Genomic DNA, 144179 nt, shown 5'->3' with positions numbered 1-144179 from the left:
GTGTGGTTGACCTGGAGCTTGCCTCTCCTTTTTCCTGTTCTGATTGGCCAAATCTCCACACCCATATCAGCTGGTGAAAAATTGAGCTCATAGGTCATTTCGGGGTCAGTTTTATTTGTTTGCTTGTGTTGGTCTCAGTCATCCACGCGAAACAGCTGATAAAGGCGAGCTGGCGGCTGTGGATGAGACGAAAACAGAACGGTCGAGTAGGAGCTTTTAGAGCGTGATTACTGGAGGTCAGGGATGGATGGCAGCCACAGAGGAGGCCTGGTGGCACCGACTCCACGTCAGTAGTGCCAATGGAGTCAGCCACGGGTCAGGCCGTCTGGTATCAGTGGTGGTGATTAATGGTTGGGGATCGAGGGCAGACACTGGGCATGTCTGTGCATTGTCGATGGCGTTGGCTCAGGGTTATCCCGTGCATGGATGGAATGGAGCTGGGGGTGCTTATGAAGGGTGGGTGGGGGTGGTTCCAGCACGCCAGAACTCGCTCAAAAGCCTTCGACCAAACATCTGGGAAAGAGGGTGCCCAGTTGATAACCCCGGTGAAATATTCACACCGGCGCTCACAAGTGGGAGCCAACTAATCCATTTGAAGCTGGTTTTTATGGAGATTTATGATGGCGCTGCCTGAGGTTCTCTCCTTCAGCATGATTGTGTTGTTTGGCTAAACTGTGCTTCTACAGTTCGTTCAGCGCCACAATTATAAGCACAATGGATTTAGCATCACACCCTGTGTATAGATGCGATCACCCTCTTGAAAATGAGATAACACATTGACTGAAAAAGGCAAAAATGCAATCTAAACAAGCCAGAAAATCTTGTTTTTAATATTCTGGGGGTTTTTTTGTGTGGAAATGTTTTAGCATTAGAGGGCCATCCAAGCGATACCACGCCAGAACCACAGATCTGCTGGTGACAGGGAAGCTGGATGCTGTCAATGTGCTCGGGGTGAGCGGGCGTGGAGCCTTTTTCTCTCTTTACTTTACAGTCGAGCCCATCCAACCGTCTCACCTCAGCACTCAGGGGCCCCTTTGTCCGGCTTGCGGACCCAGACACTTCAGCTCTCCCTGCCATTCAGTCGTTATCTCTCCCGCTCTCCTTTCTCCGTCTCCAACATCTCCCCCTCTCTCACACTTTGACTCTCTTTCTCTCTCCCCTGGACTCTGTGTATTATGTATTCTCCACAGTGTGGAGATCCCAAAGGCTGATATGTGCAGTAATAGTTCATTACAAGTCTTTTCTTACACTCTGTAGCTGCCTTGTCCCTCAGTGTCTCCACCAATGAGACCCCTAATGGACACAGAATAGACGATCCTGCTGAAGGACACACACACACACACACACACACACACACACACACACACACACACACACACACACACACACACACACACACACACACACACACACACACACACACACACATACATGCATGCCCTGAGTAATATACATGTGCATGCAAACCCCATTTTCCTGTTTATCATTTCTGCCCAGTTTGAGCAGGTTCTTGGGATCACTGGAGTGAAATAAATCATTCACTATTTCCTCTGAGGAATACGACGCCGAGCGACAGGACCAACAATCGTTGTTCAAAGCTCCACGTCGTGTTTGCCAAAGGAAACACAATGACCTGCGTCATCAACCTTCACGACAAAGCGCATGAACCAGCTGAGCGGCACTCTAATGTTTAATCGTTTGTGTAACAACGCCGTGCGATTCAAACCATCATCTAATAATGGCTTCCATAAAGGGAAATAATGCACTTGTTCAGGATTTATTCAGCTAGCACTTTGAAGGCAAAAGCAAAGGCTCCCCTCTCTTTGGTCAACACTCCTTCTCTCCTTCTATCACTTCTCTACTTAGGAATTGACATCATCTTCTGTACCACCTGCTTGTGCACATGTTGCGTCATGCAACATCTTCAGGCTTCGTGTTTGTCGCTGCTTCTCCGTCTGCGAGTTTTCCAAAGTTTCCAAAGTTTAATTTCCAGTGTCATTGATTCTTGTTTTCCTATCTCTTCCCGTCCTCATTATTTACTGTGAGTGATGGGTCTCCGCCCGCGGCTTCGTGGTTACTCGCCTGCTCTGCTGACCTGCAGATAGCTAGCCATCTAGTTGCCCACTGTCATCCCCTGACCTGTGATGCAAGTTCCTGGGCTTCTTTCAGGCAGAAGTTGGTTTCATCTACACCTCAAGGTGGAGGCTCAAGGTGCCCTACCCCTCTCCCTCACTCCAGTCACTAGGTCTAGCTCGCACTGCTGTCCGTCCGCCAGAGTGCTGTCTCCCCTCCTTCTCCCCTGTCCACGCTCTGTGTGTCCCCAAATCCAAGGCTTCCACCTCCGCCCGCCCTTGGTTAAGGCCTGTCTCCCTGCTCTGTCCACCCTCTGGGTTTACAGCATTAACTGCTCTCTTGCGTTTAGCACTGTCTTGTCCGATCTCTTAATGGCTGCAGTCACCCCCATTCTGAAGAATCAAGGTCTGGATTCGGATGACCACGATGACTGCAGGCCGATCTCCAACTTCCCCTTCCTTCAAGATCCAAGATCCTGGAAAGAGCGGTTGCTGCCGAACTCCAGTCCTACCGAGGAATCCTGCCCTACCCTGCCAACAGGAACCAGATCATCACCATCAGAGACTCTACAGAGACTCTCTTCCAAATTATTATGCAAATTATATTTTTCTCTGATTTTTCTAAATAGTCGATGCAAATGACAGCCAGGGTCATTTTCAAGTCATCAACCGTCAAATTCAAATGTTATTGAACAAACATCCCAATGATAACAGTATTTTTTTCAAAAATAAAAAACTCAAAATGCACTGTTCCAAATTATTCTGCACAACAGAGTTTCAATACATTTTATAGGTTGTAAAAAACGGAAAATGGTCATTTGTTGAATTTGCAGCATTAGAAGGTCATATTTACTGAAATCAAAAGCTATTTCTATCAAAAAGATCTTCACAGGCCAAGTTACATGTTAACACAGGACCCCTTCTTTGGTATCACCTTCACAGTTCTTGCCTCCATTGAACTTGTGTGTTTTTGGAGAGTTTCTGATTGAATTTCTTTGCAGGATGTCAGAACAGCCTCCCAGAGCTGCTGTTTTGATGCCAACTGCCTCCACTCTCATAGATCTTTTGCTTGAGGATGCTCCAAAGGTTCTCAATAGGGTTGAGGTCAGTGGAGGATGGGTGCCACACCATAAGTTTCTCTCCTTTTATGCCCAGAGCAGCCAATGACACAGAGGTATTCTTTGCAGCATGAGATGGTGCATTGTCAGGCATGAAGATGATTTTGCTACGGAAGGCACGGTTCTTCTTTTTGTACCATGGAAGAATGTGGTCAGTCAGGAACTCTATATACTTTGCAGAGGTCATTTTCACTGTCAGGGTTCGCCCGGGTCCTACCAGCATCAGCCACTAGATGCCGCCAGTACTGCCTTTTCAAGGTTGCTCTGCCTCACCTATTTCTGTTCAAGATTCAAGATTTCAAGATTCAAGATTTTTTTTTGTCACATACATATACATACTTCCATACATATATGCAGTGAAATGTAATGTTCCTGATTACCCTGCCTCATTAGATGATATGTTTCACCTGTGTCTCGTTTGGTCGTCCCTATTTAGACCCTGTCGTTTGTGTCCTCGGGCGCTCAGTCTTGAGTTTGTCTAACCTCATGACAACGCTCTTGTTCCAAGCTCCCGAGACTTCTTATTTGTTTTTGCCCAGTTTTTGTACTTGTTTTGAGTAAACCTCTATTTTTGCCACCTCGCCTCTGCCTTGTTCTCTGCACCTGGGTTCACTCAGCACACCTCCTAACATTCACACCTTCAGGGACCCTAAAGGGGCCTACCAGCTCTCTCCCCATCATTCCGGCGCAAAACATGACTCTGCCACCTCCTTGCTGATGTCACTGCCTTGTTGGGACATGGTGGCCTCCACCAACCTTCCACTACTCCATCCATCTGCACCATCCAGGGTTGCACGGCACTCATCAGTAAACAAGACTGTTTGAAAATGAGTCTTCATGTATTTCAGGGCCCACTGCAACAGTTTCTGCTTGTGAGCATTGCTTAGGGGGGGTCCAATAGTAGGTTTATGCACAACTGCAAGCCTCTGGAGGATCCTACACCTTGATGTTGGCGGGACTCCAGAGGAACCAGCAGCTTCAAATAACTGTTTGCTGCTTTATAACGGCATTTTAGCAGCTGCTCTCTTCATCCCTGGCAGAAACCTTCCTCATTGTGCCTTTATCTGCATCTTTATCTGTCTGTGCTCTGAAATCTCTTCACAGTACGATGATCACGCTTAAGTTTTTGTGAAACATATAATGTTTTCAGACCCTGTCCAAGGCATTGCACTATTTGAGGCTTTTCGGGGCAGCAGAGAGATCCTTTTTCTTTCCCATGTTGCTTGAAACCTGTAGCCTCCTTAAAACTGTGGAACGTCCTTCTCAAGTAATTATCCTTTAATTGGGCTCACCTGGCAAACTAATTATCACAGGTGTCTGAGATTGATTTCAGTGATCCAAAGAGCCCTGAGACACAATACCATCCATGAGTTTAATTGATAAACTAAAAATGTAATGTTTAGGACACTTAAATCCAATTTGCATAATAATTTGGAACGCGGTGTAGATCCGCGAATTACTCAAGGCGTGCCCCAAGTGTCTGTGCTCAGACCGCTTCGTGTCATTCATTTACTCCCTCTTAGTCAGGCCTTCCGCTGACATCTTGCCATTCCTTTGATGGCCACAATCTGGGAGGATGCATCTTTGTCATTTGAGCGTGTCAGCTAAATCACCAATTCTGTCTCATTACACTTGAAGAACAATGACAGGCTCACTGACTCCATGGCAGAAACCCTCATCCACTCATTCATCACCTCCAGCTTGGGCTGTTACAATGGCGTCCTATTCGGAGTTCCGAATAGCCCTGTATAGGCTCCAGTTTGTCCAGAACTGTGCTGCATCACCCCCGTCCTCCCAGCTCCTCATAGCTCCGGCGCTGACAAACCCTCTCCCCTGAAATCTGCAGCTGCGGTGCTTGGATGCTTTCAAAAAGAGGCTCAAGACCCTAACCTCGAGAACGCCGGACCAAACTTGCCTCTGTCATTATCACTTGTCTACTTCCCCTCCTTATAGCACTTCTCGACTTCCTCTCTCAATCCCTTCTGTACTTCCCACCCTTCAATAACTTCTCTACTTCACCTCTCTCCATCTCTTCCTGTACAGTAAATCTACTCTTTGTCTCTCACCTTTTCTCCATTTTCACCCTTTCTCTCTATCTGGCTTTGCGTTACTCTCTCTTCATCTCTATTTCCCGTCTGTCTCTCTCTCTCTCTCTCTCTCTCCCCCTCTCTCTCTCTCTCTCTCTCCCTCTCTCTCTCTCTGTCTCTCTCTCTCTCTCTCCTCTCTCTCTCTCTCTCTCTCTCTGCCTCGGGGATGAAAGGAAAGAGGGATGAAATCAAACAAACAAAGGAAAGGATTCACCACTAGGACGTCTCCATCTTACCAAGCCGCATCGCCAATCCCATGATGTAAACAACCTCAGGCCAACACCAATATTAACAATCTCACTCGTGCGGCTCTTTAGATGCATGTGTGTCTCTGTGTGTGATTGTCCATTCATTTGGGTTCGGTGATGCATGCGTTTATAGTATTGAGTAAAAAATTTGCGTTAATTTCAATTCAAGTCTATTCAGCCACACAAGTCAAAACCTGTTGCCATGATTGAAAACAGAAGAATGTGATTTGAAAATGACTTCATTATCACCTCTGGTTTCAAAGTAATTTTTTTGATTATGTGTAATGCTGGAATGCACTGTCTAATCTGCCTCGTCAGGTTCCTGAATTATTTATCAAGATAAGCAGTTGGTGTTCTGCAATCAAGTAATCAAATCACATTTAAGAGAAACTCGCTCATCGAATCTTCACAGCGTCGGTGCATTGGATGTGTTATGGTGTATTTAACTAAGCAGGGACCCACCAAAACGAGTACGTGGAATATGAAATATTCATTATGGCAGGTTAAACAAAGACAGAGAATGCGAACGTCAAACACCATTGAACGTCATTGAATGGCTGGATATCCTACCAGCCCAGTGTCTGTAGTCATAGTGGGTCCCAATTAAAGCCTTCGATGGCACTTGAGTTGAAAAGCTTCTTCTCCTTATTGAAGGCACTATGGTCCTCACTGAGAATCCATCTTTTAAGTCTGATGAAACCAAGTTTTTGAAGTACCACAGTACTCTGTGGTCTGACAAATAGCCCATGCCAGTCCTAACAACTACTTTTCTTCAGTGGAGTGGGTCACAATCTGCCTTAAGCTGACTGTTGTGTAGGACTCCTTTATATATATATATATATATATATAAATATATATACAGTACATATATATATGTATATATATATATATATATACACAGACAGGCTTTTCCAGGAGCTTCACTTATTTTCCACCGACATATCTAGAAAATGTACTTTTTATCAGACTGAACTTTCACTTCATCCGTTCCAATCTTTCAGTTTGGGATCGGCCTCTGTGTGCTTAGAGTATATATAGACATACTTGGAGAGTGAGTAGTGATGGTACGTAGGCAACTCATATTGTGTACTTAACAAGAAGTATACAGTATGTGCCAATATCAACAGTAGTCGATAATAGATTAAAGAAAAAGTTTGGTATTAAACTTTGGCCTACTTGAGCAGAATTACGCATACTTCAAAATAGATTTTTTTTTTGTCACAGTTTGCTGTACAGCATGTAATGAAATGTTTTGTTTTTTTCGGCAAATCCCAGAGACTGTGCCGGGCAGCGAAGTACAAATAGAAAGAATAACAATAAAAGTAGGAATAAAATAAACATCGATGTACAGCATAGTTACGTAGCCATTGTATGCACTCAAATATCAAAAGCTGAAGCAGTTTTTTACTATTTATATAAACATGATGACATTATAAAGACATATTCTATCTTTACATTCAACACTTTCTATCTTGAATGCATTACCCTCTATTAACCCTTCTAGGAGTAGTCTATCTTAACTTGTTGATGCAGCTCCTCCTGCCACACGCAGCCCAAGTGGTGTTTTCAGTGCCCTCGGCACAGGGACACAGACAACGATGGTTTGTAGACACCAGTTAATTGCAGAGAGGAGGCTAGGTGGAATTAGCCAGGAGCAGATGGAACATGTCATGACAGGGCTCCTCTCCTGAGTGAGTGTGTGGATGGGGGTTTTAACCTGCTGCTCGTTAGCCCAATCAATGAGCAACAGGTATGCAGCCACCCTGACCCAATCACCTACATCCAGGGTGGTTGTGGCTGCTCTTGTCTTATTTGCATCTTATTTTATGTAATTATCAGTTGCCTCAAACTTAAAGTTTAACCCATTTTACAAATCCATTGCTTGTAATGTCTAATTCAGAGACTCCCGTCCGTCTGGTCTACAATACAACCCAACCAGAAAGCTCAAATACGCTTTTTATGCGATAACTGTCTCCCAAAGCCTTCCATTGACGTGTCCATGACGCTGTTCAGCACGACCCTTACGCAACTGACGCACACAAGATCCGTCGGCTCCGCCTGAATTCAGTCAAGTCGATGGAGAAGCTCCGTGACGGAGTGAAAACACAGTGCCCCCTGGACAGTGGATCTGTTGACGATGGAGTGATGGATGCCTTGAGTTTGCGTCGACGACGGACGGCCAGAATCAGATTTCCAACAGAGAAGCGGTTGTTGATGTGGCAGCTCATGAGCAACGAAGCACACAAATTATTATAAACAAACATGTGTACAGAATATGTTTTGTTTGACATTTAACACTAGAGTTGTGATGAAGTCGTTCAATTAATTAAACATTAGGCTATAGTTATTTTCAAATAAAAAGTTAACGTTTGCCTGGAAATAACCGACTCGACAAGACAATTCGTTGACAATTGATGATTCATATTATGTGGAGATTTCAGGTACGCCACACTGACAGGAGAAATCTGTACAAGGCGAGCAAGGCAACACGGCTGTGTCGGTCTCTCACAACATCCAAAATAGTTTTCCCGGTGCCCCACCCACCACATCCAAATCATAAATTATGAATGGACACACGCACACACACACACACACAGACACACATACCCAGGCTCTCCCGTCAACCCTTGTCAGCCTCTATTTTCTTTTTCCCAAAACTCTCTCAGTGCTTCGGTGCGGTGCGCATCTCTGCTCTATTTGTGCCCTGTCTCGCTCGCCCCTTCTGCCACGCGGCGACAATGGGCCCTGACAGTCGACAAAACTGTCTCTGACCACAGACGCAAACACGTGACTGGAAACAGAGAGAGAGAGAGAGAGAGACAGAGTGGGAGAGAGACAGAGAGCGAGAGAGAGAAATAAAAGACAGAATAATAGATGACCAGCTGTTTTAGCCTCTGGGATGCATTGGGACCAACAGACTGTAGCTGCATTTTCGCCCGTCCCCTGCATTGAACAAGGCTGTGTATGTGCGCGTGCGTGATTTATAAATGGCGACGTGTGAGATGACGTTTCAACGGATCCCATTCCCAGGTTGAACCATTGCGTTCTGACGACTCTCCATCTCCCCTCGTTCTCCTTGTGTCTTGGATTCTCTCCCTTTGCTCTTCTGACTCATTTAAAGTGGTAATCCGTAAGATTATTTTGTTTAAAAAAACCCATGTTTGATACTTGATTTAGCAGGTACGTTATAAGAAATACCCATTCAATGTATTGTATTATGCTAATATGCGTTATGCATGTGCTCCTCAATATGCTGCTTCCGTGGTTGGTGGCGGGGTCCGTCGCCTTTCCCGGCATGAAAGCGCAGGTCGGGCGTGAGCGAGGAGTCAAAAGCGGCTGCGGTGAATTTGATAAAACAGCGTCGCTTGTTGTGGTCAGTAAACTGTCGGTAGGGACGAATATTCAATTTCAAAAAAGAGCAAAAAATATCCCCACTGCCTCGGGTGGCCAAGGGACAAAAAAACAGCAAAAAAGATCAGAAGAAAACTTTAGAGAATGGAAAGTGATGATTAAACCCGGATGTTGAAATGAAAGGATGCCTATTTGAGTGGAATTCCGTGACTTGCAGTGTCATCCACCCACAAGGACGATCTGATCGGGTGCCACTTAATCATGTCATTACATTGCACTTGCACCTAATGGCCAAAGGTGGCAGCACTCACACCGTAAGACGCGCCGCCGCCTCCGCTCGCCAAACGCCGGATCTTAATGGATGACGTTGATGCCATCGAGACAATCGGCCAACCCCGCCCTGAAATGATCGACAGCTCCTCGCAAATATTTTCGTTCAGTCTGGTCCCTCCCGTTTTTTTGGGGGCATTTTAGTTTTGCGTCCGTCCCACTCGATATTTAGCGAAGCCGGTGAAGTCGTTCGGAGAGGCCTCGGTTTATAAAAGTTAAATGAGCGGTTAATGGAGTCGGCGCGGAGAAGACAAAGCCTTTTCAAACCTTTATAACGCCGCCTGTGTAAAAGACACGTCCTCAAATGTTTTTTCATGTAGGATTCACAACGTTGGCATTCTTTTTTTACTTTTTATTTTTTCGCAGCCATTTACTGTGGAAGTGTTGGATACATAAATGGATTCCCACAAAGGGACCCGAAAATACGAACATGTGAGGAATAGAATATGAGGCTGTTTACCATCGCAGGGTGGGTTTTCCCTCTTTTCCTTTGATTTGCTGCCGGGCTCCCGACGACAAAGAAATTCAAAGAGCTATTTACGGAAACGGTCCCCGTGTGGCGGCTTCGCTATTCGCGGCCTAATCTGCCCCGTTCACGTGATTCCCCTGATTCACGGCGTGTGTTGGTCCGGGTTTGTGACGTCCTGGCTTTCGGGTTGTTTCGACGGAGGCGGCGAGACAAAGGGTGTATGTCGTCTAAAAGTCATCCCTCACTGTTTATCTCGGGGACGGGGGCGGCGCGTTGGGGGGTGTGGAAGTGCGAATGAATCACCACGGCAACGCACTGATTAAAGAGGTTATCCGCCGGTTTTTCAGCGCCTGGACCCTTCATGAAGCATCAACCCCAACGACAGGGTTTGTTTGCTGGGAGCTGAATCTGTGCACGACAGTCGTGGCGTATTAGATGGGACACGGTGTCACAGCTTTCATGCGTTTTTTGTTTATTTTTATTCCAGCTGTAAACGCTTTACGTTTTTTTTGTTTTTATATATATATACACATATATATTCAAAAGTTGATTTCCTTTTTTTTTTCCTTCATCAACGTTTGTCGTGGTTTTGTGTTGCGTCCGTACAATCGGTGCTTCATGGTCTCGTTGATTCAAAGCCGAGCCTTTAATTCACCGCAGGCTCTGTCTTTTATAATTTCTGACATTTGCATCTGAGAGAGTTTGGGGACGTAAAGACGGTGTATCGCATAGTAAATACTGGCAAAGAAAGAGTGAAAGGGGGTGATAGAGAGAGCGGAGGAGAGATACCGACTGAGCAAATTATAGCTGTCATATCCAGCACTGAGCTGACATACTGAGTGACATTCATTGAGCTGTAAGTATTTACCAAAATGTCAAAAAATAAAACCATAAATAGGTAACGAGGATAGAGTCGTTTTTACTGAGTATGAAGATTAGGAAGGGAAATGACTTATTTCCGTAATACATCGTGTCAAAGTGGTTTGTTACTGATTAAATGACTAATTTCTGTGCAGCGTCAGTGTAATGGTCATTGCCTGAACGACTCAAGGTGAGTTTAATAAACTATAACGAAAGCGGGCAATGTTTCCACAATATTCCTGTGGCAGTTTCGCCTGCCACACGCCCTCCAAGTGGCGTGTCCATGCCCCTCCGGCACGGAGACACGGACGACGACGTAGAAAACACACAAGTTCATTGCGGAGAAGAGACTTGATGGAACAAGCCCCGGAGCAGATGGACACAGGTCATGACAGGGCTCCTCTCCCCTGAGTGAGTGTGGGGGTGGGGGTTTTACCTGTCGCTCGTTAGACCAACCAATGAGCAACAGGTATGCAGCCACTCTGATCCTGGGTCCCCAATTACCTAGATCCGGGTCAGGTGTGGCTGCTCAAACCACACCATCCCCACGCCACAGTTCCGTCTCCGTATAATTTCCGGTAAAATGCCGGTACGGCTGTGAAGTGTGAAAGGAAGCGGTAACATTGATGGGACAAGCACGTAATATAGGGGTGGAGCCGAATCTGAATACCAGCAAAGTGTGTAATGTGTCGGTCGTGAGCGACGGGAGACGGCTCCTGATTGGGAGCCGCTTTGTTTCGTTTTTGGGTTTTTTTCTCTCTTTTTTTCTCCTCAAGCCGCCGCACGTGATTGGTCAATATGTGTGCCGTCGTCTCTGTGTCTGCGGCGAGCAGAGGGGGGGGGGGGGGGGGGGGGGGCGGCAGACACACACACACAGCGCACACCAACAGGAGAGGAGGAGGGAGGGAGTCAGGGAGACGAGAGAGGAAGAGAGCAAGGGGCCACGGGGAGAGAGAGCACCAACGCGCTGGAAAGGTAAAAGTTAAGAAAGTGAGTGACAGCAGGAAAAGGAGTGAAGTCTGGACCCATTGCAGTTCTATTGATAATAAGGCAGAGTGTAGACTCTGCAAGATCAAAATCTCTTATCGAGCCGGCTCCACAAACAACCTGCACAGGCACATGAGAACTGTCCACCCAACAGTGCAATTGGAAGAAAAAAGACAAGCAATTGAACCTGATATTAATGAAGGCGCCAGTGTGTCTGGATCTGTTGCAACTCTTGCTGCCGCTGCCGCTGTGTCTACAGCATCATGCAGTACACCACCACAACCACCTAAACCTACAACCCAGAGCTCTATGAGACCGTTTTTGCAGAAGTCTGTGACCCCAGCAAGACAGGACATAATTGATGAAGAAGTGGCTAAAATGATTGCACTCGATTTCCGACATTTTCAGTCGTGGATGACAAAGGATCCAGAAGGTTTGCTCATGCACTCAATCCAAAGTATGTAATTCCAAGCAGGAAAACACTCTCCCAAAAAATAATCCAATACCGGAAGTGAGATCCGACCTTGAGGAGCCCCTTTTCCAGAGAAGTGCACACCCACTGAGCTGCTGGGAGACCAAGGCTTCAGTTTTCCCACGTCTTACACATGTGATGACACGGACACTGTGCATTGTAGCAACGTCAGTCCCCTCTGAGAGAATCTTCTCCAAAACAGGGCAGATAATTACCGACAGAAGAAACCGGATCAGCCCCTCAAAGCTGAAGCACTTGGTGTTTCTCAATGGCAATCTTCATTAAAGACACGTTATATGGATGCTGATTTTTTTTTTTCTTTTTTTTTTTACATATTTAAATTTAGATTTTGTTGTGTTGTGTGTTTTGCAATGATTCTGTTGTGATGCCAATGTGTGAATGACTACCGACTGCCTTTGCCGGATATTTTTTTATCCAGTAATGTTGCAGATTCTATGTGGGAAAGGGGCTTATCCTTAATGTACACCTCGCAGTGTGTGACGAGCAGTGGAGCCCAGGCGCCAAGCACAAACCATGCTCAATAAACGAAGGTCACGTCCAAGCACCAGTCGTTTGTTTTCGGCGGCGGCCAAGTGTCTCAGAACCCGAGTTCCCTTTGAGTGCAAAGGGAGTTGAGTGTTTAAAATGAACGATGGCCGCAAATGAGCGGACGAACATATTTCGAGGAAGGTTCACTGACAGTCACCGCCAGGTAATTGGTTCGTCCCGGCGGATTCGATAAATCCATGCGGAATCTGGGGAAGCATACGAAACGCCGGCAAACTCGGATGAGTTGTAAACAGAATATTTATCTTCGCTTTTCTGGAAATCCAATTTCCCCTTAAAAACCCAATCCCAAAGATAATTCAGCTGTCTTTTCACCGCATCAATGGGGTTTGTGTTCGGGAGCCAGATCGCTGCAGGCAAAGGCCCCTGTTGAGACCCGAATGCAAACAGTGCTTTTGAAATGTGACTTTCATTGGTTCTTTATTGAATTATTTTCCTTCGACAAAACAAATGCCCCGAGCGCATAAAAATGTATCCAGCAAGGAAGAACTTGCCAACACGCAAATAAACAATAAATGCTCGCAGTTCAAAAGGTTTATTTAACCTCTGGAACTATTTGGAGGGATAAAAAAGTGATCTATATAGATGAGCGTTAATTAATAAATAGCCAAGAAGGTATGCAAAAATATACAGATTTTGCAAAATGTGATTCTATGCACAAGTTAGTTTAAGTGGGCTAAAATGATCCAAATGTCTCTTCCACAACCCATTTAGCTCGTCCTCGTACATCAGCATTCAAACAACCTGATGGAGCGGTGAGGAGCTGAACAGTATCTTCGGCAGCGCGGGGCGTTCCACTGTGAGCGAGCAGCGTCCTTGGGTTCTTGGCGTCGTCGATCTTCCCACAAAACCCCGCCCGCTTCCCGGCGCTATCAGCACTTTTGTCCCCGAATCCCTGACAGCCGTGACAGCCCGGGCGGGCGCGCCTGTGTTTCAGTGGGCGACTCGGCGTGACAGGAGCCTGCGGCGCCACATCAACCTGGAAGCAGCCGCCGCCGCCGCCGCATGAAATCACAGCCACTCACGCCTTCAGCTTTTCGTTTCGTTTTTTTCTGGGTTGTTTTCTTTTTTATGTTTTCTTCCAGTAACCGTTTCTTAAACGTAGGCTTTCAAACAGTGGCTTAACATGGTGGTGATAGGCCCTGGCGCAAATATTTTTTGGGATACCGACTCCCTCCTTCCCCTCCCTCCGCACACACACATCCACACGGACCTGGCTCTGGCCGTTTTGCCGCTTTAGGCAATTTGTCGACCAGGGAGGCTGGCTGGGAAAGTGGCCCCGTTACGCACGGTGCTTCTTTTTGTTACGCTCACTAATGAACGTCAAACAGTAAAATAAAATAGCCTACGACTAAAATAAAAAGGAACTGGGCAAGGGGACGCACAGTGGAGCGCAGTTGGCAGGTGCCCCATCGCTTGCTTTGTTATACTATATATACCGGGGGTTCTCAAACTTTTTTTTAACCCATGACCCCTTATATGAGAGAAAACAAACCTACATGTATTTCTCACAACACCACGTGTGGAAAAACATTCAAGGGAAATGTATTCGAAATACTTGTGTTTCACCATTTCAAAATTCAGAACATGAAATTATGTTGAATTTAATTCAATAAACATCATTTCCATTGACAAGTAACATTGCCGCTACACAAATGATCAAACACAAATAAGGGGAAATGAAATTAAGAGACGGGCATGCACAGGGTGGCGAGGCGACGCACATGGCGGGATTTTTTTGTCTGAAAGGAGATCATTTTATGTATAATATGTATATATATTGCATAAAAATATATTTTAAAAAGTTGGAAGATGTACCAAAGGACACAAAAAAGAGTTATTAATTAGATATTAGATATTTTAATTGGAGAATCACTGATATATACTATATATATATGTTGTATAAACTGTGTATATATATATATATATATATATATACACACACAGTACTTATCATATATTATGCATTAAAAAAATATATATATATATATATATATTTATATAAAAAAAATATCGGTTGATGGTTGGGGTTAGTTCTAGCCGATCCTGCTCTGCTTCCTAATTGGTCGGCGTCCCCTGGACCTTCCACCGGCCAATCATCATCACCCACAGCCGCCACATATTCTTCCTGGTTCCTCGCTCGCTGGTTAGCACTCTGCCATCCCCTCAGCGGCTGATCCAGAATTCTGTTAACGTCCTTGGTAAGTTTTGTTTGTCGCTTGGGGAAACAAATGAGTTTGGACAGGGTACCCTCTACAATCACACAGAGGTAGTTGGAGTAGACCCTCTTTTGTTTTTTGGACTTTATTTCGCAGCATGTTTTGATTGGTCCTTTCTCCATCAGTCCTTTTCTTCCAGTGCTCTGTTACTGTATTATTATTATTATTATTATTATTAATATTATTCTGTATTATTCTGTAATTTATATTCTTGTATAAGTCTTTGCAGATTTCACTGATTCATGTTGTAATTAAACACTTTGCACTTATCCTTATTGTTTTAACATCAACTGGTTTTATTGTGACCCCTCATCCCTACACGATGAAGCAGGGTCTTTATTACACTACATTAACACTATATATTATAGTATATATTATATATATATTATAGTATATATGTGACCCACCGCAGCAGAACCCACATTGTTGCACATTTCTAAAATCACCAGGAGCCGCCGATTAAGTTGAAAATTTTCTAGAAGGAAATATCAATTTTTCCATATTCTTTTTCCTTTGTGGTTTTTTTTTTATCTCTCAACATATTTTCAAAGCCGAGTTTGATTTATAAATAGTAGAAAAATGTTAAACCGTGGCGTTAAATATTCCCGTTAGATTACATGGGGAACCACAGTTCACTTACCGAGCCGCTGAACAGTGCTAATGCCGATCGATAATTTCCTTTAAAGCGACAGTCCAGGTGAAGATCATTCCTCAATATTCCATGTGATGTGAAGTCACAATGTGAAACCCTTTTGATAGAGTTCAACCTTTAAATCTTACGTGTTTTATACACACACCTGGATTCATTGTTGTGGAGGCGGTGTAACACGCAAAGAGGAAAAGTTGACGTCACTTCCGTAAACAAGACGCGGAGCCTTCGGAAAACTTTGAGGGTGATTATCTTAGAAACACAGTTTGCTGCACCCTCGTCATCAACAAGTCATAGCTTTAAAAATATTTGCTTCATTCGCACAAGTGACAGCTTGTTTTGAAGCTCTGATTCTTCAATTTGAAATTACGTAAAAGAAAAAGGTGGAACGGCACCAAAAGTACCTTAAATCTGTGGTGGTTCACATATTATATATATCTTTTCATATGACACAAGGCAAGGTACTGTAAACAAAACAAACAAACTGGCATCAAATAATGACAGAACACTTTTACACCTGAAAAACCTTTGGTTTCTGAATGGCAGCCCTGAATGGCAGCCCTGCCATAAATTCCATCTTTGTTAAGCTCCGTGTACTGTTGTGGCAGTTTTGGGAGAGTCGGGACCGGGCACCGAGGTGCTGGTTCAATGCTGCTTTTTCAAGCTGCACTTTTTAATTGACACTTATCCTCCGTCCTGTTAAGTGTCCGTCCATCCACCGCGGTCTATCAAGGAGCCGTGACCTCTGAGCCTCCGAGGCGGCGGGTTTGTCCCAGCTTGGATTTTTGCGTAATTTTTTCACACGGTTCCCCTTGACACATGAAATAATTACACGCTTTTATGTGACCGGTGCACCGGTAATTTGGGCGCCAACTATTTGGCCTCTGCAAAACTCTGTTAGTTGGCTTATGTTGCTTGGATTGTTTTTATAGCTGACACATAATTGCCAACCAACCTAATGCGATTCCCCAATTATGGCTGCATTCGTAATTATAATTGAATTACTGATTAACGGATACAGCACATGGAAAAATGAGTTTAACTTGTTTTTTATGTGGTTGTTTCTGTTGTTTTGTCCAGAGAGGGAGAAACAAAGGGCTCCTTACACTTTACACTTTTGTGACCGGATGCTGCTCCAGATGGGATCACACACCTCATGTCCTGACTTGACACTTGAATGCGAGCTCTGCGGCCAGATCGGATTTCATGGTCACGCCAAATATTACAATTACTTTGTGGTTAAGTGGCGCTGGGTGCAACACAAGTCTTAAATTGATATTTGATGGTAGAGCAATTTTAAAGAGAGCGCAACAGAGGGGAGAACTGTGTTCTATCTGGGCTCCCCTGGAGAGGAGTGCATGGATGCACTGGTGGGTTGATATTGTAAAAGTGTCCTTCACTGATTCCACAGGGTTCTGAGCTTCACAACGCCGAAAGATTCCTTTAAGCAACTAAGTTCGATTCTACATGAGCATCTCCTGCTCCAGCACACCCACCTCTGCGCAACCGTGTCTGTTGGCAAAAGGGTGGCAGGGGCATTTCGGCAGCTCACGACTGGCTGGTGTTACCATGTGTTTGGACTCAGAAAAACCTCAGATTGACTAATGGTCCACAAGGTGGCTGATACACTACACCCTTTCCATGGTCATAACATCCGATTTCCAAAAGGCCAATGTGGAAGGATTTGGGGAGACAGGGTTCCCAGAGTGCGTGGTTTGCTGACGTAGCCATAAATCTTTCCACATAGTGGCTGGATTGTTGTCCATGCTTCTATGAAATCCGATCACAATGCGAGCGGGCCACCTCGGAATGTGGTCGGCTGATCAGATCTCGGATCATGTCCGATCTGGCACTGTCCAGACATGACAGTTAATGTGTCCCAGTGAAGCGACATGACCTTCATGATCTTCCAATCCATCCCATGTTCTTATGCAGAAGCCAGAAGGTGGGATCGTGGTCAGGTGGCTCCACCTGATATCTTGTTTATTAAGTTATTGGTTGTTTTAACAGCTTCAGCCGTAGAATAAGAAGTGGAGATGCAACAGAAGTTCACATGCTAATTAGCAGTGACACCAAAAGGTCTCACACTAACAAGCTGCTTCTACGCCTTTTCCATACTTGAAGGTATGCAAGAGGCTTGGTGGAAAAGTGTATTCCACGCTGAAGAGCCTTTAACCAAACTGTTCCAGGCAAATCACACATTTTCATTTTAAGCCAGATTTATCAGACTCATCGCGAGCCAACACGATGTCTGATTCTTCCACGTTCCAATAACAGTTTGGCGTAAAGGCGATTTTTATTTTATTATTATTATTTTTTTTGGCTCTCTGCAGTCAGAAGAGACGTATGTTTCTTTTTGTCCGCAAGCCTTTCTTGTTGTTTCCTTTTATTCGTAACTTGGCTGTAATTACGAAACCTTATTCAAGGCTCCTGGCTCGCTGAACCATCCCGCTTGGGTTAGTTACTGTAGAGGTCCTGGACTCAGAGGGTGTTCTGTTCCGAAGCCATCCACAATTTAATGGGTGTTTAGGGTCCAGGCGTCCCAGGGAGGTGGGCCCAGCAGGGAGTCCCATTCCCACTGAGTGTGTCGGGTTTATTTTTTCACCCATGCTGTTCAGTAAGTTACAAGAGCCCTCGCTGTAGGTGCTAGTCATTAAGCTTATTTTCATAATTTAGGACATAACTATGAAGAAAAAAAAAAAAAAAAAGTACATGACGAAAATGGAAAGTCTAAGAATAGATCAGTAGTTGACTTCAGTTACTTTGATAAGGCCACTGTCCCCAAACCTGCAGGCTGTTTCAGGCTAAATATGTGACCCACCGCAGCAAAACCCGCACTGTGGTACATTTCTAAAATTGCCAGGAGCAGCAAAATAAGTTGAAAAAAACTTTCAAAAAGGAAAATATAAATTTTTCCAGATTTGTGTTCCTTTGTGTTTTTTTATCTCTCAACATATTTTCAAAACCGAGTTTGATTTATAAATTGTAGAGAAATTGTTAAACCATGGAGTTAAATATTCCCGTTAGATTACATGGGGAAACAAAGTTCACTTACCGAGACGCTGAATAGCGCTGAACAACGCAGATGAATTGTTTCCTTTAAAGCCACATTCCAGGTGAAGATCATTCCTCCATATTCCATGTGATGTGAAGTCACAATGTGAAACCGTTTTGATAGAGTTCAACATTTAAATCTTACTTGTTTTACATACACACACGGACATTGTTGTGTAGGGGGCGTATACCAATGTACACCAACGAAAAATAATGCTGACGTCGCTTCCGTCAACAAGACGAGGATTCTTCCGTTTCACTTGTCTGTGAAAACTTTCATCTCCTTGTTGTTATGGTTTACGAGAAGCGGGTGGCCGAAGATCAAAATCATATCGCGGACCAGTCTGACCAGTGACAGAGATCTTAGTCAGTGTAAACAGCGCGTACTGGACTTCCCGCGATGATAATCAGTTCTCCGGCAGCGGTGCTGAATCTGATACCGGCGTTAACCCCGACTTGGAGAACATCTCAAACAGTGGATTCAACCTGAAGGTGACAATGAAACTGAATATTTTCAAGAATCACCGGAGGAAACCAACGATACGCCATTGTTGTTACAAAAGTAGCAATGCACAAGATTCTCAAGTTTACCTGCAAATGCAGCCAGGGGCGAAAAGGAAATTGATAGAGGCCCCAAACAGGCTCTCAGTGTGTAGCTAGGGTAGGGTTTGGGTTAGCCCACATAATAACTCCAAGAACTTTGAAGATATTTGGCAAATGCACATTTATATAGTAAATGACACACCGAGGCTGATATACAGAGACTCTATTGATAGACCCTACATTTTCTTGTGTTGACTTTTAAACTCTTAAATTATTTCACTTTTATAAAACATGTATATTCTTACTGTTAAATAAAAGTTTGTTTTTTTAAAACAGAAGATGTGTGTGGATGACGCTGTTCAACATTCCCTCAAAACACAAGAGCAATGCAGAGATTGCTCCATTTAGCAGGGTGTCAATTCCCCATTCACCAGGGTGTCAAGTGGCCATGTGACAAGTAGCCATGTGGCTTTGCTGGTCCTCCAATTCATTTGCATTCTGGGAGCTGGCTGAATGAAGCCAAGTGTGGGGGAAAACTTTGAAGGCGATTATCTCAGAAACACAGTTTGCCACGCCCTTGTCATTAACAAGTCATAGCTTTAAAAATATTTGCTTGATTTGCACAAGTGACACCTTGTTTTGAAGCTCTGATTCTTCACTTTCAAATGCTTTCAGATGCAGAAAAAAGTCAAAAGCCACCAAAGGTACCCAAAGTCTGCAGTGGGTCACATTAGGTATTGCACAATTGAAAAAGGCCTTACAAATGGAGAGCTATGTCACGGATGTGATTCTCAACCTTTTTCACACAAAGGACACCCAATTTGATATGCATTCGGCCCCGCAACCCACTTGATAAGAATTTGACCCTGGAGAACTGGGAAGTGTGATTAAAAAATCAGTTCTTTCTCTCAGTTCTCCAAGTCAAAGTTAATTTAAAGTGCACAAGGCATTAACACAGAAATTGGCACAGGAGTAAAATATCCAATATTAAATATCGTCATAAACATTGCATTAAAAAATAATGGCAAAAGAATTGGAAACATTGAATTTCTGCCGTGGAATTTTCCCTCCAATACAAAACAAGTCCCCCAAAAGTAAAACAAAATATCACAAAAATGTTACTGTTTGGACCAGCCAAAGGCTACACTGATAATAAAAAACAAATTAAAATTCTTCTTTAAGTTTTGATGTAAAAGCACTGATTAAGCTTTTGTCATTTATAGAGGGTAGGGATCCAGAATTTAGCTTTTAAAAGCTAAATATTGTTTCCCCTCGGGGCTAACAGAAAGCCCACATCTAGTAAGCGAGGAGTCAAGATCATGCATTAGGTGTCATGTGTCACATAAGATGGAGCTGTACCATTTAGAGCTTTATACGCCACAAAAGAAAGACCTTAATGTCTGCTCTGCTGTCACTCGTATTGGGATCCAATGCACATGGATAAATAGAAGGATAATGTGTTGTGCTGGATGAAAAAACAATCAACGACTCATTTTGAACTAATCATTCTCGAGCTAGAAACGCATCGGCTCGGCAGTCGACCTGAGCTGCTTCGATGGAACTCCCCCACTCCCAAGTCCAAATAACTCTTCCCACCTCATTGTGAGCATTAAGAACTGAATTCATTGTCAGTCTGAAAAGCAGTGTGTCAAAGCTTTGCACCGATAGACTGCTGACTCCAAATGAGGGGAATCATCAGATAGAACTCTTCAACTGAAATGTGTGGGTTATTAATCCCTCCGGGTCCCCCTCGGAGGGATTAATAAAGTATAATACATTCATGAATAAATACACCAAATACATAAATACATTAAAAAACAATTGGAATCGCAATCAGACGCAAAACAAGGTCAAATTGCACTCAGCAGCAAAACTTTATGGCTGCGTTTGCCGTCATATCATTAGCGCAATATCTTTTATGACTCGGAATTGATGCACAATTCAAGGCGCCACTGGCGGCCGCAATCCATTCTTTGTGAATTCGCCCCCGAGACCTGCTTTTGAACTTCAACCTCCCTCTGTTTCTGTGTCTTCTTTTCGGGTCTACTACCATCCCAGTCTCCGCCTCCACCACCCGGGAGGCCTACCTCGAGGCCAGCGATGCCCTATGCCAGAGGCCTGATCCGGGCAACAATGCTCCCTGATCCCTGGTCCTGCAGTGGAACTACGCCCACTCCCAGGTCGTCTGTCAGAAGCTTGGTGGCCTTGACTGCGCTGACGGCGTTGACGGTTCACCAAGGAGACAGACACCGGCTCCTCCGTTCGGGCTCGTTCCCCCTTGGAGCCTCGGGCCTTTGTCGCCCTCACACCCGGTGACTGGTCTGCCCTGACCAGCCTAGTTACTGTAGGTAGTTAGTGTTCTTCAGATTCTTCACAGGCAGAGATGGCACTTCATCGCCTTACGCTCCGAATGGAATCCCCTTATGATTAATACTTGGATTCAAAGGCGGTTTCTAAAAAAAGAAATGAAAACTCCCACAAAGGATTATGAATCCGAATCATTTTTTATAACCTCCTTGTCTCCTGTATACTTAGCAATTATAACGATTATGTTTTAATTTTCAAAGTGCACTGTCTTGCCTGCCGCGCCCACCGTGATGAAATACATGATGCATAAGCAAAGTCCAGTTTTCTTTTTTTTTTTAATTGGACTTTGAATATGACAGTGAGCATCTCCGGGGGGTTTGGGAAGCGAAAAGACGATTCCTGCTGTGTAACCGCTCAGCTTTGCAGATAAAACATGAAAGCCAGCAGGATTCAATGTAGGCTGCGCTGTTGTCAATTTCAGTTTAAATTGTATGGACCCCGAAACTAGAGCGCAGACCTACTTCTGTAGAGGCAACACGGCTCTATTATAATTATAATGGGAACAACAATTATAAGTATCACCTGTTCTGGCACGAGAGATGTCAGAAGACAATACTAAATTGAATGTCCTTTGCGTGCATGTGCATGAAGTGGTGGGGATGGTAGCTCAGGAGGTAGAGCTGGTCGACCAGTGATCTCGAGCTTGTTAGTTTGATCCCAGGCTCCTCCTGCTAGCATGCTGTAGTGTCCTTGAGCAAGACACTTAACCCCTAATTGCTCTTGATGGCTGCGTCCATCGGTGTTTGAAAAATTGTAAGTCGCTTTGGATAAAAGCGTCTGCTAAATGTGCACAGTGCAGTTGAAGTCAAGATGAATCCCAGGCAGCGGTGGACTTAAGGGTGGAGTGAGATCAAAACCACAACATGGTTTATATAGCCTCTCAGTTCTGTTTCTGAGGATTTTAAGGGGAAGTGTGAGTTTGAAGAATTTGACAACGGTGCCCTTAAACGCTCTTTTTCCACATCCGTCGCGATTAGAAATCCGTTTTTTTCTCTGTTGCGCTCCCAGGCGTAGTGTTGTAGAACTTTAAGTATCAGCTCATTTGTTGACCCGATACACCCCTTAAACTTTGAGGCGCCCCAAATCAACTTCAGCCTTAAGTTTCGGGTTGTTAAAACGTTATGATCTACATAATTTAATCCACTTCCTTTGCCGAGGCACCAGTAATACCCACTGTGAAAGAGGCCCGTACCAGCAGAGTTATACTTTTGAGATGGAGAAACAAACGAAAAAGGCTGTTTTGAACTAGCCACCGAGGGCTCGCTGAGAGTTCACCAATCAAGCGTCTGCGGTTGGATCAAACATCGCAGTTGATCAGCCCCGGAGGCCAGCTTTCAACTTTGTCTTCGGGTTCCTTCCATCGTATTGAATACACTTTATGATTGGGTGATTTGAATAACTTTGTATTGATTTATATTTATTTTTATTTTTTGCAGTATACTGTATATCTAATATTCCTCCATGTGTCAAAACATAGAAAATCCAGCCGTTCCTCTCGAGGATCTGATGGTTTCTATGGTCGCTGTTGTCACGTTCTTGTATTTGGGGACCGTCTCCGACGCCAAACCCTACGTTTGGCCGATGTGGCGGAAATGACACGCGTTTCTCTTGTGTGTAATATTGTTTTTGCTGCCGCGCTGTTGCCGACGTATCTGATATGACGGCGCCCCGCTGCAGGTACCGTGGAGCTCATCTGTCTTCCACGTTACGCTGCCTCGTGGGCAAATCTGGTGAATGCTGACGCTACAAAACTGTATGAAACACAAAGTGGAAGCAGGAACCCTGCATCCGGCAGAAGGGCGGCGCCGATTGCGTTTCCCCCTCCTGTCTCCTACTTATTTCGGAGGCACTTCCTTGATCGGTGGAGCGCGGAGCTGCGTCCGGCTGCGCTGACCGCCTCCAAGCGGCTCGATCCCCTGATGCACGGCCTTCATCACTGCCGTTCCACGTAGAAGTCGGATTTCCGTGCTGCGTTTAGATCTTCATCAGCCCGTATGGAAGTAGAAGGTCATAGCCACAAAACGAGGTGTGGATTAGTCGTTATTGTGTGTGTGTTTGTGTGTGTGTGTGTGTGTGTCTGAATAAGGCGTTTCCAGCTTTAAAGCTTGAGCCAGGATTTAGCTCATTTTATCAGCCCGAAATACACGAACAGTGAGAAAAACAATGGACGCTGATCGGTATTTTCCTCACATTGTGACATATTCGTGAATCTGATTTATTAGGGTGGAAACCCACCTGAACATGGGGGTAACATGCACCCACCCACAGGACCCCAGTGGGGTTCATACCCAGAAACCTTCCTTCCGGGAGGCCAGGGTGCTTAACCACTGAACTAAAGCATGTGGACATGTAAATGATGGAGTTAGATTTCAATATCACGCTTGTTAAAAGAGCATTGATGCACAAATGGCAAAGTCAAAACCTTGATTGTTTGAGAAAGAAAGACCCAATATATTACATGAGTGCCTTTGTCATGAGCCTAATTCAGTGTTAACATCGATGGGAATGAGACATAGTTACCATCACTGTAACAGTGACGGAAATCCTTCGGGTCTTTTCCTTCATAAAACCATAAAGACATCATGAAAATGGAGTGGTATGTGCGTGCATGCGTGCATGCGTGCATGCGTGCATGCGTGCGTGCGTGTGTGCGTTCTACTATACTTGTGAGGACCGGCCTCTGACAATGTTTTGGTTTCGAAGGGCACCGCAAGTCAATGGCTCCTCACTTGCAGGTGTATCTACTCTGACCTCACTTTGATAACAGTAGTGTGTGTGTGTGTGTGTGCGTGTGTGTGTGTGTGTGTGCGTGCGTGCGTGCGTGTGTTTTGGTCATGTGGAAGGTTCATTGACAAGCACTCGAAAGCTCCTCCATTTTTCAGCTCTCCATTGACTTCCATTGGTGTCAAAAACAGACTGAGTACAATGTGAAGACGTTTGAAACGCCCCACACCAGTGCATCAAGAGAGAACTCCACAGCGCATCCCAGAATATCAATACGGGGTGTATTCTTTAAAGATAAACAAATAAAAGAACTCCAGCTAGTTAGAAGATACTCCTCATTTGGTTATTGATTGATTGGTTTTGACATACTGCACGATGCCGATGCGCGTATTCACGCTCAGGATAAAGTCAGAAGTACAGTCTGTTTTCTGAGACTCTTTGCGAAATAAATACGAGTCAAAGGAGGTCAGAATAAAAAACGACAATTTTTGTCTCCCACTGAAACCACAGAAGCTCCTGATAAAGGTAGTAGTCAGTACACAGGGTTGAATTGAGGTGGGGAGCGTCCATTATGAAATATTCCACCAAGCTCTCAGGGCTTGGAGAGGGCTCCCTCGGGGAGGACGATGGGGCAGCCGTGCGCTCCCTCCCTGCAGCCGCGGGGGCTGAGAGGCTGGAATCGGGGATTTAGTCCTGCGGTGTAATGGATATGGACCCGCGGCACAGCTTCGCCCATTAATCACAACACGCCACGGTGTGAGGACATGCGCAGGTAACCTCCAAACCCGACAAAAAATAAGTTATTTTTCTAATCCATACAGAACAACATATCATCATCCCCAAGGGTCATTCAGGAGCATATTCGATTTTTTTTTTCTTCTGTTATGTTCCAATCCGTGCCTTCAAGGAACAATACATAATAAAAGTAATATTGTATTTGCCGGGAAAATTCATCACGTTCCTAAAAGTTGCCATTCAATGGCAGGAAGTCCGGTTCAGACTCTCTATTTCGGAGGAAGCGCCCCTCACTCCCTGTCCTGTCAATCTCCGTTCAATCCCCCTGAATTACCGTTTATATCATCCAAATGGGTTGTTTTTTTTAGCTTGGCCATCATGGTCGAACATTCGGCTCCAAATGACCAACGTTCCAAGACCCCTCCGGTGCGGAGGCTCAGAAGCCTCCCGGAAGAGGAGCGGCTCCATGGGCGTAGTTTCTAGGGCTTCCTCTAGAGGGCGCCATCCGTCACTAATTGTTGACGATGACGCTGATTGCGACTTTGACGGAAAAGTTGCTGTGATTTTGAGTCAGATGTTTGGGTGAATTATGCCACATTATGGTGAGTTATTTAAGTCTTTTATGGTGTCCTTACCCTCTAATCACACCTTCGAGCCTTTTCTTTAATTTAGAAATTAATAAATTATCTTGGATCAAACTGTCTGACCTCTGACTACCCGCGATTTTTCGTTTACTGAGAGGATTGTGGTGAAAACATGTACACGGACAGAATTAACACCTTTTCTTTCCCATATTCCTGCTGCGGAAACCTTGATGAAGAGGGCCTGATTAAGCAATATTGCTTAATGATTGTATTCACTTTCAAATGTACATTACTTTATCCGCATCGTTTACATTACGAAAAACAGAGGTCAGGAACAAGATGACACGCTGAGACTTGCTTGTTGAAAATAAGTTAAAAATACCCATTTTCAAAAAGGAGGAGTTTTCCTGAAACTTTCTCCATATTCTTCAAGAGTTGAATGTCAATGGGCTGCGTGTCAGCTTAGCATTAAGAAAAGCACGTCCAGGTGTCCATGTTCAATCACAACTGGCAGGATCCAAATGTCAGAAACTTCACCTGTGCAGTTGCCATGGAAACAGAATAATGTACGACATGCGCGCACATACACACACACACACACACACACACACACACACACACACACACACACACACACACACACACACACACACACACACACACACACACACATAACATGCACCCACACGACTACACGCGTTCTATTTGTTTATTTGTTGTATTCAGTTTATTTAGGCACAAAGTTTAGAACCAAATTGTTCAGGAATCATAACAAAAAAACATAATTCATATACACTGCCAGCCCAGTTATTATGTCTGATAATAGTTTATACTGTATGATAGTTGTATGTGATAAGATTATTTATAATGATGATTATGATTATTAATCATTATTGTAACAGAGGAGCATCCACAGAACGCTTACGCTCAAGTTTACATGATCAAGGTAAGATAACACATAGGATAAAAGTAGTTTAAAAATTAAATAAAATGTATTCATGAATACATTTAAATAATGAGTAATCCTATTAAATATGAGAAATAAAATACATCAATAAATAAATATGTATTTCTCTGGAAATAATTAATTCCCATGCCAGCCTCAAAATCATTTAATAAATAATAAAACATTTATTTCAATTTCAAATTTCGACCACAGCACGTCGGAATGGTTCTTATTCGATAGGCGCTAAAAGAACAAATCCAAAGTTTACAACAATAATAGAATTTCAGCTTGGGTGAAATTGGATTTGTTTGAGTTTTTCCTGACCATCCCAGAATTTTTAATAAATTGAATTCAAACAGTATATCTCTGACAGGACTTTCAACCCAAAATTTCAACCCCTGAAATCTACATAATGTGACATGTTTTTTAAGCAGAATGCATTAGAAATGTGTATTCTTGTTTCTTCTGAGGGTTTTCTGTGTCACTTCTATTCATTTGGCTGAGGGTCATTGACATCACTCAATTTTTTTGTGTCCAAATCCATTATCATTCAAATAACCCAGTTATTTGAATGAATATTGAATATTTCACTGAATATTTTACACGTGTAAAATAGTCCGTCAGGGTCGACAAGGCTTTATCTACGGTTGTCCCGCCTGGGATTTTTTTAAAAAACAAATCAACAGATGATGTCACAAATCATTTAAACCCAGCTCTTCACTCTTCACCTCTGTGGTACAACACACCAGCCAACCTCTATCTCCATACCCCGGAGATCATTTACCCTGGAACAAGGTGTCATTTTGCAACCAAGTGCTTTTGTCTGTCGTGTCGTTTTATATTTAGACTATTTCTAAATCTGGATGATAACATGTATTCAGATGCACAGAGGTTTTCTACACAGAACTAATATCGATGCCGTGGGTGTCGCCGCCTTCCGCTGCGCTCGCCGGGGCCGGAGTGGAATCAATGCACCGAGAGTTCCGGTAAATTCAAAATGCATGTGCAAACATGACCTTTCGGGATCTACAAGCTGAAGCTGCTTTCGGTGCGATCAGTGCGATCCGGGCAGAATGCAGAACGCCGTTTAACAGAGGAGCTGAAAAGTGGCCGTGATCGTAATGGTTCTGGGAGTAATAAATTCCTCTTTGTTTTTTATATAAACGATGCTGCGTGAGCGGCTGTTTGGCTATTTCCATTTCTAATTTCTAAGTTATACGTGGCCATGAAGTTCTCCGGGATGAATGATACAGTGGTTCATGAAATTATCATTAGTGTTGAAAACAATGTCCCCCTTGAGAGGAGGACGCACAAAATTGATAATATTTTTTATCATTATTATTATTATTATTATTATTATTATTATTATTATTATTATTATTATTATTATTTAATTTATTATTATTATTTTTTTTTTTATTTTATTATTTTTTTAATACACCTTTCTTCATCATTATAATTTTGTTAAGTTCTGCCTTTTCCAAGATACTATATTACCCTTTGGTTTCTATTTTCTGTCTACGACTAATTGTGACCTTTATACGCAGCTGCTCAGTTATCGTTTATCTTTAGTAATTGTGATTAATCAGATCACCTACACAACCCGAAAAAGTGGAAAAAGTGGAAAAAATATATTTTTAAACTTTATTTTACCATACTAAGGTCACGATTTTTTTACAGTAATTAGGATGAAGGTTATTCATCAGATTCATTCCACAAAATTAAACAATGACACTTATTTCGAGCTTTATGCTTGATTTTAAACTGCCACTGAAGGCAAATGACGACGACAATGTTACTGTTTATGTAAGTTTGTATTTTTAAAAACATCAAAATATCTTGCACTTTAATTTAATACAGTTCTTTACAACAGTAATGTGTGATGCACTTTGATACATTTAATGGGAATTTTTATTTTTATTTGTACCGGGATACATTTGAATGTACTTTTACCCATCCTCGATTATGTTTTCTGGCATCATCATTAACTAGACTGATATACATAACCCTGGCAGCAGAAATCACCCAATCTAGAATAAATCTCATCACACCTAACATCACATTAAAAAGAAATAGAGGTCTTTAGAGGCCTCACATTCTCTGCTTCATTTGTTTGTGTATTTTAACTTAGTTTTGCAGCGTCAAGTAATTCAAGCGTCATTACGCCCTCAGAGAGAGATACATTTGGTCATTAATTAAAACACTTCTTTTTGGGAGGGCCGTGTTGTTTGTCAGTTGTAGTTTTTTGTTTTATATAAATATATATATGATTATATATAAAATTGTCTATTTTGGAATTCTTTGATAAATGTCTGGGCTTATTTGGGTTATTTTTTAAGGATAAATTGACCCTGACTTTGACAAGATGACTAAATCAAATTGAATAGATAATGTCACCATCTTATTATCAGTGGCTGCTGATGGAGACACTGAGTAAATGCCGCAATGTCGTTAGCTCAGAATGAAAAATGAACCATTTATCAAGCCTCCAAATGCTCATTTGTTTATTGCGTTGCGTCGGGAAAAACACCGACCGGACCGTTCACGTCGTGAAGCTCATTGGCGTCGTATCATAATGACAGTGAACATTAAATTTGTCGTTAGGGAGCGGTGATTAGACGGTTTGTCCGGGACTGTCCTGGTTTCAAGCTCGGCGCAAGCTGCTAAAGACAGATATCTGTAAAACACTAAAATGCTCCGGTTTTCACTGCCAAATTCTCTCTGTTTTCAGCACAATTAAAATAATAATTACATTTTACCTGTTTTCAGCGCTTACATATATGATTAAATATATAGCAGAAAGGAGCAAGAAGCAGCTACACTCCGTGCATGACCCAGCGGAGAAGTAGGAGCACGAGATGACACATGATGCAAATGATGCAAATGAAGTGCCTGTGTGTGTGTGTGTGTGTGTGTGTGTGTGTGTGTGTGTGTGTGTGTGTGTGTGTGTGTGTGTGTGTGTGTGTGTGTGTGTGTGTGTGGGTGAAGGGCCGGTGCTTCCTATACAGTAGGCGACTCCGCTGCGCGTCACCGTGCCCAGTTCCTCCAAATAAAGCAAATAAAAGCATGTGTTTTTATTTTGGATGTATTTTACTTTAGTAAGTTAGTTTATTGAACGAAACAAACAAAGCACCGTGCATAACAGGGTCTCAGTCACACCTTTCACGCAGCCCGTTCAAGCCGGGAATGTTGCGCCATTACTCCACCTCGCAGTTACGTGTAAAAGGTACGAACATGGATTTAGGCAGCATTGTTGATCCGGCAGCGGCGGTAGTCACAGAGCGGAAGGACATCTCTGTGGAAGGGACAGCTGATGTCAGGACAGAGGTGTGGCGTTTTGGATGATGTGTTATGTGTTTCGACCCGCCGCCGTGACTGCTGCATTCACATGGAGCACGGTAAACAGCATGACAACAGCCTGGCATAGGATACGGTGCACGGCATTTGCCTTGCAAAGTATTTTAGAGCCGACTCTACTACGCACGTCTGCTGCTGCTGCCGGTCCAGTGTTTTGCATTTAAATGGCTTTAAAAAAAAAAACGTGGATATAACTAGTGATATAAAAGTTGTTTTTTCCATGTATTAATTGCATGGAGGCTGTTTGGTGCTTGTAGCGAGGAAGCTGATGGAGCATTTGGACGTGGTGGCGGGTGTGGGGCGGGTGGTCCGGTGATTAAGTTGCGGCTCCAGGTTATTGCTTGTATAATAATATAATTAAATCGGAATAATTAATACCGCTAATAAAACAAGGGCTTCTTTTGCCAGGTGATCAGATGCCTGACGCGTATGTTATAGATCACACTAGAGGCCGGCGCTGTTGTGTTACACGACACGCCCCACGATCACGCCTATGATCCGGAACGCCGGCATGCTGTCTAAAATCCCTCACCAGGGCTGCATTATGCCGCCTTTGTTTGGTTCAGTGCAAAAAAAGCAAAGCCATGATATGACAGCAACAGATTGCGTTCCACTAAAGAGTCCCCGGTTTGGGGATTTCAAAATGTCACCCTACAGTACATACAACACCTGCCAGGGAAACAATTATCATCATCATTATCATGTTTATTTATCATCATTTGGGTGATGAATGGTGCCAAGGCGCAAGTCAAATCAACTCAGGTTTATTGGTGTCACCCTCCATCACAGGTACAGTCTCAAAGGGCGCAAACCAAGCAAAAAAGCTAAGAGAACACTATTTAAAAAGGGTTAATATCAGACGCTGGAATTGGCTTTACGGCAGCAAAGAGTTCATTTCTCATCGCAGGCACACACACACCACCAGCACCTGCTCTGAACACTCCTCCAAACATCCTCCTGATTACAGCCCTCTCCTTTTCTCCCTCATTTACTGCAATAGCTATCACAGGAAGAGGTCATGTGGCCAATTGCTGTTCCAATTTTCCTGGACTTTTTGTCGATACACGTTGTTATCAGATTTTTCTATGTTTATGTTTTTCCATGTACATGTTGTTTGGTTCTATGTTTATATGTCTCACCCACGGTGATTCTCCCACGGTGATTCTCCCCCTCTTGGAGTAGTAATGATGATTATGATTATGATGATTGTTTAAAGACCAAAACATGGTAAGATGGTTCTCTAAAAAGGGGGGTTGGTTCTGTATAACAAAAAGCTGTGCTCCTGCATCGCAGAGGTCATCCACAGGACAGAGTTATTGCAGCAGTTCTTGACAATTTAAGAATTAATAAAAAGTTGCATTGAAGGTTGAGACGTTGAACTCCACTTGCAGACTAACTCTGTCCTAGATGCAATGGAAATACTGTGTTGTATGCCACGCATGCTGACAGCATAGGTAAAAAAAAATCAAAATCAAAAGCGAAGAGTTCATTTCAAGAGCGCATTGGAGTGTGTCCCAAATATGTGGGGCAGAAAAGTAAAAGTCTGACTTTCCGAGATCAGTGTTAATATTCTGAACCTGAAGCGCGATGCACTCCTGTGAACGGATGTGGAATACCAGGACATTGGATTGGTGACATCAGGTAAGGTTGAGAAGGACTTTGTAAAAAAATAAATAAATACCAAGACTGATCCCTCCTTACCAGCCAACCTCTTCTTGAAGTTGATATTAATGTGCTCTGTAGAAGTCCAAAGGTCCAAATTAGGTCCAAATAAAATAAGGTGCGATGTTCTGTGAGAAATAGATAGAACTAGAAAATCACACTTAAAAAACTCCCCTCTAGCAATAATGTTAATTTCATTCTAGTTATATTAACTCCATGCTACACTGTTCTTTCTTTAATGGGAGTGACTCCTCCATGCGTACAGTGATGTATGCTAATCCCTCTAAGTGCTGCACATTATTATTGGGAACGTCTCCTGCTGCTCACACACCAATGCATTCGCGGACATGCCGCTCCATCGCTCAAGGAACTTATCACCCAGCAAACTCCTCCATCGCAAACAACGCTCTGCTTCTCTGAACCCAGCGACCGCGCCGTGCGTCCGGGGAGATTATGGATTTGAGTTAAAGTTGTTTTTATGAAAGGTTTTCCATCTTTAGAACCCTTCATGGCGTTCACCTCGCTGAATGCCTCGCTATTGAGAAACGTAGCACCGTGCTGCATCTTCTCAGTGGGCCTATGTAAATGCCTAAATGCAGTCCAGTGGAGCAAATTTCGAAGCAAAACAAAAACCACACGTTTCAATGTGTTTTTGAAAAGAGGGAGCTGACGTTATAGTCGCTCTCGAATAACAGTAATATCACATTTTATTGGGAACTACTTTTTGTAATGGTCCCAGGCAGGACATCCAGAGGTCGGCTACGACAGGCTGCCAGTGGGAAGCGTCACAACCTCCTGTTTCTAGTCTCTTACGTTGGCATGGATGAAGCCAACAGCAGAAATGCAAAAGCCTGACAAAACCTGATGAAATGCATTGTTCGCGACAATGTTTTATTTATTGGAACACAAAGTACCAACAGTATAAATAGTTAGGAGTTGCAGCAGAGTGGTAAGTTTAGCTTAGCTTTTACATGAATTAAGCTTATAAATGATGGGAACCAAATGTTATCGCATTATTTGATAAGCTTTAACATGGACTAGTGGAGTAAGGCTCTTGAGATGAACACATTATCAGAATTAATATAAGAGCTAATCAAAATTAGATCTTGTTCTTATATATTTACATATACAGAGAGATTATATTAATATATGAATAACATAATTATATAATTATTATATACAGTAATTATATATAATATAAAACTCTTCATTACAAACTTCTTTAATGAAATCACTTGCTATTTTCTCACCCTTTTTCTCAATTGACAAAATAGTCAATACATTAACCTTGTATTTCATAATCACTGGGTAATTTGAAAGACTTGATTACACCGCCCACCACCATGAAGCTGTTTTTCTTCAAGGGCTCCAATAATGAGATTTGCCCACAGGGAAAACAAATTTAGCCATATCTCAGTTTGCATGTGTGAGACACAGGCCACGTCTAACCAGAGGACACCACCTTTCAGCTACAATACCAAAGTAAATGGAAAAATATGCCACAAACTGCCAAGTAGAAGTGTTGAGTCGTCTGCAGCGATGTCACGTTAGAAAAAACTTTGACATGCAGGAAGGAAGGAAACATGAAGGAAAATTACAGAAGCATATTGTCAACGTATCCATTCAAGGTTTTAGGAGCTTTCTTGACTTTTGCAGCTCAGGTCAAATCAAACGGCGTAATTCAAGCAAAGTGTCTCCCATTCGCCTCCCTGCGTTCCTCCGGCATCATTATGACACCGCCTCCATGCGCTCCGCTGTGACACCGCCACCCTGCCCTCCGCTGTGACACCGCCTCCATGAGCTCCGCTGTGACACTGCCTCCATGCGCTCCGCTGTGACACCGCCTCCCTGCGCTCCGCTGTGACACCGCCTCCCTGCGCTCCGCTGTGACACCGCCTCCCTGCGCTCCGCTGTGACACCGCCTCCCCGCGTTCCGCTGTGACACCGCCTCCCTGCGCTCCGCTGTGACACCGCCTCCCTGGGCTCCGCTGTGACACCGCCTCCCTGCGCTCCACCTTGACACCGCCTCCCTGGGCTCCGCTGTGACACCGTCTCCAAGCGCTCCGCTGTGACACCGCCTCCCTGCGCTCCGCTGTGACACTGCCTCCCTGCGCTCCGCTGTGACACCGCCTTTCTGCGCTCCGCTGTGACACCGCCCCCCCGCGCTCCGCTGTGACACCGCCTCCCTGCGCTCCGCTGTGACACCGCCTCCCTGCGCTCCGCTGTGACACCGTCTCCCTGCGCTCCGCTGTGACACCGCCTCCCTGCGCTCCGCTGTGGCACCGCCTCCCTGCGCTCCGCTGTGACACCGCCTCCCTGCGCTCCGCTGTGACACCGCCTCCCTGCGCTCCGCTGTGACACCGCCTCCCTGCGCTCCGCTGTGACACCGCCTCACTGCGCTCCGCTGTGACACCGCCTCCCTGCGCTCCGCTGCGACACCGCATCCCTGCGCGCCGCTGCGACACCGCCTCCCTGCGCTCCGCTGCGACACCGCCTCCATGCGCTCCACTGTGACACCGCCTCCATGCGCTCCACTGTGACACCGCCTCCCTGCGCTCCCTGCGCTCCGCTATGACACCCCCACCCTGCGCACCGCTGTGACACCAGCTTCTGCCCGTGACCGCTCCATGGTTCCCCCTCGACCATCTATCAGCCCCTCAGACTTATTAGGTGCACTTCATCATCACCGCTCTCCGTGTTTTCCTCTGTCATGTTGAGGAATGGAGGCAGGGAAATGCAGAGTCCACTTTATTCCCGGTGATTAATTCTACCGTTGCGGCCGGTGTTCCGCTCAGGCCCTGCTGACTGATTGACTCCCAATGGGCACTTGTGATTAGTAGCGTCTGTGATTGGAGTATTTTTCTGCTCTTTGGTCACTTCATCATAGCGCGCATACCCTTTCTCTCACGGTACAAAGCCAGTCGGAGACAAATGGCGGTCGGACGGTGACAGAGACGAAAGGCGCGGTTAAGCTTGTAGTTGGAGAGCGTCCAAATATTTTGACGGCCAGCCCTTGTTTCCTCTACGCTGCTGTTACAAATCTACATTAGCGTCAATCTATGGAGACTGACGATAACAGCTTTGTTGGTCTGGCACTGTTGTGACTTCTTTATCATAATATATTATCGATAGTACCTAATATGCCATTTATTTTTGCTTATTTATTCAATTGCAAAGACTGTTTGTAGCCATTACATTTGTCAGGAGTTCCTTCTTGCTTGACTTGAATGGTTGCTTGCATTGTGTGAGTGCATCAATGCAATACTATTGTTGAGGGATGAATAATCGTATACTTCACACTGATCCCTAGTGATACTCAGTGATGGCCAAACCTGCGGTCCACAGACCCATGCGGTGCAGTCGATGAAGAAGTTATGATTTTTTCTAAACTAATTCTGAATTTTTTGCATGAAAAATATTTTTTCTTAATTTTTCTTATTATTATTACTTAGCGCTCTGTGCTAGTAATTGCGATAGTAATTTCTCTGCAGGCCGTGTGCCTTAGGTGCTTTCTCGCTTCATATGGTGTCCTTCTGACACTTGGCCCCCATCCTTTTTCCACTTTTTAAATCTCATTAAGCCCAGGGTAGAGGCTGCTCCTGTTGCCCGTGGGTCTATACGCAGCCAGGGGACCCCGGAGGTCGGAGCTTCGTATAGACTCTCCATTATCTCCTTCTTTCCTTCCTCCACTCCTCTAGTTCTCATTCACCCCCTTCCTCTCTTTAGTCTTTGCTCCTCCTCTCATCCCGCCCCTCCCTTACCGTTTGCTACCTTCGCTGAATCAAATCCTCACTCCTGGCCTGTGTATATTGCACTGGCATCACTATGGGTGCGACGTCCTGAACCAATCCACACAAGTCATCATTCTTCACAAGCTGTTGGAGAGCGGCGGGGAAGGAGCGACGGGGGAGAGAAGAGCTGGAGGCTTTAACACGTTTCACATATCTTACGCCTCTGCCTGTCAGGGCCTTCCCCAAATCAGAGAGGAGGAGGAAGTAATATGCATGCCACTTTCCAATAGAAGCACCACAAACAGACAAAAGACGGCGCCTCGTCGGCGAAACGGTTCTGTCTGACGGAGCACGTCGCCTCAACAGATTGCGTGACCTGAGACGAAGTGGAAAGAGAGGCGCGTTTGGAAACGAATCCCCCCCGAAAACCGAGATTCTTCCCCAAATATTCTCCCAGAATCAACTGGACAGCGACACTGTGTGCAGGCGGCTATATACAAACAGTTTAATCGAGTACGGGAGCGGGACAATAAATCATTTTCCATGAGGTTGATAACTTCAGCGGCTAACCAATAAAAGTTGTTGATGGAGGCCGTGGCGTTTCCGTCTGTCTTCCCTCGGCGGTGCAGTCTCAGACACTCTGTGGGCCCCGGTGCCTGCACCTTGCAAGGCTGTCAGGTCCCATTACACAGCTCACTGCCACTACTGTACTTTCATCAGGGTGCTGAACTAGGCAGTCACAGTATCAGATCTCGGATCGGATCTCTCCGTTTTTTGTCGTCTTTGTTTCCCGGCCTTTCTTTCTCTTTTAGTTTGGTGACACCCTGCTGGTTTGCGTCATGCATACTTGACTCATCACGTGTACTGGGTCACGTCGACGGGATCCCTCATGCACTCTGGATTCTGGTGTCCCTCGGGGCTCGGTCTCCCCTCTCCTCCCTCTGCGCCATCGCTCACTGATCTACTCCCACGGCTCCGTCTTTGACGGCTACGCAGATGGCTCTCAACTCGACCTGCCCCTTTCCCCTTCGGGCCCAGGCTACTGCAGCTCTCCTCTGGCCGGGCTTCCTGGCCGTGCCACAAGACCACGACGGCACATCCACCGTGCCACAGCCTCTCTGCTGTTCAACCCGAACAACCTTCTCCAATGTCGCCCCCCTCTTCCGAGCTCTTCACCCGCTACCCATTTGGGCTCGCATTAAATTTAATGCACTCATTTACTCACCTGCGGGCAGTGCTTAATTTGTAAATCAGGAGGTGCCGGAACACAGAGGGGTTGCAGGTTGGGGGGGGGGGGGGGGGGGGATTAAAGCTGCGGAACTGATGCACGGAACGCACAGGGGGGTGGGGGGGTTAATTTCCCTGTCAGTCGACTGAGATTCTTCAAGTAGAGCAGTCGCTTTTTTTTTTTTTTTTTGTCAGTCAGTGTCCATTACAATAACAGGATAACACACATCGAAACTTACAAAATCTACAGGGATAGCATTACAATGAGGAATTAAAAATAAGGGGAATCATCAATATATTTTTATATGTTTGAATTGCGTCTCTAGCGACACGGAGATCCGAGCCGCGTTCCTCCAAATAAAACAACTAAAAACAGTGTGGGAAGGGGGCACGGAGGATCGTGGCACAACTCGACTCGACATTATTTTCCGCGCATAACACGTGGAGAGGGGGGCGATGGGGGAGAGAGCGAACGGACAAATTATCCCCGTTACTAATGGTTTTGATCCATACCATTCCGTACGCGCTTGTTTCGCTCCATGAGGAGGCGTAAAATAAAAACCGATCGTGGGCCCCCCACCCCGCTAGCGCCCATTGTCTGTACCGTCAGAGGGGGAGACGGGTGCGAACCCCGATTAGACGGACACGCAATTCCGGGTCGGACAATCATCTTTTTATCCGTCTATCTTTTCATCCGTCTATCTAGGCGCCGGTCCCAATCTGGGAGGTCCTGGCACAAATGAAGCCCTGCCTGCAGGGCGGGACGTCATACCGCCCCTCCATATCGTCAATCACTCTTCAATCATTCCAATCAATCATTCCATCCACTTTGGTCTTCGACTACTGCCGGTTGCCGCATCAATGCGCGGCCTCACATCCCTCACTGCGATGTGCGTTTCTACTCAAGGCTGTGATGAGGTGGACCGAGGTGTACGCTAGGCTCCACTACAAACAGTGATGTCACTCGGGTGACAATGGGGATACTTTTTCAGTCGCTCTCTTACCCGCCTGCTTCAACGAGTCCAGTTAATGTCGTATGCCTGACGTGTGTGACTGGATCCAAACTGAATTTGGTCCCGCAAGCTGAAACCCTCTTCATCAGTAGTTGGACACCAGCTAATTATTTCTTATGAGGTAGAGAGTGGCAGGCCTCAAAGATCTAGCCTTGTTTTTATCTCCACACTTGGATGAAGAAAAATCAGTGAAGTGACGAAACTGTCTCCGGTTGTGTATCACTTCTGAAACAGAACCTCTCTGTCTGGGACTTTTAACTTACTATTCCATCAAAACCCAACAATTTTGTGATGAAGAACGAGAGCTTCGGTTTGCACAGGATACTGTCTAGACACTGCTGCCAAATTGTTCTATATATCACTTGCCTCAATCACAGCTTTTCCTCCGGCGAAAGATCGAAAATTCACTTGTGCCGTTGTCTGTATCTGACTGCATATGTAACTTTGTTTTTTTCTTCATTTTAAATTTGTGATAAAGATATTTGGCAGATTATTAGCTTTCTCTTCTCGCCTAATTGTTTTTTTTTATTATTTTGTTGCAGCATCAGACAAAAGCAATTTAAGGTGATACATCATTGGAAGTCAATCATAGAACGTAAGACATATTACTGTACATAAAATACAATATACTCTATCCTGGGGCCTTCACTTCATGAACACATAAATCCCATCCACGTTCCAATAGTCTTGATCAGTTAAAGTGTTTTTTATCCCGATTATTCTACTGTAATATAATGCCTGGGAGCTCCAGCTCAGAGTGAAATATCATGTCTCGGCCTCAAGGCAGCGTCTGTACGTCCCGGGGCAGCGATAAGGCTTCGCTCAGCTCTAATTTAATCCTGCTAAGAGCCACTGTCTCAGCCCTGTCTCGGTCCTCCAAGAGAAAAGACTTCAGGAAAAGGTCAACATGCTGGAAGAAAACAGGGTTTCGCTATTGAAATGGTCACCTTTAAATGGTTTAGATGACGGTGCCAAAAAGAAAGTTTAGGGCTGATTTTCCCCCTTTGGCTTCCTTTCTCTTTCATTATATTCTGGTTCTTCTGTTTGGTCGAGGCCCGTTGATTTCAGGCCTCCAGGACACCGAAGTCCCTAATTGTCTTTCACCGAGCATGTTTGATGTTGGACGACTGAAGGTGGTGCCGGTGACAGACTGGCCATCTGGCAAGGTGGGCAGATGCCAGAACAGCCACCCATGCCCCATTGGTTTACTCAGTTTTTTTGGTTATTGTATTGATCCAAAAAAATTATAAATGATGACCTGCATACATTATTCAACTGAGCATCCGCCAAACACTTTATATCAGACTTCTTATATTTATTTTATATATTTTATTGGATTCTGGTCCATTATTATTCATATTGGCATTTGTACAGCGACTGTGTTGTGCAGAATCCCACTGCACTTCATAATGAAGCAGATGTTCACACTTTGCATGATGTGTTCTGAAGGTGTTCTCCAGTTCTACAGTATCTTTTAATTTTCATGTGGGAAAGTTGTGTTTATGGGTGGCACGGTGCATGGAATACTGTATACTACTTATATACATACAGTATACAGGCTCAAGTCCTGATGTGAGGGAATGTTCGAATATCCGCGCGAGCAAGATTCGGAATGGGGCGGAGCTTTCACTCAGCTTCAAAAACAACTGTGGTCCACGTATCTCATTGGTGTTTGTTGCTCACTCATTTGTTGCTCGTACTGTAGCTTGAGAGATGTGTGATTGGAAGCAGAATCAGAACTGTTCTCCGTTAACCAGCTACAAGCAAAGCGTCCCTGAGCAGTAAACTCAACACCTATTGTTCCCGCGCTGCTTTCATTCTGGCTGAATGTTCCCTGACGCAAGAACCACAAGGTACACGAAATATTTTCTAATCGTTTTCCTTTTCAGTGGAATACCCACATTATTCTGAATTGGACAATGGCAAGATGTGCTTCTTGACTTCCTGCGACATCTCAAAAATTCACAAGGTCCTGTGTAGGAGGCATTGTCACAAAGTGAGGTCCTCACTGAGATCTTCAATAAAAGCAAGGATAAGGCTTCGATGGAGTTTGTGTGTGTGTGTGTGTGTGCGTGTGTGTGTGCGTGTGTGTGTGTGTGTGTGTGCGTGCGTGTGTGCGTGCGTGTGTGTGTGTGCATGTGTGTTTGTGCGTATGGGTTTGTGCGTGTGTGTGTGTGTGTGCACGTGTGTGTGTGTGTGTGTGCGTGTCTGTATGTGTGTGTGTGTGTGCATGCATGTGTGTGTGTGTGTGTGTGTGCGTGTGCATGCGTGTGTGTGTGTGTTATGAAACCTGTTGGAAGACAAACTTTTTGCTTCTTGAAAATGACATCCACACAGTTCAAGTTCAGGGTATTTATCAACAATGTGATGCTAATAAGGAAGACAAATTTAATTTCGTTGCCTTCCGAACCCAATTTAAGATGCTGTTTAATTGGTTAACAGACCCCATCACACGACATCAGGTCTAGCCTAGTAGTGAACTGGGTTGTGTGTCTGTGTGTGTGATTGGGCGTGAATGCTTCACGTCCTAAAATGTCTAGAGACCTGCGTTAGGTAAATCCTAATCACTGCCTTGATCACTTCCCCGTAGCAGACAATTCAGATGTGCAGACTTCTCACACACCGAGCCCATAGGAAACGCACGTAGATTAGCAGTGCTTCGTTCGGGGAGTCCATTAATATTTAAATGAATTCATTTCATACTTTGTCTAATCCGACTTGGAAAGGTTTGCTGTTTGCGAAATAATGATCGGAGCCCAGGAGGCTCATTAAGCCTCTGACTAATCCCGGTGAAATCCACTCGTCTTCTCAGATACTTCGACCCAACGCGTCTTGCTCCTCAGCCATCGTGACAGCCAGAGGGGCCGGCGTTTCTGTCCTCACCGCCCCCCTCCCCCCGTCCCGACTAAGCTGTCACTCAGCCCGGGATCGTGTGGAAACGGGGAACACGATGTGAGAGGGAGAGGTGAATGAACCGTGTCTGCCCTGTAGGCCTTGGATATCAGTCTCTCCTCCCCTGGGTGTATGTTACTGTAAGAGCCAAGTGGGGAAAAGAGATAAAAGGAAACTAACGCATTACAGTACCTGCCAGCCAGAGGCAGACGGACCAGCACTGAGCAGTCAGACGGCCGAGAGCAAAATAACCGAAGGGCGGCGCAGACGCAGATGCCGATTCTGCATTTTGCTGTCACTACATAAACTTCCCGACGGTAGCGGCGGGCTTTGCATCCCCCCCTCCACGCGCGTGCCGCCACCGTACGACGTCGGCGGGATGCGAGAGGCGGCTGCCGCGACCTGCGAGGCCGAGATTACTCCCCTCGAAAGGTGAATCAGCGCGATGTGACAGTTTAATCCTCTTAGGGAACTATTCAACCTGATCAAAGAAAAGGACTTGGAGCCTTTAAAGTTTCCCCGTGTTTTCCACCGCAGCCTGGCAACCCCCCCCCCCCCCCCTCCGAAGCGGAGCCACCACCCAAGCTGATTATACACGCTCCATTGTACGGTTCTGCCGAGGAGACATTGTTGGGTCATAGTGTTTCGGCTATTCGTCGCAGAAAGGTGTGACGAACGTCTATTTACTCGAGAACAAAATCAAGGCAGGTTTTTTTCTCCTGTCTGAGTGAAGGAATCATCCTTAAATAAATATATCTGTTCGCCAGCGTCCTCAAACTGCGGAGCGTTTATGAATCTCCGCCGCGCTAAAAGCCCCGGTAATGCCTGGGCACACTTTATTTCTCTTCAGCCGGAGATACACGGAGCGAGGCACAAAGCCCGGGGGGGGGTGGGTGGGGTGGGACAACACTTTTCACAGCTCCGCTGGGGGGGGGGGGCGTACGAACAACGTACAAAGGCCTGATCTGAGGGGCCTTCCAGTGCTCAGCGGGAACTTGCTCCGAAGCCCTCGTTACCAGAAGCTCCGCGGGCCGAGAGTGAACAGGGAGCCGGCGGGGAATTATTCACGTTTGTTTATGGCCGCGTAGCATGCGCGGGGGGGTGAATGCAGCCACGCCGCCCCGCGGAGAGGGGTCTGGTACGACGGTTAGGTTGAAAACAGGCGGCCGTGCGCTTCGTACTCGGAGACCAAAAGGTTTTTTTTTCTCCGCCGCCGCCGCCGCAAGGTCCATTGTTTGGTCCGTGGTCATCGTCTCTATTTCTCTCTCTGCTTTCCTCTCTCCTCGTGCTGCTCTCTGTGAATGCGCAGGAATGAATGTAACCGGGGATGTTTTTTTACAAAGCATATCCAGAGCAGGTGAACAGGGGCGGGGGGGGATTGAAAAGTTTCAACGTCTGAGTCAATTTGTGCTCTTTTTATCGTGAGTGTGCGATAACGCCCCGTGGCATCGTTAGGCCTAATGAGCCGGTCGGATCTTTTACTGAGGCTCCACAGCCGGGGCAGAGCAAACACTCCCCGTGTTTACGGGAAGTGAGTTTTAATACTTGACTTAGCCTGAGAAAATGTCCTCAAATTATTCCACTCCCATCCAGGGTTTGGGCCCCGAAATCTCATTTGGGATTCGGAAAAAGAGGAGATTAATAGTTTGGTGCTGTTAATTGTCTAAATCTTCTTTAATGTAACACCCTCAAGGGACGCTAGATTTTTTCTCAGATCCCTTCTTTTTCAATACACACATTTTCAGTGTGAAGTAAGTGAAGTTTACTCGCGTGTGTCCTGTGTGTGTTGGATTACTGCATTCACTTAAGAACTTCAGAGGTTTTATCGATGTCCGACTGAGGCTTCTTGATGCCTCCCGGAGGTTAATCTTTGCTTTATCGCAGAAACAGTGCTGAGCCCACAGGTCATGGCGCGGGCCGGGTTTCAGACCGATGCTCAAGGAAATCCAGCTGATGAACCGAAGCAAGTAAAATGAAATACCACCACAGCGCTCGCCGCTTGATGGTTGGATCATCAAGGGGATGACGCCTTTCTTCAAGGACACCAGGGGCTGCACTGGGATGCTGTAACCCGTTCACCTCACCAGAGCATCTGCCTTCGACAAAATATCAGGTTTGCTGTCGGTGTAAACGCAAATGGGGAGAAACCAGTTGGATGCTTTGGGAAGTGAACAATACCTGGGGAAATTGCCAAGAAACAAAAGTGCTTCCCAGGGAGACTTGGTGGCCCTGCCATCGTTGACGTTGTTTGCGGCGCGGGAGGCCTTATTCCTGCTGCAGCGGCTTCTCTGTGGCGGGTGTCCCCGGGTGCCGGCGGTCGTGGAGAGGCCGCACATCTGGCTGTCTGCGGGCGATGGCGGGGCTCAGTTCACGCCAGGTGGGTTGATGTTGGGGTGCCTCACGCCACCCACTCTCTGATACGTTCGTGAGCGCAATGTTCTTGTGTTTGACGTACATGGGCCAGACGTGACCGTCAAACAGACCGGGCGGGTCTGGCACAGTGTAGTTCCTTGAGCACCTCCTCTTTTTGCATTCTTCATATGGGATGGAAATAAAATAGCGTCGGTTACAGTATTGCGGGCCTCACCTTAACACGGGGCGTTGGTTGGCGTGGGGTCGGGCGGCCCTGGCTGGGTGTCGGCCTGGCGCCCCAGCCCGGGTTCTGCCCTTGCGTGTGTCTCATGCCTGCACATTACAAAGCGGCTTCGTACAATCGGTGGAGGGCGGTGAAGGATGCTAAACGGTGTACAGGAAGACTGTGGAGCTACAGATGGAGCGGGGGGACACCAGACCTGGACACCACACCACACCTTGTGGGAGGGGCTGCAGACGATAACAAACTACAAGAGCAGCTCCTCCCCAGCCACGAGTGTGGACGCCTCCCTAGCCAACGAACTCCTTTTATGCACGGTTTGAGTCTGTCAACAGCTCCGCTAGCTCGCCGGCTAATTGGAGTTACACCACTGGGGATGAGCGTGCACTCTCAGTGTCCGTGCACAAGGTCAGGAACGCTTTGAGGCGGGTATACACCAGGAAAGCTGCGGGCCCCGAGTACTGAAGACCTGTGCTAACCAGCTAGCTCCGGTGTTCACTACAATATTCAACATCTCCCTGGCTGGATCAGTGGTCCCATCCTGCTTCAAGAGGTCCACCGTCGTTCCTGTCCCGAAAATCGCCTCTCCTGCCTGCCTGAATGACTACCGTCCGGTGGCCCTCACCTCGGTGGTCATGAAGCGTTTCGAGAGGGTTATTAAGGATTATATATGCGCCTCCCTCCCCCGCGCCTTGGACCCGTTGCAGTTCGTGTACCGGCAGAACAGATCCACGGATGTGTGGATGGATCCTGGACTTCCTCACAGCCCGGCCCCAGGTGGTCAAGGTGTGGAAGCACATGTCCAGCTCCCTCACCCTGAATACAGGATCCCCCCAGGGCTGCGTCCTCAGCCCCCTACTGTACTCCCTGAACACACATGACTGTGTGACCAGGTCCAGCTCCAACACCATCATCAAGTTTGCTGACGACACAGTTGTTGTGGGCCTGATCACCGACTGCGATGAGAAGGCCTACCGCGAGGAGGTGGCTGACCTGTCACTCTGGTGCCAGGACAACAGCCTACACCTGAACGTCAGCAAAACTAAGGAGCTGATTGTGGACTTTAGGCGTGGATCACAATCGAGGACGCTTACGCCCTTGGTGATTAATGGGACTTCTGTTGACAGGGTGAGCAGCTTCAAGTACCTGGGAGTCCACATCACAGAGGACTTAACATGGACTTCACAAACAGACACTCTGGTGAGAAAGGCGAGGCAGCGTCTTTACCACCTCAGGCAGCTGAGGAAATTCCGGGTCTCGGTGAGGATCCTCAAGTCCTTCTAAAGTGGAGCGGTGGAGAGCATCCTGACAGGCAACATCACTGCCTGGTTTGGTAACTGCACTACTCAGGACAGGCGGGCCCTGCAGAGGGTGGTGCGTTCAGCTGAACGTACCACTGGAACTACACTCCCCTCCCTGCAGGACTTAGCAGAGCCCGCAGGATCATGAAGGATCCTCATCACCCCAACAACGGACTGTTCCAGCTGCTGCGGTCAGGCAAGCGCCTCCGCAGTCACACAGCGAGAACAGAGAGACACAGAGAATAAATGTGGCATTTTCAAATACAAGTGCCCTTAAATAAATGTATGTGGAATTGTGAAATAAAAAGGGCCTTAAAGAAATAAATGTGGAATTATGAAATAAAAGTGCCCTTAAATAAATATATGGGGCATTATGAAAAAAAGTGCCCTGAAATAAATACATTTGGAATTATGAAAAAAAAAGTCCCTTGAAATTAATAAAAAAAAAAATAGTCTTTTGAAAAACGTCCCATTTTGAAAAAAACAACAACTTTTTTTTTATTTTTTTATTATATTTACTCATTTATTTATTTATATATGTATTGCATCATGTATTCATTTCATGGTTCATTTTAAAGGCATACTTATTTGTTTTTATGTTTTAATGTATTGCTTGCCTCGTGTGTCGTTCCATAGGTTCCAGGCTTAAAACTCTTTATCAGGACTTTCTGAAACGGAAATGGATGAATGGGAAATTCACTTCCAAAGACGGAGCCGTTATAAAAGTGGGCGGTCACTGTCGAGCTCTATGGCAATTTTAATATTTATTGATATGAAAAAAAAAAACAACCGCAGATGTATTGAAAATATACAATATATAATATATATATATATATATCAATACATAAATACATTTTAACTGGAACGGTCCCCAATGCGACGACCAATGGCCAAGCTACAGTCTATGTACATTTCTATCGACTTGAATGAGCACATTCGACAAATAATACCCAGCAGGGAAACCTGCCGTGTGTTGATTGAAAAAAGGAAAAAATTATAACTACACGATAATGTCACTAAAACATTAAATGCATTTTAACCGTAAAACAATATTTCTTCGCATTTGTTTTAAAAAAATTTTTTGGACGGGCGGGCTATTTAGCGTAAACGGCGAACCCCAATCCAACACGGTGTTTACTTTAGATTCCAAAATGGCCGCCGATAGTGTGTAGGAAAGCGAGACTGGTTTTCATCGTCCTGTCTTCGCGGGGGGAGCGTGCGACACGTTTCCCGCTGCGTGCGACATTTTCTCCTTCGCCGCCGAGGACGCTTGCGGAAATGTACGCGCGCGGAGCGGGGAAGAGGGACGCGGGCGACGGCGGCGGCGGCGGCGGCGGCAAACACGCCGAGTTGCTGGTGTTCGGCTACGCCTGCAAGGTGTTCCGAGATGACCCGAAGGCTCTGTTCCACGACGATGGGAAGCACCTCATTCCGTGGATGGGGGACAAGAACATCACGATTGATAGGTCGGTTGAAAAAAAGTTAAAACAAAAAAAAAAGAGGAAAAAACGTTCTCTCGTATAACCGTCGATGTACTGTTGCCCTTAACAGGAGTCGGGCCTTGAACGATATAACTGAGAGAGAGAGAGAGAGAGAGAGAGAGAGAGAGGGGAAAAACAACAACAACGACAACGAGCATTCTTTCTTCTTTGTCCTCCACGGCTTATTCGTGTCTTTGCGGATTTAGATGAACTACGCGGGAGCTGTAGTTGAGTGCCCTGAGACACACTAATGCCAAGATGCAAACCCCTGCCGCTCATAAGCGACCTGCACACACTCAGCGTGCGGTTTTTAGGTTCACCTGTACATTCCAATGCTATCCAATGCGCCATCTCTGCCACGACTTCTACTTTTATCAGGTTTATAATGTTCAGTTGTCGTTGACATAGTCTGAAATGTGCAAATTCAGTGATATGTTTATGACTGAGATCATTGTTAAATTCAGTGTTGTACTGTACTGGACTACATTATATTGAGAGGTGTTTCTAAAATCTTCTCCCTATTGACGTACACGAGGGGGCCAGGCTGTCCAACACCTTCAACTATGACCTCGATGCTAAAACACATAAATGAATTAACGTCTCTTCTATGACCGCGTGAAAAACCCTGAACATTATAGGCAACATAAAACAATATTTTTGGCTGAGCCTGTGTATTGCATTGCAGTGGATTGTACAGGTGTACCGAATAAAGTGCACACTGAGTGTATATTTATAGATAGATGGACTTTCTTCATCCCCGGCGGGAGAGGACACTGTTACGACAGTACACACCAGAACATATAGGCCATAACAATAAAGCAATCAGATAAATTTTAGGAAAAAAGATGGATTTGGTAAAACGTGGCAAAAAGCAATAAACCTGGATAATTCGGGTGATTCCTTTAATTTTCAATTCTGAGCTTTGATATCCATCAAGGTGATCAAAGTTGGCCTCCAAGTAGACTTTGCGTCTTGGCATGTCGGCAGAATTTTCTCTGGAATGTTACCGCCCAGTCATAGATAATTTTTGGGAAATTAGGCTGTGGGACTGGGATATAATCACCTTGTTTCGGAAACCTGTCCTTCCCTTTCAAATTGGCCAGAACTTGAAGGCCTGTAAGTACAACGCGGGCATCATGTCTTGCCACGGCGATGCCCCTTAAACCAGAGCAAATTCTAACCCAACCTAATTTACTACAGATGAGGTACTGCAGATCAGGTGGTTCAGTCATATTGTGCAATTGAGAGCTTAAAATGCTTTCGGCTCTCAGAAGATATTGCTTTGGTTACTGGTGCAATATCTGAACTTACCAATATATCGCTGTTTCCATGTTTGTTCCACTGAACCCCCTTGATCTGCATTTGCCGTACTTCAGTTTTTATTTGTGCAGCCAATGTATGTGTGTCTTTATCACGTAACCCAGTTCTTTCCCCAGCAAGGTAGGCTAAGGGGTCCTGCCAGACCCCGAAATGCCAACCCCTTTGTCTCCATGAAGAAACTTCAACTGAGAGGTGCCGTAGACGAACGAACGCAGGAAAAAAGTCGTCCGTTTGGGTTCTTACGGATAGGTATTTATGTGCTCGGGTTTGTGTGAATGTAACTTTTGTTGCAGATGTAGAAGTGATGATGAGTTTTACAGGGGGAAATTGAACCCTGTAAGGTAAGAGGAGAGCCGTTTTCTTTGTTTCATTTTGTGTTGGTTCAGGTTTTTCTTTTCTTTTTATTGATTTAAAAAAAAAAAAAAATTCAATTAATGGATTAAATGAACCTTGCTAAATATCTTCTTAGCAATAATTATGACTAAGGGCAGACTTTTCAAAAGGTTTTTAGACTGCCAATATTTGAGATGAACAAAGACATTTCAAGCTTCAGTACTTTTACAGAAATGCACTCCCCCAAAACAAGCAGATGATGGGGCAACCGTAGTTGTTTTAGACCCCCCCCCCCACCCCCCACCCATAATTTATAAATGTAATTTAACGAGGTCTGTATTTCTATGAAAGTTTGTAGTTCCTTCCTTCCTTCCTTCCTTCTTTTTAACCCTTTTCTTCATCCAACAGATATGATGGACGTGGTCACTTACATGACCTCTCAGAGTATGACAGTGGGTCATGGAACACATCCTACCAGCTGTCAGAGGAAGAAGCCAGGATTGAAGCACTTTGTGATGAGGAGAGGTATTTGGCCTTGCACACCGACCTTCTAGAAGAGGAGGCCAGACAAGGTAAGAGGGCTTCGGTATTCAACCTAAGGGATACTCCAGTATTTGGGGCATTTGGATTTTTGTCTATCTTACCCAGATACAGGAAAGAAGATCCGTACCAATTTCATCCCTGTATGTCAAGTTTAGAGATGGCGATGGGGTGCATGCTAACTGTGTTAGCTCAAGGCTGCAGGGGGATAGTCAGGTAGTTTAAATTTGGAAACAACACATTTCTTGTATTACACACCTGCTTATATTAAGAATCCCAGAGCTTTATGACAGATTTTAAATACCCAGATTAAGCACTCACCTTTGAACTTTCAGTAGCGTGGAGGTAGCAAAGCTTCAGGCCTTTCAATCTTCCCCCCGTACAGAAAAGAACTCATGACCAACATTTCACGGGCCAGTTTTTTTTGTTTCCCTTAATGCTTAAAAGCTCAATGTTTTACGTCGTAATATCCACTTTTTTCTTTATGGAAAGTAGGTCTGTGTTTTATAGATTAGTCTTCAGTTGGCATGTCGGTGGCATGAAGTAACCTGCCTTAAGAGGTACTGTGGTGATGATTTGTTTTTATTGATGTATTTCCCGCCATGTTATTGTCCTATAAATTGCCATCGCTATTCCAGGGAGGATAGTGTTACTGTCCTTTATGTTAAAGCTCAATCCACTAAGAAATATGGTAGTGTAACAAATATGCTCTGTTCAATAAAGCCAAGTAAACTACTTCCAGTGGCCGCCACGTATGTCCAAGCCGTAATGTTATTCCTCATACAGAGCTGTTAAAACGTATTTACAACCTTCCTGATTGTATTGCAAATACAACAAAACACAAACAAGTCCACATTTAAATTACTTCCAAAAACTATTTTATTTTTGGAGTGGCCTAATCAAAGTCCTAATTTGAACCCAACAGAGATTCTGTGGCTTGACCTGAAAAGAACAGTTCATGCTCGAAAAAACCTACCCATGTCTCTGAATTGAAGCAGTTCAGCAAAGAATCCTGAAATTCCTCCACAGCAATGTGAAAGACTGATATCAAATTTCAACAAGTGCTTGGCTGTAGTTATTGCTTCTTAAGGTAGTGCGACTGGTTTTTAAATTTAAAGGGCTAATTCACATTGCCGATATATTGGCGTGATCACTTTTTTTCATCAAATAAATCTAATAATAATAAAAAAAAGTTGTCTTGTGTTTACTCAGATTTCTTTTGTTTAATATTTCATTTTGTCTCAATATCTGAAACCATTCAGTGTGACAAATATGCAATACCAGAGATAATCAAGAAGGCGCAAATACCTTTTCAGGGCACTATATGTACACGTAGTGTGTGTGTATATACAGTATGTGTGTGTGAATATGGACTAGATTGACCTAAAATCCCTTGATTCTGGCTGAATTATAATTTCAAGCTGTGGTTTGAGGTATGTGCATGTGTCTGTCACCAATGCAATCTACTGCAATCCTCTTGAGCTCATAAAGTAGCAGCTGTTCAAGATGATCCTTGTATCCGCCACATGCAGAACAGTATACGGTGTGCTTATCTGTGGAAAAGTGGGGAAAAACATTACATTTCACGCAGAAAATGACTAGATTTTAGTATAATTTGTATTAAAAAAAATAATAATAATTGCTCCACTTGTTTGACAGCTCCATTCTACTGAATAAATATTATACTTAGACTACAGAGGCACGAAACCTTTTTAGCTGCTTGTTACACCTGTTAATATAGGTCTCTGAGGTCACAAAAACAGGTTTTTGAAGTTGTTTGCTGAAAATACCACAAAGATTATGCATTTGAGCCACTGTGACATGCCTCCATACCACAGCGTTCCAAAACGGGCTGTTTCAGTGTGTGTAGCTTTAATTGTAAATGAGCAGCCAAGCCCCTCGTTTTGAGCCAATGGGGTTTGAGGAAATAGTTCCGGGTTCTGTAAGCCAATAGGGTTTGAGCTTTACTCTGGGATCAGTTTTATTTACTCTGTAAAATTTCTCTGAGTTCACTTTATCAATTCACTGAAATCAGTTTCTTAACAAATTTGAGGTGAGAAATAAACAATGCAGTTGCTGAGTCTTTGCTCATATTAGATCTACAGGGCCTCATTTAAAAGTTCAAACTTTGGTTGCAATGCTCCAAGCTTGTTGGAGACACGGACACGGCACCGGGTTCTTAGACGCAGGGTTTTTTTGTTTCATGTAAACGTCTAAAAATAAAATTACTAAATACATATACAATAAAAACACTCATTTTATAGGTTTTGTTTGGAGAAACGCACAGTGGTCAGATAGAGCAGATGACCATATAAAGAAATCCGTGACGAGCTGACGTCAGCTCGTGCAGAGAGTAGAAAAAACATTTGAAAACCGAGCACTCAGTGTTTTGTTCACAGTGATTACTTTGTCGTTAGTTCGCCTCATTATTTGACACTGACATCGTCTAATATGCTCATTCGACATTGTAACATTATGTATACACCGATCAGCCACAAGTCACTGAAAAATCCCTGTGAACCTTCATATGTCTTGTGGAGTCCATGCCTCAATGAGTCAGAGCTGTTTTGGCAGCACGAAGGGACCAACACAATATAAGGCGGGTTGTTTTTGTGTTGTGGCTGATTATAGCTGAAAGTAAGGAAAAGCATAATAGGTCCCGTTTAAAATATAAATGTTCTTCCCTGACAGTCAGTGGTTGAATGAATGATGTTTACTTGTGTTGTGGAACTGTTGACATTGTTATTTCATGACAGAGTTCTCTAACTGTCAGTGTTTGTCCGCATATAGAAAACTCTGCTGTTTGGCACATTGGTGTACTGGATCCAATGTTCGAGTTCAAATTAGTTCAAATTATTCAATGTCTATGCTTTATCAACGGTTTGGCGTAGATATTATGTCATGTTATCCAACATTTTCCCTAACTAAAATGAGTCTTCCCTTACTATTATACAATCAAGGCAGCGGTGTCCAAACTTGTTTCACTGAGGGCCACATAAAGAAAAATATGCAAAGGGATGGGTCACTCATAAGCGGTGAGGTATATAGCCTCATCTCTAGTGTATTAAAGTTAGCAAAATCAATTAAATGTAGGTAAATTATGCTTGATAATGGAATATGTTTAAAGGCAAAAAAACAGCCTACATCACAGCTTTCCATTAATGAATATTAATTTGTTTTGTTACAAAAATGGTTGGCAGCACATTCTCAAAACAGCAGCCTCAGATTGCTTCTTAGTCAGGATAGTGATCCCATTCACAGCCCTGTATAAAGGGGGGAAAAATAAGGGGAAAAGGGAAATATTTCAAGCTTGTTATGCAAATAAGTTATTGGGCTTGTTAACGCATCAACTAACATTTGTTAGAAAATGTTATCAACTTTAATTGACTGAATTTATTAAGTTAGGCTTATTAACACATGAAAACTGTAATATATTTTTAACTCACCTATAATGGGAACAGCGTTGCCTTCTGTGGGAGCAGTGATGCTGTGCTTTGGACTGAAGGATGGCTGGCAGGTCAGGAGTAAGTTTGGTGGTTGAGATACGAAGGACATCACAGAGATGGCTGTCAGTCATTTTGGTTTTCTATCTGCTTTTGTTCAGCGTTAACAGAGGAAATGTTTGCTCACATATGTTTGTTGAGCCGAACAGGCTCATTATTTTTGCGTGGCGTCTCATCAGAGGAAACTTCCAAGCTCCGGTAGAAGTCGGGTAGGGAGAGAAGCTGATGTTGATTCTTCAGAGAATTATCACACTGCATTTTGATAAGTTCTAATTGAAGACTCTCTTTCACTTTTTCTGCATCCATCAGGAAGGGAGTCAAAGAGCTTGATTTCTTTCTCAATGATAGAAAAATCTCAGAAGCGCTGACTGAATTCTGTCATGAGAGATGTGATCACAGACACATTTCCCCTTTTTAGTAGAAAGCTTGACCTTTGGAAAAGCAAATTTGATTTCGGAAAGCGTGGGGAAATGTGCAACATTGAAGTTACATAGTTGTGTCTCAAAGAGACAGAGCCTTCACAGGATGCTTTCATGTGTGCATAAAGTTGTGGTGCAAGCTGGTCTTTGCCTTGTAGGCTCTTGTTCAGTGTGTTAAGATAAGATCAACTAAAAAAGCCAGGTCTGCCAACAATAGAGGGTCACTCAGCTCATGAAGAGGTCGGTCCTTCCCTTTCAAAGACTGGTCGATTTCTGATCTTAGGGAATAAAACCGCTGGAGCACGGAGCCGTGACTTAGCCAGTGCACATCAGAATGGGAGAGTAAGTCTCCGTACTCAGCATCGACATCAGATAGGAAAGCTTGAAATTCTCTGTGGTAGAGCCCCCGTGCTAGAGTTATGTTGACAGTTTTCACAACAGTGTTCATCACATCCCCAGGCTGGACTGTCTTGGCACAGAGGGCTTCTTGGTCGATGATACAGTGCATTTTAACAGCCTCATCTCCACTCGCTTGCACCTTGGCGCACACCATAGAGGCCATTCCTTTGCGCTCGCCTGTCATTGCTAGAGCCCTATCTGTTGTAACGCCACACATCTTGTCCCAGTCAAGTCCCATCTTGTCAATTGCCTCTGACACAGCTTCAAAAATGTCCGTACTCATTGTGTCCTTTAGACTCCTAAGATCAAGCAGCTCCTCCGTAATGCAAAAAGTATCGTCAACACCCCGTGGAAATATTAGCATCTGTGCGGTCATCACATGACATCAATTGAGTCAAAATCGAAAGCACAAGCTTCATCTGAGACTTGATGTTTTAAGTTAACTGGCAAGTCTTCAATTCGCAGCACAACTGTGTTTCTTGACATGCTAACGTTGTTGAATTCTCATTCTTTGATGGCTCTTGTTTTGTGAAGAAGATGCCTTGTTGAAGACAGTAGCTCCACCTAGTGTTAAAACTAGGAAGTACAATACAGTCAAGCGCAAGTTTCATGTATGGGCCATACATATTCCATTATATTTTTAGAATTTGCTGCGGGCCAATTAAAAATCGACCACAGGCCGCAGTTGGGCCGCTGTTGGCCTGTGGGCTGTAGTTTGGACACCCCTGGATGAAGGCCACCATTTTTTGTCGTCGCCCAGGGTTATCAACACATGTCAGTTGAGTATGAAAACACAGTATCCTGTGCGAAGGAACTGAGACATACTATCTTCCCAATAAGTGTGGAAAGCTGTATGTAAGAGATTTTCTATATTTTGTACAATGCAGCATGACGTCTCAAGAACAGCAACATCATCTTGTCCACTTTCAATGTGGCGATCCTCTATAAGAATCGGTCTTGATCTAAGCGCTTCTACTTCTATGGAAACGACTCTTGAGTCATCTTGGGTCCCGGTCATTGTATATTACAATGACAAAGCACCATGCCAAACTGCGGACTTAAATGACTGTAATCGAATTACGAAGCCACAGTTTTAGGTGAAATATTCTGTGTAATGTCCAAACGGACAGGTCTAAATGAGCCGGATGATGATTTGTGCTCTTACTACCACCGCTGCTGCTGCTGCTGCCACTAGCAGTGCACATTCCCACGCACACATATTCTACGTCCATCCCACAGGCTGCTTTGCCCTTGAATTCTGAGGCTCGACCGCATTCACTCAAGCTATTACCCATCTGTCTAGTGAAGGGACATCAGAGAAATATTAACAATATTGATGGTGTGAGGGAGAATTTTGTCCTTGCCTCTTTAATAATGATATAGTTTGTGATGAATTTATGTAGAAAATGGGGTGTTTGGGATAAAAGACTGATTGTTTTTTTTTTTTTTACTGTCCTTTCCATAAATTAGTGTGCATGAACACACCAATGATACTTACAAACATATAAATATACCCAAAGAATGCACTGCGAAAATATTTTCTTTTTTTTTTCAAAAACATACGAAAAGTATTGTCAAAGTTATGACAATGCTGATAAGAGTTGCACATTTTTTACCCTTGCCTCTTAAATATTGAGTCATGTGCATAAAATTACAGCAAATGACAGATTAGCAATGAAACGCCTGCTGCTCATGCTGTCCCAGCAATGTACTGTAAGAAGGATGAGAAGCAGGTCAGAAAACGCCAAGAAATGGTAATTTCTAAAAAATACAAAATACCAAGGCCTACACTGGACAAAATATCCAGCACTAAATCACAATTGAGATATAAAGTGAAAAATTAACGGTTTAATTAAAAAATAGTGGAATAAGTGTCATTAATAGGAAGCATTTTTCAATGTCCAATATAATGTTGGATAAATTTCCGACATGACGGTGACAAATGACCAAAAAAGCTAATTAAAATGGTGATTATAATCATTTGTCTGACAGTTAATCGACAAATAATTTATAATTCACCATACTGTAAAATAATGTTAATGGTTTGTTAGATTTAGCAGGAAATCTTACCCGGTGAGAAGGTTTTTTTTTTTTTTTTTTTTTTTTTTGGAGAAATGTGTGCAGGCTACATATTTGAATGTGTTGTGTGATCATGTGACCTGCAGAGGAGGAGTACAAGCGTCTGAGCGAGGCCCTGGCCGATGAGGGTACTTACAATGCTGTGGCATTTAAATACAGCGCCGACTACTACGACCCGTCGCAGCCTACTGAGGAGGAGGATGCCAACAGGGAGCGCGGTGAGCACACACATACATACATACATACATACATACATACATACATACATACATACATAATGAGAAATGATTAATTCACACACACACTGGCAAACTCACACAGTCGGACACACATGCACTCCAACAAACACAGTTTTACACTTGGTGCATAAATACACAAAGGAACACAGACTTTCTATGAGTTGAGCATTCGTGTACATACATTGTGTGCAAAATAAATGTTACTGAATTTACCTCCCTGTTTAATTACGTTTTTTGAAAAATATTGCAATCGTATATTAATTTAACGCTCTGAGAATTGACTCGTGACCCTCTGTGCCCAGAACTGCCCCTACGTGGCGTTGTGACCCCAAGGTTTAGAATGTCTCCTAAGTTTCCTCTATTTTACTATTTGAAGTGATCCGTCCTGATAGAGCCACATAGTGCGCCGAGGAAGGGAAACATTGAAATCAGCAGTAAAGCTGCACTTTTTTTTTTCTATAAAAATTTTAATGGCCTTATTTTTCAATCCACATGAGTTTCCAGCAGAATGTGAGAGGTTTCAGATATTATTGATCAGCTGTGTGTGGCTGCTACCACCCACAGGCGGTGTGGACAGCCTCCGACCTGCCCTGAAGAGGTAGTAAAAAGGACATTTATGTGAATTCTTCATGCATTCCCCCACATCACCGCTGCCAGTGCAGCAGAAAGACCTGCATGTCAGCCTCGGCGTAGAGGCTGTGATTAATTCTTTAGCATAGTAGGCTCCTCCGTGTTGCACGAACCATTGTTTGAAGCCCCAAACTTCTTGGTTCACCTTTCTGATTGCACTAGTAGCTATCGAAAGGATCCGGCATCCAGTCTGGGTGTTATCCCCGCACCAATAGGCACCTGCTGTTTATACCAACACACATGCACTCCTCCCTTCTTCTGTTTACATGTACTGGCACACAGACACTCCCATTACAACACAAAGGCCTGGAGCTTATTTTTCTTGGTTCCCAGATTGAACTGTCTGCATCTTTTCTCAGATCATATATTTGGTTAATCATATATCACCACCTAATAGGTTTTTGTCATCATGAATTATTCAAGGAAACCCTCCTTCCTTTCTTGTATTTCTGAGTATTTATATACAGCGATCAGGCACAACATTAAAACCACTGACTGATGACATGGATAACATTAATCATCCATTGGCACCTGTCAAGGGGTGGGATATATTAAGCAGCATGTGAACAGTTAGTTCTTGAAGTTGATGTGTTGGATGCAGGAAGCGCAAGGATCTGGGCGAGTTTGACAAGGGCCAAATTGTGATGGCGAAATGGCTGAGTCAGAGCATTTCCAAAACGGCAGGTCTTGTGGGGTGTTCCCAGTATGCAGTGGTTAGTAGCTACCAAAAGTGGTCCAAGGAAGGACAACTGTTGAACCGGCAGAAGGGTCATGGACGTTCAAGGCTCATTGATGCACGTGAGGAGCAAAGTCTAGCACGTCTGGTCCGATCCCACAGAAGAGCTACTGTAGCACAAATTGCTGAAAATTGCTCCCTTTTGGACAGGTTGCGCTTGTAAACAGACACGAAGCAGCCACAGAGTGCAGCGTCAAGAACTCTCAGGAGAAACAGAAAGAGGATGTGTCGTTGACAACAGGGACACAAACATCCATAGTTTGCATTTTTTTTAATATATTTAAGTTCCGACCCAAAGCAGACGGTAAATATTTATTGTATAAAATATGTCGACATGATGTCCCGACGAACACGGACAACACCACAAACTTTGTTTATTTAGACCTACTTGCCATATTTATTGTTTTTAATTTGATTACAATTTTATTTTAGTGAAATGTTAATTAAAGTAGCTGCGCTTGTTACTTATTGTTCCCGAACAGAAATTATTTGATTTCAAGTAGTAATATTCATAATATTTATGTATTTATTTTTAAATTGCTTAACTGACGGGACTTATTTTATTTTGAATATTCAATATAAACTATTATACATCTATATGGCTTTATGATGTAATTCTCTATATAGACTGCTGATCAATTGTTTTAAGCTCAATAAACACAGATAATATTTGACCGGAATCTCTCCCTGGCACCAATTTTTTCTAACGGAAAGTCTGGTTCTGACACCTTTCTATCATAGCCAGCCTTCAATTTTCAGCAATTTGTGCTACAATAGCTCCTCTGTGGAATTGGACCAGACGGGCTAGACTTCTCTCCCCAGGCACATCAATGAGCCAATAGGCACTTGTCGCTGATTCACCACTTGTCCTTCCTTGGTGCACTTTTGGTAGGTGCTAACCACCGCATGCCGGGAACACCCCACAAGTTCTGCCGTTTTGGAGATGCTATGACCCAGTCGTCTAGCCATACATGTGTAGTCAACACATGTATGGTGAAAGAAGAGAGGGTTAATAACTTTTAGTCGCTAAAAGTTGCAATTGTGGCGGTAGCCGACGGGGGAATACGTTTTACGAGTTTGCCTTTAATGCACCACTCTCTGCTTGGAGCGCTGGAGAGCTAGAACACTCAGAGCGGAGCATTTGTCCCGAGAAGCGATCTGCTACAGAGCAGTCGGAAATGGAATATATTGAATACAGATGCCTGGTATTAAACGGGCCCCAGGGCTAAATTATTAAAGACCATAGTATCGATAAGCTCTGACGTTACCGGTAATGTTAAAAGTATTGGGGAGATAAAGGAAATGTATTTTCTATTTACTTAGGCTATATAACCAGTTTCTAACTTGCAATAAGATTAAGATACTCGTCTCAGAAACGTTTTTGCTTTATCACAAGAGATTCTCTCTCTCTCTCTCTCTCTCTCTCTCTCTCTCTCTCTCTCTCTCTCTCTCTCTCTCTCTCTCTCTCTCTCTCTCTCTCTCTCTCTCTCTCTCCTCTCTCTCTCTCTCTCTCTCTCTCTCTCTCTCTCTCTCTCTCTCTCTCTCTCTCTCTTCTCTCTCTCTCTCTCTCTCTCTCCTCTCTCTCTCTCATATATATATTGCCAAAGAGGCAAGGAGTGGGAGAGAGGTGGGCGGTCCGGGGCTGGCTCCCTCTGCCTGGCTCTGACACACGTACATGGAGACCCTGCTCTGAGTGACAATGGCACGGCGAGCGCCGATTGCGTCCTGATGGCCCCATCTCCACCCACAGTCATACACACACCGACACAGTGTGTTTGTTCTCTGTTTAAAATTTAAAACGTCTTGATCAATAAGCAATAAGCATTGATCAAAGTCACGATCAATAAGCAAATCCAACAGCAGCTCAATGTAGACTCATAAAAAACACATTTAAATTGATGACACTCTTTACAAAAACATTTCTCTGGAGTTTTATCCCGTGTTTTTATGGAAAAGGCTGCGCAGTTGAAAGAAACAGTAGACCTCACGCAAAAATAGAGAAAAATGCAGAAATGGATAAACATGGGTTTTTATCGGAAGCGTGCACTTCCCGCACACCGTGCCCGCGCGTCCGATGGCCTTCCACCGGGCGGGGAACAGCTCTCGACGTTGCTCTCTGCGATCAGGGCTCACGGAGAGCCGTGTTTGCGTCCGTTTCCAAATCACATATATACAGGATTGCCCTTATTTATAATTGCTCATTGAAATGTTATCCCTGTGCATTTTGTAAGCTTCTGTCTGTTTTATCCTGTAATTGTAATGCACGCTGACCGACAAAAAAACCCCCGAAAACAAACGACTGTGCAACTTGAAGAATGTCAGTCGACTGACGTGTTTCCGGCTGATGATTCGTATTATCTGCTTTCAGGGGGCTGCCCTAAAAAATATTTCAATCTTATAAAATTCCAGGAATTCTTTACTCATTGTTTCTCACGTAGTTAAGCTACGTATAAATGAATCTAGGAATATGTACAAACTTATAAATAAAACCAAACCTATTTTAACCCAGAACGTTTTGTCAAGCGCCTATGCATCATCGGGCGAAGGTGAAATGTAATTCATCGGAATCAAAGGGAAGCGGGGTCGATAAGTCTCTTCCTCGTCCATGTGTCGGCCTCTTGTCGCGGCTCTGTCGGGCCAGGCTGCTAAGCTGCTCTTCACCTGGCAGCCACCATCCACAGCATCCTGCCGTCAGCGGGAGAATTAACTGGGTACCTGCAGCTTAAATAATTGATGCGGAGAGACTGCTGCCAGTACTTAGTCCCAAGCAAGTACTTAGCCCCAGCCTGATGTAGAGCTCCCAGAGTTATTTGTGCTTTGTGAGCCGTACAAGCAGCACGATTGGTGCACTGTACATGCGGTTCCTTCACATGTCCGAAGAATTATTTACGACTAATTCAGTGTCATAATACTATATATAACACGGTATAATGGTCTGGAGATTGTCCAGCGCAGTACAAATCACTCATCCCCAAAGAGTGTGCTGTTAAAGTGACGTGTAGGAAATACATACTGTCTGTAGGTCACGGTGCTCAACGGTGATTCATGTTTAGACGTGAAAGGTTTAGTGGTGTTTTATTTTTTAGGATGGGGATAGAGTGGGAGTGTTGAAATTACAGTAAAGATGCTGGCGGACCGCGCCTCCACCGTCGGCGAGGCAGGCTTTAGGGAGAGCCCTCGGTGGGTTCAGTGTCGCATCAGCAGCCGGGGCACACCTCGGGCTACGTGTGCCGGAGTCAATCAGCACAAACAACTGCATCCACTCAGTGTGACAAGGCGGAGGAAGGGAGGAGGCTTTGGTCTGTGGCGGACACGTCTTGGACACCAGTGCAGTATGCCTCCTGCTGGGAAACAGAATAAAATGTCCACCCGGTGTTCAGGTGACCTTGGCGATGCTTACTTTGAGCGAGGCTGAAAGTTTGGGATGTATCATTTGTTTGTGTCGCTTTTCTTTTTTGTTTTTGTCCAGGTTTGACTTTTTTTTGTCCCTTAACAGGGATGCATGTACTTTGACAAAAATATCAGATCTTTAAAACAAACAAAGGATATACATTAATAAATATATGGATCCTTCCTGAAGTGACTCACTAAAACAAATGACTGAACATAAATAAGTAAATATATTAATTTATATATGAATTATATAAATAAATATATTTATATAAATATATTTCTTTATATATATTATATACTGTATATTCTTTTAAATTTGATCGAATCTTAAATGTATTTTCTTGCAAACAAACGTGACAGTCTACCACATCTTTAAAAGCAAGATAAACCACATGAATGAAACTTTGAACCTTAGTCTCTTTCTACATCCGACCTTGATCCCAGATGTGAGCCAACAAGAGAAGGATCTGATAGCTGATGTGTGTTATGAGTGACTGCAGAGTTTCTCTTATACGCCTCTTTTCTCCTCATTCCTTTTCCTTTGTTGTCCGTCTAACCCACAGCAGAGGAAGCGGAGCAGGAAGAATGCGAGGAACCATTTGTTGCGCCTCCAGGCCTGACCATTCCCCCAGACGTGGAGCTGGTGAGTGTTCCCTGCATATGCATCCGCATTTCTGGCCAAAAAGGTGCACAGCAGGTCAAAATATATAGTAGTTTGATCTGCGTTTGTCAAAAAAAGGATATTTATATATGTAATGAACTAAAATATACTGTACACCGAGAGGAGTTGTACAAAACAACATTTATAGTCACATTAAAATGTCACATTGGACGTTTTAGTCGTGACGCAGTTCAAAACAGACCACTCCTTAAGCGCGGCAGGATTTGAACCCAACCAGAAATTCAGTAAAATTGTGAGGGAGGGAGGGCACACGCACAAGAAGAATGTTTGGCACACAGTCAGAAATGGTGTGGTTCACCAGCCGCTGTGTTTGGACTTATTTCGTAATTGTATGACTGCTATTCACTTTTGTTATTATGCCGTTAAGTTGTTTTTTTTTCCCCAGACATTTTGATTTCAATCGTCATCCTTTGTCTGGATCAGAAACTCATAGAACCTGGCAGTTATTAATTGGCCAGGACCCCCTGCCTTCATTGTTGTTTAATTTGGTGTTGTTAGCCTTGCATCAGACAACCTTCCCCTGAGACAAAATTGGAACCGATACATTCTCTGACTATGTCATCCTCTTTCATCTGCCAGTTTCTTATGCATGAGATGAGACCGTCTTTTATCTCTACATGGTCCAGGGTGTGTATTTTATATACGATGCTGCCCGGCGACGATGGCACAAACACCCTCATGCATACACATGATGCCGAACATGGCCTCGCCGAATGAATAGATCTGAAGAAGAATCTTCATACACATGCACCCAACACACACACACACACACACACACGCTGCAAATGGTGGCCGGTGAAACTTGTTCTCTGCGCTCCAGGTGGGAATCGAACCCAGGACCTTGTTGCTGTGAGGCAAGATTGCAAGCACTGTGCCATCATCATTGGTTAGTTAGTAAGTTGGATAGTTAGTTAGTTAGACTAATCCTTCTGGTTTTTCGTCCCTGAGGATTGGTTGGAGAATCCACCAGAGCTCTTCTATCTCCTAGTTTAAGGTGAAAACAAACTGAGCAAAAAGGTTTTGGGGAGCCATAGGTTTCCTTCCAGCTGATACAATCTTCAAACTGCTTGCAGCCAAATGATTATTTGTTTTGGCCTCGACTGGTCTTTTTGTAGGCCCCTGCCACTGGCAAAAGAGTGTGAAACGGTATAGCCCAATCACTTGCAAGGGTAAACATTGGTGTGTGTGTGTGTGTGTGTGTGTGTGTGTGTGTGCGTGTGCGTGCGCGTGCGAGATCACAATTTCATGAGGACACACGATGTCCTCCTTTTTTTTTTTTTTTTTTTTTTCCCTCCCTAAAGGCCCCCTATTTTTGGAGCTGCTTGTAGTCTCAAGCCTCTCGGCTGTTAGTGTTGGACACCCTGCGTTAGGGAAAGCAGCGTCTGTAAATGTGTCGTGGATCATTTCTTGTTCCACTGAATTCTGGTCCCTATGTATTTCATAAGTCAACGTCGTTGCCCCAGTGCTTTGCGTTAGTATTTTTGAGGTCATGAGGGAATCTTTGTGTCCTTACTAAGATAAGTATTCATTTTGGCCTCGTGTCTTAATTTGGATTTATGTCCCGTCGTTCTGTCGAGTTCACCGACGTATTCACTTTATTTACGCTACAATGAAATTTTAAAATATTCTCTAAGCATTTGTGTAGATTCTGAAGTGTCTTCTCTGCAGAAGCTTCAACACTTCGAACGTCAGACTTAGCTTTGTTTGGTCAAAATAATTTTGATGTGTTTTCATGCTTGAAAAATATTAGGACGCCTGTGACCGCTAAAGTCACAGGGGCACATATTGTGTAGCCTGAACTAGGTGTTGTAAAGATAGATTAATGGATTCATCCGTTCTCTTAACTCACTTCCCCTGGTGTAACATATAGACGGATATATTAAGATGCTTTTAATGTTGTCATAAAAGAGAAAAAAAAAAAAAAAGTCAACGCTGTTGTGTTCTCCAGCCGGCGACCACCAAGACCCACGCCATCATCGAAAGGACAGCCAACTTTGTGTGCCAGCAGGGGGCCCAGTTTGAAATAGTGCTGAAGGCCAAGCAGTCGGGAAACTCCCAGTTTGATTTCCTGCGTTTCGACCATTACCTGAACCCTTACTACAAACACATCCTGCGGATGATGAAGGAAGGTCGATACAACCCCACCCCCGACAGCAAGCAGGAGCCGTCGCAGGGTAAGTCCACCCGGGTGTGGAGCTTAATATGAGTTCACTTCTGATCGGGCTCTGATCGAATTCCTTCCACGCAAGTAATAATGCAATACTAATAAAATATCAGTATAGTAACATTAATATAGTAGTCATTTTATACATTTGTAGGGAATGTTTATCTATACAGTGGTTTGTGACTGTGGCAAATTTCGTAATCTAAATGTAATATACGTTTAGTAAGAATACTATAATGATCGTCAGAAAACATTGAAATAAAATGATCCCGCATTTGTTTATAAATCGCGTTTCTACATATTTTGTAAATAAATACTGGTTTCTTCCCCTCCCGTAGAATCGCAGTCCGACGACTCGGATGACGACGGGGACGGTAACTACCTCCATCCCAGCCTCTTCGCCCCGAAAAAGAGCTCCCACCTGGAAGAGCTGATGAAGGTGCTCTCAGCAGAGTGTCACCTCTCGCACACACTTTCTTGATGCATATCATTTTCAATAAGGCCGCTCGTACGCCACCCGCGGTCCCTGGAAAACCGTGTCTTCGTGGAGCCCTCGTTTCTGCAGAGTTTGCGCATGTGTGGTTTGCGAGTATTGTTACGGAACAGACCGGGCGGTGTCTCCTTCCTATTACTAAAAATCTATTATTTCTGTATTCCGTCTCGGCGCCTCGATCCAATTACCACTCCCACCTGTCCTGCCAGGAGAGGCATTTATCTTGGCCAGAATTGCGGGAATAGAAACCTGGAGTCCTTGTAGAGAAATATAATCAGCTCCATTTACCACCAAATTGTGTATTTCCAATCCGTGGAGGCTTTTTCTCTTCAAGCCCAGCCACACACACGCACACACACTCTCTCCGTTACTGATTCGCGGTGCATCTTTTATCTGGTCCAGCTCCTCGTAATTGTAACCGGGAACCTTCTTTTGTGGAGCACTCTGGAAAATTTGTTGGGTTTTGCTTGCTGTGTTATTGCTCTCAAAGTCTCTCTTTCATCGTTTTGATTTCATGGCGTCTGATTTTAACATCCTGAAAACCCTATTTCCGCTTAACGGTTTCGTATTATTGGTTTAGTAACCCTATTTCAGGTTAATTGGTTTAGTTTCAAACTTTTTTTATTTTATATATATATATATATATATATATATATATATATATATTGTTTTTCATTGACTACATTTTAGTGAGAAAGTTAATCGTGCACACAGATGCTAAGATGTCCATAGCTTTTATACTCAAGCCCTGAGAGCAATGCTTCTACCTGAGATATATTAACATGAATAGGGTTCAAATCTCGGCTGGGGCAAAAAAAAACAAAAAAATATATACTCCGATAAAGTGAAATTCTATCTTTTAATTTTCTGAATTTAATTGTAATATCTCTGCTTTGTTTGGAAGTTATGCAACCATATTCCATTTTCGATAAAACATCACCAGTCACAAATGAAATGTTCATTATTCTGAATTGGGCTGAATTTGTTCTGTGAAATATTTTTGTAAAGGGTTAGGGTTAGGGTTAGGCCTCAGATGGTGTACTGAAAGGCTTGTACCAAATCTCACCATGAGCCATCTCATCAATATCCCATTGAATATAGAACCCAATCGTGACCCTTTTTGTACGGAGTTGTGACTTAGCTTAGCTCAAATAATTAACTATTAATATAATGGCCAACGCAAATGGTCCAATGGAAAATAGGCTTTCTTAAGCCGTCTGCATTATGTTAAATATTTTGTATTGAGTTTTTTTTTTATCATAACTGTCCAGAGTATTTAAAAACACACATTATGATTCCAATTCCCTAAAATTCTGTGGTTCATTTGACAAGTTCAGAATTAAAAAGGTAATATTTTATTTTGAAAAATGACGTGCGTGTGTGTTAAAATTTTATATTTTTGCAGCCTCTACAGGTAATGGACCCTGACCACCCACTGGCTGCACTTATACGAAAAGCAAAACAAGAAAGGAATGGGACTGCTGCCATGGTTACCAACCCAGATGAAGTGATGGAGGCGACACAGTCCAGCACATCAGCACAGTATACGTCGGATCGTGAGTAAACTTTGTTTGTCTTTCTTTTCTTTTTCTGTCGGCGAAAGGACTGAACAGCTCTGAAATGCACTATAAAGAGGACATTCATATTAGCCTTGAAAGGAGCTTAATTCATCTCACTACTGTTCCAGTCCGATTTGTTTTGGTCTTCCTTTTGTTTGTTTTTTCGTTTCCCCCTTGGATATGCTCTGTAGTTCTTGTTTGTCTACTACCAAGCACTGTTTTACAAAAACAAGGGTGAGCCACGTCATCTAGTGTGAAAGATAATTATAATATAATTATAATTATCTAATTATACTGGTGGAGACCACTGGAGATAGACTTCAGACTTAATTCATAATTGTTCTCCTTTGTCTGATATTGTGCGTTGCAACGAGGCTTTCCATACCATATATCTCAAGCACATTTTACACCACTGCATAAAACTCGGCCCTGTGTCCAACATGTTTATAATGATTTTTTTTATGGGAAAAAAACAGACAAAAAAAACCCAGTAATTACTGGAGCCAATCATCAAGGAAGTGATGTAGTGCCGTAAAACGTAACACAGTTTTCCGCGGTTTCGCACCCGAACACAGAAGTTACATAGTGCAAGAACAGGCATTCAGGGGTGTGGCTGGGAATGAAAGAGGTGCCATTCTTCAGTGTCAGTGTACCATCAAAATTATTTTTAAGCTGTTATCTTCAGGTAAAAAAAAAAAGACATAGTCTTGCTTTAAATGTTGCGCCACACTATTATGTATTTTTATTTATTTTTTTATTTTTTTTACTCCAAAATATTAGTCTTTTATTTCTCTATCTGCTCTCAAATTCCAAGCCCTGCAAAACCCCTAATCGTTATTCAACAACTCTGGAGAGAGAAAAACAATTCAGTGCAATCCTCCGCCAGGAACACTGACACTTAAGCCTCACTATAAAATGACCTGCATTGAACAGAACTGACGCAGCATGGCAGCTTCTTAACGTCATTACGATAGGGACTTCTTCAAGTAGAGAAGTCACTTTCCCCTTAAGTGTCCATGAATGCAGTCTTATCAAGTGCAGTGTCATTGCCTCCTGTCCCGAGGCATACACGTGCAAGCCACACGACGGTAACCTTGAATGAAACTCCATGAATACCAAAGTAGAGTAAAATCAGATTTTCGGGGCCGATCAGCGATCGCTGAAAGCAGGATCGGCCGATACAGATCACAGTCTTTTTGAAACCTTCTATTTGTCGTGCAGTATTATGTTTTTAACTATTCCTAACAACATTGTTAAAATTAAGTGATGAGAAAGTATTGTGTATTGACAACTGTTTATTCATTGTCAGGCAAGATGTGCAACATCTTTCACTCCCTCTCAGAGTGTGCGGGACCACATTGAAGCACCACCTACTCAACTGATGTCCTCTACGTACTCATCCGCGTGCCAACGCTGTCGCACTGAAGTCTGGTCGGGAAAAGTCTCCCCGTTATATAAGTGCAGGATTTATTATTTACAAGGGCACCGCTGTAGAGGAGGAAAAAAACTTCACTTCAATTCTCGGATATGTTCACGTTATATGTTATTATATTATTAAGTGTGCTAATCACAGTGTTACATGTGTTATAACGTTCAATGTTATGTTGCAATGATTATGCACAACACGAGGGAGAGGGAGGGGGAGAGGGAGAGGGAGAGAGGGAAGGAGAGAGAGAGAGAGAGAGAGAACCTTTACTTAAGTAGAAATGTCAATGTGGTGCTTTCACTTTTCCTCGAGTCACGTTGTGTCAGGGTCTGAGTAATTCGTCCTCCACTGTGGAAGCAGCGTGGCTCCCTCAGCCGTTGATGAATATTTCTCTATGTGATCTCAGGGTGCTGGGAGGTCAGTGTTCTGATAGCTCCTTTCTATCATGGCCACGTACATATAGTGTGTCTTTCAACATAACATGCGGTTTATTTTTCTGTGGCAAAGTCACTGGATCTCTGACATCCAGTATGGTTGGATCACAGTATGGAGGTTAAAACTGAGGCTGAATATTCAGTAAAGCCGAGTTGAAATGAATGTGATCCCATGCAGCTGTTATTGTTCACTTCAAAGCGCCATCCATTCCCGATGACTCACATCCACCCTTGCTCCTAGTAATTTCAGCACTGCTCTGCTCAGGCAGTCCAATTATATGTTCTACCTTGACTGAAACAGTTCCTTAAACAAACCCATGGCCGTTGCCCCCTCTTGACCCATGAGTGTTTCCTTGTCCATTACAGAAATTTATTTATAGTGGTGAACGATTGTCCTCTGACCTGTGATTTGCTGCGGAAGGGAACGTCCTGCTTGATGTGGCTACTTAATGCAGTCCATATACATTGTTATTCATTCAAAAACATATCGTAATTTGCGACCCCAGAAGTGGAAGCTGTTTTCTTCCAACATATGATTACTTCCTTTCCGAGTTAATAGATAAATAAATGTATTAAGAAAGTATATCAAAAAAATGACAGAGTATCATATCATGTTTATTTGATCATGTTTTATAAGTGGGTAAAGACGGAAAGGTGTTATTGTTGTTTATGAAGCTGGTTATGAACATAGATCATATCAAACTCACATTTTAAAGCCACTAATGGGTTTTTAATAAATATTACTGATTGGATTCTATTCCTAAGTCCAAAGTCATCGGTGTGTTGGTCTCTCTCTGTGCTGTGTGCAGGAACAGTGTGCTTTTAGGTGATTAGAGGTCAGAGGTTGAGGATAAACTGGATTCAGCTTTCACACTAACTGCTCCTCTACTAAATCCTACACCAGGAACACTCCGGTAAACTTCCACGCTACATTAGTCTAAAAGGCCGAGGGCACGACTTCTGCCCACTCCTCTGTTTACAGCCTTTCCCCCTCTCGGTTCCTCCACCCCCATCCGTCTTGTCTGCACTGCTTTTCTCATTTTCCCCTGTGGCGTTACCCGGGTGGTAACCCTAATATTGAGGGATTGTATCGTCAGAGTACCAGAGAAACGGTGGCCGTGATGGCAAAAACGCATACACAGCATGCAAAAATCATACACAGAGGTCGGAGGGCAAAAATCAACTGATTTATTTCCATAATAAATGTGTCCAAAATCATTGCCAAAGTTGCCGCACAACCATCACTCTGCTGGTTCTCCTGGTCCGGCCGTGCCCCTCACTCCCCCTGGCTCTCCGTTTTGAAGGAGACGAAAAACAATCCCATCGCTGCCACCAGATCCTGCACGCTGTTCCCGATGTCTTGTGTACTGTCCATCCCCAGCTTTAGTTGTGTTGGGTATGCCGTGCCTGTCTTTTTTCCATACTGTCCACCCTGCAGTCCCACAGCGGACCCCCCCACCATAATTATTGTTCTACTCTTGTCTCTTGCCTGCTGGCTTTATCCATTTATTATACAAGACCTTGATTCCATTGTTCACATCTCCCCTGTATGGATGTCTGGGTACCGGAATCTTTGGCGATACACATCTTCAATGATCTCATACTTAGTCAGAATGGCTTGCGTCACCCAGTCATAGTTTAAAGACTGATTCATGTCCAAGCGCTCCTCGCTCTGCCAATCAGATACGGCACCAAATGCACCGCCCAATCTTCCTTCAGCCACCTGAAGGCTGTGGCTAAACACTTTAATGTCACTAGATATTGTTCAATATCATCCCCCTCTTCCAACTTGGGAATTTGGAGCTGTAGGCCAGGCTCCAGCTGCGAGCTTGTTGTGATCAGGAGGTGGGGATGGTGGTGGTGTCGCTGACCCAGGTTGAGCTGGTGGTGGTGGACGCATTTCCACCTGGCCTTCATCAGCCGGTGGTGGTAAAAATGACTGGAGGTCATACACAGAGGTTGGAGGGCAAAGATCAGCTCATTTATTAACTGAATAAATGTGTTCAAAAACATTGTCAAAGCCATTTAAGTTGGCGCTGCACCAATAACAAAAACTGAAAAGAAACCACCTCGCAGCAAGCTGTACCACACAACCATCTCTCTCTTCTACCAGCAGAACTAAGGGAAACTAAACTAAATAGTAACTCCATCAATCTGAAAACTAAATGGTGGCCCAATGCCAGGTGTTCTCCCTTTGCACTAATTACCAAAAACAAGACATGGTTATTATATAGTTTGGTTTATTAGTTATATTAGGCGTGTTTATGGCAAATTTGAATAATCTATGTTCCCAGTAATTAATACAGTAACTAAAACATACTGTGTGCTCATTTTATTATTGGGGAATAGATCAAGTGGAAAGGTGTGGCTAACCTTGTCAAAATCCCCGTTCATCTTCATCTGGGTCTCCATCTCAGTAAGGAGATCAGCGTCTCTTACTGTGCCCCCTCTCCGCAATGGACCCCAGACAATAGACAATTGAAAGAAGAAAGAAATATCAAGCGTGTGAATTATAACTATTCATTTCCTCGGCCAAAGGCAATTGCAGTTGAACAAAGCGGTCACTAATATGTTAATATCACAATGTCTTTCCCCTCTCTCTTGCCTCATGTCTCTCTTAATCATTTTTTAGCTTTCCTGCCATCTATATTTTTCAGCGCCGTCTTTTTATTTATATTTTTTAACCTGTGCTGTCAGCATGCGAGGCATACAACACAGTATTTCTGTGCCACTGCATTTTGGAGAGAGTGAGTCTGCAAGTGGAGTTCAACTTCTCAACCTGCAATGCAACTCTTTATTTATTCTTAAATCGTCAAGAACTGCTGCAATAACTCTCTCCTGTGGGATGACAAGAGCACCGTTTTTTTGTGACACAGAACCAGCACCAATCCCCCTGTTTGATGAATTATCTTACCATGTCTTGGTCTATAAACAACTAATCATCAATATTACTCCAAGAGAGGGGAATCATCACGAGTGAGAGAAATAAACATAGAACCAAACAACATGTACATGGAAAAACATAAACATAGAAACGTCGGACAACATGTGTCGACAAAACAGAGTAAATGAAGTCCATGAAAATTGGAACAACCATTTGGCACGTGGCCTCTTCCTGTGATGGCCATGGCAGTAAACGAGGGAGAAAGGGAGAGGGAATCAGGAGGGTGTTCGGGGTGTGTTCAAGGGGGGCGGGGGTGTGTGTGTGTGTGTGTGTGTGTGTGTGTGTGTGTGTGTGTGTGTGTGTGTGTGTGTGTGTGTGTGTGTGTGTGTGTGTGTGTGTGTGTGTGTGTGTGTGTGTGTGTGTGTGTGTGTGTGTGTGTGTGTGTGTCTCTCCACCGGTGAGTGCACAGGACGTCTGGTGTACGAGGTTGGAATTATAGCGTAGCGCGTCCAAGCAGTGGAAAAGGCCCTGCGGCCACCCCTCAATATAGACACTCCAGGCCCCAAGTCCTGAAGCTACCCACGACCCCCCCCTACCCCCAGGAAAGATGGGAGCCTGCGGAGCAACACCCAGCCTCCGTCTTTTCACCAGAGGGTGTGATGTCACAGCCATGTATAGAAACATACCCACAATCCACATCGACACATGTGGATTGCATCGTCCTCCACGCCTGCTTTGAATTGGATTATTAAAGCAGTGGTTAGATGTAATGCCTAATAACACTCATATCTTTTCATGTCGTAAAGCTGCAATAAAACAAGTGGGGCAATACCGAATATTATATAATCCAATTCTGTTTTGGTAAGATTGAAGAGAGACCCATATACCACCTCTAACCCACTACATGTTACACACTACACTACCCGCTCCATATCCAGGGAAAGCTGAAGATGCTTATTCAAACTTTGAATATTTGAAAAATGATTTTGGATGGGGAAAAAAAAAAAACTAATCCAAAACTTTATTTGAATCAATAATAGAGGTTTATTTTATTTTTTTTTATTATTTTTATCATGTCCAAGGCAAGGTCTCGAAAGGATAAATTCTCAAATTGATTTGGATGGTGCCCAAATGTCTGCCGGATTTAACCTATCTATTAAATCCGGCCACGTCCACAACCCACTGCATTGTTGTGACAGTTTGTCTTGCAGCTGTCTAGAAGTTCATTTTAGTTCAGCACCTTTTCCCTCACTTTCCCATGTACAGATTCAGTCATCACTGCCCGCAAACTTATTTCTGAAACCTCCGGATTGCTGTAGCGTACGCAGGCTCAAATACACAACGATGTTTTTTTCCTCTCCTTTTGTCAAGCAGCTTTTTGCTGTTTTCATCCAATTTTCTTTTGGGTCTTTAATAAGGTATGCAGCATTTTCAGTTAGTCATCTGATGCCTGAATTGATTCTGCATTTTTGTATTGATGTTCATATATATATATGAAATTTTTTATATTACCCTGATTGGACATAGCCAATTACATAACAAATTACAATGTTGTTAGGTAATGTATCTAGTGTCTCGAGTGTCTTTCACATAAAGACACTAGAGCTCTAGAAACGGTCATTGATTTTATACTACATTAAGATTAAATTGTCCTGTGGGGCAAGAGCATTTTGAATGCAGCCCATTCCTAACAGACATGTTTTGACTGCACTGCACTAGTTAGTAGAAAAAGTTGATAAAACAGCTCATACAACCCGGCTATTGGTAACCAGAAGGCCCCAAATTATTAGTCATTTCTGAATGAATATGGAAACTGTTTCTAAATCTATCAATATGGTTCATTTGAACTGTGCCAGAAACCATCATGAATGTCCTTATTTCCTCACGGTATGATCCCAGAACATGACATCAGTCATCCCTGGGTTTGCACACTGTCCTTGCTTCGCACTACAACTATACTTACACTCCTTCATTTAGCTGTCCATGTTCCGCAATGTAGCACACCCGTGTAAACATAAATGCGTTTTTTCCTCAAATATAAGAGTTGCATTGTGTGCAATTCTGTCTCAACTCAATAGTGAGCAACACATCTTTCAAATAAAAAACAAAACAAGAAGCTGACTTTGTCATTATATTCTAGAAAGCAGGCAATATTAATGCACATATTTGTTGTACCGGTTTCTACACAGTATGTTTTTGTTACGCTTTACATTTAAGATTTTAGAGCTTACGAACAACATTTTACTATAAACTAACGTATTCCCTTGTTTGTCCACAGCAAACGCTTCAGCGATGTACTACGGTTACTATATGCTTCCTGACGGAACGTACTGCTTGGCTCCTCCTCCGCCAGGGATCGATGCAAACTCCTACTATAATAACACGGCTGCTGGTGTCATGGCTTCTCCTCCTCCTTCCGTCGGGGCTCTGCCTCCTCCTGGAACCACACCTCCACCCCCGCCCGAGACGGTCGTCATGGCGCCACCCGCCACAGCCCCCTCGCAGTCCACCCTTTCAGTTCCCCCCGCCGTTGTCCCAGAAAGCAGGTAGGGCACCGGGGACAAAAAAAAACCCAACAAAAAAAACAACCAAAAAAACGGCTCCATTCTGTTTTTTTCTTTTGTCTGTAAACATCCTGAAAACGTACCCAGATGTTCATTGAGGATAGTTGTCTAGGGGACACGCTGGCGAGTTTTACTGCACCCAGGGGCAGAATAGCTATCAAACTGCTGCCTTTGTGTTTTATTGATCGCGAAGCACCTTGTAAACTTTGGTGTGATGGATGTTGTGTAGCAGTGGTTCTCAAGCTCACTTGATGTCTGTAAAACAACGCAGGTTGCCTAATTTTAAGCCTAATTGTTTTATTAGGACTTAATTGTTTTTATTAAGTTTAGCTTAGCTGTCCTTAATTCATGTGAATATTAAAAGGTGCGCACTCACTTGAGGCGGGCTTTCCAATCTCTGAGATCAGAGATATTAGTTTGTGTGGAATGTGTACTTTTTCTTCAAATAAAGCTTCTCTGGAGCCTTTCTAAAAAGTAAATGTAGACTTAAATAACCATTTTCAAAGTATCTTTCCTAGCAGCTTTCCCCGACAAAACACCAAATGCAGGACATTGATGTGATTTCATTTCAGATTTTAGAATTGATGTTCTTGAAGTTTGATCTGCATAGTAACTTAATGTCGCCCCTGCCGAGGAAGCATACAAATGGATATTCGAGTGCGCACCGACATCACACTCGTGACATGACATTTACAAACAAAGCAATGCGATTGAATCAGCCCTTGACGTATCATTTTTGTGTGGCGGTGTTTGGCCTCGCCTCACATTTTCATGCATTTGCTTATTGCAATACTCATCTGCCCCAGAAGGCAGGCGGTAAAAATGTCATTACAGTCCTCAACATCCCCTCCGGCGGACGCATCTGTCAGCCAGAACGGAGGGTCAGATTGTCCAGTGTGGCGTTGTCAAATGTGCAATCTCTTTTAGCAAATTGTATTCCGACGGTGGCACATCCCAGTTATTATGACCCTTTCCAAGAGGAAATGAATGCAGCGGGAGTCATCGCCTTACTTCAAATGCCACTTAAATTATTCAGGGGCATCATTAGTATGCTAATTTCTTGGTTTGCGTCTCAAATCTGAAAAACACCACTTGATCCATCTGAGCTGGGGAACCATAAAGAAACACTTTGATTAAAAGAAAGTATCTGTGCATTGTAATGGGGGGGGCCGGACACGTCGTGATTTACACTTCCATTCCCTCGTCGGTGTCTTGCAGCGGCCATGGAGAGGCACTAAAAAACAACTAAAAAAAAAACCATAAAAACCCCAGATGCCACCGAAGTCGAGGCCTTCCCTCGCCCCAAAGTAGTGGAGTTCAGGTGGCGCCATTAGAACACACCCTTGAATTATTAAAGATAGTTTGTAATTGTTGAAAGTCTTATCAGTTCTCTCCTTGTTATTCTCCCCGAAAAAAAACAAAAAAAAAAAACAGTTCGAGGCCCCAGGCGTCCGTTTCCGTTCCGGCGGCAGCGGCGGCGGTCATTATTCCCCCGCCGCCAGACATCCAGCCGGTCATAGACAAGCTGGCAGGGTATGTGGCCAGGAACGGTGTCAAGTTCGAGACCAGCGTGCGTGCCAAGAACGACCCCCGGTGAGTCGCCACACCAGAAATAAACCCCCGGCGCTGGGCTCGCTCCTCGAGGTTCTCGGCTTCATCAACTCTTTGCCTTGAATGCCGGAGCGTCCATCGTTTTATTTATTTATTTTTTAACTTTTTTTTTTTTTGTGTGTGTGTGTGTGTTTTTTGTTTTTTTTGTACCCCGCCGCTCCCGCAGGTTTGATTTTCTGCAGACCTGGAACCAGTACAACGCGTATTATGAGTTTAAGAAGAACTACTTCATGCAGAAAGAAGGGATAAACATGCCAGAGGTATTGTGACTTTGTGACTTTACTCTCGTCAATGTTTGCTTTCTGTGTATGTGTCTGCTGCGTGTGCTGCTTACGCCGTATTGTTTGTTTAAAGTGGACAAAATTATCCGGCCAATATTGCAGTTAATTTCCCGACTTTTGCTGAATCTTTTGGAAAAAGGGGTTTGACGTTGCTCTTGCGTGAGTTGATTATACTTTTATCATCACAAATTACCCTGAGTGTTCATTTTTGTGGAAGTGAGCCTGACTGAAGGCTGCTCCCATCTCCATAGAGGATTATTTCTCGGTTGGTTGTAAACACTCAGAACCTATTAGAGGGGGGTTGGAAAGGCAGTTATTAGTAAAATTCACTGCTAAAATCCTCCAGAGGGAGGTCCTTCCGGAGCGAGGCGGCGCTGTTTCACAAACTACGCTGCTGACGTGTAAATGTCACGGCTGACGTGTGAGAAAGCGGTTGGGGAAAAACGGCTCGCGCATCGCTTTTATCACAGCGCGCAGCACAAAAGTTTGACGTTAACATTTTTTTTTGAGCAAGCCTTTTTGGATCGGGCCAAATCTGGACCTACACAGCATGAGCCAGTGAACTTTTTTTACTATTATTTTTTATTTATTTTTTAATTTTTTGGGTGTCGGCTAAACTGGGAGGAAGAGATGGTGTCAGGTTCCACTGACCGAGTGCTGAGCTTAAGAAGAAGCTGCTCACTTGTGCGCGGTGCTGAGATGACACTTGAACTCTTTTGTGGAAAAGGTCAAAATGGACTTGAAGAGTGAGACAAAGAGAAAATGAGAAACCAACAAAACAGACGAGTGAGAAGAGTCACATCGGAGTAATTGCACAGCCGCCACGACGGGCAGCTATGCAACGCCGGTGTCCGTCCATCGCCTCTGTTGGGGTTTGGAAACACAGAAGCGGTTTCTGAGCCACGCGAGTGTTTGTCGATGAGGCCGCACGGCTTCGCTGCGGCGCCCTCACCTGTCCCGTCTGCCTGTCAATACCCACTCATTTGAACTGTTAGCCAGGCCATTCCCTGTCTCTCAAGCACTAAATCAGCCTTTGCACCCAATCGGCAGCTGTGTCAACAGTGCTTGAAAGGAGCTAAACTGGTTCACGCCGGTTAACGGGTTGAAGCTGCATCATTGCGTCATCATTTAAAAAACAAACAAAAAAAACCCATGTTGGCAGAGCCGACCCGTGGCGTATCACCTTCACAAATTCTGAGCATCCCTCTCAGACCCCCTCTGAGATTTTTTTATTTATTTTTATTTTTTATTTTTTTAAAGCTCCTCCCACGGGCGCCCTGTGCTGGGCCAAGGATCTTTGATGGGGAACTTAGGCTGAGTAAGAGTAATAGTAATATTGCTGATGTAGGTATTTTTTTTTTTTTTTTTAAACGTTTTATTTCTGGTATGAAGGACATGATCATTCTCCTCTGTTTTTTTGGTGGAGACCGATTTTTGTGCATTGTACCTTTTCCATGTTAGTAATGCGTTCCTATTGGCCCTGTAAATCATTTCCATTGTACCAAGTCATTTGCATTAGTACAATTACTGGGTTTCTTGAAGGTTTGTCTTAGATGATTAGTGTGTAATATTCGTACTGAAGTGTTTTGGAAATTGTATGGGGGCAGAATCTGTCCCCCGCATCAATCCTAATGGCAGGGTTAGGCTTGCCAGCACGCTGTGCAGCAGCCCCTCATGTCATTCCAAAGCCAAAGCCGACACTTCATCTGCAAACACACTGTGATAGATCTTATAAGCCACTCCAAATTAAAGCCTTTATGGGCTCGTCTCTGTCAAATCAGGCTTATTTTCTCCTCTAAAGTTCCTACAGGATATGACCTCAGCATACCGATGGACCCAAATGGACTTTATGGGCAATTCACCTGTTGTATCTCATGGATCGTTTGAGAACGGGTTTATTCGTGCGGTTTAGGTTCACGGAGAGGACAGAATACAGTCTGCTCTGTAGATTGGATCTGTAGTTGTGGTTTAGTGGTTTTTCAACATGGAGCCTCTCCAAGGACCCCCAGAGGTCATTGAAGAGGTTCCAGGGGGTCCCCGGAAAAAATGATTAATAGTTAAATGTAACTGTTAATACCTTAGCACCATTAATTAATGTACAATAATGACTGTTCACTGTTATCTCTGTAGTATAGACAGGTCAAAGTAAATCACATCTAACAATAAGAGTCTTCTGATGGTGGCATCCCAAGGACTGAATCTTATCAAATGGAGTCCATGGCCTAATGTGTATCAAAGTGAGGGTCTATGAATTGAAAAAGGTTGAGAATCAAATTGAGAGAATGAATTTGCATCATGTGAACAAAAGTGGTCAGGCACACATCTCACCTAGGCCCTCAGGGCAGTGGCTCAGGGGATGGAGTGAGCCGTCTAGTAATCTGAGGGTTGCCGGTTTGATCCTCGGCTCCTCCTGGTAGCATGCTGAAGTACTTAATTGAACCTCATGGCTGCGTCCATCGGTGTGTGAATAGTTGTAAGTTGCTTTGGACAAAAGCGTCTGATGTAAAAGCTTGACACGGCTTGTGGGAGTGGTCGACTCTGATGACCCGTTCACCGACTGTTAATCCTGGTACTTCTACATCGAGTCAAATGTTTGATCTGCTCTAAGCACTCAGTTTTAAAAACTCCCTAATACTTAACCTCCGCCTACTCCAAGAGCTCAAACAAAGAAACTGGGAGATTCACAGATTCCTTTGAGAGTCGTTTGTTCTATGACATGATAAAAGTACACAAGCTTGTCACGAGTGCAGACGGTTGGGAAACCGATCTGGCTGCACCGAGGAGAGGCTGCTTTTGTTTCTTCGATAAACCCGTGCCCTGTTTGTGATTTGTGCTGAGGTTAATGGGGTGCAGATATTGCAGCACTAGGTGTCCTGATTTAAACTTCCATTGTTAATGAAGAAACTAAGAAAGGGACAAAAAAAGAAGTCAGTAAGTAGACAGCAATGTGAGTTTGGACCTGCTGTGGCCCATGGTGATGAGTTTATTTGGCTCCCAGGCAGAGTGAAGGGAGAGAGCCTTGTTTTGCCACTAGATAATTAAGCAACAAGAGAAATGGAGTCATAGCATAACAACGGGATGCTGTTAGTTAAAGCCCCTTCTATTACATTATTCATTATTGTACTTCCTTTGATGTAATACAGTTCAATTGTTATTTATGAGCATTAACAATTCTCTCTATTCTACAAAGACAACAGACAGGATTTTAGTGTCAATAAAGAAATGTAAACCTTGGGGTTCTACATTGATGATTATGCCAAACGCCAAACACACTGGATTTCTTTGATTGATATATATATATATATATATATATATATATATATATATATATATATATAAATAAATATAAATTGGTGCCGGTCAACATGACATGGAAGATTTCTAATATTATGTGTTTATTAAGCTTACAAACAATTGATAGGTGGGCTATATAGAGAATGACATCATCAAGGCATGTAGATTTATAATTTTTATTGAATATTCAATATAAAATAAGTCCCGTCAATTAACGCCATTTTAAAAATAATGAAATAAATATCATGCATATTACTTCTTGAAATCAAATAATTTCCATCTGTGATCAATAAGTAACAAGTGCAGATGCTTTAATTAACCTTTCACCTAATTACAATTTTGATAAAAACAAAATAAAGTAGATCTAAATAAAAATAATACAAATAATTAAAGTTTGCTGTGTTGCACATTTTGTCGACATAATTTAGATAATGGATATTTACCATCTGCTTTGGGATAGAACTTCAATATAACAAAACCCTGTAAACTGTGGACAGATGTCTGGCTGTTCATCTCTCTGCTTCTCTTCAGAGTTCTGGACGCTGCACTCTGTCTTCGCTTCGTGTCTGTGTTATCAAGCACAACCTGTCCACAAAGGAACGAGGCGGGGCTTATATCTATATCGTCAAACGTGATTGGTCAGAGGTGAAAGGTCATCTTTAGATCGTCCAAACTGATTGGCTTTCTCTTGCAACTTGCCGAATGCGGAAATGACCAGATCGGCGGAATTTCTTATCAAAATTATCAAGTCTATTTTATTTTGACATTGATGAAAAAAATATGGCGATAATTATCGTTAGCGTTTTACCGCCCAGAACGAATTCAATTTGAGCTTAGAGGGAATTATTTTCACCGGACATTATGAGAGAGATTTAAATATGTCGGACTTCAACAGATTTGTGGTATCTGGCACCAAAACGTTAGCAGCAGAAGTCCTGGAAATTGCGAGGTGGTGCGCCCATGGATTGGGCTTGTTGTACCAGCACATCCCACAGATTCTTCATCGGATCGGACCCTAGCCCCGCCCATCCACACGGTGTAGTCGAAAACGTGATTCATCATACCAGGCCACCTCCTTCCATTGCTCCTTCCAACACCCCCACCGTGTGTGTGTGTGTGTGTGTGTGTGTGTGTGTGTGTGTGTGTGTGTGTGTGTGTGTGTGTGTGTGTGTGTGTGTGTGTGTGTGTGTGTGTGTGTGTGTGTGTGTGTGTGTGTGTGTGTGTGTGTGTGTGTGTGTGTGTGTGTGCGCGCGCGCCTTTCTGTTTTTCCTTTTCTATTTTGACATTTGTGCAGTTGGCTTTGTTTCGTCTTCCAGGTGGATGGTAATGATAGCTCCAGCAGAGGGGTTTGGCAGCCATGTCCGTGGTTTTCTGAACACATTGGTCTTCTGAATAGCAGCGTAATGAAACGAAAAAAACTACGTCACCAAGCCTCCTTCCTCGACCTCTCAGGACACAGAGCGTGAGAGGTGCTGATTCTGCCTCAGAATCTCCTCCGATTGAAACCCCGGTCCTTGCACACAAAGTCCAGTAATGAGGACTGTCCTCTTTGACTAAAATGGGTGAAGAGCTGCCTTGAGATCCTCTAGCTTTGAATGGTCAGCTAAATTGTTCAGTATCTAAAGTTTTGATGGAATTGAGAGCGAATAAATCTCAGACTTATACCCCTCTTGTTAAAATAAAATAATGGCCAATTGAAGGCAGGATGTAAAACGTGAGCGTGGTCAGTCCATTCTTAAGGTCATCACAGCTTGGCTGTACCAGATCAGCATGAATAGGAGAAAAGAACATCCATGCATTTGTTCAGGTCTCAGTATTATTTTTGTGTTTTTCGAGTTTCAGGTTGGAAGGCAGATTGATAGATTAATTTTGTACATGAAGTCCTTCAGGGCTCAACACTGACTTTTAAATGTGGTTGCCATGCTGGCCACCAGGCATCAGATTTTGGTTGCCGAAAACTGATATGGTTGTCATTTTAAGTCACCTTCATTTCTTTTTTTTTTTTATGAAGATATTTTGCAGTTATTTGTCAGCTTTATAATGAAAATGTGACGTAAAATTGTGTTTAAAATAGGGCTGACAGTCTATTAAAATATTTAATCGTGATTAATCGCATGATTGTCTAATGTTAATGGCGAATATTCGCAAATAATAAAAATTATTTTACCTGTTAAAAATGTACCTTAAACAGATATTTCTCAAGTGTTTAATACTCTAATCAACATGGGAGTGAAAACATATGTTGGCTCTATGCAAATCTTGTTTATTGGAAATCAATTATCAACCCGAAACAATAACAAATATTGTCCAGAAACCCTCAACGGTGCTGCATTTAGCATAAACAAATATGCCTAAATCATAACACTGCAAACTGAAGCCCAACAAATATCTGTAAAACACTCAAATATCCCGGGTTTCAACATTCATTACCAAATTGTCTCGGTTTTCAGCACAATTAAAATAATATTATACTTGTTTTCAGTATGCCTGTTTTACGAATTATCAGTAAACGTGTGTGTGTGTGTGTGTGTGTGTGTGTGTGTGTGTGTGTGTGTGTGTGTGTGTGTGTGTGTGTGTGTGTGTGTGTGTGTGTGTGTGTGTGTGTGTGTGTGTGTGTGTGTGTGTGTGTGTGTGTGTGTACGCTACTCACAAAAAGTTAGGGATATTCGGCTTTCAGGTGAAATTTCAGGATGAACCTAAAATGCACTATAACCTTTCCAGGTGAACTTAATTTGACCTTCTCTAAACGTATACGTAACTTGATATACACTACAAAAAGTACTGAAATGTTGAACAGTTGGACATGTGCATTCAAAAGTTTAGAGAAGGTCAAATTAAGTTCACCTGTAAAGGTTATAGTGCATTTTAGGTTCATCCTGAAATTTCACCCGAAGGCGAATATCCCTAACTTTTTGTGGTGTGTGTGTGTGTGTGTGTGTGTGTGTGTGTGTGTGTGTGTGTGTGTGTGTGTGTGTGTGTGTGTGTGTGTGTGTGTGTGTGTGTGTGTGTGTGTGTGTGTGTGTGTGTGTGTGTGTGTGAAACTTCGAGAAATTATGACAGTTGATTCAGTACCACAAAGTTTCGGGCTGCCGCACGCAGAAGGCCGCGGCCTCCGGTTCGATTCCATCTGTGGGTCAATGCCAATTCTGACCACTTTATCGCTATTCCCTGTAACTTTTAGTTGTTTCTTCGATATCTTTTGAGGTTAATAGGAATTATAGAATAGCTTTTCATCAACGTTTGTGAAGCGTTCTTGTACAATTAATTATTCACAGTTTCACCAAGTTGCTTTGGAGGTGCGTTTTTCAGACCACCCATTCCGCTCCCTTCAGATGCCGTGAAAGTAATAAAAATAATAATTTGAAAATATTATTAACAAATCACTGGAAAGTCTGGCTGAAATACCCCTTATAAATGCGCTTCAGTTACCACCAGCTCTCTGCAGACGGTAATAGCGTCACTCTAACTGCGTGTGGCTATTAGCGCCGGTATCTGTGAATTGGATGCTATTTGCAACGAGGCTCATTTGTATAGAAAGGGGCCAGTTTTGCACCAAATGTATTAATGATACCTAATTTATATACTCGCGAATATCACCGGCAAATCAAGACGCTATTTCCGTGGATTTCACCATTTGCAGAGGCTTTGTGAATTAGACCGTCGCTATCTCTGTTATTTGTGGCGGTTTAGCGGCCGCAAAAGCCGCCCAATCGCTTTGTGAATTCACCCATGATTTGTTTGTCCGTGTCAATCAATCAATGTATCGTTGTCAAGTCTATTGCTAGCCTATCATAGGCGCTGTGAGCCACAGGCTGCTGCGGTTGTGGCTCTGGCTGACAATCTATCTGCCTGTGCGTGCATAACCGCACATACCTGTCAACTCTCCCATTTTCCCCAGGATTCTCACCTATTTTACCTATCTCTCCCGCTGTCCTCCTATTTAAATATTTTCCCGTAAATCTCCCATATTTTTAACCATTCTAATAAAACAAAATAGAAAGAAGAAGGCTGCACGATCAGAGCGATCACAGAAACTGGGACGGACACTGTCCCCAGTCACGTACCACCCTTGCGGTTATGAGTCAAAAAAAAATTGTGGTGGTAAAACTAATTTGACGGCCCTAGTTGAAAAGCTTTATTCCAGTAACCAAACAAAATTCTTTGTAGTTTTTGTTTTATCTGATACTTTACAGAATTTTAATCTTCAGAGGGGAAAAAACACAAGTCAAGACGGACAAAAGCTGTGATAACACAGACACCTCTGGTCACTCTGGGCCTGATCACAATTAGTCTGGGTCTTGGTCTCTCTCTCATACCCACATGTATACACTCACCCCACAGACAATGAGAATGTCAACAGTCCTGTTTGTTCCCTCATTGTGAACAATGGTAAACTCTTATTTACATCTTTCCATTTAAAAGTAGCTCTCCACCAGATCAGGTCTGAGCCATGCTCATTATTAAGGCTGTCTGTCTCCAAAGATAAGAACCGACTGTTGTATTGTAACGGGTGTATTTTGACAAATTTGACCGAATTGACTAGAAAAAAGACTAAAACCAAAAACATTTCCGGCATATTTTTATTGAGGTTTAATTTGTTTGTTTTACACTTTTACAAGTACACAATATCGTTTCATTTTTTTTTTTTTTTTTTTGTCTTTTTAACTGAAATGTTTTTTCACACATAGTTTTAGTTTGTTTATTTAGTTTATGGTGAAAAACGGTCTGAAATACACAATACTACTACTGGTGGTAGGCAACAGTTTTCCGAGTTCCCATGAACCCATCACTTCCGACGCGCATTACAGTTTTCCGAGCCGATGTATGCAGTATCGCTTCCCTGCTTTCAACCGGAGACTAGAGCTGTGTCCACGTCTTGGACAACGAGTCCACTAGATAATCAATTCCGGATGGCGTTGTTCTCTTGGATGGATAAAAATGCTAAAATGAGTCTCCACACCCCCCCTGGACGATTCACCCAATTAAGTCACCCAAATTGACGTGAAAAAGCGTCATTCGCCGAAAAGCGAGTGGTTTGTATCCCTGACTGTAATAACCTTGCTCTACATCCATCCCCTGTGATTGACTGTTCAGCTGACAGAGCTTTCAGTAGCCTGGCAGGAGAGATGCTCCGTAGTGCGCTGGGATTTTGTAACTGGACTATAAGCAGGACGCACACTTTTACTTTCCCTTATTGTGTGCAAATCTGATGTTTTCACATCGCAGATGACGAAGAAAGGCATTTAAACTTGAGTCTTACAGGTAAAACATGATTTTTTTTTCATTTTGTTTTTCGTTCATCTGGTTCTTTGTCAGTTGAATCAATTTGCACATTAGTTTGCGATGTTGGCGGGTTTGTCAAACTTTTCCATTAATTTGCTTTGCCAGACGTGCACGTCTGGTTCTAACTGTAACAGCAATATTTAAATATCGCTAATGCAAAAAATATTTATTTTTTTATGTTTAGTGGTTATCAAAGGGGGCAACCAGAGGCCACGAAGTGTGTGTGTGTGTGTGTGTGTGTGTGTGTGTGTGTGTGTGTGTGTGTGTGTGTGTGTGTGTGTGTGTGTGTGTGTGTGTGTGTGTGTGTGTGTGTGTGTGTGTGTGTAAAAACCGGGAGTCAAATAAAAACCGGCCTCTAATAAATGCCACCACTGCAGCGCTGCTCCCAAACAAAGAAAATAAAAACATTGTGTTTTTATTGTAGATGTATTTGATTTACTCCATTTTCTACCGCTGCGTAGCAGATTGCAGATTGCTTCTTGGGGCAAACGCTATGGTCGCACTCCAGTGCTCCAAGCAGGAAGGGGTGAGTTCAAGACGAACTCAGAAAACTGTAATTCCTGTAAAAACTGTTGGCTACCACCAAGTGCAACCTTTATGGTAGTCACATGAGCTTTCTTTTTTCACCATATACAGTATGTGTTTGCATGACATGGCACCCATATGGAAGTTTGATTTAAAATTCATACAAAAATGTGATCAAATTAGGGATGCACCGATTGTGGAATTCTGGGCCAGTATCGATGTTTAAGATAACAATTTGGCCGATAGCTTTGGCGATAGCTTTTAGCGAATTTGGCGATGCCGATACTGATGTTTTTCGCCTTCCCCTGAACACAGCATCACTTAACAGCCATGTCCATCCATCGCGGATGGTGTCAGTCTCTCAGACGGATAAAAATAAGAAAATGCTAAAACGGGTCGCCATATACGGTGGGGGAAAAAATTATTTGATCCCTCAGTGAGTTTGTAAGTTTGCCCACTGACAAAGAAATGAACGGTCTATAATTTTAGTGGTAATTTTTGGTAGGTTTATTATAACAGTGAGAGACAGAATATCAAAAAGAAAATCCAGAAAATCACATTAAATAACATATAAATTATTTTGCATTTCATTGAGTGAAATAAGTATTTGATCCCCTACCAACCATAAAGAATTCTGGCTCCCACAGATTAGTCCTCTCGCTTTAAGAAAGTACTCCTAATCTCAACTCGTTACCTGTATGAAAGACATCTGTCTCAACTTGTTACCTGTATAAAAGACACCTGTCCACAGAATCAATCAATCGGACTCCAACCTCTCCATCATGTGCAAGACCAAAGAGCTCTCTAAGGACACCAGGGACAAGATTGTAGACCTGCACAAGGCCGGAATGGGCTACAAGACCATTGGCAAGAAGCTGGGTGAGAAGGAGACAACTGTTGGCGTGATTATTCGAAAATGGAACAAACACAAAATGTCCGTCAATCTCCCTCAGTCTGGGGCTCCATGCAAGATCTCACCTGGTGGGGTATCAATGATCATGAGAAAGGTGAGGGATCAGCCCAGAACTACACAGGGGGTGCTTGTTAATGATCTCAAGGCAGCTGGGACCACAGTCACCAAGAAAACCATTGGTAACACACTACGCCGTAATGGATTAAAATGCTGCAGCGCCCGTAAGGTCCCCTGCTCAAGAAGGGACATGTACAGGCTCGTCGGAAGTTTGCCAATGAACACCTGAATGATTCAGAGAATGCTTGGGAGAAGGTGATATGGTCAGATGAGACCAAAATCGAGCTCTTTGGTATCAATGCGACTCACCGTGTTTGGAGGAAGAGGAATTCTGACTACGACCCCAAGAACACCATCCCCACCGTCAAGCATGGAGGGGGAAGCATTATGCTTTGGGGGTGGTTCTCTGCTAAGGGGACAGGTCGACTTCACCGCATCGAGGGAAAGATGGATGGGGCCATGTGCCGTGAAATCCTGGGTGACAACCTCCTTCTCTCAGCCAGGACACTTAAAATGGGTCGTGGATGGGTCTTCCAGCACAACAATGACCCAAAAAATACAGCCCAGGCAACAAAGAGTGGCTCAAGAAGAAGCACATTAAGGTCATGGAGTGGCCTGGCCAGTCTCTGGACCTTAATCCTATAGAAAATCTTTGGCGGGAACTGAAGCTTGGGGTTGCCAAGCGACAGCAACGAAACCTTAAAGATTTGGAGAGGATCTGCAAAGAGGAGTGGTCCAACTTTCCTCCTGAGATGTGTGCAAACCTGGTAATCAACTACAAGAAACTCTGTACTTGCCCACAAGGGTTTCTCCACCAAGTACCAAGTCATGTTTTGATAGGGGATCAAATACTTATTTCACTCAATGAAATGCAAAATAATTTATATATTTGATTTAATGTGATTTTCTGGATTTTCTTTTTGATATTCTGTCTCTCACTGTTATAATAAACCTACCAAAAATCACCACTAAAATTATAGATCGTTCATTTCTTTCAGTGGGAAAACTTGAAAAATCGGTGAGGCATCAAATAATTATTTCCCCCACTGTATACTTTGGCGCCCGTTAATAATTCCTACCCTAACCTGCACAGGTAAAGTCTATGTGGTGTAGGACCCAAAGCACCTTAGACATGTGTGTTATACATTCAAGCCCTGAAAGGATATTCACATAGATGACAAGGGAAGGGCTGTGACGATAACTGCATTACTGCAATACCGCTTCGATTCACGCATCTGAATATATATTCCTGATTCCCATTATTTATAATTCCTCAGTGAGATGTCATCCCTGTGGATTTTTTTTTAAGCTTAGATCTTTTTTATCCTGTTATTGTAATGCATACTGACTGGCCAATAAAAAAAACAAAGTTGTTTTTCACCGCGTTGTTTAGAAAACATTCATACCATCACAGCCCTAGACTGGTAATGTAGACCGGTACTGGCAATGATGTTTACAATAGACAGGCTTGGGAAGCAGTTTTTAGTCAGTCCTTTTGGTTCCGTTATTCCAAATAGAAAGTCATTGCACTTTTACCCTCCGTAGTCCAAGCTGTGATTTCACGTACACACGATTTAGTTTAAGCCACCCGTGCTTAAAAAAACCACTCCGCCCTTTTCTTGTTCGAGCTGCTCGTCTTCATCTTTCTCCTCGGATGGGCCGGGTGAGTCGCCGGTGTTTGAGAGGCGGAGCAACATCGTTTTCTTACCGTAGATGCATGATTGATGGAGTTGTAACTTAACTTTGGATTTACTCTTTTGTTACCTGTGGAACTTGGAATAAACACTTTTGTTCATCTTTTTTGACACGTGAGTCATGTGGAAATATTTTCTGAGAAGAGCGCAGTATAGACGAGCAACCAGCTGTTTCAACCACCACCTAAACCACTGTTAGCACCCACATATGGGGAAACACTAGAAAAACATTGGCCACTGCCTCGGTGAATGTCATCTTATTTTCCCATAGGCCCATGGCAGGCAACAAGGCGAATATAGGCCGATAAATCGGTTCATCCCTCGGTCAAATTTACTTATTAAACTGAGGGAATTACATATAAAATACTGCGTCAAATAAAAGCCTGGTACCCTCTGCAGTTGAGCTAAATAGAAGCCCTGGTCACTATTTGAGGAAATACATTATTTATGTTTAAAGAACTACATTAGGACTATTAGGCTGGTCAACTGGTGCTCATCCTTGAAACTTTGGTATTGCACTCTAACATAACCTAAGGCAATATAAAATGCTCCTTTGCTCAAAGAAAAGGCACAACCAAAGGGTCTTTGGCATCACACAGTGTACTGTGGTACTGGTGATGGCACACAAACAGATATGCATTTTTGCTCTTGGAAAATATACGTAATGAGTGATATTGTGCTGCCGTTGCACCAATTCAGAGGTAATATTGGATGGGATCCCGGATGACCTGTCCCACTCTCGTAGTTGGGCCAATTGCAGACAGGGTGAGGTGTGCAGACTGTTTGCAAACTGCACAAAGCCACAAACAAACCCCTTTATTCTCTTATTGTTTAGAACGTTTCTTTATCGCTTGAAAAGTTCCATTTCACTCTGAGTATCCTTGCACATTACGTTTTTCCCCCGATGGCACCAATGAACTGCAAGTCTCTCTCAGGGTGGTCACGCTCGATCGGTCCAAGCTGTCTTTGAAGCTGTAGCATGAACCTGCCCCCTCATGCACAAGTAAACACAGCGGTTGGTCCTTCTGCTTTATTGCACTCCCAATTCTTGACCCTGCTAGAGTGGGGGGGGGGGTTCCTTATTTTTAGGTGTTGATAGGAATGGGAGATTGTTCTTCTCTCTCTACTTAACGTTGTCCGGAGAAACAATTGGATTAATTACAAAGGGGAAACAATAAACGCAGACACTGGCAGGTTTTGATAAATAAAATCGTCACCATATGTCATTTGGAATTGAATCATTAAGAATTGTCTATGAACCCTAGATTCAGGTATAATTTTAGCCAAAAACTTTTGTACAGCAACAGCAGATTTTTCTCATCCCACGATGATCAATTTACCATAGTCTCTGAGCCATCCATTCACTCTCTGTCAGTATGACTTTAAAGCTCTATTTGCTATATGTTGGAACCATATTTCTTCATTTGGACCTGTTTGTTTGTGTGTGTTTGTTTATGGTGTGTGATTGACTTGTTTTGGTGGCACCTGGAGCCTGCCAGCCTTGGTGCTTTCCTGTACTGTTGGAACCGATGTGGTTTAGCTTATTTGCTCGATTTGCTCTTTCTCTCTACCTCTTGAGTTTCCCTCTCCTTATGCCTCACCCTATCTCTGTGCATGCAAGCATGTGCACATAAACAACGCAGCCCTCCAAGATGCTTTTTGGGCAAATTGAGTTGGAATCGAGAATGTAAAATTACAGGGCAGTTGTCGGTTTGCTTTTCTCACAGTACGACCAGCTGCTGCCAATGCTGTTACTCTTAGCTTTCACTTTACACTGTTGGTCAGAGTCTGTTTCTTGTTTTTGTTTTTTTTCAACCGGATTTCATGACTCTAACTCCATTTTTAGTTTGTTTCATTTTACTAATTTTGTTTCATCTTATGACAAGCAAGCATTACTTGTATTATTGGTACTGGAATAAAAATATTCTAATATAAATATATAATAATATGTTTCCCCAAGTCATCAGTGAGTGGGCTGGGTCGAACCCCTCTGCACATTCCATACTTATCATCAACCTTAAATGGAATAAGGTTTTCATACACAATGTTGAATGCATAGAAATGGGAAATGTTAGACTTGGTGAAGCAGGTGAAAATGTCTACATTGGAGTATCATCATTTCAGGTTCAACAAAAAACACACATAGAAAACACTTTTCATGAATTCAATAATTTATTGCCACGCATAGGGAAGCATAGAACTGTAGTTTGACATGACAGTCATTTCCCAATCAGCGGGGTCACCATTTTGGACACACAAAAAAAAATAGATGAAACTATTCTGACTAAACTTGACTTGTGTTGGTAGGTGTGACACCATCCCATTTGCCATCATATTGTAGATTTAAATAAAGATTTATTCTGGGATTGGATCCCCAAAAGACCTCCAAGACAAACCGAAAATTCCATCAATTAGATCAGCCTGAGTCAGATGGCAGCATGCATTTATTTTAGGGAGGTTCAATTGAGACTTCCTACTGCTGACTATCTAATACATATGTAGTACCAAGACGACAAATATTCCTTCTCTCCCACTTCTGTGACATGATTTGCAAACTACTATATTAAATGAAAACTCAGAAAAAGGATGTGTTTGATGGCCAATGGTCAAAAAACTAAGGCTTAGTGGGGAAAAAATGAACAAAACAAGAAATACATTTACATAGCCTGGAACGGCGTGTAGTTTACACAGATTGGGAAATCGGTGTCGTTTTCTTTGCCCTTGTCTCAGTACTTTTTTGTCAGCTTCATCAATTGCCGTCAGGCGCATCAAAGATTTCAACACAAAAAAAACTCTAATCACTCTGTTAACTGGTGGATGATGCTACTACAAATCCATGGCTCCCAGTGTTCTCTGGCACACACTGGTGCTCCAGCCCTGCTGCCCAGCCGGGGTGGTTTTCTCAATGTCTCTATTAGTGTCTTCCTTTTAAGCGCTTCATCTGATGCATTTTTGCATGGTACAGTAAACCTGCAAAAGTAGACCAGCGAAGTGTTGGCCAACAGCACCAGGTCAAGAAGATTTTTGTTTACTTAGAATTTTCCGGTCACTAGTGCCCTGTAGCTTCTCTTCATTTCCTACTTTGAATGATTTTTGTTTTTTTTCACAAGTTGTTTTCTCCCCCCTTGAACCAATTTAGGGTTTATTTTCCTAAACGAGCAAATCCTATTTTATCCACTAAATCCGCCACAAGATTTCGTTCTGGACAATTTAGCTACATATATTAACGGCACCAGTTCATCGGTCTGTATAAAGGCCTATGAAATTGAGTAATTTAGACGCAAGTTTTAGCAAAAATGATTGAATCACCTTGACAATTCGTCCCTGCGTCCTCGGCTCCATCCTCTAAATGTGAAGGTTAGCGCACACCTGGGTTTTAGAATACAGCTTAAAATGTTAAAAGCACATTTCACTGATAATCGGAAAGCAATAAAATGCCTCTGAAGCATTTTTTTTAATGTGTATTGTGTTTTTATTTATTTATGTATTTATTTATTTATTTTTGTCGGGTTGCGGGTGCTGTTCTGGCTGTTTCACTGCTTTCCCCCCGTCATTCCCCCAGCATGAAATATTTGGGATTGTGGCTAAGAGGACTTGGTCCACAGGTATCACTACAGAGTGTTTCTCGGTTATCTGGCCTGAGCAGACATTGGATTTTCAGGGCTTGGCAAACTGTGTTCATGGGTTGTGTGAAAAATATCCTGTTGATGTGCGGTGATAGAGCCTTTACCTTTTGCCTGCTGCACGGTTTGCCAGGTAACCAGACTAATAGCCTGCAACACGCTGTGTCAGTGATAAGTGTAATGGAAATGCTGATGAAACGAGGAGCATTTTTACTGATATTTTCCTATGCTGTGCGGATTTCCGTGACCAGTGAGTTTGTGCACAATCAGTCCGTAATACACACACGAAAGGAGATTGAGCCTAATATGATGATATTTTCTTGCAATGCATCAGCAGTAGGCTGCAAAAAATGACGACACTAAGGATTAAAATAGTATATCAGCATGTTGTGTTAATTTGTTTTGCCCTTTGTGGCTCGAAAAATATTATTTCTCTCCTGAAAATGTTGAAGAATAAAGCCACACTTAATGTAAGTTCTGTTCATCGGAAATTATTTTGCTCTTCATCCAGCAAAAAAAAAACGTATCTTTCCACCAATGTGTCTTTTTCATTTTGAAAGCTACAAACACAGCTGGTGCAGAAAAGTGTAAGATCTGTTTAAACTGTTTGAAACCAAGCAGCTTAAGTTGCAGTCGGGTTTGAGGATCATGCTCCGTATGTTCTTGAATGGAGAGTTTCGATTGACACAGACTGGTACTCAGAACTCTGATTCTTAACAAAATCCCAATTATTATTATTTTTTTTATAAGAACTAAGTATAAAATATGGCTATATCAGATCTAGGGAACACCCAGCTGGCTGTGTGATGTTGGCTGGAGGGCCATAAGGCGGGCCAGGGGTCAACCACCCTTGCTGTCGAGGGACATCCACTGACGTACTTGTATTTCACTGCAGTGTGTTGCACTCCTGCATGACAGAGGGGATTATAAACATCTTCAGTCAAGTGATTTCACCAAGAATTTTCCTATATCTATATCTGACAAGGGTGAAAATGATGTCACCGGCAACAATTAGATGAATTTAGCCATGACTAATTCCCCGTCTAATTGGATTGAATCAGATACGACAGGCGTAACACAGCTCTAATTGCATAATGGAGATGCCCATGGGGTGGAGGGGGAGGGGGGGGACAACGACAGAAAATAAACAAAACAAAAAGGGCAACAGATATGTGGTTTTCCCGAGTAGCGCAGCCGGAAGAAGACAGAGCCAAATTATGAACAAGCACATTTTCGGTGCTTAACAATCATTTTCCTTGGTTATTGGGGAAGAAAATGACCACATCCTCTGCTTAGAGACACTTTTGATCATCTTGAATTATTAATATACAGGAGCATGTGTGTTGTGTGAAACCAACACTGAGGATACTTGAACCATTACCCACCTACTTTCTTAGAGAGAAAGGAAAAGTTGTCTTTGTCTATTGGTTATCTTAGAAATCGCAGAGTCACAGTTATTTCCAAACTGTTTCAAAATAGCGATAACGCCTTGATCTCCACCGTTCTCACACTAAACCGGTTCAAAATCACAGCTTTAGTTAAACACTCCGTGCGGGTCTCGCTGCAACGCACTGTCTCCCCGCTCCAATGTCAAGCTGGTGTCGTTTGTACAGCGTCCCCCAGAGTCAGATGCGAGCGTCTTTATTGTCGGTTTGGATTTCTCCTCACCACCATTCCTTTCTATTTATGAGGTTGCCGTGTGGTGGTTCTAGCGAAGCAATAAATCCCACCGTATTGGCTCATCTTCAGACTCTAATGGTCCGGTGACCTTTCCTATCCCAACAAACACTTCTGCAGACCTGCCAAATAGAAGTGTAAAATATTGAACAAGTTCCAATAGCCCAACACCCAAAGCTCCCCTACTCTGGCTCCTCTTCGATTGCTCCCACTTTCCACTTTCTCTCCATTTTCTCTCCCTGGCAATCTTCTTTCTCATATTGTCGCTTTCCAACCCCTGTAATAAATTCCCCCTTTCCTTAAATTATTCTTTCTCTACCATCTGTAAAGCCCTAAAATCCCCAAAAGAGTGCTTCTGAGCTTCAAAACGGAATGTAACCATAGATTGAACCATACATTGATTTATGCAGGAAACAGTTAATTAATTCAATTCATTTCTCTTTTTTATTTTGGGGACAAAAGAATCGTAGTCAAATTAGAGTTTAACTAGTATAATTAACGCCATTATTTAATTACGAATTATATACAGTAATAAAAAAATAATATAACTGTCTCTGTCCCTCTCTTCCAAATCCTATCTGTATTCAAAGCAACATCTTAAAAAAAATCCTGTATATCTTTTTTGATTTTTCAGTTTGTCTGTCTCTTGTGGTGTATTATAATTAAAGGCGCTGATTATACCAACATAAAATTTTGCCGAGGGCACTCTCGGCATCCTATTAAAAGGGGTATAATTTTTCCCCATATTTTTTTACATTGCTGGGGCGCAGACACCTTCCATTTTAATAGGACTTCCATCCATTTCTACCGGTATTGTGTTGTGCAGACATCTCAGCCGAGAGTGTCCAATTTTGGGAGGATTTTAGAGAGGGCCTGGCAATTTCTTGGGAGCTCTATGGGAGTTGATGGGAGAGGAGTTGTACCGCGTGCACTCCCACCCCGTGTGGAAATGACATTTGCCCGGCCCCGCCATCCCAACCTCCCATTACCGTCCACCGGGGAGAGATGGAGCCGTCAGCTGAGTGTCGGCTCAAGCCTGGTCGTGTGGCGGAAGAGGGATGCTCTACTTGTTTTGTTGAAATACTCCGTCTCGAAGTCCATATTTCGTGGAGCACCGTTCTCGTTCAGACTCGACGGTGTGTTGTTGTTGTTGTTCTCCGGCTTCGCGGGCTCCACATGGGCAGAGTCCAAATTTGCGATTTGTTGAATACCTTTTGGGGTGAGTGTGGACTTAAAAGATGAGTAAGAAGCTTCATTTGCCTTGAAGATGTGTTTTGAGAGTGTTTAAATCGGTACCACCTATGTGAAATGACACAGATTCAACCAGGATCTGCATGTGTCTGTAGCATTAGCTCTCAGTTCTATTGATTTTGGAATCATGGTCGCCAGAGAAGCCCGATGCGTCAATTTCTTTCCTCCCTACTGGAGGGATTGACTGTTTCGTAAAGAAGCAAAATGTGCGGCATCTTTTTTCGATGCTGTATTTTCTTTATTTCTATGTATTCATTTATTCTGTGTGTTTATTTATGTATTTCCATGTATTCATTTCTAAAGTGATTGATTTTGATTTGGCTTTAAACTACGTCTTCCCATCCAGTGGAAGCTGTAGATTCAGAATGGAAACTGTGTTAAATTTCAGCCTTTCATGATATATTGGGATGCAGCTCGATGCATTCGTACCTGGTTAGACTTTCGGCTTAATTATTTTCAATTTGACTATGAGACGCGTGTAGGTGGTGTATCTCCCGTAGTCACCTGCATCTGTGCCCCTGGGCGCCTTGCATTTGAGATGTCCTTGTTTTGCTCGTCTTTCTCTGTGGCCGTATGCCGGTCGTTCTCCTAAAACCGAACTCCTCTTTGTGTCTGCCCCTCCATTCAGAGTGCAGAAGCTGATGATTCAGATGAAAAGTCTGTGGCGGACTCCAAGCTGACGAAAGGTAAGACTGAAGGTATATTTTATTGTTCTTTGGTGTATTATTTAAATACTATTCTGTTTTTGTTTCAATATATTGTAGTTTATTTTATTCTAATACTACTTGTCAAAAATTATCTATTTACAAGCAGTTAACTTGGAGGTTACTCTAGCCCTGACTTTTGGGTGATAGATATACTGAGGGAAGTCGAGGGTTTGGGTGTTGAGTCTACCGTAGAGAAAATGAAACGTACAATTATCCCAGTGAGTCACCACGACACCTGTCTCCCTCTCCCTCTCCCCCTCCACCCCTTCGCCCCTCCCTCCACGCGATCTCATTTCAGCTTCGTTTGCCCCAATTTGTTTTGCCATCAAGGCAAAGGAAAATGACATGTTGCCCCTGGAGAGGAACAGGGTTCGATTGGACGATGACTCAGACGACGACAAGGTTGAGTTCCTGTTAATTAAACTCGGTCTCTTTTTGGAAAGTTGTGGCTTGTCCTTGATGATGGGTTTCTACAGCCTGTTAATATTTAGATCGGCACTGACTTTGTAGTCGAAGTTTTGTTTCTAACAATCATTGTCGGTGGCCTTTTGTTTGTATATTTTTTATTATTTATTATTATTAAACGTTTATACCTTCTCTAATTAATCACACACATTTATCATGTAGAGAAGTGTGGGAGTAGGCGTGCCAACCACAGTGTCAAACAATATCCGGAAGAAAAATAGCTTCCTGGTTTCTCTCTTCCCAATGTAGTTGTTGGAGGAACGAGAGTTGGAGGCTGTGATGGGCGGAGCTGAGGTGACGGACAAGGAGCCTCCTCCTACGCCTGCACCTGAGGAGAAGAGGCCGTCCCTCAGCCTGGAGGAGCTGGAGGCAAAGCAAGGTAACGTCTTCGGCCTCCTTTTTACAAACTCTTATTGGAGGATAGTAGTGTTTTTTAAGATGGAGGGTCGCTGAGATGCCGGCTGTTAGACACATCTACCTTTGACAACTTTGAATCGGTTTTGTGGTGTTTTGGTTTGTAGAATTCAAAATAGTTTGTTCAAAGAAGATCATAAAAAAATAATAATAATAAAAAATAAGTTGGGGTTTTTTTCCAGAGTTTACATTTATGTTAAGATATTTTTGCCAAAAGCAATAAAAATTTAAAAAAGCATTAATTGTATTAAAAAAATGTGTCCCTCTTGGCGTAGGTTACAATAAAAAAGTTATATCCAAAGTAAAGCAAAAATATTTCAACATTATTAATGACAAAACATTACAAATCTTCAAGGTACAGAAAAGTCAAACTTAATTCTCCAGATTCTTCTTCCATTATTCTCAGTGGAGGAGGAAGACAAAAAGATCATAAATGTGGAATAGGAGTAAGGAAGCGTCGGTTTGTTTGAAAGTCCATCGTTTTGAGACATTCAAAGTGTGTGTGTGTGTGTGTGTGTGTGTGTGTGTGTGTGTGTGTGTGTGTGTGTGTGCGCGCGCGCGCGCGCAGACGTTTTGTCTGTTGTCTTTTTGGGTGTTTACACGTCTGTCTGACTCTGTCTTCTAACTATAAATGCAGGGATCTCTGTCTGCATGTCCTTCAGTTATCTCGACAACCGTTCATCCGATCTACTTCACACCTGGCGGGTGTGTTGCTGGGAACCCAAGGACGTGCCGGGTCTAATTTGGTGCAATTTGGACACGCGACACCTGTGATATTAATACACTTTCAACAAACGGCCAGCCAGTGCGGTGGAGGGGGGCGGCGCTTCAGGGCTCTGCGGTTGAGTCACAACGAGCGTCTTACCTGGGTGGGATGACCCTAAGCGGCGCTTTCGTCTTCTGTTGTGGAACACGGGACTGAATCTTTGACATTTTGTTAAACGCCGCAATTAAATTGTCTTCAAGTCTTACGTTCTGTACACCAGCAGTGAGATCAGACTCCAGGCGGGTGTTCAGAATGATGGACAGCACATTAACCTCCAGTCTGTGATAAGTGTCATAACGGCTCCTCTTGTTGACCCCCCTTCCCCCCTCCTTTTATCTCCATGAAGAACCTCCGTGGATGGGCCGCAATCAAATCCCTTTTGTCAGGGTCGGCGAATATGTACGCCCACTGACAGGCAAACACTCACGGAGAGACGTCCCCTCAGCCACGGCCCGTGTCACTCCCCTCAATTACCGTCGGTCACTCCTCCCCGTTCTGGGAGGCCTGGAGCCGCGAAGGGAGGGAGGGAGGGAGAGAGGGAGGGATCTGTGGAATCTAAATTGTGGATCGTGTTAGTAAGCAGTACCTACCTGGAAGGCGCCAAATGGTGCGGCACACTAAACAGCAGTCGTATATCTCTAATAAAAATGCATGCTGTCTCACCCGCTCTCTTGCCTTCTCCCCGCTCTTTTCCTCTCCTGTGTTTTATATATATATATATATATATATATTTTTTTTTTTACTGTGTGGAGATGGAAGAGACAATTTATGGTGGGCTCACAGGGGGGTCATTCATAATCTTGGGTAATGCATCGCAGACAGGTACACTGGGGCAGTGAGGGTACCAGAGACGGGGGAAAAAATTCCTGGTTGATGAAGTACAAGTCCTGTTTCCATGTTTTTGCTTCAGCCATGCTCAGAATCTGTGCATGGCTGGAGCAAAAACATGGAGTGTGTGGCGGCAAATAGCAAATCCACATGGTTGACTCAAAGTCCTTGGCCGGAAGTTTACTCGCCCAGCCTGTATTTTTCAGCGTGTTCATATGAGTATGTGGATGTGGATTAGCATGGGATTTCTCATCAGTAGTATCTTCTTTTGCAATTTTGTCAGTTTTTTTTATCCAGTGAAAAAAATATATATTAAAAAAAAGTGAACACTGCAACAGTATGTTCAATTTAAAAATGTAAATGTAAAAAGAAACCTTGCAATTCTCACATTTTATACAAAGACACATTGTATAAGTGAAACATTCAAAAATGGAAATAAAAAACAGCCTTCACAGATACATAGATAGATACTTGGACAAAAATGGCATTATTCTGCTTTGCATGACAATATTCAACATTATAAATGATAACAGTAATGGAGAAAAAAATACATTTCTAAATACATGAATAAAAGGCATTGAATATATAAATGGAGACCAATGTAGAAGGTCACCACTTGGTCTCTGATGGGGCATGCAAAACGCACAAACTGTGAAAGCCTGTTTCAGGAAACATGGGATTCAACAAGCCGTTCAGATTTGCTTCCCCCTCCTACGTCAAGTGGGGGCTCATTAGACTGAGACCCCCCCACCCCCCATCTGAGTATCTCCACGCACGGCTCAAGAACTACCTTTAGCAAAGGTGCGCCATTGTTCTTTTTCTCGCAAGCGCCGGAGCCGCCAGCATTGTGTCCGAGCTTAGAGTTAAGCATGGGAACTGCTATGTTTGTTGGCTGCTGGCCACCAAACTTTCCCTGAAAGAGGAATCAATACAGACTGTCCGTGACAAAACTGCAGACCAGGGAAATGTAAGTATTTAAAAAATATGTGTTTCTTTTGCCGTTTAACACTGGCTAATGGTAGTAGGTGAGGTAATGTAGCAGATACAATTTTCTAGGAAATTACTGTCGTGACTTGCTGCAGGATCCATGATAACGTTTGCGGTATTTGTTGTTTAGTTGAATTCCATCTTATCAACACTCTTTTATAACAGGAGTAAAATAAGAGAATGGTGATGTCCCCAGAGTGTTTATTGCTGCTTATTTTGTAGAGATTCCCAAGAAGGTTATTAACTTGCTGTCGACAAGTCAAATTGTCTTCAAAGTCAGAATAAATATTGCGTATATTATAAGAGCCAATTGAAACCGTTAATCACATTCTTTAATAACCGAATCAAATGCCCCGACGAGCGGCGGTGCACCCAAGCCCCCGGTTGGGATTTAAAGGCGGGGAACCGCGGCTCCGGGAAATGTACCCGGCGAGGGGTCCCTAACAGGGGGACGCTGACACCAGGAAAACCATCTTCCGTACACCCCATTTCAGTGCAAAATGTGTGAATATGCAAAGTTGATGTCAATATGTAATTGAAATGTGTACATAAATGAAATTATAATAGGTCCTAATAAGTTTAACCGATGTAATGTTTAACCGGTGTAATTAACAGGCGGCTCGCTCTGTGCGTGAGCGCTGCGCAGCGCTTTTGTAAATTTAATTTATAATATAAAGACTGGTTATTACCTTTTGTATTTACCTGTAATGTAGCACAGTGTTAACAATGTTAGTTATAACATTCTATCTCACCCCTGGAACTCAAACCATTTTCTTATGCCCCAAAAACAGAAATTAAAAAAAAAATAATTTCTTAAATGTGCGACGATTAGGCAATTAATGGCTTGAACTGCAAAACCTTTAGTCAAGGGCAGCCTTAATAATTACACCATTTGTCCCTATAACCCCTGGGCCAAAGGTTATCATGATACAGCAGACTGAAAAGATTTATTGCATTTGGTAAATAGATTATAGACACACATTTTATCGGGGGCCAACATGTCCCTGATCCCACAGAAGCGGCGCAGAACGGTGTCATGATATCGCTCAGTGCCAACAGACAGCTGGATAAAGAGGATAGAACGGCTAATAATTGGCTGCATTAATTGTCTGTGCTCTACGGCAGACTGACTGTCAGTCAGCAGGATAAACATGGCTGGAGAGCAGGCGGATCGATGGCAGACTGCAGGAAGCTAATTTGTATTGATGGACTTGAAAAGGACATACACATTGGTGTGTGTGTGTGTGTGTGTGTGTGTGTGTGTGTGTGTGTGTGTGTGTGTGTGTGTGTGTGTGTGTGTGTGTGTGTGTGTGTGTGTGTGTGTGTGTGTGTGTGTGTGTGTGTGTGTGTGTTGTGGGCCTTTGTACGTTTCGTTGGCTGTGTTCTGGTTTCCAACTTTGTATTCTAAGGTTGGATGATGACATTGCAGCTGTTCCACATGAATTCTTCACTCGGGCTCGAGCACGTTGGACTCAAATGCTGCAGAGTGCGGTTAAGATTCTTGCGACTGAAGTTAAATTACCATGTCATTGCTTTGTTGTGTATGTACCATGTGAAATGGTCGTACCTCTTGGTTTTTTTTTGTCGTTTTTTTGTCACACTGGCCATATCGTCATGCTGTTCAGGACAAATATGAACCTTGTGTTGGTGGCGCGCTTTACTATCATCCTCCCTTTAATTATCTTACCTGCTTCTTCTACCTGTTTGTAATAAATATCTTACTATATTTAATCCTATTTAAGTTTTTTAATATCATACAGAAACCAAATTAATCCCATGAAGCCTCCTCTCGGAGGGTTCCGTTTAATATGGGGTATCTGGGGGCAATTCTTTCTAGGGCCCAACCGAGATGTAGATATATCAGCCAATATTTGAGTTCCGAAAACTATAGGTATCGTTTGAAATTTCACCGATAAAGTGCAGGTAATGGTTACACCCTACCGATGGTTATACCATACATGAACAGATTTAGAAGCCACGGGTAAGTCGAGGTCTTAAAACTTTCCGTTGCTTAATTAAATCTCGAATGAAATCGATATTTGTCTCTTGACATTTCAGTTTAGAGAATATTAAATGTCTTGGAGGATATTCAAGAACTATTGAATATCGCGGAGAGACTGCAGAGGAACGGACATCAGGAATAGGCCTACTATAACTATTATACTAATTATATTCATCCCTGCTGGGGTTTTAGCCCTAAAATAAAATTGTTGACAGTCCTTACTTACATACCCCCCCCCCCCCCCCCCCCCCAAGTCAGTCAAAAAACATATTTCGTGTTTGTGGAGATTGCTGGCAGCTCAGCTCCAACAGAGTTGGTCTGAAATCATGTCTGTTTTATTTAATTCCCAAAAGTTTATAAAAGGTCAAAAAATATCTGAGGGCTTTCACATGCAGTGTTTAGCCCGTTTGAGTGGAACCTTGTGTTTGCGAACGTCCAACAACGGGTCATTTCCTTCCAGAGACAGTACTGTGACTGCAGTACTCTCTGGACTTGCATTTATTTGAGGACAGGTAGTCAACAGCCACGTTTTAACTTCTAGAATAAGGGTTGAAAATGTTTATTTTGTTGTTGTACATTCAATTTTATCCATTCGCAGTCATGTGTGTCCACACACTTTGTCGAACGAAGCAGTGTTTTCCTAAAACCAGTGGTTTCAATTTATTTTCTGCCAAGAGCTCAAAAAAATATATCACGGTTTCCCCAGTGTACTGCAAGCCAGGGGGCCCACCAGGCTCAAGTCGACCCTCCCACCGGGCATAAGCTGTGCCGTTTGTTTTTCTACATTTTCATATGTATTATTAAGATTGTTTTTTAAACGACAGTTGTCGTCACGCGGCTCGGTTGAAGAAAATGGATAGAATGGTTGGAAAGCTCACCAGCGACATCTGTTGTTAACGTGAAGCAGTGTACATTGATACATACATCCATACATTGATTTATTCACAATTTTAACATTGGCGTCCACATATTGTTTTTGTATATATATATATATATATATATATTCTTTTACTATTTAAAATGGGTAAAATCTTATCTCACTGAGATGTGCGGGGCGCATTGTTTCTCTCTCTCGATCGCTCACACACAAACACATTGACAACGGACCTGTTGCGCGGGATGTTTCAACCGTCCTGTTGGGTTGGGTACCGAAACCTGGTACCACTATGGCACCGGACCGAATCGCAATGCAGACTTCGGTGCCTCATTTCGGTGCAATGCCCGAAATATCCGACCTCCGGTGCTGCGAAACCGCCGCGCACGCCTTCTCTCGACATTATCGTTGGGAGCGCGCCACTTGGAAGTCCTCCATGTGGCGTTCCTCTCCCGTGCGACTCGCCTTAATAACTTTTGATCGAGGGTCAAACAGCAGCGGCGCTCGTCAACGTCACATTGTGCTCTCTTTGCCAATCAGAAAAAAGAGGCGATGTTGTAAAAGTTTTCACTTCCGATAACGTCCAGTTCATACAAACTGTCAGTTATTTGTCAACATATGAAAGTGATGCACAAAAGGGTTTAGTTCATAAAAATAAATCTGGAAAATAGCCCTGATCTTTTTTTTTTTTTTTTTTTTTCTTTCTTCAAACAAAAATAATAATAAAAAAAAAAGATTGTTCTGGATCTATTGATCTGCGATTCCGACCAAGCGTTAAAGCCCTAGAAAATGTGATATCTTTGGTCAAAACTAACGGAGCACAGTTTGGGTCCCCTGTGTGTCCTCTGAGGGAGCATCCTCCTCCATGTGTTATGGAGACATTGGAGAGGGAGTGATCGCGTGTCCGGTCCTCAAAATAATGCAAATATAGACGTATTTTATGTTACAAAAAAAGCACCATGCCTAACGAGAGACACTCTCAGCATCGCACCCGCCTTGCGTGTGTGTGTGTGTGTGTGTGTGTGTGTGTGTGTGTGTGTGTGTGTGTGTGTGTGTGTGTGTGTGTGTGTGTGTGTGTGTGTGTGTGTGTGTGTGTGTGTGTGTGTGTGTGTGTGTGTGTGTGTGTGTGTGTGTGTGTGTGAGAGAAATATCGGCAGATAATATCGGTTATCTGATTTTTATTTTTTATTTTTTGCCCCTTAAAATTGGTTCTGTGACAAAAAAAAATCCATATCGATCGGGCTCTCGTTCTTTCCTCCCTCTTCAATGATTAAAGGCTTCCACTGGTGTTGTTTTAAAGCATTAAGGAAAAAATGATATTGATTTCAGTAGTTGCTAGTTTCTTCCCTCAATATTTACCTGAACTCCCCGCTCGCTGCTACTTCTGTTGGTGATTGAAAGGCTTCTGGGCCTTGCGATGCGGCCGGCTAATTGGCCATTTTTTTTCCCCTCTGTGTTCCGGATTCAGTGAGTTGGAGTGAGTGCCGGCATGCCGATGTCTCGGTGTGTCTTCAGCTGTTGTAAGTGGTGTAAAAGTCAATTCTAGTACGTGCCTTTTAATGAAAATCGACTTCAATTTTATCACCTTTTTTCTTCTCTTTTTTTTTTTTTTTTGGAAATCCTTCTTGTTCATTATTACCATCGACATCTTAGAGTCGATGATCTTGAATGCTTTAGAGTGGATGCGGGTGTTTGCGCTCATAATCACCTCCCGAGTGAATGACAGAACGAAGGCATTCTCTTCCATCAGCTTGTGGAGGTACTTGCGTGCGCATTCTTGTTTTTCTTCTTTTTGTTTATTGGATGGATTATTAATCAAAGTAAAAGTTGGCATTTTTTAAATTCTATTTCTTTGTTTGTTTGTTTTGCTTACCCTCGAGGAAGAAAATCCCACTGGAACCCGCATGGACTTAAAACCCCAATATAACCGCTAGGACCGCTGCTGTATAACGAACAAAGATAAAATAAAAATGGCTACCTTTGTTTAAACTGCCCGTGAAGCTGTACAGCGGCACTAGGGTGCAATACAGGTAGATTCTGCTCCACGAGACCTTTTGCTTTTTTAACACGAGCCTCAACCAGGATTTGGCAATAGCCTGTTTTTAAACACTGGAGGGGATGAGAGTCGACGTACACACACACACACACACACACACACACAAGCCTTGTGGTTGCGTAACATTAATGACTTTTCCTCATCCTCTCTCTAAAATCTGTCTTGTTTTCCCCCTTTGCCTTTTTCACGTTCTTCTGCTTCGCTCTTGTTTTCTCCCCCCTCTCTCTCTGTCTCTCTCTCTCTCTCTCTCTCTCTTGGTCTCTCCCTCACCTGTTGCCTTTGTTCTCTTTTCCTTTCCATCCCTGTCTCATCCTTGGCACTCCTTTCCTGTTTTCTGTCCACCCCCCCACACCTCCCCAATTTCACCTATTACGCTCATTTTTGCACATGTTAATATAGGTCTGTGAGCTCCCCAAAAACATGTTTTTGAATTTCCCTGCTGAAAATACCACTCAGATTATGCATTTGAGCCGTTGTGACATGCCTCTATACCGTTGTGTGTGTGTGTGTGTGTGTGTGTGTGTGTGTGTGTGTGTGTGTGTGTGTGTGTGTGTGTGTGTGTGTGTGTGTGTGTGTGTGTGTGTGTGTGTGTGTGTGTGTGTGTGTGTGTGTGTGTGTGTGTGTGTCAGAAAATAAGGAAAAACATTATAGGTCCTCTTTAAGGAACTTTTCCTTCTAAGGAACTTTTTTTCCTACTCTCCCTTGCTTATATGTCCCACCCCCAGTGTCCCCCAGATATCTTTCTATTCATTTCTCTCTCGCTCTAGATTTTGATGGAAATGTGACATTTTGCACTGTGCTTGTTGATTCCTTGGTGTGTTAATATAAATGGGTGTTTTCTTTTCCCTTTTGGGCCTTTTTTTTCTTGTGCGGTTTATAAGGTTTTTATTATTATTTTATTACTTTTATATATTTAAAATGGGTAAATTCTTATTTCATTGTAGAGCATTGTTTGCCAGTCTCTCTCCCTCGCTCTCTCACTCTCTCACTCTAAGCTCCCCTGTCTCCTACCCACGCGTTAACCCAATACACGATAAGCTTTGTTGGACGTCACTTTTTGCACTAGAAACATTCATAGTCCCTTTTAATCGGACCTGAAGATCAACTCGTCTGGGAATTGTCGTCTGATCGGATGAGTTCTGAGGAGACCGTTCCAGTTGGGGCAGATTTGGCTTTTTGAGACTCGATAGACTAGAACCTAGCTTGTACGTCTGGCGTTGGTGACACCTAGCAACTTGGAGCTAGACCTCACCTGCCAATTTTATTTAATTACATTTTCACGCGATTCCTGGGTCATGGTTTGTGAACTTCAGTTATGCAACTACTTGAAACTGTTAACATGAGTCGAGCACACAGCAAAACTGCTGCACTTTTGACAACCTCCGCTGCCTCTGATCCGAGACTGGTCTGCAGGACGGGGGCGGCGTTACAGTGAAGATGGAATTGGTTCATGACTGTTTGTGCGCCATGTAATATAGCTAGTTCTTATGGTGCAAGGCGGTGCCAAACTAATACAAAAATATAATTACAATTCTAACCCCCCCCCCCTTCACCATTTTTATGAAGTCAGTTTCTGTTGCAAATTGTGACAATCCCAGAATAAATTGGATGAAGACGTACAAATTTAAATTTTTTTCCTTTTTTTTTTTAACTTCCCACTGGAAGGCTGAGCAAAAGCCCAAAATATTTGAAAATGCATATTACAAAGTTGGGCGCAGCTGGCGATAATAATATATGTTTTCTTTGGGGCAGTGCCAGGATTGTTGATTTTTTTCGTTCTAAATTCATGGCTTTTGGTCGACCCAGGGCTTTAAGAATGGTGCTCCTTTGTTCCCGCAGCCAAGCAGAACCTGGGAGATCGTCTCGCGGCTGCAGCCCGGGAGAAGCTGGCCCAGGCATCTAAGGAATCCAAGGAGAAGCAACTGCAGGCCGAGAGGAAAAGGAAGGCGGCTCTCTTCCTCCAAACACTCCGCAGCCCCCTCACTAGTGAGCCCGAGTCCAAGAGGGCCGAGTTGGACTTGCCCGTACATGAGGTGAGTGACTGGTTGTGGGTGTCATGTGTTCGTGTTTTGCAAAAACGCTCTAGATAAATCAGTACCGAGTAACCCCTGTTGTTATGGGAGGTTTGCCTGTGACTAATTGGCTATTTTCGATATACTGTGTATAACGCTATACAATTTGCATTAGATGCCAAAACAAACAAAAGAGAAATGTGGGAAGACCAGTTTCTTTCTACCTAATTAGCAAAATGTTACCTTTCCCTTGTTCCGTGGGTGATATTGCCCATCAGCAGCCTGCCATGTCCTAGTTTTTAAAAAGCACAAAGAAAGAACCTCACAAAGGAGTCTGTACACCTCAAATGAATTCCCATTTTCAATATGATTGTGGAAGAAACTAAAGGTGAAAACAAATGTGCTGTAACTCCTTGTCACGGTCAGAGAGAGAACAGTTTATATCCAACTGTGTGTGGTGCACACATTATATGTGGCTTTCCCGATATTCAGCCACGCATAAAGAGCGATAGATGTTTGTCGCTGAGGGAACCTCTTAATCTTCCATCGGTCTATCGTGAGGAGCTGCTCTTAATTGGTGCCGCTGACACTCATGCAAACGCCTGGGGGGGGGGGGTGTGAGACATGCCGTGCACACAAAAAAACGACACAACCTATAAAGTTCTGGCGATGCTGTTTGTCATATAATCTGTTTGGCTTCTGTGGCGTGAATGCCGTGGAATATAATTGCTCTGCCAATGTTCAAGTTACAGAATAGCTTTTCTTTATTAAAGAAAAAATTGGGGGTATAAATAAAACACCTGATGACACTTCCACTCACACGCTGACCTTGAGGTTGACCATCTCTTAAAATAGTAAAAGCACACTAGTAGTTAAAGGCTCAAAGCATACATTGCCTTCAAGGAAAATATTACATTCTAGAGAATCAAAGCTCAACCTTAGGATATAACTAATATTCCACTGGGCCACTTCCTTCTTTCACTCAGCCGTTAATGAGCAGCACTTTGCATGAAGTTGCACATTTACATTAGCGTACACAAACTGTGTCTCTATCCTTAGACCCTGCGCTGATGGTCACCTTAGCCCTTGACTGAATTGCATAGATCTTTTTTTTTGGACATCTTTATCTTGCCGCTGATGAACAGCCTCATCACGGCATCAGCATTTCTGTTGCCAGAAAGTAATAACCGGTTATGCCTGAAATTAGGCAATAAGCCTCCAGGCGCTGAAAGCCCATTTCACCTCACCCCGTGACTTGTCCTTGACAGACTATGTCGGGCCCCTGGTACTCTGCGCCATCGGAACCTACATTACGTAAAGAGATGGGTCTGTCACTTCTCAGTGCCCAAACAAGTTCACACAGTGACAATGGGAACTTCCGATGAACTCTTTAACCTCGTCCTTTGTATTTGCAAACGTCCTCACAAAATGAAGCCTTACCTGTTCATCCAGGGTAAGAGCCGTTCCGAGATTATTGATTTAAGTTTTAAATTTGGGGTCATGCCATTTGATCAAAATGAAATATAGAGGCAGTGTTCTACAGCAGACATGTACACGTTGTGGAGCTTGCTCAGAATCTCAGAGCAGACCCCTCTGTGTTCTGAACTCACACTCGCACCTCCAGAGCTTCTGAGCAACGTGGCCAAAATGGAGACAAAGAGCAGCGTCGCCTCATTTGGCCCTCCCGCCGTTCAGCCTCTCAACAATGTTAACGAGCAAACATTGACACTTTCTATGACACTAGATGATGCGCCTAATGTTTTGGAGTCGAATCAGACTGGTTTGGTGTATCCTATGTCAATGTATGTCCGGAGAACAAATCTTTTTTTTTTTTTTTTTTTTTTTTAAATATTGTGAGACTTCTGAGATATTCTGAGAGTCCGCTACGTTCATTCCCGACACAACCGAACCGGAATGATTTTTAAAGTCAATCAGCGATGCAGGACGAGGCAGTAACATCATTAACGCATTGCAAACATAGGCTTAAAGCTCACAAGGCCCTATCAACCCCCAAAGAAAAACGTCATTACCTTTGACAGTCTCAGCCTCTCTCAAGAGACATCGCAGAGGGCGAGTTGACATGAGCCGGCGTGTAATTATATTCCTAATTTTCCAGAAATTGCGAGACCGTTGCTGCGCAGCGCTTTAGAATGGTGTTTTGTCCCCACCGCCGGCGTCAATCTACAAATGTATTACACCCCTAAAATCCATCCGTCATCCGCCCCCCCCCCCCCCGCTCGTTGACGGTATCTATAATGTTTGGGCAGTGCACTGTGAAAGAGATTTCATTACAGGATAGACGTGTAAAACAAATAACGATTACAGACGAGGAAGGAATGGAGGCAAAAGGTGCTGACGGACGGGGAATGACGCATTCGAGTTTCAACGCCCCTTCTTTTTTTTTTTTTCCTCTCCCTCCCCCCGTACCCTTTGATACAGTCTGGAGATGCGTAGTGCCACTGGTGTCAAGTTGTTCTACAAGAAATGCTCAATATATAGACTATTATGAAGTACTCAAGATGCAGCCTGTGCTGGTGGAAATAACAACCTGCTTTTGGGGGAAGGGAAAGCTCCCTAGGATTACCCACCCACCGTGACGTCTTGACGTCTGGCCAAATGAATGCTGGGAAATCAGGGTTAATCCAGTTAACCGAGCCGCCAACCGACGCATCCTCAGTATTTTGGGTTGACTGAGAACGCAGCTAAGTATTCGAGGGCATTCCTTGCTTTATGTAACCATTTTGGAACAAAACTGTGCAGTATGACGAAAATTAGCTCACAATACTCCAGTTCAGACAAATACACATATGCTGTCTTCAACTGGTCAGTTTTTGTGTTTTGTCATCCCAGTTTCCTACTTGCATTGTATCGCCTTTAGGCCTATGCGCTCCTTTCCTTCACTCCAAACCTCGAAAGAGCAGCAAATGTTTTTTTTTTTTTTTTATAATTCCAGGGAAATTATCGCAGTCTGTTACCAGACTTTCAAGTGGAGATAGAACTCCCTGCAACGTCAATGTGTTTCCTAAGTTGAAATTTACAACTTTAGATCCCGGGAGGCATCCTGCTCAATACCTCTCCTTTTTGTCCTGTTTCTCTCGGTCGCTTTTGCTACTCTGAACCAAACTTTAAATGATTTTTAAAATGTGCGGTCGTCCTCATGCGTCCTCGCATCTTTTACGGCCGTGAGCAGAAAGCTGTCGGATGTTTATCCTCCATCTTCAGGAGGAGCGCCTTCTCTCATTTCCTTTCAGCAGAGAAAGTGTTTTCAGGGAACACTTGAGGCATCCTTAAGGTGTCACTAGGCCACTGGGACATTGAAAAGTTGTTTCAATAATAGTGGTTTGTAAACTTTCCACACTTCCACTTAACCTTATTTAATCGGAGAAACTACAGTCATCTGATGTCAACACCAATCAGCATCTGATCTCGATCTCTGACCAAACCTTTTTCTAGGTCTCAGACACAAATATTAAATTCTCATATATTTTATAGGGTGACGATAAAAGTTTATTTATTTGAATATAGTTTTTTAAACCAAGACACGATTAAACCTCTAGAATAAAAAAAGTTATATATATTTTCCAATTTGTTGCTAGACACGGCTACACAGAGGAATTTCATTAACATTCAGAAGAATTTGACATTATTTACAGTATTTGATATTGGTAGAGCTTGATATTGGGAAGCGGCTCATGGAATCGGAATCATTTCTTTATTGCACCAAAGAAAATGATTGCTGTTATTGCAAAGTATCTGATGTTGTTTGAGTTTAATTTGTAAGGGTTTCAGTTTGGAGTTGTGCAAATGAAAAGATATGAAGACAGAATACCCAAAGACAGGGAAAATATGTTTGTGCCAACAAACAAAGGTCTTTGGACTAGTCTTTCCCCCAATTGAGATATCTGGTCCACAGCTTTGTCCGAGTTGAAACTGGCTCATTAATTGAGGATTTAATGTTTTCCACATGGCAGTGAGTAACACTTAATCTGCAGATAATATTTATTTTATGAAGAGCTTTTACAGCAGGTACAGAGGCTAAAAACCCACAAACCAAGGGTATTCTGAAAGCAAAGAACATGTGTGTACAAGTGTATGAGACACGCTTGATAGTACATGTGTTGTATTAGCTAACACAATTGGATGAAGAATATGTATTCTCTACCCAAAGAGTGTGTTTGTATTCTCGGGACACTTACACGGCTGGCTTTTCTGTGCCGCCTGTTTACATTGATTTATGGCTTGTTTGTGAGTGCAGCTAACCAAATCAGAGTGGCTGCAAGACAGTTTGCAAATTCATTCCATCCTCACAGAGGAGTACAGGGTGAAACCAACTCTCACAATAGAGTACGCGAACACAAAATGGGGCGCTGAGTTCTGTTTATTATATTTTGGGTGCTTTGATTGCTGCAAAAGGGCTTTCCGATCTGCCTAAGGTGACAGTAGATTATCATGTAAATTAGAGTTATTACAGGTAATTTGATGTGGCAATTGTCATGTCCATGATAGATGTGACTGCCAACTCTTTCTCATGTTAGCTCAACACCACGGCTGATGGACCATGGTCAATCTAAATGGGTCTACTATTACCCTTCTGACAATGATGTGGTTGTGGTCTATTAGCGCATAGACAGATCATTCCACACTGATCTCTGTAATCATGATGTATGTATGTAGACCAAAGAAACATGGTGTTTTAAAGATCATAACAGTTCACAACAAACTATCGTATGTCAACTTTATTATGCTGCTTTGAATATCAATGGAAAGGATTTACAGTAGATATTATTATTATTAATTATTAATGATGAGGCAACAGCAAACTGTGTTTCTGAGATAATCACCGTCAAAGTTTCCTCAACACTTGTATCCATTCAGCCAGCTCCCAGAATGGAAATGGTTGGAGGACCTACAAAGCAACATGGCTACTTGCCACATGGCCACTTGACACGCTGCTGAATGGGGGATCTCTGTGTTGTGTCCATAAAGATCATTCATTGTTTATAAAAGTGAAATTATTTAGGAGTTTAAAAGAAGTGCAGACAACACAACAAAATGTACAGTCTGTCAATAATATTAGTCTCTGTATATCAACCTCGATGTGTCATTTAATATATATATAATTAATTTATGCCATTCTCTTTCATGTGTCAGTGGACCGCACAGAGGCAGTCGTTGCCAATTCTGTTAATAAAATTGCGAAAATACATCACATTTTGCAGGAAATATGCACATCAATATTTTAGCTTGGAGATTTAGGCTTACGACCTATAACAGGATGGCACCGTTGTGATAAAATGGTAATTGCTAGCGAATGAAGAGAAACGAGGCTCTGCAGATTTGTACACCATCAGCTGAGTACTGGGTCCACTACCTCTTTGTTTTGGTTGGTGTTTTCTTGTTGTCTGAAATCATTTCACTGCGTCTTCCATTCCAATATAGCTGTCCCATGATAAACATGGTGTGTGTGTTCTTATTCAAGTTCAGGGTTGAACAACTTTTTTTAAAACATTGAGTCAGATCTCAAGGAAGGTACTCTGATTGGTAACAATGCTGATGTGTGGCAAGATGAGGTGATTTTATGTGCGTATGTAAGCTTTTCCCGTTTAGTGCTCATCATTTTGTTTGAGAGGCAACGTTGTATAAGCAAGTGAAAGCTGTCAGGAGTAAACAGAATCTGCAGAATAAGCATTACACATCCAGGGCTACCACTTCTTGTCAATGAGAGAATCTGTAAGTGTCGTGTTTGTTCTGCGTTGCAACTTGTAAGATCATGTTGGCTTGTCACCGCGACTAGAAGTTGGTGCGGACCCTGTTCTCTATTAAAAACAAGCCTCCGTGTAGGCTTCTGATTCAATACACAGAAATGTTAGCCTTACAGTTTGCATGGGATAACAGGCTTAGTTTAGAAACTCTAGACTGGACTGCATTCTTTACTCTTTTGTTACATATCTGCACCATTACATTTCGTCCTCCGCAATGAAAGAATTGTCGACCTCCAACAATTATGTTGGTTTCAGTATAGGATCAGCTTTTAAATAATTTGATAATATGACAGTTTGTGGGTTTTTTTTTTTTTTACAAAACAAGAACATAATTGGCCTGCTCCAAAATAGAACAACTTTGAGGCTCCTACCTCTAAATAGAGTTTTTGAGATTTCTTTCAAACCCAAAGATACAATTGATGATCAAATTGTCTCAAACGCCCCTGAAACAGTGTTTCATAAAAATGATAAGACGCTTCTTCTCGTTGAAAGCCTCATCATTGACTGGCCCTGACAAAAAGCACCGTGGGAAAACTGAAAAATAGGAACGCAGCATGGAATGAAAAGAGAGGCATTCTATATAAGATCAAGATTCAAGGTTCCTCCTCTTAACCCCTCTTGGGTTAAGACTCTGAGACAGAGTGTGTCGCTGGACTTAAATGAGAATGTTCCTCGAGACGACAGCCATGGACAGAGAGGAAAGTTGAGGTCACAGCGTTGTGCCAGACCGGGACATTCTGCTCTGTACTGCTGCACCAGATATAGCGATGCAATGGGTCATTCTCTGGAAATGTTTCAGACATTATTAAGATAAGAGTACAGATTCTTTGCATCCTGCTCCAAGCACGCTTCTTGAGAGGATCTTACCTGACTAATTGGTGGATTTTCTCCTTTCTTGTCCCCATAATTACGTGCCTGAACGGAAGTAGGAAGATTCTTGTTAGATCTCGGGGACATTTAGATCTGGCAATAAAATGTATCTCGGGTGATCAGATCACAAACGCAGACAACCGTTGGCAATTAAATGGATTCATACAAGATATGAATACTTGATAAGATAAAACTTTATTAATCCCTAGGGGGAAATTGAGGTGTTACAGCCGCAGAGTTTACAGAGTAGTGCAGATAAAAAAAAAAATTTAATGGAAATAAAATGTTTACACATCTATAAAATGAAGTAAAAACAAAAGAGTAGTACTTGTGACTTGTGACGTGCAGCTGACTGTCACTTTATGAGGCCATTATGGGGAGATGGTAGTGCTGGCAAGTCTGAAGGGGTCCACAGGCTTTTGAAGCTCCCAATTCCTTAACCACATACAGAGGTGGTTGGGGTGGAGACATCTTATCTTTGTGAATGCAGTTGTTCCCCAAGCACATTCATATTGCAACCAAGTTATATTTGACGGCATTGGCAAAAATAATGCAGGGAAAATGCTTCTGTCGAATGTGGCAGCAGTGCCAAAAATACAGATTTTGAAAGACAGACATAAATGTGACCCACTGCAGCCTTAAGGTACATTTGGTGGCTTTTGACTGTTTTTTTGCATCATTTGAAAGTAAAGAATCAGAGCTTCAAAACAAGGTGTCACTTGTGCAAATCAAGCAAATATTTTTAAAGCTATGACTTGTGCTATGTTAATGACAAGGGTGTGGCAAACTGTGTTTCTGAGGTAATCACCTTCAAAGTTTCCCCAACAGTTTTCCTCAGCCAGCTCCCAGAATGCATATGCATGGAGGACCAAAAGAGCCTTGTGGCTACTTGTCACATAGCCACTTGACACCCTGCTGAATGGGGACTTAACACTCTGCTGAATGGGGCAATCTTTGCATTGTGTTGTGTTTTGAGGGTTTGTTGAACACCGTCATCGACACACATCTTTTGTTTTTCAACAAGATTTTATTTCTCAATAACAATATGTTTTATAAAAGTAGAATTATTTAGGAGTTTAAAAGTGCGAACAGCACAACTAAATGTAGAGTCTCAATAATATGAGTCTCTGTATATCAGCCACAGTGTGTCATTTAATATATTAATGTGCGTATGCCAAATTTCTTTAAAGTTATTGGAATTATGATGTGGGCTAACCCCAACCCTACCCCAGCTACAACCTTAGAGCCTGTTTGGGGCCTCTTTTAATTTTCTTTTCGCCCCTGGCTGCATTTGCAGGTGAATTGAGAACCTTTTCCATTACTACTTTTTCATAATCTGCATCACCAACCTCAACAGACTTCATCACATTTACATTTACATTTAGTCATTTAGCAGACGCTTTTATCCAAAGCGACGTACAAGGGAGAATAACATTCAAGCTACATTGCAACAGAGACATTAGTGTAACAATAAATACTGCTAGGTAGTGCTAAGTAATTGTAGTTTAGGAGAGGAGGTACTCACTGAAGAGCTGGGTCTTCAAGTGCTTCTTAAAGACAGAGAGGGAGGTCCCTGCTCTGGTCATTTTTGGCAGCTCGTTCCACCAACGTGGAACTACAAATGAGAATAGCCTGGATTGCCGTGGCTGTATGGCCGGCAGAGCCAGGCGACGCTCATTTGACGAGCGCAGCATCCGGGGGGCAACATGTGCTCTTACAAGAGCATTTAAGTAGGTCGGAGCATTCCCAGCAATCACTCTGTAGGCCAGAATAAGAGACTTGAACTTGATGTGAGCGGCTACAGGTAGCCAGTGGAGCTCGATGAGCAGCGGAGTGACATGTGCCCTCTTTGGCTGGTTGAACACCAGTCGCGCCGCCGCATTCTGTATCATCTGCAGTGGCTTCACCGCACAGGCCGGCAAGCATGTTAAGAGGGCGTTGCAGTAGTCGAGACGGTACATCACCAAGGTTTGTACCAGCAGTTGAGTGGCATATTGGGTCAGGTACGGCCTGACTTTTCGGATGTTGAGTAGTGCGAAGTGGCAGGACCGGGAGACGGCGGCAACATGGTCCGAGAATGTCAGTTGGTCATCAATAATGACACCTAGATTCCTTGCAGCCTTGGTAGGAACAAGAGATAGAGTCGATTTTAATATCAATGTTGTGATAAATACCTTGTTTGGCCGGGAAGACCAGCAGTTCCGTTTTCGCCAGATTTAGTTGAAGATCATAATCCTTCATCCATTTGGATATGTCAGCGAGACAATCCGAGATCCGCGTCGAGACAGTGGGGTCGTCGGGTGGGAAGGACAGATAGAGTTGGGTATCATCCGCATAGCAGTGATATGAAAAGCCATGTGAGCGGATGATCGGGCCCAGTGAGGTGGTGTATATGGCAAAGAGGAGGGGTCCTAGCACCGAGCCTTGGGGCACCCCTGTGGTGAGGTTGTGAGGCACAGACAGCTGGCCTTGTCACATTGCCATGTCACACTGAACGAGCGCCCAGTAAGGTAAGATTCGAACCAGGAAAGTGCACTGCCCGTTATGCCCATACTTGAGAGTATGGACAGGAGTATGCTGTGATTGACAGTGTCAAAAGCAGCTGATAAGTCTAGCAGAATGAGAACCGAGGATTTGGCAGCAGCTCTAGCAGTTTTTAAGGCCTCTGTCACAGACAACAGGGCTGTTTCGGTGGAGTGACCACATTTGAAGCCAGATTGAAGTGTAACGAGAAGGTTGTTTCTTGACAGGTATTCTGTAACCTGTCTAGAGACTGCCCTCTCTATCGTTTTGGAAAGGAATGGGAGGAGAGAGACCGGCCGATAGTTTTCTACTTGATTGGGATTGAGTGAGGGTTTTTTGAGCAGTGGTGCGACCCGAGCCACTTTGAAAGCGGAGGGGAAAGTGCCAGAAGTTAGGGAAGAATTAATCATATGTGTGATTGCCGGGGTGATAGTCAGTGATATGGCTTGAAGGAGGTTAGATGGGATCGGATCTAGCGGACAGGTAGTAGGACGGCTACATGTTAGAAGTTTAGATACCTCACTTTCAGCGAGGGGGTCGAAACCAGGGAACGATGAGCCTAGGGCTGGAGAAGATCATCATCATCATCATCACATCATCAACAGTTCACATTCTTCCGTTGTACCAACACTGGGCGTGTCGTCGGTCTCCTCCGGTGGTTCTTGAAAATATTCAGTTTCAATGTCACATTCAGGTTGAAATCCGCTGTTTGAAATGTTCTCCAAGTCTGGGATTATGTCAGTATCAGATTCAGCTTCGCTATCGTTCTCTGTTTCGCTGTCAAAGAACTGACTATCATCACGGAAAATGAGGTCCAGTACGCGCTGCTTACACTGACTTGGATCTCTCGCACTGGTCAGAATAAGGTCCGCAGTATGATTTAGATCTTACGCCACCCGCTTCTCTTTTTCCATAACAATAAGGAGATGAAAGTTTCCACAGACAAGTGAAACCACATCCTCATCTTGTTTACAGAATTGACGTCAGAATAACTTCCTTGTTGGTGTACACCCCCTACATAATAATGTCTGCGTGTGTGTATAAAAGTAGTATGATTTAGAGGTTGAACTCTAAGGTTACACATTGTGACTTCACATAACATGGAATATGCATGAATGAACTTCACCTGGAATGTCGCTTTAAAGGGAACGATTGATCAGCGTTGTTCAGCACAATACAGCGGGAATCTAACGGGAATATTTCACTCCGCGGTTTAGGAAATAAAAACACAGGAACACAAATCTGGAAAAATACAATTTTCCTTCTAGAAAGGTTTTTTTTTTTTTTTTTTTAACTTATTTTGCTACTGCTGGTGATTTTAGAAATGCGCGACAATGCGGGTTTTGCTGCGGTGGTTCACACATGCAGTTGTCCTCATGATAAGCCGGGAGGCGAACCTGGATCTCAAGTAGTCACCGGAAGCACATGACAATGACAGGTGTGGCTTCAAAGCCTCTATCTGGATTTATCCCGATAAAAGGTGCCGGGTCTAAAGTCAGGGACCCTGCGCCAGTATTGATCCCATCAAGAGGCAAAAGAACAAAATATCTCCACTGTTTCAACCAGCGTGATTGATGCCTTTTCTTTTTATTACAGGCCACATACAAGAGCAGAAAAAAGAAAGAAACCTGTTTTTACATTTTGAATGCAATTATGTCGATTGGGCTACAGGAAACTGGTTTACGATGAGACACAAATTCAAAACTTGAGCCTTTATAATGAGTTTGTTCATTTCAAAAAGTGTTCAGACGATTTCAGCACGCTCCTCTGTGTAGTTCTGACCTAAATGGAATAAATTGCTCTAGGATTAGTGCTCTGAACAACAAGCTCGCTTGTGACTTTAGTAAATACAAATTGTTTTATCTCCGATTATTTTTTTTTGTTTCTTTGTTTTATTTTGTTCTTTTAGGGGACTTTTTTATGTAGTGTTGAAGCTGATGATGCTATCTTTAACATGTGCATTGTTGTTTTATTTTTTGGCCTCCTTTGCCTTCTCTAATGAGCCAATAGAATCTTATTTTTCAAGAATAGAGGCTTAGAAGCCTATTTTTATTTGTGCATAAATATATATGTTTTTGTCTTTTGTGTTGTATTTGAAAATTCTACATTCAAATTATATGCATGAAAATTATATACATAATGTAATAAATTAGTGTGTACATAGTTACACAATCAAATCATTATATGGACTGACAGTAGATTTAGTTTACATGTATGCTTAGCTACAGTAGCCTTATTATACAATCAGTTGCATGTCTAGCTGTGTGTGTCTGGTGTGCATGTTCCCATTTTGGTGAGGCGTGCCGATTTGGAGGCTTATATGAAAGTGTTTCACCAGCTGGCCACTTGGCTCTGCTTACACTGATGTATTGAGCCATAAATCGTTGCTGTGTCAACCCATCTCATCTGCTTTGACCAACCCCTGTGACCGGCCTGTCTGCTGATTTATTTAACTAATCCATCTTGAGGAGATCCACTCAATACGTATTGATGGAACACAGTCACATCTCCTGATTAAATTGTTCCTTCTATATTGTGAACTACATACTGTAAGCTACAGTGACAATGCCTGGCTTTCTGCCTGGCACACTAAAAAGCTTCAGACTACTCAAATATGGAAACGCCCTAAGCAGTTTTTGTTTTGTTTTTTAGTTTGAGAGTATGTCATAGTATTACTCACTATTACTTCTACCCATTTGTATCATCAGAGATTGTACATGCATGTCCATTTTAGTGTGTGCATCAAATAGTAACCAGCTCCTATGATCATGCACGCCTCATATGTAAAAGTGGTGATGCTCTCCCGCTGCATCCAGTGCCCCCTCCTCCTGTGCTGTGTGGTGTTTGGGGGGGGCCCGGCTCCTCCTGCCTGTGGTTCAGCTGGGAAGTGAGCCGCGCTTGCTCTTTAAATGATTGGCCACACTGTCTGCCATGCTGTGTGAGACGGACGGAGAGGCTTGGTCCTCTGGGAAGACTGTCACGTCTCAGCAGGTCGCCACACGCTAAACACCTCGCTGCTTGAACGCCTTGACACAGCACCGCCAGCTGGGACATTACATTAGAGGCCATTCGCTGCAATGGAAATAGACACACACACACACTTACATGGGCATTATAGATTCTCCTTGATGCATTTGTTGTCAATTTCAACATCTGTCTGAATTAAACATAATATAAAGGTGCTGGGAAGGGATCGCTGTATATTGGTGTCTAATGGGACCTAGCCTGTATGGAGACTTCCGCAGAGGTGGTTGGCAGTGTTCAAATGGAACAACCACACAAATAAAAAAGGGCCAAAAAGTTCCTTTGAGCTCAAAACACTTTGGCTCAAATACAATGCTTCATGATTAAACTGTCTGTGCAAATTAGCTGTAATTTAGTTCCACATAATTGCTCTTTTAAAAAGTCAGGTGCTTTGAATCTTGTTTTAATTCCACTAATTGATGAGGTTTATTTCCTCTAAGTGGGTTCAACTTGTAGCATTCGTGATTACAGAGATGTTTAATCAGTGTGTAATGGTTTGAATTTCCTTTTCAGAGTACAGTGATTATTCCAATTAGGATTGTCATCCGATCATTTTGAGTTTATATACGGGATCGGAGAAATCATGGTCTCATGGGGTATATCTGCTGTTTGTCATGACAACTGCATCGCGTGATCTGATCACGCTGGTGTGATGGGACAGCTGCACACAGTCCCTCCCATTGATATAGAAACAGATACCACCTTTGCGATTTGACGTGCATCTATACATATTTATATATATTTATACAGGCCGTATATTTATTTTATTTATTTATTCTGTCTCTTTCCTTCTCTCCTTATTTATTAAGTCCAACCAAGGTCAGCTTGGCTATTAGGCAACCATATGTACGACAGAGATTTTATCACACGGACAGACTGTCAGGGAGGGAGGGAGGGGGAGAGAGGGAGGGAGGGGGAGAGAGAAAATCCTTCTCATCTGGCGACCCCAATCAGCCTGGCACACAAAGCCAGGGAGAGTGGAAAGTCTTAAATGACAGCCATATTGGCCGGGCCTGGATAGATTAGTTGCATATGTACACACATACTGATGCATAGAAATGGGACTGTCCAGGGATCTTCCCATGAGATATTTCAATGAATCCTAACTGCTGATTTGATATATGTCCTGATGGTTTTATTGCATCATTTTTATTATTGCGTCTTCTAGTACTCTCAAAATATTTAATCCGTCAAAATTGACTGTTGCTTAAATAAAAATAACATAAAAGAAAATCACACATTATTACACTTATTTCCATGAAACTGAACCGTAATGTGTTCCACTAATCCTTTCTAAGATCACCTGACAGGTTCATTATTGGATGACTCTCAGCCCTCCTGCTACCAGTTTTCTCTATTAGTAATATATTTGCATTTGGAGAAATGTTTTGTTTGTTGAAATTCATACCAACTCACTTACATTGTAGTTATAGTCTTACTGGCAAAAAGGTTACTCACAAAAATAAATTGAAAAAAAAAAATAGTACCACATTTTGAAACTAACTCTGATGCAACAAACAAAAACAAAAATGCAGCAGACTGAACTCTGCCAAGGTTTTCGAGTATGGCACCCAGCTTTTTTTTTTTTTTTTTTTTTACCAAAGAAATAGTTTACCTTTACGAGAAGGGTATCAGTCCAATGAAGATGTATGGATGAACAAAATAAATCAATCCATCAGAAGAAGGCATACCTTAGAGAAAATAATTTGACTGTCTTGAAACAAAGATGAGGGTAAACTGAGATGTTTGAAAAAAAAAACGAAACAAATGTAATTCTGGAGGGTGTAGTGTAATCCATCCGGACAGTCTTATAGATTGACCCATGACCCAAATTTCCATAATGAACATGTCATAGCTGTCAAATCACACGATTTCTATAAACTGCATCATCAAATCTTGATTAATTTTTTACCAACTTAACTTTTCAGATGGTTGACCCTAAGCCTCCTTGAGCTGAAAATTAGAATGAGTTCCGTGGAGTCTAGTCCCTGACCACCTCTGTATCTAGTTTGGATCATTAGCTCTTCAATGCGTCTTGAATGTATTCATAACTGTGTTTGTAACTGACCTTTTACTATGGAATCTCTCAAAACACACTTTAATACCCGGTCCGAACAGGGTCTGAATTGCCAAGCAGTGGAGATGAATCCTATTGTGTAGTACCTGCACAGCGGTGATCATACCAGAGAAGGTAGCCATGAGCTGATTTGCGTTTAAACGAGCTGTGAATTCCATCAGATTCCCCCTTGAACTTTTATCCCGTCTCCGTCCATCATTGAACATCTCCTTCGACCTGTGTCCGTATCGTTCCTTTATCCTCATGTCTCTCCTTGGCACACTGGCTGGCTTAATGATTTACTGGCCACCTCCTCCCTCTCTGTATTCATCCCATTCCTGTCTATCGCCCTGTGGCACTGGGCTGTTTGTCTTCCCTGGCGTGGCACTCCTGTAGCACCGTCCCATAGTCCCTGCACCTCTCACAGCTTTACTGTTTTAAACTCCTGCTCATTTTTCTCCAACACTATAGCTGCCATCAAACCGCTTGCCCGTCCCCTCTCCTTCTGCACGGCACTTCTCTTCTCTCCTCACTTCTCCGGCTTCTTCTCTCCTGTGAGGTTCGCCGCAGTCCAAGCTTCCCTGTCTTAGCATTGCAAGCGTACAACAGCTAAACCTAAACCTTTGCCTTTTTTCTTTTCCTTTTTTTTTTTTTTTTTTTTTTTTTTACCTCAATATCAGGTCGTGGTAGTCTAGCATATCCCAAGGAAGTTCTGGATATAGATGTGATCTTATCTCTAGAAACTGTTTACACCGTCTTTCCTTTGTAATATAGTTTCCATGGCATCACATTAGTTATGCAGCAATCACATTTATTTTGATACCTTCCTCTTTTTAAAAGATTTTTGGGTACCACTTTGTAATGCTTACTGTAAATGTATGTATGTGTCTTCTTAAAAGTTTACACAATTTAATTTCTATAATGAAGCAAATTATAGCTGCGTCACAGATTTCATGGCTCCTCCGAGGTGCAAAATGAAAGACGCATTCTAATGGGATGAAATCAAATTGCTTGTCAAAGCTTTGCCACATACCGTTAGAACAGAACGGGGACGATGGGTGCGTGAAACCTGACTTCAGCATCAGTGAGCGACATTAAACATTGGTCAGGATCATTTAGAGCTGGGCAGGACCCTCGCTATTGTCATTGTGTTGCCTGTATATGGGACCTCAGTAGACCTTTTGCCTCTCCGAGGGGTGTCTTCCAAAACAGACACCCCCAGAATAAATCCATCTGGCACATTGATCCCTTGAAGTAAGAAAGCACGGGCACCAATTCTTCACTGCCAATACAGAGTACGAGACCTTAACTTCAAGTGTCCAGTGGCCAGTACCAATCTGTGACTCTTCAAACTAGTTTTTTGTCACGCTGTTAGCTTAGAAGCAAATAAAAAAAAATCATTGAGAAGTAATACATTTTTCCTGTTCAACATCTTACATCCATGTGTCCAAAAAGAAAAAAAGACGTTTTGAAAACGCTTTTCCTGGCTTAATTGTTTATGACTTTTGGAAAACGATTTTTATATTGGGGTTATTCTCTGACCCTGTTTGTTTTTGGTTTTTTTGGGTTTTTTTTTCCTTATTTACAAGCCTCCAAAGGTGCTTACAATTTGTACAACAAAGTAGTACAACTGGATGAAATATTAAAGCTACACATATACTGCACACGTTTATTGTTACGACCAACTAGTAATGAGGTCTCCTCTACCGCTCACAAGATAATCAGCTGTGATTATGTTACAATGTCTTATGAAAACCGATAAGCTCTGGTGCTTGTCATCAAACACACAAAATCAAGACTCATCTGAAGGCAATTATACAAAGTTAAATCAGCATATTCCATGGTCTATAACTATAGCTCCAGGTAGGGCTGTGCAATATGGCCAAAATGTTCTATCACGATATGGGTCATTTTAAATCTCACTAACGATTTATATCAGGATATAGCATGTTTTATCCAAATTCAATCAATAGTTTATATAAAAAAAAAAAAAAAAACGAATGGTAAAGCCTATTTTAATTTGATTTGTGAAACGGTGCAGCACGGGAAATGCGCTCGCCGAGACTTTCAAATTCACAGGAGAGGCAAAATAAGCAGGAAAAAGAAAAATGAGCGTCAAAAATCAGACTTATTTGCAAAATTGAAGATGCAAACTTTAATTCACTGAAACGTCAAACTAAAACGTGATCGGCAAACAAAAAGGTACTTTGGTTCGGCTCGGTAGTCACCTCAATGTTGTAATGAATGGTGCCATCATGCAATTGACATATCCTCACCAAGAATAAGACCGAAGTGCTACTACAGTGTACTACAATTTCGCTCTGCACAAGTCTGGGAATGCTTCTAAAACTTTAATGCCTGATTTCGCAGAACTTCGGTTTTCTAACCTTAATATTTTATAAGTAATTGGGGGAAAAAAAAAACAAAAAAAAAAACGTCAAATTTTGAAACTAAACTATGCAGGGGCTCACATATATCGTCATATCGCACAGCCCTAGCTGCAAGGCAAAACTACAAAAAGGATTTCAGCTTCCAGTGAAGTTGTCTAAAGTAGTCCTTAGTACCTTATGTAACGACACTGTTAAATAAATGAATAATGAAACCTTGCACTGGATAATACGATGATGCTTTCTTGATCCATTGGGGGAAATTCAATAGAAATGTCTGTCTGTCGGCTAAATGCTCCATGTTGCCAGGTCCTGTTACTTCACATCGTTTAAATGTATTCACAGACCATGATTGGTGTGACCCGACGAGGCAACATTTCTGACGTCGGAAAGACTGAGTGTCTATTCCTCATCCCGAATCTTTCTTTTTGTTTTGTTTTTCGGGAAACCATCACAGCCCCCTCCCCAAAGAGGAAATTATTCAGAATGTATAGTCCTGGCAAGTTCTGCACATAAAACAAACTCTCTATGATAAGAGTCGGTCATGCTTCCAAGAGGAGGTATCAACGAAGAAAACACAGTTTTGAGTCGAGTCATTTACTTGTTAATAATCATAGTGATATATTTTCTTTAATTGTTCATAGTATGACCCTCTATCATATACAGTATCTAATTATTATTCTGGCCCGAAACGGTAGAAAGGTTCCCCCACCCCTCTGCACTCTGCTCTCACACATCCTTATTTTCGAGTGGACGGCCGGGCTTGGCTGGTTCTCTGTCGGTAGCTCAATGCCTCCCGACTAGAGTGAATCCACCAGTGGGCCAGTGTAATTTGTACAGACAGAACCACACTGGGGTAATTAAAGGCACTTTGGAGCTGGCAGCTGTAACTCGTGTGAGGCCAAATGGCTAAATTGTGTTGTGTAACCCGAACCTCCCTTTAATTAGCAACAAGCTCTTTTTTCATTTTGTTGTTTGCATTGTTGTTGATTCTGAGAATTTACCTCAAAACATCTCACACGTCCATAGCTTATCATCTCTGAAAAAATATACATTTTATTTGATATTTATTTAGCTTCCTGACAATGTTTTATCCTAGTTTCAAAACTCTCACATACAGTAATAACTTCATAGAATGGAACAACTCATGCAAACATCATTGCTGTGGCACATTTGTCTATTCCATTGGCGTTTTACAATAACAATCATGCCTTGATATCTCATTGAACTTTGCCCCTGAAGGAGCCAAGACTTTTTAGCTTCCGGCTCAGTGGTGCCGTACAAATTCAGTGAAGGAAGGAAATGCTGGCACTCATTGGTACCGCTAATGCCGCGGTCAATCCTGAAATGCCTGGGCGCCACGAGATTGGAAATGAATGGGTTTCAGCATTGCCGCCTTCATCGTACCAACCATTGCTATTGCAGTCAGGCTCCCTTATTGATTTTATACAGATGCACAAAGACATCAGGCGATGGGGGATTTGTTTGTCCTCCTTGTTGTCAAAGAGACCTGTTCTGATCCATTCCATCAATCAATACATTGTTCTTTCTGTGTCTCGCGCTACCTGTTTTGTTTTGGTTCAGCTGAGGATGCCCAAAGTGCAGATACTTCTGCTTGTCATTAAGGCCCCCATTGACCGGTGTGTTCTCCCTTGTCTCTCTCTCTCTCTCTCTCTCTCTCTCTCTCTCTCTCTCTCTCTCTCTCTCTCTCTCTCTCTCTCTCTCTCTCTCTCTCTCTCTCTCTCTCTTTGTCATTCACTATCCCTCGTGGCTTCTCCATCTCCAGGTGCTACAGGGCGCCTCTGTTGTGGCTGACCGCCCTCCCCCACAGATGTCCACAGCACCACCTGCCTACCAGCAGGATCAAAGACCCCCCGTTGAGAACCAAACAGCCTACAGATCCAGGGAAGGACCCTCCTCTTCCTCCTATTCTTCCTCCAGAGGATCCGACAGAGAAAGAACCAAAGGGAGGGAGAAGAAGAAGAAGAAGCATAAGAGAAGGTCGAGGTCCAGATCGAGGTCGAAGGGCAGACACTCTCTTCCCAGTGCCTACAGGAGCTCCCGCAGGTCCAGGTAGATTACCGTCAATGTGCCCAAACTGCCATAGTAAGAAAGTTCGGGGAGTTCCTCCAGACATGGAAGTAGAAATCCAATTTTGGACGATATACAGTGCATTGAGAGTTTTCCGAGTTTTCCCTTTTTCCCCACATGTTGTTTGCTTTACAGCCTTACTCTAAAGTTGATTCAGTATTTCTTCTCATCAGGCTACATACAATACCCTATGATGACAAAGTGAAAACAGGTTTTTAGAAAGGTTTGCAAAGTAATTATGAATAAATACTTTCCTAATTTGTGGTACTTGTATAATACTTTTATTTTCCCTGTTTCGGACTCACGGTGCTGCTGATTTTACGGTAATTTCACAAGTAGAACATGTAAAAACATAGCGCAGCAATTAAACAATATATAAATCAAGGCACCAGAGCAGCATTGTTCACCCAACGATACAGTCCACGAGAACGTACTTTTCAAGAATGGATTCCATTACTCCTGAATGCTGAAAGGCATTGGTCTTCTAGAAGACCAATTACTTCTTACTATTTGGGAGTTTTACAAGAAAAAGTCTGGGATGCTTAACTGCCTCGCGTCCTTGTATTGTTCAGCTCTGGAGTTGGACTTGGACTGTTAAAAATCACGTAACATGGCCACACAGGATTGGACAAGAGTGAGGCGGTGCTTTATGCAGAATATTTTGTAGTACTGAACAGCGCTGTAAACTGCTGATTTAACACTCGCTCCTCGCTCCTAATACCCGCCGGCCCCACGCTACTTTTTTATATCAGAGAAAATGGAAGGCCAGAGCCCAAAACACAGCGACTGATGGGCCAATGACGAGTTTCATTGCATGCTGCAATTTCCCATCAAACCTAACAGTCACACGTTTGGCATCGCCTCCTAAGGTTCCTGTTTCAGAAGGTGCCAAGTCTAAATGGCTCCTTGGTGGAAAAGTGGCTTGTACACATTGAAATCAGGTCTCCAAAACCCTTCTGAAATGCAAGTTTTGTGTGGTTGACTTATGTCTGATTTCCAGATTGATAATATTCCAGTTTTCATACTGCATGAGGATGAATTTGCCCAGCACAACTGTCATACCATATGAGATGGGTTCGGACCGAGGCTATTTTATGGGGCAGTTCTCGCTTTAGCTGGGATGAACTATTAGGAAGCATAGGTAGAGGGCGAGTTGGAGTTAATGGAGTGTTCGGTGATGAAACTGGCTGCCAACCATTTTTTTAAATCCGCGTATAGTTTCTGGTTGTTTTGTCTTTGCATGCAGACTTGCATAGTCTACAATCCCTTGCATTGGGTGATTGTCCTGCCAAGTATCAGAACCCCCAACCTCACAGTGAGTAACCTGTTTAAGGGCTCTGAGGCACAAGGGAATGACGGTTTTAATGAAATAATTCTGGACAAATGTGTCTCTCATTAGCTTCAAAGATGGCATGGCTCTAAATGCATCCCTGGTTCATTAATACCTGACATTTATGCATTTTCTGAACTTAAATCACAGTCTCATCAACCAAGGATGCATATTAACGCCAGGTATAAATGAGCCGCTTTTCAAATAGCTTGGTGGTCGATCGTGAACTCTTGAAATTACTGTAGATCTATAGCTCCATATACATATACATATACATATAGTATATTGCATACAAATGCAGTTGTATACAGTATGTTTCACATACATGGTCAATTTGCTCACATCCTCCAGCTACACATTAGAACCTATTACTGCTGAATATAAATCAATTTCCCTCTTTAAATGAAGATGACATTTTTATGAAGGAAAAACCTTTGGGAAGATACTTTAGTGTGTAGCTGCAAGAATACTTTTACTTAAGTGACAAATCACCAAACTGGGCTCAAGAGGCGAGTTTTTATTCCTAACTCGGACTATATGGTACCTTCATTTTTGAATTTGGAATAACACTGTTATTTCACTGTAAACACTTCAACACTCTCAACAACTTAATTTGTGCCATCTGTGGAATGCTTCTGTCTTTCTGTTTCCCCTCTCTACTCTTTTTCATCCGTTTTATTTTCTCTCTGGAAAAGCAATCCAAAATGTCATTATCAATGTCTAGCTGGCTGTTATTATGCCTATACTTGAGGGTGTCATTTTGACAATTGTTAGAGTAATTTCAATGGAATTACCCTAGTTCCTGGTTTTAAACCTATTTCAGTTTGTAAATGTGAGCATTGGGATTGACTGCGGGTACACTATTTTTGGCACAAAATTAATATCCTCATTCCCATCATGTATATTTGATGTCTTACTCCTTGCACTCGTATGAATAAGATGCACATACTGTATTGGTGCGTGGTATTGTGTAATATTTCACTTATTAAAGTAATGATCCTTTGATTATATGTCCTCTATTCGACTCTTCTTCAAGCAGGATACTACAACTGAACTATAATTTAAACGTGATCCTGGAACTTCCACTTCTTATAGGATGAGGATTACCCTCAATAAATAAAAAGTTAGTATAAAAATATTTAGTATATTTTGAAACGACTGAATCATTGTATACAAAGCAGGTGAGACCATTGTTAAAAGCTTTTCCACTGGCCATCTACTACTCCATGAAAGGGTTAGATTATGAAACTCAAGACGAGCGTGCACCTTATAACGTGAACACTAAGGTGCGGCGATCAGACTGTTCTGCCGATGCTGTGTGCTTCCACTTCATCTTTAGAGTTAGACTCATTCCACTCAGAACGGACTACTCAAGGATTATTCCGTATCTGCTCAGAGAAGGGGCCGCATTCATCCGCAAAACCTCGCAACTCTCACGAAGAACAGTTACCACTACTTTACCTTATGACGAAAACCCAACATGAGATTCATGAAAGGCTTGCGATCCCTGGCTTTATTTTAATTCATTTATTTTCTTTTTTTTTTTTTTCAACTTCTGAATCGTTTTAGCAGTTTTTAATACCGTGACTTTGTGAGGAAGTTATGCAACCATGTTCCATGGTGCTCCGCTACTGTAGGTGTCACCAGAGTCATATTAATGTCATTTCTGTTATTACATTTTCAATTTTTTTTATTTTGAAAAACGTAGCCAAAAGAAGCACTTTATTTTTCATTTGGTATTATTCGCTTTGAAAAAAACTGTATTTGCATATATCCAAAAAAAGGTTGCATGCAATGCTGCAAATTCGTTGTGCTCCAGAAAAATCAAGAGGAATCATAATATTTCATTCCTGTATGGGACTGTGGTAGATTGTCTTGTTATGCGTGTCCGATGGCATCAATTCGCAGCAATTCCCATTGTGTATAAAATGTCAATATATAATCGTATCGTGAGCCTTTTGTATGGAAATCAAATCTTGAGATCCCGCCCAATACGCAGCCCCATGGGCGAGGCTTTAAGAGTCAAATCCCACCCTGGGCTGTGCTCATGAAAGCAGGCAGCCATTACATGTTTATGTAGGTGCGTCTAGACAGCAGATTAACGGGTTCCGAACCCGCCGGGCAGGGGTTTTTACATGCCAGTATCTGCCCCTGACGTGTTTTATCCACACGGCGACCCAATTACACATACAAATACAAAAGCTCTGCGGTCGTCTATTTCCCACTTTGCCGTTTTTACTTTCGTCACGCGCCGCCGCTCGCAACTGCCTCCTTCACTTGCCTTCCTTTACCGGCCACCTTCCTCTCGCCTCTTTCTGTCAGCACATCAACACTGCGTGTCTTATGATGCTGGCCCTGTGAAAGTTAATTGGAAATTAATTGTATCTAGGCAAGAGATTTAATCTCTCGTAAAAGTAATTTATTTTTAATTATTATTATTTTTTTATCTTATTGCTTCTTTATGGGCGTCGAATGTTTCGCGCCACACATTTAGAATGTCCCTTCTCTGAGCTCAGCTCCGAGTCAAGGTTTATTTTTAATTCCCATCTTAAATATTAAGTTCAAGGGATGCACTTTCTAATGCCGTGTGTGTGTGTGTGTCTGTGTGTCTGTGTGTCTGTGTGTGTGTGTTTTCTCGTCCCCTTTGTCCTCCTAAATCTTGTACCACCACTTCAATATCCAATTAGTTTCATTTGTGTATCAGTGTATGTATTTCCTTTTTTCGGGGTCAAGTCCGACATTTCTCCTTCGCCTCTGGGTTCTCATTTCCATGATGGCATTTTTACCTGGAGATGGATTTGATGGCCTTTTCGTCTTCCTATTAAGCACAGGGGGCATTGGGTGACGTTATAGCCCATAGCAGGATGATGTGGATAGGCTAAATCAGCCATGTAATGGCTTCACTGACGCTAAAGCTCCGGGAAAACAGAGTGGAGCGGTGGATTGAAAAAAGAAAATGTGGCTGTGAAATGAAACAAACGCACGGGGCGGGGGAAAGGAAACAAGAAACTCACAAGAAGTGAGACACAAGATGAAGATAAAGGAGCGAAGGAGTGACGGCGGCGTTAAGGCGGCTGCCAATGTGAACAGTATTGACCAGAAAGAACCTTCACCAAGGACGCGGCGGACATTAACTCAGGCAACCCAACAGACTGTTTGGTTCCGGGAATGACGTGTCCGTAGCCCCGCTTCTTATATTAAATAATATTTGGCCTCAGTGTTAATATCCTCTTTATGACCACGATTTTTTTTATTTTATTTTTTTAGGCTTGGTTGGAAGAAGACTCATTTACATAGTGATGTTTCAGTGTGTAATATTATTAAATGTTATTAAATTCAAGTGATGATGTTTTGATGATCATGCCCAGCCCTTCAGCTTCCAGATCATTGCTTCCAATAGGATTCTATTACTGGACTTTATTTAATCACTTTATTATTATAATATACTGTATGGCTTCTAACAATGTTTTAAGCAGGACTAACCACACATTCAGAGACCACTGCCATGTCTGTTTTTTTATATCGTCTATGCCTCCTAGGATTTTTTTTATTTCTTTTTTCTTTTTTTTCAACCTATTAAATTCTTAGAATTGGTCTTATTATTCCGTTTCTTGTTGTCGACTCTTTCCCTATTCTGCTCGTCACTGCGTCTAACGTTCCCCTCTCTTCCCTGGGTTCACTGTGTGGTCAGATCCCGCTCCCCGGAGCGACGGGACCGGAGAGGCGTCTCATCTGAGAGGAGGCACGAGGGGAGGGATAGAGAAAGGGAGAGGGAGCGAGAGAGCGATCGCCACCGCACGGGGAGCGGCTCGGGCAAATCCGGCGGGCGTGGCAAATCCAGGTAACTCCCAAGAGGGCACGGTGGGAAGAATATTGCGGCTGTGTACTGTGTCCAGTGTGTCGTACGGAAGCATGAGCTCAGTGTAACGTTACGGCCCTAACTGCTGCACCGGTTCGTGGACGGGTATGACATTGATCCCTTTTGGCGGCAATTTGTTCGTTAAAGATGGAAAACAAAAGAAAAAGAACAGGACACAATCATCGAAATAATATAAAAACGGTATCCAGCTATAAAAAGAAGAGTTGCGCGCTCTTGGTGTTCTACTAAGTTTGATGAAGGAATATTTCTTGTGTAAATATGAAAGCACCAATTGTCACCCCCACCCCCCATTGATATTGAGGTATCGGTCAGTAGGGTTTATTATAGCCTGGCTATAATAAACCTCAAATCAAAATACTAGGGGAACTCACTCTTTATTGCTATTTGCCTGCGGAGCCTCCCTTTACAACCCTATATAATCATATGGTCTGTGGGTCACTTCCAATGCAAGACTTTGGCCTGGATCTCTGTTAAGGCAGCAACGCTCCCTCCATTGTTGTGTGGAAGCTCAAATGTTCATCCACAGGGCTAATACTGTATATGCCCGGCATGCAAAGTAAATATTTTTTTCCGTAATTGCTGGATGGCCTCATGCATAAAAAAAAAAAAACTTGTGATCATTGTAAATATGTGCTTACACACAAAAACAATGTAAAAAGTCTTGATTGTTTGCTGACCTACTGGGCTGAATGTTCTGGGTTTCAGCAATGTACAAAATGTGAAACATGTAGATATTTGCTTTGAATTGTGGTCTCTGAATATGCTTAAGTCCAGATACTTATGATACGACTTAATGTACTTTATTTTTGTCCACCACTGTGAGCAACAATCCCGACGTTGCTCACTAGCAGCTGTGTCCATTAGCTAAATGGTTAGAATGCCCGTTTGCAGCATCTTTTTTTATTCTTTAATGAACATTCTAGTTATTTTCTTGAGATACATTATATGTCATGTCTAATGTCTGAATAGTATCTAATTCTGCTTACATGCCTTCCAGGTCCCCGCATGAAAAGAAGAGATCGTTGATATCTTCGGGGCATCTGCAGACTGCCGGCTCCGCCTTCTCGCCTTCCTTCTCACCTCACGGAGCTCAGTCTCCTTCAGCCAGCCCCGCCTCCAGCCTGGGTCACTCCAGGTGATGCGGCGTGACACCCGTCAATCAACTTGGTGGCCAACCGTAGTCCATAAAAGAAAAAAAAGATCAATTGGGTCCCTTATTTCCAAATATGTTCCGGACACGCAGACGTATCTGGTGGTGAAAGCTCGCACTAAGATGTGAATACTGTTACCTGAACCCGCATTGCCGGGTATCAGTCCTCTGCCTGCCCTTTGACAAGTCTTCTCTTTGGTTAGGATGGGCTGAGATAAAATATATTTTCTTCAACTCATCTGAAGTTTATTTGAATAAGTTACAGGGAAGAAAATGCTCCTGAGCTGGTAAGGTGTATTTGAAACTTAAAAAGGAAGATGACTGCCATATTTTAAGTATGACTGCCCCCAAATAGTCGTGAAGAGTTTTAGTCTATAAAGTCTTTGATTGGTCAGATGGTCGCAGGAAAAAAACAAAACCTCCATTAAAGGGCTGCGCCTTGTTAAGATTAACCTTATAACCTACCGTACTGTATATGGCTAGAGCCGTGTATGAAATTTAACAAAAATAAATGTTCAATCTCCTTGCTGGTTGTTCCGACCCATTCAGGAGAATAATTCCATCTTTTTGATGGTTATCAGGTGGCTCGCTTCAAGCGTGTGCGCCACGCAGTGTTTGCAAGTTCAATTTATATTTTAAAAGCTGGTTATAAGTTATTGTGTTGGTGTTTTTTTTTTTATTATTCTTTTTATTTTATATACCCTTATCAGTCCCACAACAGGGAAATTTGCAATTTCTCTGCATTGACCCATCCTAGTAGCCGACGTATCTAGGAGAAGTGGGCTGCCATATGGAGGCGCCCGGGGAGCAGTTAGGGGGTTAAGTGTCTTGCTCAAGGACACATCAGCACGCTACCGGGAGGAGCCGGGTAGCGTGCTGTGTCCTTGACAAGACAACTTACTGATAAATTAACAAAATGGCCAGTCCACTTACTGATTGTTCCGACACATTCAGAGTAGGGATGTTCCTCACAATAAATTTTCCTGACATTGAAATCGAAGTTTAAACAAGACTAGTCTGAAGGTCCTAAAAAATAGTGCGTATATTATCAGAGCCATTTGAAACTGTTCATCACATTTTTCACTAACCATATCGGGTGGAGGCCAGTCGATGTGTGTTTAAATGTGTACATTAATAAAATAACAATGGGGCCTAATAAGTTGAACCGGTGTGATTTACAGGCGGCTTCCATGTGCACGCAGCGCTTGTAAAATTAATTTCTATTTAAAAGGCTGGTTTTTAGGTATTATATTTATCTGTAGTGTAGCACAGTGTTAACCATGTCAGTTGTAACATTCTTTCTCAGTCCTGGAACTGATTTTCTGATGCCCCAAAAACATATTTTTTTAAGACGACGATTCGTCGACTAATGGCTTGAACCGCCGACTAATAGCCAACTAGGAAAATCTTGAGTCGGGGACAGCCCTAATTTTATGTTGTGTATTGTTTGGGCTGGTGTTGATGGTGCCTTGTAGCTTTAGGGCAAGCATTCTGTGGTCCTTAATGGCACCCAGAGGAATATCCACACCCCATTCTTCTTCTGCGCTCTTATCCTGTCTGCGCCTCTTCCCACCTGAGTCGGCAACCACCACAATTACTGTATGGCCTCTAATATTGAAATGAGTAACTCTCTCTCCCTCTCTCTCTCTCTCTCTCTCTCTCTCCAGGGGTGGTTCTCAGGAGAAAGATCAAGCAGTTTCTGCATCCATAGTCTCATCTGTTCAGTCCAAAATTACTCAGGTATTTATCTTTTAACTTTCTTAAATTATCTAGGGCCTCTACAGGACTGTCCTCCGGAGGCCTACCCAGTAAGATGTGTTTTGGATCGGCTTTTCCACGTGGCACAATGCACCCAAGAGATGCGCTTTCTCATGCCATAGGTCGGGGGGATGTGTGTGTGTGTGTCTGTGTGTGTGTGTGTGTGTGTGTGCGCGCGCAGCACAAAGGTCCACCATTTCGTCCAAAATAATATTCAGTCAGCCCACAGCCGTTGACCTTTTTTTTTTTTTGCCATGGTTGAACCACGTGGAAGTGCAGTTCGCCGACCAGAGTCATTTGGTGCGAGTCCATGTTGCTCATCTGCATTCTGTAGAGCTGCTCATCTGCGACCCGGGATCAGGTTCTGCCTCTGGCCTTGTGAACATGTGTTGGTGGTTTAACTGGTCTGATTATTCTCCCTTCATCCTCATCGGGTTTTTGGCTGTGAGACCGCATGTGTTTGGTGGTTCAGCCATGCACACATATTCCTGGCTGTTTCTCTGTGTGTGAAATTGTTCAGAATTGAAATTTTGATTTCTTTTTTTTTTTTTCCAGACAGCCGGGAAACTGTGGTAGTTAAGAAACTAAAATGGCTTTGGCTTAAGAAACCGAATTGGCTGCTCAAGATTTAGAAATAGGACGTGACAGTCTGCAAGATAGGGAGTAAGAAGGGTATGGGGGAAAAATGTTGAGCAAAAACATGTCTTATGTCCCCGCATGGTCACATTGTGTATGAACACATTAGGTACGCATGTGCAATCCAATGTAATCCAATACACCAGCTCCGCCATAAATTTTGCTTTATTTTGCCTATGATGTTCAGGGTTCTTTTTATGCTGTCAGAGAAGAGGTGTTAATTCAATTATGTTTTAGCATCGAGGTCATAGTTGATAGTGTTGTACTGAGCTGCATCACAGTAAGATGTGTTCCTAATTTTCTGCCCACCTCATGTATGTCAATAGGCAGGACAACAAATAGAAACACCTCTTAATATAATGTAGTCCATTAACTATGACCTCCGTCATAAACATATCATTGAATTAACACATTTCAGACTCTATCAACAAAAACTGAACATTATAAACTTCATAAAAGTAAAATCAATAGCAAAGCCGGTGTATTGGATTGCATTGGGTTTTACAGCTGTACCTAATTAACTGCACACTGAGTGTATGTGTTCAAGATCTGCTTTTATTGTTTTGCAGACGACAGAGTTTTACGCAGAGATTCAGCTTGAGTTCCTTAGCCAAAAAGACCTTCTGGCATTTCCAAAGTCGACTTGAGCAAAAAGTGACCATGTCTCACGCCTTTGCCATCCGGGCTCTAGGTTTTCCATCTGCCCGAGTAGCTTCTTTTGATTCTAATATTCACTTGCAAATTCTCTGTTACAAATACTTTGTTTCTGTACTTAGTATTGTATTATCTTCATTAGAGACCCTTCTCTAACTTCTGGTTTTCCACTGATTTTAAAGACAGCCTGAGCTGGAGGAATTGGATGTTACACCCTGTTCCGCCGCTCTGATCAGAAGATCTTTTCTCCAAGCAAAGCAAATAAAAAAATGCATGTATTTAATTTACTCTGTTTCTTGGTGCCGCGGAGCAGATCGCAGATGGCTCCTGACAAGCCGTGTTTTCACGGTACAGTGGCAAATGCCCCCCGGTGGTTGAGAACTTCTGCACTAGAGGAGATTCCGTCTCTGATGGTCGGGTTTATTTCCCACTTTCATCGCCACATTTGTGGAATTACTGGACATTCTGGTCAAAGACGTACTCTCCCATGTACACACAGTGAAACGCCGGAGGAGAGGGAAACGCACCGGTGCGTCTCCGCACACACTTTGTTTCCAGGAATATTTCTCTCATATGCGATCACTGTGCAACAATCTGAATTAACTTAAACGTACTTATTCTTATACTGAACACATCACACATGTGAATTGATTCACTTATGTTAGCCAAAATACTTATAATCAATTATTTATTTCTAAAAATAAACACAATCAAATGGTTATTTCAGCATTTGAACAGTGGTATTTTGTTTAATATTCAAATTCTACTCAAATTTCGAAATGTGTTCCTCCGGATCTGCAGTGGAGAGGTATTGATTCAATTACTCTTTTTTTTTTTAAATTTGGGCCAGAGGGAAGATTAATAGATATTGAAAAGAAATGCAGATTTATCCTAAAATATTCAGAGTTTATTTTGCTTGGAGAACTTATTTCATGAATTCTCACATGTTATCGGTGTGCATTTAGAAAATCTGGTCACAATGCATTTAGAGCAGACCTCAATCATCTGTTATTAACAAATTAAAATATGGATGTCAGACACACATTCTATGAAATGGCTTTTACCAGATGTTATAATGTGTAATGTTTTTTTTTTGTTTTGTTTTTTTTTGTTTTTTTACTGCCCCTGTCTTGTGTGAACGCAGTCAGAGAAGTTGACCGCCCAACTTGGGGTTATTATCTGCATACGTACTGCAGCTTAAATAGGACCTTTTAACCAAATTCTCCCTTCTGTTTTTTTCAGCAGATTATCGTTCACTCTAAATTAGTCATTAGCAATGTTTATCGGTGCTTCTGTGGAGACCAGCAGAAAGTTCCTTCACCGTGTCATCACTCTATTTTAGACATCTTAAACTTGAACAATGATATGATATAATCTGTCATTTCACCCCTTCATCACTTTTCATGTTATCTAGCAGCATGTCTTAATATAATCGATTTTGTTTTTTAGATTGGATTCAACTAATTGTCATTGCACAGAGTACAAGTACTGATGCAACAAAATGCATTTCTCTTCATTTCACCATCCTCGTAACTGATGTATCTAGGAGCAGTCGGCTGCCATATAGTGGCGCCCAGGGAGCAGTTAGGAGGTTAAGTGTCTTCCTTAAGGACACATCAGCTCACTACCAGGAGGAGCCGAGGATTGAACTGGCAATCTTCAGAATACGAGACGACCTGCTCTACCTCCTGAGCTACTGCCCCATGATAATAACAAACTTTAATTGTATAGCACATTTTGTACACTATTTGCAGCTCAAAGTGTTTTACAGACATTTGGAAATTAATAATTTACTGTAATTCATATTTTAGAGTGAATGAATAGTACATTTGTGATCCATCGCATACTTTAGGTACATTTGGTGGCTTTACATTTTTTTTTTCTGCATCATTTGAAAGTGAAGAATCCGAGCTTCCAAACAAGGTGTCACTTGTGAAAATCAAGCAAATATTTTTAAAGCTACTTGTTCATAATCTGCATCACCAACCTCAATGGACTTTATGACGTCATCAACTTCAACGGGCGTATCGTCTGTCTCCTCTGGTGGTTCTTGAAAAAATTCCATTTCATCATCACATTCAGGTTGAAATCCACTGTTGAAATGTTCTCTAAATCCAGGATAATATCAGTTTCAGCATCGCTGTCGTTCTCAGCATCGCTGTCGGAGAACCGACTATCATTACGGAAAATGATGTACAGTACGCACTGATTACACTGACTTGGATCTATCGCACTTGTCAGATTAGGGTCTGTGATATGATTAAGATCTTCCGCCACCCGCTTCTCCTCATCCATAACAACACGTCAGACACAGACTAAAGTTTTCAGACAAATGAAACTAGATCCTCATCTTGTTTACGGAAGTGACGTTAGCATTACTTCTTCAATGGTATACATTGGTGTACGCCCCCCTCCATAATAATGTCTCTGTGTGTGAAAAAGACGTACGATTTAAAGGCTGAACTCTTAACAAAACGGTTTCGCATTGTGACTTCAAATCACATGGAATATGGAGGAATGATCTTCACCTGGACTTTCGCTTTAAAGGAAACAATTGGTCGGCGTTGTTCCGCGTCTCAGTAATTGAACTGCGTTTACCAATGTAGTCTAACAGGGATATTTTACTCCACGGTTTAACATTTTTCTACTATTTAAAAATGAAACTCGGTTTTGAAAGTACGTTGAGAGATTAAAAAAAACACAAAGGAACACTAATCTGGAAAAATTTGATTTTCTACTTATCTATTCTCTATTTAAATTTATTTGGCTGCTCCTGGGGATTTTAGAAATGCACGACAATGCGGGTTTTTCCGCTGTGGGTCACATTTGAGAAGAAAACAAAAACCAAAGATTTTTTTTTTTTTTTTTTTTTTTTTTTTTTTTTTTTTATTATTCTCGAACCATCCTACATACCAACTCACCTTACTTCTACTTGGAAGTGTATTTAGTGCCTTTTCTTTGATGCAAGTTTATCAAATGCCATCTTAAAGCCATGTTATGGCTCCGTGGTTCATTTCTCAGTCCAACCTTAACAGCCCAGCATTTTAGTCTGTAGTTTAAAGTTTAAAAGGAAGTTCTGACATCAATTCTGTGCTGTTTTGGATCGAAGGCCCTTCTTTGTGTCACGACTGATGCAATCCTCGCATTCATTAACATCTTTTCCCACATGCACATTGATAAATTGGCAGAGCTTATTCTCCTCAGCGGTTTGATTGTGAAGTTTGTTTTTGATGGATTTTATGGATGGCACTCACAGGTTTCAGCACATAAAAGAGAGGGTTGAGTTGTTGTCGAGTGCGGCTTAACGATTTCACAGTCGGGGGAAGACATGCACACTTCTGGATATACAGACTAATTAGTGTTTTATGGACAGTATTTTGTGTTCTGTTCTGCATGTGAAGCAGTGTTGTAGCAAACAAGATTGCTTTGTCTGTTTGGCAAAGGAATTGCTCTGCGTAGCAACTGGACCTTTTATGGCAGCTGATTGGTGGTTAAAACTATTGTAAGAAGCCAGTTAATTAACATCCATAATTTATATGGGTCAGTGGAATTTGTGACGGGCCAAATCGAGCATATCTGCACGAATTGAGTTGATTGTGCGTTTCATTTTGTTTGTTAGTTTTTTCCCGTGAGAAGACTCAAAACTGTATATTAGCGCATACAGTACATGTTCCTTTTAGAGCAACCTTGTCTCATCCAATCTTTGTCAAAATGTGATGCTTATGCAAACATCGTTATTTTTAAACAATATAATTACAAAAGGAAGTGAAAATGGAATCCATAATGACGTCACCTATTTTAATATGCAAAAACTAATAGAGCTAGCATTGCCTATAGACTTAAGAAAAAACATGAACAGTTGCGTCTGTGACATCACCTCTTGGTTTCTGAAGAGACTATTTGAAGCCTGGAAATTGGGATTCTACTCCATTCCACCTCACTCAAACGTGAAACAGACCTGTCAATCAAGGCAACCTTGACCCCAGATATACACATTTCTAAACTTTAATATCTTCTTTATTGAACAATAATTTTCTTAATCAACCGAGATGCCCATTGGAAGAAGTTAACCCAAATATTGAGTCCCCAAAAGTTTTTTGTGGGAAAAATTTGAAAATGTATTTTTTTATTGAGTTTAAATCAGGCGGCAGTTTTCCAACACTAGCTCTAACGGCCATTTAACGTAATTCTGCATCGGCTTCACACTCTGCCTTAATGGTCGCCGCTTGGCCAGAAATATTGTTGACGCCACTGAATGGTGCCTTTTGTGTAGCAGCAGCCACTTGTGTATCGGTGTGCTGCAGCATTGGCTCTGTATAGTGATCATTGAATTGCATTCACCACAATTAAGCCAAACTAAGTAGTCCATTAAATCGTCAGCTTATGGAGTATGAAAAACACCCGATAGACAAAATTGTCTTTTTGATGGAACTATAAAATTATAAGTCATTTTGAGAACAAAACTCGCTAATATTTATAAAAAGTCCTAGTTGGGTTGGCAACGTGCTTTGGTCGTCATTACCTCAAGTGTGACTTGCTAACAAATGAGCTTCAACTCTGCTTTAAAGGCAACACCCATGCAAAACAGTCCATATTGGAACATATTATACCTTTCTTGAAGTGTGACAGAATTGACAGGCATGTTTTGCTGTAGAAACAATTGAAAAGATAAAACTCAAGGAACCGTAGGGAATCACTCATTTAACACCTATATAATGTGAATTTTTCAATTTGGAATTTCTTGTACCTTTTGACTTAATATGGTATTCAAAATTTTTATTCTGTACATTCATATGTGCTTACTTTTAATTGATGTTAATTATATATTTTACCATTGTCAATAAGGCACAGGCATAAATTACTCCAAAATAAATAACAAATGCTTCCAAATTGTAACAAAACTATTCACTTTTTTTTTGTAAGCCGAATGAATAATTATGGTCCAACATTGTTGTTTCATTAGCGTGATTGGTTTTTCCGAAGCCTAAATGCCATTGTGACAAAGAGAATAGAAGAAGAAATGTATGTGTGTGCATGCATGCACATTAGAGAGGACTTACTTTTCTAACCAATTAGAAAAAATAACTAAATTCTCACTGAGCAACAGCACACAGGAATTAACATACTACAAAACTTTGCTTATGATGCCTTATATTAGATAACAACCACAAAATATAATGTGCCCAATTTTCCAAACATTGTTGGTCTCTTTGATAGAAAATAATTGTAATAATGTTTGCGTAATTGATTAACTGCTAGAAACTTCTAGTATTTTGTTCAAAGTTGGAAGCATATCCTCGCTATCTGAATGCAAATGAAAAATAATGATATCATGACAACAGACAGTAGCTTCAGTTTATGTTGCCATCAGATTGGAGAAAAAATGTGATCTCTGTTTTCGACCGTGGCATGATTGTTAGACGGGCTGGTTTGAGATTTTCTGTAACTGCTGATCTCCTTGGATTTTCAAGAATGGTGCAAAAAAAAATATATATATATCCATTATAAAACGCCTTGTTCATGAGAGGGCTCAACAGAAAATGGTCAGACAGGTACGAGCTGACAGGCTACGGTCACTCAGATAACCACTCTGTACAATTGTGGTGAGCAAAAAAACATCTCAGATGGCCCTACACGTGGAACCTTGAGGCGGACAGGTCTACAACAGCAGAAGACCACATCCGGTTCCACTGCTGTCAACAAAGTGGTGGTGGTGTAATGGTGTGGGAAATCTTTGGGCCCATTAATAGCACTCAATCGTGGCTTGAATGCCACAGCCTATTTGAGTATTGTTGCTGACCATGTGCAATACCTTCATGGCCACAATTTCCCATCTTCTAATGGCTACTCCCAGCATCATAATGCACCGTGTCACAAAGCAAAGGTCGTCTCAAACTGGTTTTATGAACATGTCAATGAGTTCAATGTTCCTCAGTGACCTTTCCAGTACCCGGATCTGAATTCAATAGAACACCTTTGGGATGTGGTAGTACAGGAGATTCGCAGCATGAATGTGCATCTGACAAATCTGCAAGAATTGCTCGATCCTGTCAACATGGACCAGAATCTCAAAGGAATGTTTCCAACATCTTGTGGAATCCACGCCAAGAAGAGTTGAGGCTGTTTTGAGAGCGAAGGGAGGCCCTATCCAGTATGAGTTTAGTGTTCTTCTTAAAGGGTGAGTGTATATAAATGGCTGTCAACGTTAAAAATTTCAATTAATTGAGCAAGGATTACACGACTCAGCCCACTAAATACCGTCCTGCTTTTTGCAGCTTCTTGGCTACACATAGGGTTGCCAAGAGCTAATCTTCTTCAAAGTCTCAGTTCCCTGCACATTACACGCCACATTAACAAAGTGCTGGTGATCAATGGAGAAGCAATGTGAACAACTTAAGATTTTCCTTTTTTTTTTTAATAGAAGACCGCTCAACACACACAAGTGCCACGATGTACAATCTGTGTGCTAGCCGACAGAGTCCGTGCCGGATTACAACCCACGGATGTAAAATTAATTGGTTTTCTTTTTGTCAATCTGGGTTTTAGAAACATAGGATTGGAAGCGGAGCAACTCCGAATACATTTTGCAGGAGTTAAACAAATTAACAGTGTCTGTGAGCTTAATCGGTCCCTCAGAAATGTTTTTTTTTATTATTAATATCCGTATTATTTGAGTGGCTGTAGCTGTGTTTTTCCTTTCTTCTTAGGACCTTTTATATCAATACAAATAGTTGTGATCCTTCTAAATGTATATTATATAAGTGACTTCCCATCTATACAAGTACTTGACTGATTCCAATTCTCTCGAGTTAGATTCCAATTCTCAGAAATGATAACATCAGCAACACATCACCCATTATCAAAGATAAAATACAATTCCATTTTCATTGTTGCCTGGTGCCATTTGAATTTTGGCAAATCTGCAAACTATTATTTCCACTGTAGTCCAGTTACTTGAAAACAGCCTTTGTGACCGAGGGAAGAGTGTGAAATATTGTGGTTTAATGACACAAATGGCACAGCTTTTGGTTCTCATCCCCAGCACTGAGTACCAGAGTATACACTGCAACCAGAGTACAATTCCATTAAACCAACAGCAGTGTACAAGGGCCAGCTTAGCACTGAATGTAAAGAGCCTGTTTTGTTAAACCACTAACATCTAGGGTGTGTGGTCATGTTGCCGAGTGCTTTAATGGGCTGTGTTTGCTGCTGTTGTTGCATTGATCATTCTTCACTCACGTATATAAACGCACCACTTGTATACCGCGTACACTTCCGATCCCCCATCTGTATTCATGAGCGAGCACCTCCACTAATTCCACCTGTTCCGAGTTCTCTTCCACAACTACCTTCTTATTAAATTTCCACTGTCCAGACCAGGGCAGCTTGGTCACTCATCTCTTCTCCAAGCCTCTACTTGTTTTCATCTGAGACGAGCCCTGCATGCTTCACCGGGCGCTATCTCTTTTCCTTCCACTCTTTACATCATTTTTTGCCCTCTCTCACACTCACCTTTCAATTTTTAATCCCTCTTTCTGCCACATAAGTTTGCTCCCTCTGAACTACAATTTGTATCGGGTGGGTTTTTTTTTTTTTTCCAGTTTTACTTTTCTGAGCTTTTGCATCTTTTTTCATCACAGTCCTTGTCATGTCTCTCTCATATTGCATCTGGTTTCTTTCATCTGTATTTCACTTATCTCCTTATTCAGTTCTTGAACTGAAAGGAGACAGACTCACAAAGGATAGATTTGCTATTTTTCCACTTAGGCCCGGGCAAATCTGGAATTTCCCTTTGGGGATTAATAATGTACCTTTATCTTATTTTAAACTGTTGGGTCCTATTTTTTATAACTATTTATCGCCAAAGTAGCTACTGCAGCTTCTCACAGTGCTTGAATGCAATCTAATGGGGCAAATGTTTAAGCCTTAAAAACATGTTGAGGCTTATTTTTTTAGAATGCTAAATATTGTCAATTACAAATTATGGGAACCACTCTTGAATAAAGCCTTGAAAATGCAAACCTATCATTTAACCTGGTATTGTGTGCGCTCCTGGTCGAGTATGGCTCTTGAGATGAACGCATCACCAAATGAAATATGAGAGCCTATCCATAAGGCCCAAGTGGAGACTCCTGTGTCTCCACTTGGGCCACTATGCACACATGTATGAGCAAGCATGTGCACAATGTCCACCGACAGTGAATGAGGTTGGTGTTAGTTTATAGAGATGCTTTTCCTCAGCTTTTGTTTGTGCTTGTGGCTGCCAACAGAGTGTTTGATGGTCTTCTCACTTTTTCATAGCGCTTTGGGGATCAACAGGGGGATCTACGTCCAACTCAGTCAGAGAGGAATAGGAGGAAGGGTTATCGTCAAGAACTCTTTAATCACATCCTAAAACCCCTCCCCTATACAACTCTTCCCTCTATAATCGTTTTTATTTATTTAAACAGGGGGAGATGGTTATGTGGACTCCGGATGTAAAAAGGAATACATATATTTTTTTTTTAAACTAGTCCTCTGTGAAGAAAGACTGACTTGGATGACCTCCACATGAGTCTCTCTTGCTGTGTAGTTCTATAAAAGAAAATAAACCTTGAACCTTGTTAACATGTATAACCTTTAGTGCACGCTTACTTATTTCTGAATCTCAAGGCTTCACATCCTGCTGAGACTGCTCCGTTTGCTGGAGCAGAGGCCCAGCACTCTGTAGAGCTTCATCCCTCTGCTCTGTCCTCATTCTCCCTTGCTGCATTTCACAGTTAATCACCAGGTTTTTTTCACTCCACACTCGCTGAGCTTTTACACTCTTGTGGTTTGTTTCCGATGTAGCTGATCATTCTTTCCAGGTCACATGGAGGGAATTTCTGAGCTTACCATGCTTCGTCAAGTCTGGTGCGCACCAGAGCTTGGTCTTGGGGTCCTTGCTGTTTCCCCACATACGCAAAATCCTTTTTCCTATCACTACTATGCAAAGGGAAATCTGCTTTACCCCCCCATTCCCCTCTTCAAACACAGAAACCAAAAAGATGCACGTCTACTCGTTTCCAAGACATTGCAGCTTGGGTGTGCACCACCTCAAGTTCAGTCCTGACATTACACAGCATTTCTTCAATAAGACTCTTCCAAAAAAGTCCAGAAACAGGCTTCTAAATTGCTATTGGCAGCTTAACTGTGTTGTCCTTCCTGACTGCCCTAAACCTTGGTGATCCTGGACGTCCAACTGCGCTGCTCTGCCAGTCCCGCTCTGACAACCTGCTCTGAAGTTTTTCCTCTACAAAATCCACAGAATCCCCGCATACTTCATAACAAAAAGCAATGTCTTAGGCCAGGTTCTCCTCCTCCATGTTAACAAATTCTCCGCAGAGATTTTACCATACCAGTGTCAAATTGAGCCCCTCACGTGATAGTTCAAATTTTTAGATTTGGTCCTTTTAGTTTTAGGAAAATTCAAACCATATGCAAAACCTACCTCAAAATGATCTACTGGTCCCACGAGGACCTGCGATGAACTCAAGAAGAGCAAACCGGCCTGAAAGGTCACTTTTGTGGGTACAGAAATGAATTCTTCAAAAGGGAGTTGAGTGCGCAGGCTATTTTTCTGGTAATATCTTGCCTTGACTACTGTGACTCTATATCTGGGTGAGCCTTTCTGCCTGTGCCGTCGTCCCCTCTACATATGCATCTAGAACGCTGCGGCCCCTGTTCAACCAGTCTAGATACTCCCGCTCTTCCAGATTCTTTGCCGCTTTCCTATCTCTGCTGACATCCACTTCAAAGCAGTGACCATTGTCTATAGGTTGATGGATGGAGCTGCCCTTCCATATCTACACTCGATAGGAAGGTTCCAAACTCCATTTCTGCAGGTTGCTCAACACCACTCACTGCAATGACCCGAAGGTCGTTTATTATATTATACCCTCAAATTTTTTTTGAAGGCTGCTCGAGGCAACAGTTGCTCAGCGGGTAGTACGGCTTTTCAGGCAATCACACCATTGCTGGTCCAAACTCCTCCTTGTAGTACATCAAAGTGTCCTTGAGGAGCAAGACACCTGACTGCTCCTGATGAGCAGGTTGGATGGAGCCGTGTGTGTGTGTGTGTGTGTGTGTGTGTGTGTGTGTGTGTGTGTGTGTGTGTGTGTGTGTGTGTGTGTGTGTGTGTGTGTGTGTGTGTGTGTGTGTGTGTGTGTGTGTGTGTGTGTGTGTGTGTGTCAAACTTCCTGCTACTGCCAGGATGTCAGGTTGTTCGCCACCTGTCTTTGAGATAAAAAAGGCCCCTCTATTTGTTCTGAGGATATTAATTTCTGTCTGTCCATAATAAAAAATTGTTGCTCTGACATCTGAACCGGTTTCCAGCCCTCCCCCTGACTATTATTTAAAGAAAATCTAACTTTGACTCCGGCACATGTCAGAGTCTGTCTGTGATGTACAGCTGGTTTACTGGCAAATTCTATTTCGGTAAATGAACTTGCAGTCAGTAGCTTTGGATGAAATGGTGTAATGGAGGGGAACACTTTACTCTAGGTACATGCAGACTGATTCATACTGTTGCTCAGCATTACGTATATGTCTTCCTTTTGTTAAGATGAAATTACCCTCACTCTTGCTTCATAACATTTTCTACCCGTTGTTAGACTCCTAACTCATCTTTCTCTGTCCCTCACAGGATCTGATGGCCAAAGTGCGAGCAATGCTGGCCGCCTCTAAAACTTTTCAGCCACCCACTTCTTGAAGCGCGTCGGACCTTCTACCAGCCTCGAAGAGAATGTCCGACGACAACTTTGAGTGACAGCCCCTCAGCCAATTAGCATGCCCTGTTTAACTGGGTCTGATCTATGCTGTTTTATTTTTCTCGTTTTGTCTTAAATGTTTTTTTTTGTTTTTTTTATTTGAGCCACACCAGATTGGGCCTGGACACACTATGTTCTCTAGTTGTGTTGTGCGAGACTCTAAATCGGCGAAACTGTAACGGGGCCGATTTTCACATAGTCAGCAAGATTTGTTGAGCAGCATGTGTTTTGGTGCAGGGGGAAAAGAGTGGAGGAAATAATGAATGAAGCAGTTTGCGTTGTGTTTCAGCGAGAGCTCATAATTCTCTCCAAAGTGATGATGGAGTCATTTTTTTTTTTCCACAGCGGAGCCTCATTGTACGGCTGCCAGAGGCCTGTGTTCTCTCCTTCTGTGAAGGGCTTAGGTTGTTTTTGTTAATTTCACTTCCTTGCCTCCTGCGTCCATCCCTCGTTCCTCCTGTGTGTTTCATTCTCTTCCCCATCTGTCCAGTCCTCCCTGCACCTGGCCAGTTAACCTGTTTTCATCTTTCATTGTGTTCCCCGGCTCCGGCGTGCAGGCTTTCTCCTTCTGTTTCTGCTTTGGAAAGAAGTGGTCGCGGAGCTGCTTTCTATTGCAAACTGTCAATAAAGAAAGATTTAGCAAATTTGTTTTGTTTTTCTGTGGGTGAGGATGTGACGGCAACAATCAATTAAATGGAACTGGAAATTATAGTTTTTATACCTCAATGTAGAAAACATAGGTTAATATTTTACAATTACCATATCATTTGTTTTTTTAATTAAATGTACGCAGACCAGCCATAACATTAAAACTACCTACCTAATATCGTATACCCTCCCCATGCCGACAGAAGAGCTCTGACCCATCGCACCAAGACATTAGCAGCAGATCCTTTAAGTCCCGTAAGCTGCGATGCGGTGACTCCATGGATCGAGCTGGTTGTTCCAGCCTCCGCAGGCTTGCCTTCTTCTCATAGTGCAGCCTGGGGCCATCTCTTCCCCAGGTAAAGGACGCACATGCACCCGGCCATCCAAATGATGTAAATAAAATGTGATTCATCAGACTTAAGCCACCTTCTTCCAGACCTCCATGCTCCAGTTCTGATGCTCACGCCCCCATTGTAGGTGCCTTCAGTGGTGGACAGGGGTCAACATGGACACTGACCGGTATGCAGCTACACAGCCCCATGCGCAGCAAGCTGTGATGCACTGTGTGTTCTGACACCTTTCTATCAGAGCAGCATGAACTTTTTCAACAATTTGTGCTACAGTAGCTCTTCTGTTCTGTGGGATCGGATCAGACGAGTAAGACTTCCCTCCCCACACGCATCAATGAGCCTTGGGAGCCCATTACCCTGTCGCCGGTTCACCGCTTGTCCTTCATTGGACTACTTTTGGTAGCTACTAACCACTGCATACATACAGGAATACCCCACAAGGCCAGCTGTTTTTGAGATGCATTAAGTCCTTGTGAAAGTGGCTCAGATCCTTACGCTTGCCCATTTTCCTGCTTCCAACACATCAACTTCTAGAACTGACTGTTCACTTGCTGCCTAATATATCCCACCCCTTGACAGGTGCCATTGGAAGGAGATGATCCATGTTATTGGTGGTTTTAATGTTGAGGCTGATCGGTGTATGCCTCATGTGCAGCTGACAATGGATAACCAGCCAAAGTTTCCTGTAGCACCCTTCATTCGGTGTACCATACTCTTGATAAAGATCAAGAACTTTAATAATCCCTCACATATATGTAATCATTCGCTGATTAATAAATACAAAAGTCCCTGGACCAATTTTATCAATGTGTATGATCAGAGAGAAGATGGTGCGCTACAGTCCCTACGTTCCACTGTGGCGCTTTCCATTCCAGATAAACGACTATGTATAATATATAAACAACTCCATGTAGAAATCCCTTCGTCCCTTTTTGGAAATTGATATACTATAGTCTGCACTTCAGTCTTTCATGGGGTGGTGCCATGGTCACTGTAGATTAAGGTTTAAGGCATATTGATATTGTTGAAGCCGAAGGAAGTAGCAGGTACCTGCTGTGAAAGGGTGTTTTAAACGGTCATAGTTCATGCGTGATCTCCTCCAGCTAGGTCAATGTGACAACAAAAAGGTTTTCCGCACCCAGTAAAATACCAAGAGTTATTCAAATGCCGATTTGGGAGAGTGACTGCACCATGTTACGAAACTAAAACCTTCCATATAGAAATACATGACAGCACAATAAGGCAGAATTCCGCTGCTGCGTATTCCCATTTCTGAGTGTCTTGCCTTGATAACTATGTGACACATGGGTCAAGAAATAAGCAATCCTCCTGGCCATTCATGTTCCTGAAAAGAGATTTATTTGATTATTGTTGCCTTTCATCTGTCTACAGCTGAACCGGCTTTGATAAGGCAGAGGAGGGATGTCTTGTGCAATACTTTTCACTGGGTAATTGCTATTTATCACCAGGGAGTGGATTAGAAAGGGGTGGCGAGTTAAATGAAAAGACTGTATTT

At 42.8% G+C, this 144179-nt stretch overlaps 1 protein-coding gene across 1 annotated transcript; it reads left to right on the top strand.

The window, feature by feature from the left end:
• The first annotated feature begins 45323 nt into the window (after positions 1-45323).
• On the top strand, positions 45324-142260 carry sfswap (splicing factor SWAP). Its single transcript, XM_080017323.1, has 19 exons — positions 45324-45625; positions 47702-47865; positions 54320-54451; positions 59795-59874; positions 61862-62087; positions 62416-62516; positions 63976-64126; positions 71152-71419; positions 72872-73030; positions 73215-73308; positions 92275-92332; positions 92652-92755; positions 93068-93197; positions 102585-102778; positions 121166-121452; positions 126492-126641; positions 127678-127815; positions 129498-129570; positions 141542-142260. Exons 1-19 carry the CDS (start codon positions 45438-45440, stop codon positions 141605-141607), a joined length of 2763 nt encoding a protein of 920 aa, XP_079873449.1. The 5' UTR covers positions 45324-45437; the 3' UTR covers positions 141608-142260.
• The last annotated feature ends 1919 nt before the right edge of the window (positions 142261-144179 follow it).

The sequence above is a fragment of the Zeus faber genome, assembly GCF_960531495.2.
Source record: "Zeus faber genome assembly, chromosome: 17".
Lineage (NCBI taxonomy): Eukaryota > Metazoa > Chordata > Actinopteri > Zeiformes > Zeidae > Zeus > Zeus faber.
This window is presented reverse-complemented; position numbering and strand designations above follow the sequence as displayed.

What these genes read in the sequence shown, in the direction of transcription:
- sfswap (XM_080017323.1), top strand. Translation starts at nt 45,438, where the DNA reads ATGTACGCGCGCGGAGCGGGGAAGAGGGACGCGGGCGACGGCGGCGGC. An exon ending in GGATGCCAACAGGGAGCGCG is followed by an intron (nt 54,452 to 59,794) that starts GTGAGCACACAC and finishes TCTAACCCACAG; the next exon opens with CAGAGGAAGCGGAGCAGGAA. An exon ending in AGCACAGTATACGTCGGATC is followed by an intron (nt 64,127 to 71,151) that starts GTGAGTAAACTT and finishes GTTTGTCCACAG; the next exon opens with CAAACGCTTCAGCGATGTAC.